This window comes from Nicotiana tomentosiformis, chromosome 3 (assembly GCF_000390325.3).
Source record: "Nicotiana tomentosiformis chromosome 3, ASM39032v3, whole genome shotgun sequence".
Classification (NCBI taxonomy): domain Eukaryota; kingdom Viridiplantae; phylum Streptophyta; class Magnoliopsida; order Solanales; family Solanaceae; genus Nicotiana; species Nicotiana tomentosiformis.
Genome location: NC_090814.1, coordinates 130,310,468 through 130,454,646, shown reverse-complemented (window position 1 = coordinate 130,454,646; position 144,179 = coordinate 130,310,468). Strand labels below are relative to the sequence as shown.

At 38.5% G+C, this 144,179-nt stretch overlaps 9 protein-coding genes across 16 annotated transcripts; 5 read left to right on the top strand and 4 right to left on the bottom strand.

Moving 5' to 3' along the window:
• Positions 1 to 13,008: 13,008 nt before the first annotated feature.
• Positions 13,009 to 18,072, top strand: LOC104111803 (uncharacterized). The gene is made up of 5 exons (XM_009621565.4): positions 13,009 to 13,329; positions 14,841 to 14,954; positions 15,297 to 15,376; positions 17,052 to 17,176; positions 17,673 to 18,072. The coding sequence occupies exons 1-5, from the start codon at positions 13,277 to 13,279 to the stop codon at positions 17,742 to 17,744; spliced, it is 444 nt and encodes a 147-aa protein (XP_009619860.1). The 5' UTR covers positions 13,009 to 13,276; the 3' UTR covers positions 17,745 to 18,072.
• Positions 18,073 to 18,987: 915 nt separating this feature from the next.
• Positions 18,988 to 20,409, top strand: LOC104111804 (embryo-specific protein ATS3B-like). Its single transcript, XM_009621566.4, has 3 exons — positions 18,988 to 19,456; positions 19,672 to 19,776; positions 19,878 to 20,409. Exons 1-3 carry the CDS (start codon positions 19,316 to 19,318, stop codon positions 20,211 to 20,213), a joined length of 582 nt encoding a protein of 193 aa, XP_009619861.1. The 5' UTR covers positions 18,988 to 19,315; the 3' UTR covers positions 20,214 to 20,409.
• Positions 20,410 to 23,359: 2,950 nt separating this feature from the next.
• LOC104111806 (probable polygalacturonase At3g15720) lies at positions 23,360 to 26,860 on the top strand. Its single transcript, XM_009621570.4, has 10 exons — positions 23,360 to 23,505; positions 23,958 to 24,083; positions 24,244 to 24,381; positions 24,682 to 24,858; positions 24,967 to 24,990; positions 25,071 to 25,278; positions 25,587 to 25,668; positions 25,760 to 25,865; positions 25,996 to 26,112; positions 26,439 to 26,860. Exons 1-10 carry the CDS (start codon positions 23,476 to 23,478, stop codon positions 26,664 to 26,666), a joined length of 1,236 nt encoding a protein of 411 aa, XP_009619865.1. The 5' UTR covers positions 23,360 to 23,475; the 3' UTR covers positions 26,667 to 26,860.
• On the bottom strand, positions 26,159 to 29,894 carry LOC104111805 (DCC family protein At1g52590, chloroplastic). Of its 5 annotated transcripts, none has more exons than XR_001972394.3 (6): positions 29,470 to 29,894; positions 28,797 to 28,854; positions 28,090 to 28,197; positions 27,722 to 27,814; positions 27,454 to 27,624; positions 26,159 to 26,657 (listed from the first exon to the last, which is right to left on the bottom strand). XR_001972394.3 is itself a non-coding variant. In XM_009621568.4 (5 exons), exons 1-5 carry the CDS (start codon positions 29,675 to 29,677, stop codon positions 27,543 to 27,545), a joined length of 549 nt encoding a protein of 182 aa, XP_009619863.1. In that variant the 5' UTR covers positions 29,678 to 29,894; the 3' UTR covers positions 27,230 to 27,542. The 5 variants fall into 5 exon arrangements, 2 of the variants coding, with proteins under 2 accessions (XP_009619863.1, XP_070053706.1); XR_001972396.3 differs by having other exon boundaries at positions 26,159 to 26,654; XR_689808.4 differs by lacking the exon at positions 26,159 to 26,657 and adding an exon at positions 27,075 to 27,191.
• A 32,411-nt stretch (positions 29,895 to 62,305) lies between these two features.
• LOC104120533 (pentatricopeptide repeat-containing protein At1g52620) lies at positions 62,306 to 66,581 on the top strand. Of its 2 annotated transcripts, none has more exons than XM_009632313.4 (3): positions 62,306 to 65,278; positions 65,374 to 65,462; positions 65,689 to 66,581. In XM_009632313.4, exon 1 carries the CDS (start codon positions 62,568 to 62,570, stop codon positions 65,019 to 65,021), a length of 2,454 nt encoding a protein of 817 aa, XP_009630608.1. In that variant the 5' UTR covers positions 62,306 to 62,567; the 3' UTR covers positions 65,022 to 65,278; positions 65,374 to 65,462; positions 65,689 to 66,581. The 2 variants fall into 2 exon arrangements, with proteins under 2 accessions (XP_009630608.1, XP_070053705.1); XM_070197604.1 differs by having other exon boundaries at positions 65,374 to 65,466; positions 65,692 to 66,581.
• A 425-nt stretch (positions 66,582 to 67,006) lies between these two features.
• LOC104120534 (O-fucosyltransferase 13) lies at positions 67,007 to 74,916 on the bottom strand. Of its 3 annotated transcripts, XM_070197602.1 has the most exons (8): positions 74,899 to 74,916; positions 71,022 to 71,346; positions 70,660 to 70,742; positions 70,208 to 70,278; positions 70,017 to 70,105; positions 68,247 to 68,468; positions 67,345 to 68,100; positions 67,007 to 67,196 (listed from the first exon to the last, which is right to left on the bottom strand). In XM_070197602.1, exons 2-7 carry the CDS (start codon positions 71,150 to 71,152, stop codon positions 67,368 to 67,370), a joined length of 1,329 nt encoding a protein of 442 aa, XP_070053703.1. In that variant the 5' UTR covers positions 71,153 to 71,346; positions 74,899 to 74,916; the 3' UTR covers positions 67,007 to 67,196; positions 67,345 to 67,367. The 3 variants fall into 3 exon arrangements, with proteins under 3 accessions (XP_070053703.1, XP_070053702.1, XP_070053704.1); XM_070197601.1 differs by lacking the exon at positions 67,007 to 67,196 and having other exon boundaries at positions 67,200 to 68,100; XM_070197603.1 differs by lacking the exon at positions 67,007 to 67,196 and having other exon boundaries at positions 67,200 to 68,100; positions 70,208 to 70,306; positions 70,660 to 71,346.
• Positions 74,917 to 85,933: 11,017 nt separating this feature from the next.
• On the bottom strand, positions 85,934 to 88,753 carry LOC104105434 (pentatricopeptide repeat-containing protein At1g52640, mitochondrial). The gene has a single exon (XM_009613733.3). It carries the CDS (start codon positions 88,593 to 88,595, stop codon positions 86,931 to 86,933), a length of 1,665 nt encoding a protein of 554 aa, XP_009612028.1. The 5' UTR covers positions 88,596 to 88,753; the 3' UTR covers positions 85,934 to 86,930.
• Positions 88,754 to 101,067: 12,314 nt separating this feature from the next.
• LOC104090726 (glyoxylase I 4) lies at positions 101,068 to 102,602 on the top strand. The gene is made up of 3 exons (XM_009595898.4): positions 101,068 to 101,490; positions 101,663 to 101,768; positions 102,161 to 102,602. The coding sequence occupies exons 1-3, from the start codon at positions 101,336 to 101,338 to the stop codon at positions 102,431 to 102,433; spliced, it is 534 nt and encodes a 177-aa protein (XP_009594193.1). The 5' UTR covers positions 101,068 to 101,335; the 3' UTR covers positions 102,434 to 102,602.
• Positions 102,603 to 130,973: 28,371 nt separating this feature from the next.
• On the bottom strand, positions 130,974 to 135,008 carry LOC104090724 (probable polygalacturonase At1g80170). The gene is made up of 9 exons (XM_009595896.4): positions 134,623 to 135,008; positions 133,988 to 134,119; positions 133,732 to 133,902; positions 133,623 to 133,643; positions 133,284 to 133,491; positions 132,658 to 132,739; positions 132,480 to 132,588; positions 132,200 to 132,316; positions 130,974 to 131,676 (listed from the first exon to the last, which is right to left on the bottom strand). The coding sequence occupies exons 1-9, from the start codon at positions 134,866 to 134,868 to the stop codon at positions 131,398 to 131,400; spliced, it is 1,365 nt and encodes a 454-aa protein (XP_009594191.1). The 5' UTR covers positions 134,869 to 135,008; the 3' UTR covers positions 130,974 to 131,397.
• Between the last annotated feature and the right edge of the window lie 9,171 nt (positions 135,009 to 144,179).

Sequence of the window (144,179 nt, the reverse complement as noted above, 5' to 3'; positions counted from 1 at the left end):
AACCTTTATTTATAGAGATCATGGCACTAGACCCGAAAATAGCTCGTCATAATTGGCACCGGAATCGAAATGACAGATCCAATCAAGGGTTACGCATGAATCGAGGCAAGATATTGGGAATATACGTCATAATGACGCCTGATGTAATGACGTCGTTCTAATCCTTGGACAAGATAACTCCAATAAATCGCCCAGGAAACATGAGCTATTTGAAATACGTCGCCCACAGAGGGCCACGTGGCCTATTCGACACGACGATTACAAGTCTTGTAGCTTACTTGATAAGTTCGATCGAAAATGACATTATCTGCTCATCAGAGTATAGTATCAGTACACCCGACCCCATGTACAGGTAAGTGTTGAGCCTAACCTCGACGAAATAATGACGAGGCTAAGGCAGGTCACTCACATTAACCTGTACGCAATAATAGTCAACAACAGTAATAGAAATAAATCAGATAACTCATGTTTAATAGTTGAAGGTAGCTCAACAGTCATAATCAATTATTATCTCAATCAATTTCCGTTGCAGCGTGCAACCAACTCATACAACATATTTATTTTTAATCCTCCCATATATTTATTTTAATCAAGTATATGTAGACTTTTAAATAAGTCTGTTGCGGCGTGCAATATGATCCCCCAATATAGACTTTTAAATAAGTCTGTTGCGGCGTGAAATCCGATCCCCCAATATAGACTTTTAAATAAGTCAGTTACGGCGTGCAATCCGATCCCCCAATATAGATATGTACTTTCATTTACATTGCGTCGTGCAACCCGTTCCCCCAATATAACTTTAAACAACTCAAATATGTAATAAAAATTACTCCAATAAATACTACGTCCAACGAGAAACTATTAAGCATCAAAGAACACAATAATTATAATTTATTTATGAACAAAGAATGGAAATTAGCAATTAATTGTAAAAACCATGGAGAAAATAGGCAGTTAATATTTAGTATGCTAAATGTCAAATAACGATTAAGACACATAAATCAAATAACATGTAACAATTATTGCAGGAATTCAAGAATTAATATTTGACAAAGAATAGGAGAGAAACAATTATTATAACAATTAATTCATGATTTAAAATGATTTATGATTTTTTAAGTAATTATGCAAACAATTGATTTGACGACATATAGACACTCGTCACCTCGCCTATACGTCGTTCACATGCATTTCACATAACAAATAGTTTAAGGGTTCTATTTCCTCAAGTCAAGGTTAACCACGATACTTACCTCTCTTTGCAAATTTTCAATCAATCACTCGACCACAACTTTTCCTTTTGAATTTGTCTCCAAAAGCGTCAAATCTATTCACAAACAATTCGATATACTCAATACGAATCATAAGAATTAATTCCAACCAGTGGGGACCACGTCTCAAATCTCGGAAAAATTTATGAAATTCGAACACCCATTCGGAGATGAGTCCAACCATACAAAAATTATCAAATTCCGACATCATATTGGCTTTCAAATCCTCATTTTACATTTTTAGAAGATTTTATAAAAATCTGATTTTTCTTTCATAAATTTACGGATTCATGATATAAATGAGTGTGGAATCATGAAATATAACCAATATAGGATAAGGAACACTTACCCCAATATTTTCCCGTGAAAATCGCCCAAAACTTCGCCTTACCGAGCTCCAATTGACAAAAAAGAGTAAAAACCTAGGACTCTTCAATTTATACACTGCCCAGGCATTTCCGCACCTGCGGTGCCTGGGCTCGCACTTGCGATCTCGCATTTGCGAAATGGGGCTGCCAGGTGAGGCCTCGCATCGGCGGAGGAAAAATGCGCACTTGCGCTGCCTTCCGTTTCTGCGATAGTTGAGTCCGCTTCTGCGGACGCGCGGGTGCGTGCAAGTTTACGCACGTGCGGACTTTTGCCTAGCTTTTCTAAGCCGCTTATGCGATGGAATTCTCGCTTCTACGAGCTCGCATCTGCGTTCAAAAATCCGCAGGTGCGATTACACCAGAAGGCCAAATTTTAGATTTTTTCTTAAGTCCAATTCTTGATCCGATTTTAATCCGTATCACTCTCGGGGTACTCGGGACCCCGTACGAATATACAACAAGTCCGATAACATAATACGAACTTACTCGGGGTCTCATATCACGTCAAATAATGCTGAATTTACAATTCACACCTCGATTTGAACTTTGCGTTTTAAACTTTTCAATTTGCAAATCTCGTACCAAAACATAGTAAATGAATCCGGAATGATTTCAAATTTGGCACACAAGTCCTAAATGACATAACGAAGCTATTCAAATTTACAGAATCGGATTCCGGCTCCGATATCAAAAAGTCAACCCTGTGGTCAAACTTGGAAATCTGTAGCCTTTAAATTACTAGTTTCTGTTAAATGGTCATAACTTGAGCTAGGGACCTCCAAATTAAATTCCGGCTATACGCCCAAGTTCCAAATCACGATACGGACCTACCGGAACTGTCAAAATACTAATCTAGGTCAGTTTGCTCAAAATGTTGACCAAAGTCAACTCAGATGAGTTTTAAGGCTCTATTTCACGGACTGCGCACGCAAGTTAAGGAGTGATAAATAGTACTTTTTGAGGTCTTAGAACACAGAATTAATTATTAAATTTAAAGATGACACTTTGGGTCATCACATTCTCCACCCCTAAAACAAACATTTGTCCTTGAACGAAGTTAGAAAAATAATACCTGAGCTGGTGAATAAGTATGGATATTTACTCTGTATATCCGACTCGGACTTCTAGGTAGATGCCTCTACCGGCTGACCTCTCCATTGTACTTGAACTGAAGGATAACTCTTAGACCTCAACTATCGGACCTGTCGGGCTAGAATAGCCACCGGCTCCTCCTCGTAAGTCAAATCTTTGTCCAATTGGATTGAGCTGAAATCTAACACATGGGACTGATCACCATGATATTTCCGGAGCATGGACACATGGAACACCGGATGAACCACTGATAAACTAGGTGGTAATGCAAGCATGTAGGCTACTTCACCCACCCTTTCAAGAATTTCAAAGGGTCCAATATACCTAGGGCTCAACTTGCCCTTCTTTCCGAACCTCATTACACCTTTCATAGGTGAAAACCGGAGTAATATTCTTTCTCCAACCATGAATGCAATATCATGAACTTTATGGTCGGCATAACTCTTTTACCTAGACTGAGCTGTACAAAGTCGATCCTGAATAACTTTGACCTTATCCAAAGCATCCTGTACCAAATCGGTATCCAACAACCGAGCCTCTCCCAGTTCAAACCAACCAACTGGCGATCGGCATCGCCTTCCGTATAATGCCTCATATGGAGCCATCTGAATGCTCGACTTATAGCTATTATTATAAGCAAACTCAGCAAGTGGCAAGAATTGATCCCAAGAACCTCCAAAGTCTATAGCACAAGCGTGAAGCATATCTTCCAATATCTGAATGGTGCGCTCTAACTGTCCGTCTGTCTGTGGATGAAATGTTGTACTCAACTCAACCCGCGTGCCTAACTCACGTTGTACATCCCTCCAGAAGTGTGAGATAAATTGCGTACCTCGATCTGAAATAATAGACACGGGCACACCGTGAAGGCGGACAATCTCACGAATGTAAATTTCAGCTAACCATTGTGAAGAATAGGTAACTGCCACTGGAATGAAATGTGCTGACTTGGTCACCCTGTCCACAATGACCCAAACTGCGTCAAATTTTCTCTGAGTACGTGGGAGCCCAACTACAAAATCCATAGTGATACGCTCTCACTTCTACTCAGGAATTTCTAGCTTCTGAAGTAAACCACTAGGTCTCTGATGCTCGTACTTGATATGCTGACAATTTAGACACCGAGCTACATATGCAACTATATCTTTCTTTATTTTCCTCCACCAGCAATGTTGTCGTAAATCTTGATACATTTTTGGCGGCTCCTGGATGAATAGAATACTTGGAACTATGTGTCTCTTCAAGAATTAATTCACGAAGCCCGTCAACATTAGGCACATAAATACGACCCCACATTCGCAGAACTCCATCTTCCCCCACAACAACCTGTTTGGCATCACCATGCCGCAGCGTGTCCTTAAGGACCAGCAAATGAGGATCATTATACTGCCTCTCTCTGATGCGTTCATATAAAGAAGACCGAGCGACTATGCAAGCTAGAACCCGACTGGGTTCTGAAACATCTAACCTAACGAACTGATTAGCCAAAGTCTGAACATCTGCAGCTAATGGCCTCTCACCAACCGGAATATACGCAAGACTGCCCATACTCACAGCCCTTCTACTCAAAGCATCGGCCACCATATTGGCCTTTCCGGGGTGATACAAAATGGTGATATCATAGTCTTTCAACAATTCCAACCATCTTATCTGCCTCAAATTAAGATCTGTTTGTACAGATACTGAAGGCTACGATAATCAGTAAATACCTCACACGTGACACCGCAGAGGTAATGCCTCCAAATCTTCAGCGCATGAACAATTGCTTCCAACTCTAAGTCATGAACATGATAATTCTTCTCGTGAACTTTCAACTGTCGTGACACATATGCAATCACCCTGCCATCTTGCATTAATATTGCACTAAGCCCAATGTGAGATGCATCACAATATACCATATATGATTCTGAACCTGTGGGTAATACCAACACTGGCGCCGTAGTCAAAGCAATCTTGAGCTTCTGAAAGCTCAACTCACACCCGTCTGACCATCTGAATGGGACACATTTTTGGGTCAGTCAGGTCAATGGGCTTGCTATAGATGAAAATCCGTCTACGAACCGACGATAATAACCTGCCAAACTTAGGAAACTCCAGATCTCTGTAACTGAAGTAGGTTTAGGCCAATTCTGAACAGCCTCAATCTTCTTAGGATCCACCTTTATGCCTTCTGCCGATACAACATGCCCCAAAAAGGCAATTGAGTCTAACCAAAACTCACATTTTGAAAATTTGGCATATAACTGATTATTCTTCAAAGTATGAAGTACACTCTGAAGATGCTGCTCATCCTCCTCTCGACTGCTGGAGTAAATCAAGATATCATCAATGAATACAATCACAAAAGAATCCAATTAGAGCTTGAACACCCGATTCATCAAATCCATAAATGTTGTTGGGGCATTTGTCAACCCAAATGACATCACTAGGAATTCGTAATTCCCATACCAAGTCCGAAAAGCTGTTTTAGGGACATCAGATGCCCTGATCTTCAACTGATGGTAACCAGACCTTCAATCGATCTTCGAAAATACCTTGGCACCCTGAAGCTGATAAAATAGATCATCAATTCTTGGCAGCGGATATTTGTTTTTGATAGTGGCCTTATTCAACTACCGATAATCTATACACATCCGCATAGAACCATCTTTCTTCTTTACAAATAATACTGGTGCACCCCAGGGCGAGACACTGGGTCTAATGAATCCCTGATCAAACAAGTCTTGTAACTGCTCTTTCAATTCTTTCAACTCCAGTGGGGCCATATGGTAGGGTGGAATAGAAATGGGCTGAGTGCCCTGAGCCAAATCAATACAAAAGTCAATATCCCTGTCGGGTGGCATCCCCGGAAAATCTGCAGGAAATACTTCTGGAAATTCACGAACAACCGGTACTGATTCCATAGAAGGAACATCCGCACTGGGATTGCGAATATAAGCTAAATAGGCTAGACACCCTTTCTCTACCATACGCCGACCTTTCATATAAGAAATAACCCTGCTGGCAGAATGACTAGGAGTTCCTTTCCACTCTAACCGAGGTAACCACGGCATGGCTAGGGTCACTGTCTTGGCATGACAATCCAATATAGCATGATAAGGTGGCAACCAATCCATACCCAAGATGACATGAAAATCTACCATATCAAGAAGTAGAAGATCCACACTAGTCTCAAGACTACTAATAGTTTCCACACACGAATGATAGACATGATCTACTATAATAGAGTCTCCCACCGGTGTAGATACATACACAGAAGCACTTAGAGAATCACAAGGCACAACCAAATATGAAGCAAAATAGGAGGAAACATAGGAATAAGTAGATCATGGATCAAATAGAAATGAAGCATCTCTATAAAAAACTGGAATAATACCTGTGATCATAGCATCAGATGACTCGGCCGCAGATCTAGCTGGAAAAGCATAAAATCGGGGCTGGGCCCCACCACTCTGAACTGTGTCTCTGGGACGGCCTCTAACTGACTGGCCTCTACCTCTAACGGTCTGACCTCCAACTCTAATGTCCTGACCTCCACCTCTAATGGCCTGGCCTCCATATCTAGCTGCCTGAACCCTACCTCTAGTTGTCTGAGTAGGCAGTGAAGCAACCGGTACCGGTATGATGGTATGAGAATCCTGTCAAAATCTGTTACTCGCCAACCTAGTGCAATACCTCCTGATGTGACTAATGTTCCCACACTCATAACACCCATCCTGATAACGTGGCTGTTGAATCTGAAGCTGAACCGAATGGGCCGGATAACCGTTGTAGTAACTCTGGAGTGGTGGTGTAATGATAGGAGCTGAATGTGCAGTAAATATTGGCTGCCCATAGTAAGGTATAATAGGACCATGACTCCCTGAAGCACCGTGAGATGCATGAAGTGCTGAATGAAATAGTCTGGGAGGATGACCCCTACCAAAATTACCCTTGCCTCCAGACGAGGCACCACTGAAACCACCGAACTAACGAGGACTCTTATCAGACCTCTGCCGTCTCTCCTGTGCAAGAACCATCTTGATCCTCCTCGCGACATTAGCAACCGCCTGAAAAGAAATCTCACTTCCAGTCTACTTGGCCATCTGAAGCCTGATAAGGTGAGTGAGTCCCTCAATAAACCTCCTCACTCTCTCTCCCTTAGTAGGTAGTAAAAGGAGAGCATGACGGGCCAAATCCACAAAATGGGACTCATACTAAGTAACAGTCATACTGCCCTGCTGTAGACGCTCAAATTGCTTGCGAAAATTCTCTCTCGGTGTGATAGGAAGGAACTTCTCCAGAAATACCTGAGAGAACTACTCCTAGGTAAGTGCAGGCTATCCAACTGGTCTGGTCAATGTATAATCTCTCCACCACCTCTTGGCAGAACCCGTCATCTGAAATACAGCAAAATCAACCCCATTGGTCTCAACTATACCCATGTTCCGCAACACCTCATGGCAGCGGTCAAGATAATCATGTGGGTCCTCAGGAGGTGTACCACTGAAGTGAACTGGAAAGAGCTTAGTAAACTTATCCAGTCTCAATAAGGCCTCAAAAGATATGGTGGGCCTATCACCGGTCTGTGCCGCAATAACTGGTTGAACTACCCCAATTGGCGGGGCTGCTGGAGCCTGATTCTGGGGAGCCATCTGCTCTAGAGTGGGAGTAGTGGGAGTTTGTGCTCCTCCCCTAGCCTATGAGACGGTTGGTGCCACTAGAAATGCACCATTCTGGGCCACGCCCTCCATAAGACTCACCAAACCGACTAGAGCGTCCTGAAGTACTGGAGTAGATATGAATCCTTCCGGAACCTGAACTGGTCCGGCCGGTACATTCTGAACTGGAACCTCCTCTTGAAGATCCACCTGAGGTTCTACAACAGGTGCTGCTGCTCGAGCTCTAGACTGAGCTCTACCTCTGCCTCTAACATTTCACTTGCTAGGCAAGCCAACGTTAGAATAATATTATCCATTTTAAAATAATTTTTAAATTTATTAATAACAAAGAAACAAATGCAGAAGTAAAGTCTGAAATATAGTGAATAATCCATAAAAATAACGGAATCTAAATACCATCCTAGAATTGGTGTCACAAGTGCACGAGCTTCTAGAATAATACAAATAAAGGTTTCAATAAAATAAAGTTGTCTGAAAATAAACACACAGCTAAAGTAAAGTAGACGGGGACTTCAGAACTGCGGACGCCGTGCAGTTATACCTCATGTCTCCTCTAGTAGTTGAAATCCGAGAAAGTCTATAGTACGCCGCTGGGACCAACTCCGAAATCTGCACAAGAAGTGTAGAGTGTAGTATCAATACAACCGACCTCATGTACTGGTAAGTGTTGAGACTAACCTCGACAAAGTAGTGACGAGGCTAAGGTAGGTTACTCACATTAACCTGTACGCAATAGTAGTAACAACAACAGTAATAGAAATAAATTAGATAACTTATTTTTAATAGTTAAACCAACTCAGCAGTCATAACCAATTATTATTTCAATCAATTTCCGTTGTAGCGTGCAACCAGCCCACACAACATATTCATTTTCAATCCTCCCATATATTTATTTTAATCAAGTATATGTAGACTTTTAAATAAGTCTGTTGCGGCGTGCAATCCGATCCCCCAATATAGGCTTTTAAATAAGTCTGCGGCGTGCAATCCGATCCTCTAATATAGACTTTTAAATAAGTCTGTTGCGGCGTATAATTCGATCCCCCAATATAGATATATACTTTCATTTACGTTGCGGTGTGCAACCCGTTTCCCCAATATAACTTTAAACAACTCAGATATGTAATAAAAATTACTCCAATAAATACCACGTCCAACGAGAAACTATTAAGCATCAAAGAACACAATAATTATAATTTATTTATGAACAAAGAATGGAAATTAGCAATTAATTATAAAAATCATGGAAAAAATAGGCAGTTAATATTTAGTATGTTAAATGTCAAATAACGATTAAGACACATAAATCAAATAGCTTGTAACAATTATTGTAGGAATTCAAGAATTAATATTTGACAAAGAATATGAGAGACAATTATTATAACAATTAATTCATGATTTAAAACGATTTATGATTTTTTAAGTAATTATGCAAACAATTGATTTGACGACGTATAGACACTCGTCACCTCACCTATACGTCGTTCACATGCATTTCACATAACAAATAGTTTAAGAGTTCTATTCCCTTAAGTCAAGGTTAACCACGACACTTACCTCTTTTTGCAAATTTTCAATCAATTACTCGATCACAACTTTTTCTTTTGAATTTGTCTCCAAAAGCATCAAATCTATTCACAAACAATTCGATATACTCAATACGAATCATAAGAATTAATTCCATATGAATTTACTAATTTTCCGGATAAAAATCCAAAATTTATTTTAATAATCGACAGTGGGGTCCATGTCTCAAATCTCAAAAAAAACTTACGAAATACGAATACCCATTCATAGACGAGTCCAACCATACAAAAATTACCAAATTCCGACATTGGATTGGCTTTCAAATCTTTATTTTATATTTTTAAAAGATTTTATAAAAATCTGATTTTTGTTCCATAAATTCACGGATTCATGATGTAAATGAGTATGGAATCATGAAATATAATCAATATAGGATAAGGAATACTTACCCCTTTTTTTCCAGTAAAAATCGCTCAAAACTTCGCCTTACCGAGCTCAAAATGACCAAAATGAGTAAAAATCTCGGACTCTTCGATTTATACACTGCCTAGGCATTTCCGCACCTGCGGTGCCTGGGCTCGTACTTGCCAGCTCGCATTTGCGAGAAAAATCTAGCATCTGCGAAATTGGGCTGCCAGGTGAGGCCTCGCATCTGCGGAGTAAAAATGCGCACTTGCGCTGCCTTCCGCTTCTGCGATCGTTGAGTCTGCTTCTGCAGACGCGCGGGTGCGTGCAAGTTTTCGTACCTGCGGACTTTTGCCCAGCTTGCCCAGGCCGCTTCTGCGATAGAATGCTCGCTTCTGCGAGCTCGCACCTGCGGTCAAAAATCCACCGCAGGTGCGATTACACTAGAAGGCCAAATTTCAGATTTTTTTTTTTAAGTCCAATTCTTGATCCGATTTCAATCCGTATCACTCTTGGGGTACTCGGGACCCAGTACGAATATACCAACAAGTCCCATAATATAATACGGACTTACTCGGTGTCTCATATCACGTCAAACAATGCTGAAATTACAATTCACACCTCGATTCGAACTTTGAGTTTTAAACTTTTCAATTTGCAAATCTCGTGTCAAAACATATTAAATGAATCCGGAATGACTTCAAATTTGGCACACAAGTCCTAAATGATATAACGGAGCTATTCAAATTTCTAGAATCGGATTCCGGCTCCGATATCAAAAAGTCAACCCTGTGGTCAAACTTGGAAATCTTTAGCGTTTAAATTACTAGTTTCCGTTACATGATCATAACTTGAGCTAGGGACCTCCAAATTAAATTTCGGGCATACGCACAAATCCCAAATTACGATACGGACCTACCGGAACTGTTAAAATACTGATCCAGGTCCGTTTGCTTAAAATATTGACCAAAGTCAACTCAGTTGAGTTTTAAGGCTCTATTTCACATTTTAATCCATTTTTTCACATAAAAAACTTTCCGAAAAATTTTACGGACTATGCACGCAAGTCGATGAGTGATAAATAATACTTTTCGAGGTCTTAAAATATATAATTAATTATTAAATTTAAAGATGATATTTTGGGTCATCACACACAATGATAGGGGACATGAGATATTCACTTGTAAGAAAAAATATTGACTTTATAGAGAGAATGTGACCATATTACAAGCATACGAAAATAAACTTTTTACTAAGATTCTTGTCTAGCTTTTCCACTTGATCCAAGAACAACCTGAGTATTCTAAGGCTCATCAATTATTCTTCATTAATATCCACATATCTCACCTTTTTCGGGTGACTCACACGTTTTTATTTACTTAAATGTCATTCATAACTATTTATTGCTATTTAATGTTATCTTCCATCTTTTTGGATCATTAAATACTGTTATTATTGCTCACATTAATTACCATTCGGTCAAATATATATATTATTTGTCATAAAATTAATGACCTTATCTTTTGGATATTATTATTAGCTAAGATTAACTCTTCTTTATTTAAATCTAATTGATTGAACCAATATCTATATTTTGGGTCAAATAATACTTAGGACGTGACATTGTCATAGTTGTGTTTGCGTTAATATTGGAGTAACAGGAGTTTGGTAGCTTAAAATATCAATGTTTCATTTGGATGTTATAGGGAGGGCAAAAACTGTTCATTAAAGCAAGCTGAGGACCTTCTTTTTGTCTACTTATACGAGAACTTATTGCAAGTGTTCGATTATATATGTAGCACATATCACGGGCTAAAGATTTAAAAAAAAATACGATTTCTTCTATTGAGATGTCCAATAACCTTTATAGCGACTAGGGGTATACATAGGTCGGGTTGATTCACATTTTTTAATTATAAAACCAAACTAATTGTGTGAGGTTTTTAAATTTATAAACCAAACCAAACCAACAAAGTCGGGTTTTTAAATCTCGGGTTTTTACGGGTTTTAGGGTTTTTTTTCCGGTAAAATCTTCATAGCATAAAATATGTAATTTGTGATCCAAATATTTCTTAAGTCCTAGTAAAATACAACTATATAATGTATTTTTCAAGAAACTAACACAAAGATAAGTTATAGCATTTTACTAAAATATTCAATAACAAAGATAAAATAATAAAATTACATAAAATAAATATTGCTACTTAATAAGCCATAATAAAAATTAACATAATCTAAAAATACTATATAGGTCATGCTAAAATAAGTATAGCTAATAAGTACTAATATTAATTATATAACTAAGCACTAAAGAAAAAGATAAACTAAGTTATGCATTTTCATTATAAACCAATGTAAAACTAAAATATTTATCCAACACTATCATCATTCCTAGTATTGAATTGAATTTCTTTTGTTAGCATTAATATTGATTTGAACTTTGTTTGAGTTACTACATTTATGGGCTATAAAATTTATTTACCATTCAAGAATGTTAAGTGTAAACTTGAAATAATACGTTAAAAGATAAAACTGTGAAAAAGTTTAAGAAATATTTATAAAATACATTACAATAAATATTTATATGTATAAAATATTTTTAAAAATTATATAAATGTACTATCGGATTAGTTTGGTTTCGGTTTGACTTTTTTTAGTTAAATTCAAACCAAACCAATTATGGTCGGGTTTTATTTTCTAATACCAAACTACTTTCCCGGTTTGACTCGAATATCGGTTTGGTACGATTTATCGGTTTTCTTTGTACACCCATAATAGCGACAAACAGGACTAACATTAGAAAGGTTTACATGGTAGACGAAAGGGACCTCATACTTGTCCAATGTTATTCATGATTCATTTATGCTAGCATGTTATTTTGTTGAACAGTCTAGTCATAATTCCTGAATTGGGCATACATTTTTTATTCCTAACGGACTAAATATTTTACGAAGATAATAAGAAGGCTTTAAAGGGAAAAAATCTGAAATAGTTGTAAGCAAGAAACATTGCAAACTGTCCTTCCAAGAAAGCAAGGACGTTTTAATGTTTTCCCTGTTAAATGGCCATGTGCAAATAAACTGCCCCGTGAAAATTTTACCTAACAATTGCATTATTAAGGAAGAAAGGGTCCGATTTCACACATTTGTTGGTCTTACCTTAGCATGGTAGAAAAGATTACTCGAGAAACCGTCCTCCCAAACCAAGTGTAAAAGTATGGCCAGGAGCAATTATCAAACATATTTGCAGTGGTGAAGATAATTTTAGCTCGTCAATTACTTTGGGATTTCATAGCCAAATCAGTCTAATCTCATAGCCATATGATGGTCAGTTTAGTCTCACTTCGAGTTGCTCGGTATCTAAAAGTCATACATTTCTCATTTCGAGTTGCTCTGTGCCTAAAAGCTATACTCTTTTAGTATTGTATGAGATATTCCGTGAATTACATTATATGGTTATAGCATCAACCGATATCAATCACGTTCAAAATTCTAATAGTATCACTACAAATTTCTCCAATTATAATCTTCGTCTCTTCACTATTTATGAATCGGTCATACTTAAAATTAAAAAATCAATCATACTATTTTTTAAAAATCAAAAGATAAAGAAAAGCAAAAGTATCACATTTGGCAAATGTTAGCTGAAAGAACGTCAAATAGCAGAGCGGCCAATGAAAATATTCCAAAAGTTCGAATAAGGTAAAGAAGGAAAAAAGAAAAAAAAATGGTAAGTGGTAACTGGTAAGGAGGCACAATTCTCCTTGATAGTAAAAGGATAATGAAAGGAAAATGAAAAGAAAATAAAAAGAAAGGACAAGAAATATTCGGGAAGACAGGGGTCAGAATACAATTACCAGTCAAACTAATTGTTCAGCGACCAACAACGGTGATTTCTGATCCGAGTTCGCCGATCAGATCAGCAACAATCGCATTCGGAAAAGGGTTAGAAAATGCTTTTGGCTGTCTTATTTGCTAACTCCGAGGGCAATATCCTCGTCGAACGGTAACGCACTGCTAAAATTCTGTTTTCTCCGCGTAAATGAATACTCGAGAATATCCTCTTTAAATCGCTGCTTTATCTTATAGATTTCCTTATTCCTTATGGTATCCGTTTAACAAGCTGCGCTGATATGCGGTTAGTCTCATTAGGCTTTTTAATTTTGTGGTATCAACAATATCTGCCTTCTGTCTCTAGTTACTTTAGTGCTCAATTTTAAATGTTGATTACTTAGCTGCTTTCTACTGAATTTGGTGTTGCTCCATCACTCCCAGGGGTGGCATTTGATAAAAAACAACAACTAGTAGTACCACTATGCCTCAATCCTAAGTTAGCTGTGGTTGGTTATATGAATTCTCAACATCCATTTTACTCCAGTTGGACTTGTTACATTCCAATAATCCACGATTTAGAATTCTATGATACTAGATCCTAGAGGTTCTTTGCATTTTCTATTGACATACAGATCTTCAGATAGACTAAAAAGATTCTCAGCAAACACTGTATCTGATGTAAATATACATACATGACTAAACCTTATCCCGACTAGCTAGTATTGTCTAGATCGCCTGGTATTGCGTTTTCCATTGTGTTCTGTTTTTTTCCAAGTTTGTATGGATTCCAATTTCCTAGAGATTGTAGGTCTTTTGAAACAACTTCGTTGTATTTAGTTTAGGTATACCCATCCCCTTTTTAACACCTATTGTCATTTGTCATACCTTCTGACTCATACATTTGTAGGTCTTCACAAGGGATGAGCAAACCATCTTTAACAACCTTATCTTGTTATCCCTATGTGTGCTGCTTGTCCTTCTATTGACCGTACTCATTATGATATTATCTAATATTGTATAATCGCATAATCATCCTAATATTTGCATTTGACACTCGTCTTGTGTCACTCTCATATAAAATTACTGGTCTTATCATTTTATAAAAGAGACTATCACTTAAATAGTTATCCTCCTATTGCATGATATTAATGTAGCGCTCTCCTATTTCAACTATCCTTTAGAACTATGTATTAAATCTATCTATCTTACCTTTTCCCTAAAACTGTGTCTAAATATTTGGAACCCAGAACATTTGATCATGGACTAAAATTTGGAGACTATCTTTTCAATACGTATCGCATTTGGGGTTAATATCATCAGTATACATACAACATAGTGCACCCAAGGGTGTGACCTATTGGTCAATGAATTGAGAGAAGAACCATGAGATCTCAGGTTCAAATTTCAGTGCACGCAAAAAATATTAGGTGGTTTCTTCTCATCTGCCTAAGCCTTAGTGGGCAGAGTTATCCATGGGAGATAGTAAGTACCCAGTGGAACAGTCGAGGTGTGTGCGAGCGGGCCCGGACACCACCTTCATAAAAAATTACATACAAGACAGTGCACATTCTTCTTTCTTCTTTATGGATACTTTCTGCCAATAAAATAAAGATGCTATTTTTTCTTCAATCGAACTCTTTCTTTTCCGGGCAAGAATGACCACTAATATATCTTCATTTGCAGTTTTAATGGAGTACCAGCAGAGGAGCGTCTGCATTGGAGGTCTTTCTTAGTTAAGCTGGGTGCGGAGAATCTTAAAGGGGTCAAGAATGAAGAACTCCTAGTGGCTTGCCACAAGTATGTAAATTTGTTATCTGGTTATTTGGTGGTCCACATTCCTGACCAATGTCAATAACATATAGCTAAAAACAGTTGTTGGTTGGAGATGTGGGGAGGGAGGGTGACACAGAGAGGAACTCTGTGCTGACAGGCAAGATGCTTGCTTCCCAAGCTTCCTCCTTTATATCTGTAGTGTTTGGAATTGAGTTCAGATCAATCAGCTGTGCTTCTGGAACTCACCCTCCTTTAGCTAAACCATAGCAAAAGATTCTTGTAGTAAAGGGTGGTTTACTAGTAATTAGGACTGTTTTAATGACAAATCTTCTATCTATAGTCTTTTGACATATTTTTCCTCTGCAGGTCTGTTTACATTGTATACACAGTACTTGGAGATGTCAGCATATATATTGTAGGAAAGGATGAGTATGATGAACTTGCCTGTAAGTCTGAGTCATTACCTTTAATGTTTCAACAAAAGATATGCATGGTACAGTTGTTTAAAGCCTCGTCAGCAATTAATTTATGCTAAAAGAAACTGCAAACTGTGTTGTCTTTGTCTCATTTATGTACAAACTTTATTTAGATATGCTAGTTATTCTGTCTCCACGTAGCTCAAAGTATGCTTTTGGCAATTGATTTTGGCAGTTGAGTTGAAAGAAAGCAAACCAGGTCTGACCTTAACTTACTTAGGGTTTGTTTGGTACAATAGATAAGTATAATAATTCGGGGATAAAATTTGGGATTGTATTAATTCCATCTTTGGTTATAGGTATTAACTAATCCCGGAATAAGTTTTATACTAAAATGGTGGGATTAGCTATCCATATAGAAGCAATATTGTCAAAGCCGCGCTTAAAGTGCGCTTAAGCCCTGAAACGAGGCTCAAAACACATTGAGCGCTTCGCCTTGCTTTGTAGGCGCTTTAGTGTCACATCAAAGCTCTAAGGCATACTTTTTCTTGCCAATGAGTGTAATCATGAAAATGCGACCTTAAACAATTGATATTTTACTTTATCGTGAATGTTTTTTCAATTTCTTTGTCCATATATTTGTTATTCATGCTTATAATGATTATTGTTAGACTACATGCATATTTTTACTTTTTCTCCTGTTGCGCATTTTTTCATCAAAAACCACGCTTTATTTGCGCTTTGCGCTTAAAGCCCCAAGGGATCTTAGAGTTTTTTTGCGCTTTTCGCCTTTGATAACATTGTATAGAAGGTGGGATAGCTTATCCCATGGGATATCCCACCCCATCGGATATCCTGGTTTATCCGACCATTGTACCAAACGACCCCTAAGTACTTAAAGGTGTCACTTATCAGTCAATGAAAAGCGATGAAGGCCGTGGAAGGTCGTGTTCAAATTCATCAGAGACAAAAATTGAGTAGTTTCTTCCTATTTACCTATTTACCTAAGCCATGCATAGTTATGCAGGATTTGTGCTCGCGGGAGGTAGCAGATATCTGGTAGTTGAGGTGCACACAAGTTGGTCTGAACATCGCGTTTTAAAAAATAAATGAAAAAAAGGCTCAACTTGCTAAATAGTTTTATCCCAATAGTGTTTAGTTTTATCCCAATAGTTTTTCCTACCATTGTTTCGACTATCAAATATTGGAGTTACTCAACAAGAGTGTAAAGATAAATGATTGTATTTTCTTAATATCAAGTATTATGTGGTCAAAATTTAAAAGGAATCCTACCACTAGTGCAGCTTACTTTTAGGTTGAGTACGTAATTGCATTATGGTGTCCATCCAATATTAAGTCCTTCGATAATTTAGTGTAGATCACATAATTGAGCTGACTTTTCTTTTGAGGTGTTATGAACTCTAGAGGAGGAAGCCAACTACTAATGCTACCACATTAGGTTAGATGGAAAATTGCATTGCAGCTTCCATTTTGCGGACTACGAAAAAAGGCAATGTTATGGAAATTGCCATCAGTGAGGCTGTGTTGTCTTTCTTTAAGCTGCGTGGCTCTCGTCCTGCAGGGATTATCTGTAGTCGCAGAGGGTAGCTATTCCATTTATTGGGGGTGATTGTTCTACACTTATAGCATCATCACAATTGTCCTTCCACTCTTTTTTATGGAATCTCATTGGCTTTATTTGCAGTGTCTGAAGCAATTTTTGTAATAACATCTGCTATCAAGGATGTTTGTGGAAAACCTCCAACAGAGAGATCCTTCCTGGACAAGTATGGAAAGATTTGCCTGGTTCTGGATGAAATTGTGTGGACGGTAAGCCAAAATGTTTTTGCGTTGGAACATAAATAATTTCACATACTTGAAGCTCTCATCTTCTCAAGTTTATGGTGTGATTCTATTTGGAGAGGCATAGAATGGTTATGAATACTCTTAAGCGTATTTCAAATTGTACCTATTTGATGCAAAACCACATGCTTTTTTATCCAGTGGTAGATGGCTTGCAAGATTTACTGCATCCATCAGGTCACACTGTTTATACCAGCTAGGGATTTTGCTAAATCATGCTTTAGGTTTACTCAAACTGATTGTCTCAATTGATGAATCCTTTCAGTCCAATATGATAGCAAAGAGAACCAAGTATTCGATTTGGCTGTTAGCTCAAACCGATTGTCTCAATTGATGAACCCTTTCAGTCCAATATGATAACAAAGAGAACCAAGTATTCAGTTTGGCTGTTAGCTCAATGTATGTTGTCATTCAGTTTGGTGCCGTCTGGCTAATGCTATTGTTTCACTGTTTTATTTTGAAGGGGTTGCTGGAAAACATTGACAAAGATAGAATCAAGAGACTTGTTAGGTTGAAACCACCAACAGAGTTCTGATGAAGATTTCCCCCCATCTCTTGTTTAGGCAAAGCTCCTGAATCAAGAGTATAGGTTTGATGCATGTTTTATATCTCCCTCTGACTTTTGGATAGTCTGTCAGCTATTTTATTTGCATTAACGCTTTAATATGGCTTATTTCTTGGCCTGATTAAGAAAATCATTCCACATGCTGCTTTCTAATTGTGGAGGACTATTTTTGTTTCACGAGTGGAGAAGGGATGGATTTCTTTTCCTTCTCTAAATCTTTTGACATGTTGGTTCTTTTTGGGATTGTATCCTTATAGTGCACTTTGAATTGAATGGAATATGGTTTTGGACCTCTGAATTGGGTATGTTCTTTACGATCCTTAAAGCTGTAAGATGAATTACGAACAGGAAAGGATATCTTTGTAGTCTAACTCTCGTGTGTAGCAACTAGCAAGTACTTGAAACAACAATAGTTCCTCTTTCTACACTTTTGTAGTTTTTGCCTAGGACCATATATGTTAATGTCTGATGGACCACGGTGAGGTGCCTAATACTGTCTGCTCTCGCCAGCCACCCCTAAGGCCCTAATAATATGCAGTTCCATACCAAAAGGCAATTGTAGAATACAAATGTATGGCCTTTTCAAGGAAAGATTGCTTGTTGGAGTTTACCACTGGCGACCCAGCCAAACCTCTGGGTCGTATTAATCAAGCTGGAACGATGTAGATTAGAAGGAATGCAAGCCACAACAATACCTTAGCCTTTGAAATTTGTTTGATCGCTAGCCTTTTGAATTTTTTTAATATACCACTCGATTGACCTATCAAGATTTTATTTCCTAACCTTACGTTTCCTCTTTAAATCTTTAAATCATGAAGCTGCTTGCCTATATGCTCATTGACATTTGACACTGGATGGTATGGCAACTTAGTCAAATAATCTTAGTTTCGTCCAATCAGAGATTTCTAAAAAATGATTAAACTGGAACATATTAGCTCATAATGCCTAGGGTGAATTCTAAACCAGGAAGTAAACTCAAGAAAGGGACTATTATGTATTTCTTTCTTCTTCTTTTTTCAAATGTATTTTGTATTTCTTCTCAATAGAAAATTTTATCTTAGAGGAAATTGGAGAAAGGGGTAAGATTAGAATTGACATAAGAAACTCGCAGGTCCAGCCACCAAACAAACCATCCCTATCAGATATTAAATCACATCATCGAACAATTTAATTTGATAGACTAAAATGTCCCTATACTTGGTCACTAAGATACATGGCGCCCACGAATAAATCCAATTCTGAGTCTATACTCTCGAGGATAATCCGATTCTTCCCTGTGCACTAGCTCTGCACGCCAACCACGTTTTTACCATTTTGTAATCCTTACCATCTGTTTCACCTAACGTTTCATCCCTTCATTTTCACCCTCACAAGTGGCGGAAGGACGAATATACCCCTTTCTTTGTTACCCCAACTGTACTCGTGTACTATTCCAAGTTCGCCACAAATTAGTAATCACCCATTGCTATTATATTCCAAAAAAAGTGGTTTAAATTCAGCAAAATAGAAAGTCCAAAACAGGGTTCTAGATATCACCAGCCATGATCAGAGGACCGGCGCTACTCTTTCTTCTCGTTATCACCGTCGCGTCCATCACTTACGGTGCTCAAGCATCAAGATCCATTGTGTTTTTGCCCCAGCCTTTATCATCCCTCGACATAATCAACACCACTTCGAACCAGGTACCTTTTATTCATTTCATCTTCTTTTTGTTTCATTTATCAAATGTTTGTGCAGAAAATAGACATTAATCAATTAACCAACTATCCTTCACCCCAAAATTGTTGGCGTTAGCTATTCTGAAAAATATGGTAAAATACGAGTGCCCATTATTATGTCCGAACATCGATTAATAAACAGTTGGGTTTTAAAATTAATCTGAATATCATATGCGTAGAATGCCCGCTGTTCATTTACGGTGAGCATAAGGACAAGCTGCTCTTCTCCTGCACTCACCAGAGACCAAATTAGTCTATCCTTTGGTGATGCTTATGGAAATCAGGTAAACCACTTTTCGTATAGCTTTAAGCTCAATTTATTGAGTGTCAGGAAATAGTATTGTTTAATTTTACTGTTCGATTGTTCAAACTCCTTTTTTTCCAGGTTTATGCGCCGAGACTAGATGATCCGTCAAGCAGGGCTTTTGAGCGGTGTTCAAAGGATACATACACGGTATACGGTCCATGTACGTATCAGATCTGTTATGTGTACCTGTACAGGAGTGGATACGATGGGTGGATACCGTATGATGTTACTATCTACGGCTACCACACCAAAGCTGTCACCTTCACCTACAATGTTGGCATCCCTAGTGACACTTGGTACGGTCATAATTACTGTCGTTCTCGCGCTGTAAAATCTGCACAGAACTTGGGCTGGAGCTTGCTTTCTATTGGTTCCACTATGCTGTACACAATAGCTGGCCTGCTTCGTGGTTAGTTTTGGGCCTTCCTCTTTCTATCTAATTTGGGCCTGTCCACTTTGGAACACTTCGCTTGCCTGATTTATGTCTTGTAATAAACAAATGCTACTTAGGTATGGTTACTTTGCTCTATGACGTTGTAGAAAGCAAGACAGCTTTTGGATATTCGATATGAGTATAGGTTTAGCAAGATATGCTATCCTTTTAGAAGCATTAACTTGACTTCTTAACTTAGATGTGTACAGTAAATTTGGTAGTCACAACAAAAGGCCTGATTGATCAAATCCTCCCAACATTATCTTCTAACAGCCAATCGACTTCCCAACTCGTGTAAATTGGCCAAAAGACAAGTTGAATGGGTTAAGAGGGGCAATCCCATTTTCCACTGTGTTTCGAACAAAAACTAAGTTGACTAAAGCACAAGTAGCTGGGATGTTATTGCTCTTTATACCAGTTGAATTGATATAGACTATGCACTAGTTCTAGTACCATCATACAACAACCGGAGGAAGCTGCAATTGTAAGAATGAGAAGTTGATAAGGCAAACTTAGTATAAAGGAATGCATTCAACCGTATTATTTACTCTATTTCCTCACTAATTGTAATGGAAGTGTACTAATCTGAAATTTAAAGGGAGTACGCAGTAGAATTCAGCTGTTCCTCCAATTCTTATTGATCAATTTTATCTTCTTTCACTCCTTAGACATACTACAAATATAAGTAACTATTAGGACGATTATTATTGCTGTTTTTGGTTAAACCACAATATGGTTCAAGAGCTCCTGCAGTAGTGAGGCTCTGGTGTGCTAAAGAAGTTTTGTCATTTTAAGCAGGACTTCGATGGAAAGCAGTTTTGCTTGGTTCACATATTTTTCAGTTTTTCTAAGTAAGATGCCTTGATAGAGGAAACACGTCCTTACTGGAAACTGCGAATCGCTAAATTTAGAGTGCTTTTCGGAAAAGTTAAAAATAAGGGATTGGGTGTACTAGATGTAACATGTTCAAAAGGACAAAGTTGACCCAACGAAACATTATTTCTAATAGAAGTATGACTTTACAAAAAGGCAGGGGATATTGGATGATAACAAATTAAAAGGATTGCAGAAGATCACGCTACCAACTCGCCATTTATAGTAATCAACTATTTAGATCTTATTTGAAAAGTATTTCATATCCGTGAGATTGAAGTAGCAAGAAAATCTAACACATCAAAAGTCCAAGATTGGCAATGGAAATAGTGTCCGAAGTGTACCTAGCTAGTAGGAGGCTGTGAAGTGAAGGAATGGCCAGGAATAAGGGATATCTATAGGAATTAAACCAAATTAAAGTGTGATCAATTTAAGAGATAATTCTTGTTTGATCTTTCATACCTCTCTAAATTGTCTTTCTAGTCAAAATCCCTCTGAAGTCAGATATCTGGTTTCTGTTAACGTTAGTTTGTCCTGGAGTATTATAAAAACGGATGGTACTAGCTAGTTTATTATGAGTACCAGACTAAAAAGTTAATGAAATCAAATACTACGCTTTTTTCGCCGGACTTTTCCTATATAGCTATTGTTGAATATCTTTTAAGCGGCAAAATTATACCGTTTCATTTACAAATTTTCAAGAGAAGTGACACAGAAGAAGATATGAAAGCCCTTAGTTGGATTTGATTGGGTGTACAAAGAAAACCGATAAACCACACTAAACCGATAATCCGAGTCAAACCGGAAAAAAAAAACCGATGTGGTTTGGTTTGATTTGATTTGGTATTGAAAAATAAAACCCGACCATAATTGGTTTGGTTTGGTTTTAACTAAAAAAGGTCAAACCGAAACTAAACCAATCCGATAATACATTTATATAATTTTTATAATATTTTATACATATAAATATTTATTGTAATGTAATTTATAAATATTTCTTAAACTTTTTCACAGTTTTATCTTTTAACGTATTATTTCAACTTTAGACTTAACGTTCTTGAATAATAAATAAATTTTATAATCCATAAATGTAGTGACTCAAACAAAGTTCAAATCAATACTAATGCTAACAAAAGAAATTCAATTCAATACTAAAAATGACGATAGTGTTGGATAATTATTTTAGTTTTACATTGGTTTAAATGAAAATGCATAACTTACTTTATCTTTTTCTTTAATGCTTATTTATGTAATTAATATTAGTACTTATTAGCTTTACTTATTTTAGCATGACCTATATAGTATTTTTAGATTATGTTGATTTTCATTATGGCTTATTAATTAGCAATATTTGTTTTATGTAATTTTATTATTTTATCTTTGTTATTGAATATTTTAGTATAATACTATGACTTATCTCATATTATTGTATTAGTTTATTGGAAAACATATTATATAGTCGTATTTTAGTAGGACTTAAGAAATATTTGGAGCACAAGTTACATATTTTATGCTATGAAGATTTTTTCGGAAAAAAAAAAACGAAAACCCGAAAATGAAAAACCTGACTTTGTTGGTTTGGTTTGGTTTATAAATTTAAAAACTTGACACCATTGATTTGGTTTGATAATTGAAAAATTCGAACCAACCCGACTTATGTACACCCGTAGATTTGAACCGCAACAATTAGGCTGCAAATTCATTCTATTAGATAGGGTGACTTCTATCAAAACATATAATCATTATTTTTTGGTATTTATTGTACTAATTTTTTTTTTTTTTTTGGCAAGACACTGATATAACTTGAAGGTAAATTAAAGCTACTCGGAAATGAAAATCTTCAAGCATCTCATCATATCGCATTCAATTATCTGTTTTCGATTGAAGTGAAAGGAGGCTCCATCGTGCTTTGTGTTTTACATTCGAACTTGCCCATATAAAAAGTAAAATTTCTTAGACTTTATACAGTAAAATATATTTTATTTTCTTTTGTGGACGTCTAAAGCAACTAAAAAGTACAAATATAATACTTGCGTAATTCGTAAATCAGCCAATTATGCGTTAAGTCAGCTATTATTTCTATTATTTGCTTCGATAGACGTGATAAGTGATAGATCCAAGAGGGTTATTAAGTCACTTGATCTAAACGAAAAAAATATTAGTCAAATCTATGGATTTGATTAAATGAGAAGCTGGAGAATTTACTCCAATATAATGATATTGGTAAATGGTGGCCGAATTATATATATATTTTGTTGATGCGAAAAAGGTTGTGAAACTTCAATCTTAAGTGTGGAGGGTATCGTGGCTTTTTAATCTTTCTATGCTTATTTATATAACTAGAAGATTTGCAGCACATTCTGATTATGCATGGTTCTTTTACTAGCTGGTACTACAATGGTGAGTTCAGTTTATATAACACAAAAGCGTTCTTGTTATTGTTTACCTTTGATTACTGAAAATCTTAACCGAAAACTAAAATCTAAAATTCCTTATTTGTGTTTGTCCATATATTTGATCGCTAATTATTTCTTTTGTATTGAGTTGTTTCTATTTTTCGCACATAAATGATAATTTATAAAATTATATGCTACATTAGAGAATTAATTAAAAAATGTTTTTTTTGCCCGAGGGTCTAAACGGTGGTGAAGCCACACGGTCAAAAGGTGGTCAATTGACCACCATTCGTCGAAAAATTACATTGTATACATAGGTAAAATATTATAGTTTAGAGATATATAACACATATTTTACACTCTTTATCGTGGATTTTTAAAACAACTTTGAAAAATTTCTAGGTTCGGTACTAGGTCTAAAGCATTTGGGTCATGATGATGTGGTTTAATTTGCAGGTTTACTTGGGAATTTTCTTGGTTTTGTTGTGCATGTTTTCTCCTGTATGGAGTGCTGACGACATTAAAACTTTCAATGTCGTGAATTTTGGGGCAGTCGGAGACGGAAGAACGGATGATCTCCCAGTAAGTAAAAACCATTACTATTTCTTGAATTTTCTAGCATTCGAGCTTATATGTGCATTTACACCGATTTAGAGCAACTACAAGTACTCTTATATATTTCCTCGAATATGTGAGAATTTCTAAACATGGATGTATAATTTGAACTGTGGATATTATGCAGGCTTTCCTCAAGGCATGGGAAACTGTCTGTCAATCGGAGTCGAGTCGTGTAATTCTTGTTATACCAGAAAAAAAGAAATTCTTACTGACGCCTTCAACATTTGAGGGTCCTTGCAAACCCTCTTTTATCCATATTCAGGTCATTCCCTTCAGCCTTTTTGCTCAACATTATTAAGAAACAAACAAGCATATTTAACTAGGATTTATATTATACACCACAAACAATATGTCAAATTCTAACACTACATCGTAATTTAACTTGGTGTGACACAATATCAGTTTTCTATTTCATTCTATTTATTACGAATAGTTATACGTAATTATCTTTTAAGTAACCTGATTATATCAATGTATAAAAGTTAAACTCATATAACTAAGCTAGATCAAAACAATGCTGAGATATCTGATAACTTATTTTGTTAGTGGTGTCTGTTTGCAGGTATCAGGAAATATAATTGCACCTAACTCAAAATCGGGATGGGATGGACGTGCAACCAATGCATGGCTCATTTTCGAGAATATCGACCATCTTACTGTTAATGGAAATGGAGTTTTTGACGGCCAAGGCCATGTATGGTGGTCTAATCCTTGCTTGGATGATAACAACCCATCCCAAGTAAGCATTAATTAAAGCATATTTTCAAAGGCTTCTATGGTGAAAACTGAAAAGAAACCTTTAGATATCTAGCAAAATGTCTTACATATGGAAATATTTTTTGGCCAGGAAACACAATGCAAAGGACCAACTGTGAGTATACAGTTAATCTATTTCTCAAATTTCCTCTATATATGTGTGCACATAATGTGATGATCTTCGTATATATATAGGCATTGATTTTCAGACGATGCGACCGGCTTCGAGTTTGGGGAGTAACGCTTATTAGAAGCGCTAGAAGTCATATCATATTGACTGCTTGCAATGAAGTTAGCATCGCTAATATTCGTATTATGTCCCCCGGTGACAGTCCCAACACCGATGGGATAGACGTTTCCGCTAGCACAAACGTACGAATACACAACTCTCTCATTGCCACAGGTACATTTTCATTATGAGATTTATTTCTACTCACTAACAATGTAAAAGAATCTTTATAATGTACAACTTTTTTACAATGTCAAGTCACTCAAAATATAACTTATCATAGCTGCTCTAATAAGTGAAATTAAACTTAAAAGTAAAGCAAGTGGCATGTACTATAAATGGTTAAAATATAGAGTCAATGTATATAAGTTAAATCCTTTTACTATTACCCCTTTTTGATTTATCTGTCGAATTACAACTTTTAGTTAAGAGTACAAAATTTACTTGCTTTTTATTATAATTTGGGCAATGAATTATGATAGGCGATGACTGTATTGCAATAGGAGGAGGATCGTCCAATGTCAATATAAGCGGCATAACATGCGGACCAGGCCATGGTATTAGGTAATTAATTAATTACTGGTTTTTCAAATCCAGTTTACTAGAATGTTGTAAAATTGTACATAAAAGTTTTGAATTTTTTTTATGGCTGTAGTATTGGATCCTTGGGAGAAGGAGGATTTGAAATTGTGGAAGATGTGCGCGTACGAAATTGCACGATTAAAGACACCTTAACAGGAGTAAGAATTAAGACCTGGCAGGTAATGTGCACTTCGTTTTTTCATCAGTTGCAAAATACTCTGACAATATTAGTCATTTAAACTTGACAAATACAAGCAGTTCATTTTTACAGCCATAACTAGCTAACATGTTAGTTTTCAAATGGAACAGGGAGGCAAAGGGTATGCAAGGAGGATCACTTTTGAAGGAATAAAATTGGTTGCAGTCAACAATCCCATCATCATCGACCAATTTTACTGCCCCAGCCGAGTCAATTGCAAAAATGATGTGAGACCACATATATTTACTACTGTAATACACTAACATTGAAATGTGAAAAGTAAACCAAGAAAATAAAAATAGAAAAAGAATACTGTTTGCAAATGTTGGCACAAGTTGATACTTCTTTAGTCAGCATCCGCATATTACTAGTGAACTACTTTCCAACAGTTTGACATTACTAACCTAGAAAACAAGATAGTTTACCTGCTATAACAAGTTAAAATATAGTAGCCATGTTAAAATTTCAGTGTATATAAGTTCAATTTCTAGTGAACTGTTTACTAACAGTTGAATTTCATTACTAAGTGACTGTTTTGACTAATTTAACACAGACAGCTGCAGTTGCATTGAGCGACATAGCATTCAGAGGAATATCAGGGACTTCCCTGATGGACGAGGTGATAAATCTGAGCTGCAGCGAAACTGTTGGCTGCAAAAACATACTTGTCGATCATGTGTATATATCATCTGTTAAGGGTAACCCTGTTCATGCCAAGTGCGTTAATGCTCATGGAAGACACACTCATACTAGGCCTGTTGTGAACTGTCTGCTGCCATAGTTATGATGTTACAAAACATACCTTATTGTTCAACAATAAAATATAGGGTGGGCTGGGAGGATGTTGTACCATTATTCTCAACTGTTATAGGTTTATAGCTATTTTGCTATTTTAGGGAATTACTAGATTCAAGGCTTATGGATACAGTTTCTGTAACCAATAACTAGTGAAATGCCACCACTGTTTTTGCTTTTCTTGATAGGTTCAACAGCCACAATAAACTTTTTTATGCAAAACATGCGGATCAACTGTTGTAGGTTTATATTTATACTGCTATTTAGGGAATCACTAGATTCAAGGCTTATGGATACAAATTCATTAACGAATAACTAATTAGAGCCACAATTAATTCTTTTTCCGATAAGCTCAGAAGCTACTTTTATCTTTGTATGCAACATTATATCCGAATTAGAGGGACAAAATAAATCCTAGAGCATTTCATTCGGACCTTTAGTATTTTACAGTACAATTACAATATTAGAGTTGGAACTTATGTACAAAATCGCAAATTCCCTTTACCAGCGCCTAACATAAAAGATACAATTAATTGTCAGAACAAGATGTCAGATAGAAAATAAGAACTTTAATATAGAATCAAATTAATAAGATCTATTGTCCAGCATTCTCTTTCTCCATTGTGTAACTAATCATAACACCAGAGCCATATAATAAGATAAGAATAGAGAAGTTTAGATTCTAAATATGCAGATAGCAGCAAGTGATTATAAACTATATCAAATTCTGTTCTATACAAGAGAGTATTTTACTTGCATGATAGAAAAAGTACCAGTTTCTGTATGTCTGCAATCAAATGATGTTGCGCCATCTCAATTCTTACATGAACCGAAGCACCTAAAGAGTGTTTGGCACCTCCAGTTATATCTCACATGAATCAGAGCGGCCAAAGAGTGCATAACGGTTATTGGCAACATTATCATATGCAAAGTCTCGAATGAATCTGCTAAAATGAGGGAAGAATTAAGCACCAGAAGATGAAGCAAGTTCTTCTTATACTCCACTAAGTTAAAACTGGGATCAGAACAGTGAAAACTTACAGAGGCACAAATTGTAAGAAAAAGGCTAGCTGAGGGAAAGGCAAGTTAATGTACTCCATAATCTTCAGAACAGCTTCGGATTTCACATAAGACCTGAAATGAATACAGTCTTCACTAGTTACTCATTCCGTGATTACTGCCATTTTAGTATGCATCTGGACAAAATTTGAGTTAGCTGAGAAAAAATTCAAGTCGAAGTTGAAAAAAGTTTGTGTTTAGTTTGTTTGTGCACTAAGTATAGAGTTATGATCCTTGTCCCACCCTCGCCCTCCCACCTAAAAAATATTAAAAAAGAATAAACTTGGTTCAGCATTAGAGCCATGTTAGACAGCATACATATCCCTTTTTAATTGGAGCATACAGCATACCTATCTTTTTCAACAAGCACAACACTTGAAATATCATCAGGAGCTCTGCCAGATCTCCTCAACAGATTTTTCCCTGCTTCACTTTGTAAAGCTTCATACCTAATTCTCCTGGATATCGACGGAATGTGGAATTAAAGGAGTAGTAACCTTCATGAGAATCAAGAAATCAAGGAACATCAACTGATGATGATTACACTAAGAAGCCTGACTGGTAAGAGTCAATAACACTCCCTTCTCTAATTAGATGAGCTCAGATAGTTTCTCTTAGCAGACTCTTCTTAATAAGCAATGCGAGCCTTTTATTCATCAAATAGTTAAGAGACAACGTCTTTTGACCTGGGCTCACCATTTCAATTTCCATTCTATGTTCTATCTGAAGTAGAATATTACCAAATATATTTAGGAAAATTATGCAGCAGAGGGACCTCTTAAACACTAACCAAGACGATAAGAGTATGATAGAACAAACATTAAGGGTAAACATAAAGTAAATTTCTGAAAGCAGAACTAGCACATAGCTCCGGTCACGACACATAACTTTGTAAACCAGCTAGAATATCTGATCAAGAGCCATCAAATTTGCTGAGACAGATATCTTCTTTCATATAAAAATAAACCATACTTAAAGAGCTTGATTGTACAGAGGGAAGGAAGTTTGAATGTAGACATCCTTTCAGCCAAAAACAAGAAAAGGTGAGAACACCAACCTTGTACTATCATTATCACGGACAAACTTTACACCTCCATTACACAGATTACACACGCCTGCAAGACATGCAAAACAATTCTAATTAGTTTCACGCGCTATGTTGTCCAAAACCACCAAACAGAGGATTGCTACACTATCCGAGATCGATTATCATAAACTTTAAACTTGCATTTCATGATAACATGGAGAAATTCTGAGGCTTGGAATAGCTGTGGTCAAAACTTGAAAATTTGTTTCAAATACATCAACACAGACAAAATAAAAATGATGATGTTGTGCTTGAGAATTGACAAATTCATAAAACGCAGGCACCAAGTTGAGCATTAGGGAGCTTGGGATACTTATGTTGTGCAACAAGGAGCAGGAAAATTACCTAAAATCACATTCTTGTTAAATAAACAGCAAGCAAATTCAATCATTATATGGTAAATACCTTTTTTCCCCTCTGAGAGGTAACTTTTACTCAATAAAATAATACCAAGGAGGTATTAAACAGTAGAAAATTAATTGCTAAATGCCTAATCTTGCTCCGCAGCATTAAAACCCTTTACTTTCACTATAATTTATTATATATAACATCAATTCCTAATTGAACTGACAAAGAAAAGTGATGTAGGAAATCAAGGGTATTGAAAAAATAGGAGGATAAACCATGCTACATGTAACCATACCATCGAATAACATAATAGGGCGATTATCACCCTCAAAGAAACTTGCAGTTGCCTTCACCCAATCCACCGTTTCACGGCTGCTACTGCTGGTGGTCGGCGGAGTTGATAAAGTTGCAAACGGAGTGAATTGCCGGCGAAATCTAGCATGAGCCGACGGAGTTACAGTTAAACCTGCGAACCTCGCGGGTGCAGTGAACGCCATGTTCATTGGAACCAATTTCAAAAATCAGTTTGCCAGATAAAAAAGGTAGTTAAAATTAGCCCTTGCCTCTGCTCTTAAAATTCTTCTTGCAATGCAATTTACATCAAACACTAGTTCCCAATTCTTTAAAGGGAGCTTCAATTACTAGTCACTGAGAATGTATATAATATGGCCACGTGGAATTGCCAATACCGCTAATTTTTTAGTAAAACCAATCCGGTTTAAGAGGCGATTCTATTAAATTTGTTGGCCTTTGATATTTGTTGTGGCTAAGTGCACAATAGTCGCTTTTAGGCTTTTAGCACCGCTACCTAAAATTTATTATTAATTTTTGTACGGGTCGAAATCTATTTTTAGTAGAAATAGTGTTAGTAAAATATTTCTGCGATGACACGCGTCGAAGTAATTTAATTATCAAAGAAGGTCGTAGTCGAAAAGTTAGCAGGAACATGGTCGAAGAGTTAGCAGAACCGTGATCAAAGAGTTAGCAAGACCAAAGTCTGAAGAGTTGTCATCAAGGGCGAGGTCGAGCACCCTTAACGAAGTTGTAATGGCTAGTTTCGAGATAGGACACAAAAGTGTGAATATTCTCTGCACTTGTACTATTAGGGTTTTTAGGAACATGTTCCTTATAAAAGAGATAGAGACATAATGATAGGGGACATGTGATATTTATTTATAAAAAAACACACTTTGACTTGAGAAAGAGAATCGGATCTCATTGTTAAGATACATCACATTTTCACTGAGATTCTTGTCTATACTTTTCCACTAGACCCGAAAATAACTCAAATATTCAAGGGATTGTCTATCATTCATCATTGTCAGAAATAGCATCCACTTATTCCATCCTTTCTTGGGTGACTCATTCATTCTATTTACTTAAATGTCATTTATTGTTATTCATTGATATTGAATGCTACACTATTACCTTTGATTTTTAGAATATTTATTGCATTCTACCGTCACTGTCCGATTATATCTACGTAATATTTGTTGCTTTTTCAAGAACTCCATCTTAGAGATATTATTGTTAGTTAAGATTAACCCTCCTTTATATAAATTAAATTATTTGAACCAAGATCTATATTTTTTGATCAAATAATTTGGCGCCGTCTGTGGGAATTTCTTAGTTAAAATTTTAGTTTCCTCTAGATCTACAATTAGCGCAAGTTACTAACGTCAAAAAAACACTGAGATATCCTTTCTTTGTGTATACAAAACCTTACATGGCAGGTAACCAAGGAGAAAGGACAAAAATAATAAGTGACTTCCCAACCAACCTCATGAATGTCATCACGAAAGCTGTGAAATAGTAGGTGAGGACACGACGCCCAACGCGTCCCCTAGGCGAGAGAGGTCACCACCCCACACTGCAGCATAATAAAATCGAGCGAAAAAAGGGGCCTACACGTCTACAGAGGATGGGACGCCCCCAGCTGTGAAAAAACTCCTCGAGGCGTGGTTGACCGACACGCTAGCAAGAGTCCTCAACAAACTCGCTCCAGGAATGACTGCAGAAACCGCAAGGGCTTGCGCGATACAACAAGCAGACAAGCAGTGCAACCGACCCCTCCCTCCAACGACAGGTATAACTCACAATGTTACTGATAGTGCAGGTGACTAGGCCCCTGCTATCATTCTAAAGAGGATGGAAGAAATGGAGAATGAAAATAAGGCACTCCGTGACTAGATGAAAGAGCACCAAGAACGAGTCGACAAGATACCGGGAGCTCCTAAGCTGCTGCCAAAAAGGGACGCCGATAGGTTCGTAGAGCACCCGTATAGCGATGATACAGCCCCGCATGCCATACCAATGACCTTCAAAATGCTGCCCTACCTCAAGATATACGACGGAATGACCGATCCTGAAGATCATGTGACTCACTACATCACCGCCGTGAAAGGCAATGACCTCACCAAGGAACAAGTGTCCTCTATTTTGCTAAAGAAGTTTGGCTAAACCCTCACGGGAGGGGTATTGGTATTCACAGCTACCAGCCCGTTCCATAGAAACGTTCGAAGATATGGCCGATAAGTTCGTAACCGCCCATGCCGGAGCTAAGAGGGCCGAGGCGAGAGTAAATGACATATTTGCTATCAAGCAATCCTTGGGAGAGGGACTAAGGGACTTCCTTGCCCGGTTCAACAGAGTAAGGATGACTCTGCCAAACGTATCCAAAGGGATGGTGGTCGCAGCTTTTCAGAACGGGTTGAGTAGAGAGGGTTCAAGAGCAACTAGAAAACTGTTGAGTCGATTGATGAAGTATCCTCCAATCACTTGGGACGAAATCCACAATGCTTATTGTACGGAGGTCCGAGCAGACGAGGTCGACCTCAACGGACCAACTCACCGGCTAACCTCGGTACAAGCCGAATCTAGAAAAGAACGAAGAAACAGTACCAGAAGAGATCATCCGATTCCATAACCTAACAGGGAACGCCACCAACCATATGTCAGGGCAGCCGCCGCACCCTCCCTTAGCTATGAAAAAGGCCCGTCCAGGCCAAGGACAGGGACTCATCGGAACAAAATAAGTATGCCTCCTTTATTATCTGCTCACAATTTTTGTGTGTCGCCTACAGAAATAGTCTACGCTCTAGAGAAACTCGGAACAAAAGTAAAGTGGCCGTTGAAGATGAGGCCAGACCCGAACACCATAAAATCCGACGCCCTCTGTGAGTTCCACTAAGAACGCGGGCACAAAACAGAAAATTGAATAGCCTTTAGCCAATAAGTCGTAAACATGTCACGACAAGGGCACCTCAAAGAGATGCTAAGCGATAAGGGAAGGACCGATTATGCTAGAGGACATGAACATCAAGGCCCGCCAAAGACGCCATCGCCAGTTCGTACCATTAACATGATCATTGGCGGCGACGACGATGCCTCTATCAACGACGTGAAGTTCACCAGCACTCACAAGCTCAAGCGGTCTATCACCCACGAGCGGTACGACGGACTCGAAAAAGTATCATCTTCGACGAGTCGGATGCCGACAGTTTGACTTTCCCTTATAATTATGCCCTCGTTATTACTTTATGCATTTTAGATACCGATGTAAAATGCATCATGGTGGACGATGGAAGCGGTGCGTGTATTATCCATCCCCGAGTCCTTACCCAAATGAGGCTCGAGGATAAGATAGTGTCGTGCTGCATCATGGTAACTGGTTTTTAATAATGCAGCTGAGCGGACATCCGGTGAAATTACACTCTCGATCTTGGCCGGCGGTGTGACTCTGGAGACGATATTCCACACCATGGACCAGGCCACTACGTACAACGCCATAGTGGGACGACTATGGATACACCCCATGAGAGCCATCCACTCCAGCCTATACCAAGTAATTAAATTCCCAACACCATGGGGGATATTCAGCATACGCGGGGAACAATGCACGTCCCAAGAATGCTACCGCATTACCTTGGACAGCACAACCACCCAACAGAAAAAAGACAAAGAAAAAGAAGCATAGCAATCAACAGGGTCGAGGTCGAAACAAGAATAGATGGGGATGTCATCATGGATCCCGACACGGTCGAGGCTACAGGTTCGACCGTAGAAGACCTCGACCCCATTCAATTGGACCTCAATGAACATAGCAAGAAGGCTTATATCGGCTGTAAATTCCAGGAACCAGGTAAATTCAGTCAATTCTTAATAGCTAATGTAGATTTGTTTGCTTTTAGCCATGCAGATATGCCGGGCATCCCAAAGGAAATTGCCACACACAAGTTAAACGTCGACCCATTCCACCCCCCAGTAAGTCAAGTCAAGCATAAATTCAACTCTTCCATCAACGATGCAATCCGCAAGGAGGTGGAAAAACTGTTAGAAAATGGCTCCATTAGGGAGTCAAAGTACCCTAAGTGGATAGCCAACGTAGTGATGGTCAAAAAGAAAAATGGAAAATGGCGTATGTGCGTGGATTTCACAGACTTGAACAAAGCATGTCCGAAGGATTTGTTCTCATTACCCCACATCAACCAGCTCATCGACGCAACAGTCGGGCACGAACTATTGAGTTTCTTAGACGCTTACTAAGGCTATAATCAAATTCTTATGGAGGAAAAAGACCAAGAGAATACCACATTCATCACCTACCAAGGAATGTATTGCTATAGGGTCATGTCGTTCGGACTGAAAAATGTGGGGGATACTTATCAAAGATTGGTAACCAAGATGTTCAAAGACCAGCTCGGTAAGACCATGGAGCTATATATAGACGATACGTTGGTCAAGTCTGAAAGGGCAGAGGATCACATCGATCATTTGAAAGAAACTTTTGACATAATCAGACAATACGGAATGAAGTTGAACCCGGAGAAATGTGCATTTGGCGTAGCCTCGGGAAAGTTCTTAGGTTTTCTAGTGTCGGATCGAGGCCAACCTAGACCAAATCAAAGTTATCGAGAGGATACCAGAACTTTTAACCACCAAGAAACAAGTCCAAAGTTTGATTGGTCGTATCGCATATTTGCAGGATGACACACTCCTAGGCGACAAAAAAGAGGCCAAAAAACTAAGAATACAAGCGGCCAGTCTCCTTCATAGAGACCTATACAAGAGGAATTATGGCGGCTATCTAGCGAAGTGCTTAGGCTTGAACCAAACCCAGCGCATCTTCGAAGAAGTCTACGAAGGCCATTGCGGAGCTCACTCTGGCTATCGAGCACTGGTTAGATGCCTCAAACGGGCGGGTTACTACTGGCCCACCACGAAAAAGGATGCCGCAGACTTCGTGAGTAAATGCGAACAATGCCAAAAGTATGACCCGATGATTCACCAAGCAGGCGAATACCTCCACTCGGTCACCTCCCCTTGGTCGTTCATCAAATAGAGAATGGACATTGTGGGGCCCCTCCCAGCAGGGCGAGGCAATGTACGATTAATTTTGGTTTTAATTGACTATTTCTCTAAATGGATGGAAGCAGGAGCGTTCGCCCAAATACGGGAACAAGAAGTAATCACCTTTATATGGAGAAACATCATCCGTCGATTCGGCCTACCCAAGGAAATCAACTGTGACAACGGACCCTAGTTCATAGGAAAGAAAATCATTGAGTTCTTCGAGAAATGGCATATCAAGAGGATACTCTCAACCCCATATCACCCAGCAGGTAACGGGCAAGTAGAATCCTCCAACAAATCCATACTAAACATCATGAAGAAAAAACTCGAAAATGCCAAGGGGCTATGGCCAGAAGTACTACCAGAAGTGTTATGGGCCTACCGAACAACTCCGAAGACGAGCACATGAGAGACACCATACTCTCTGGTCTATGGGACCCAGGCAGTTATACCGGTCGAGGTCGGAGAACTCAGACTAAGGTACTCTCATGAAAGCGGTATGAGTAACGACGAGGGTGGAAGGCAAGAACTCGACGAAATCGATGAACAAAGAGATATGGCGTACATAAGAATGGTTGCCAGAAAACAACAAGCAGAACGCTATTACAACAAGAAAGAAAAGGTCCGACCACTTAATTTCGGGGACTACGTACTGAAAGCCAAAACTCAAGCGAGCAAAGACCTCCAGGAAGGCAAGCTGGAACAAACTGGGATAGTTCATACAATATCAGAGCCAAAGCGAACAAGGGTTCATTCCAACTAGAGACAATGGAAGGAAAGCAACTACCAAACAACTGGAATATCAACCACCTCAAGTACTTCAACTTCTGAGAGAAAAAGTGTCCCCCAAGTCGGGAGGCAGGAGTCACAGAAGGAACAGAGATGGGCTCCCGAGTTACGGTAGCCGAGGTCGAGACCAAAGTGAAAGATACAATGGTCGTAACCGGAGCCGAAATCAAAAAGGCAGCAACCGCCCTATGGAAAGAAGGCACTGGTGCTCGGCTCCTTCGAGAACCCCTGCCTGAAAAATAGGCAGTACTAAGTCAACAAAATGAATTCGCATATAATAGGGGACGGAGTGGCCGCGGCCAAAGATAAGAAATTACCAGTCGAAGGGAGAGCATGCCCGAACTTCTTGAAAAAGCTTGGCCAATCACAGATCTGTACGATATGAGGGAGGAGTCGCTCGACCCAGTCAGAAATATAAGGGGCCAGAGGAGGAGGAGGATTGTTAGCTACAAAGGGGAAAATAAAAAGTCATCATTAATCAAAACTCATAGTCAAAAGTAAGAACAAAAGGAAATAGGGCACTCACGCGTGTGGTTCCAAGCTTCGGAAAAGCCGTTGATGTTGGCCACGACGCCCTTGGTCCTGACGAAGAAGAAGTTAAGCCAGAAACTGATGATTAGCTTTATCATCCATTTTTATCACCAATCACTTTCCTCCTCAGTGGCGAAGGTTCAACATCATCCCCTTATAAAAGCCAAGGGCGAACAGGTGTATCAAGTGTTGTAGTGTCAGGTCGACCCCGGCCAGCTCGACGAATTTGGTCAACATCTTTATCACCTTGTAGACGTACTGTGAAAGCTGAGCTGGGCAAACACCGTAATGGCGACAAAATTCCTCCACTAGCAGGAGGAGAGGAAGAGAACGTCCGATGAGGAATGGATATGCATAAAGGGTGCAGTACCCAGGGCGGTGTACCTATACCACGTCTCCTCTGGCAGGGATCAGCTCAGCATGGCTAGGAAGGCCGAATTTGGCCTTGAGTTCCGCCAATTCTTTAGGCATCATCAGTGATTTAAAAATTCCAGGCGCAACATCTGATACTTTAGTAAGATCGGACCTGGAATCGGGATTACGCGGGATTATCTCCTCCACCATCGGGAATGCTTCATCCTCAACAACGGCAGAAGCACCTTCCTCATGAGAAGGAAATACCATTGCCAAGGGGGCAACACGACTCCCCTCACCGGCCTCAGAAGGTACGTTATACATGATGCAATATAGTGAAAGAGAATAACAAGAAAGAGGGAATGAGGAACAAAGTGAATCACATAAACATAGAGAAAAAGGGCTCTGCAAAGAAGATGAAGGGTAAGCTAGTGCTAGAAAATAAGAAAGAGTTTAAAAAGTTCCAAAATCGACAAAGCTTCTCTTATTTATAAGATTTGGGAGGCACCAGAATCGAAACGGTGGGTCATAATTAGCACGGAAATTGAAACGACAGAGCCAATCAAGAGTCACACCTAAATCGATGCAACGCGTTAGGAAATGTCGTCATTATGACGCATGATGTCATGACATCACTTCTTCTCTTGGACCAGATGGCTCCGACAGGCTTCCCGGGTAATTCAAAAAATTCAAAATATGCGAACCTCAGAAGGCCACGTAGCCCCGTCTTCACGACTACGACCTCAGCCAACTCTATAAAATCGAATTATGAACGACATTGTCTGCTCACCGACATCGTCCGTGGGAACAACCTCGATAAGCGGAAGGACTAACTGTATGGGTAAAAATTTATTTTTAGTCGAAATAGTGTTAGTAAAACATTCATGTGATGCCACACGTCGAAGTAATCTAATTATCAACAAAATCCGTGGTCAAAGAGTTAGCAGGAACGTGGTCGAAGAGTTAGTAGGACCGTGATAAAAGAGTTAGCAAGACCTAAGTCGAAGAGTTTTCATCAAGGCCGAGGTCGAGCACCCTTAACGGAGCTGTAACAGCTAGTTTCGAGATAGGACACAAAAGTGAATATTCTGTGCACTTGTACTATTTGAATTTTTAGGAACATGTTCTCTATAAATAAAAAGAGACATAATGATAGGGACATGTGATATTCATTTGTAAAAAACACACTTTGACTTGAGAAAGAGAATCGGATCTCATTGCTAAGATACAAACATCACATTTTCACTGAGATTCTTGTCCATACTTTTTCACTAGATCCGAGAATAACTCAAATATTTAAGGGATTGTCTATCATTCATCATTGTGAGAAAGAACATCCACTTATTCCATCCTTTCTTGGGTGACTCATTCATTTTATTTACTTAAATGTCATTTATTGCTATTCATTGATATTGAATGCTACACTATTACCTTTGATTTTTAGAATATTTATTGCATGCTACCGCCATTGTCCTACTATATCTACATAATATGTGTTGCTTTTTCAAGAACTCCATCTTAGAGATATTATTGTTAGCTAAGATTAACCCTCATTTATATAAATTTAATTATTTGAACCAAGATTCATATTTTTTGGTCAAACACAATTTATATCACACATTTGGCTTATTCAGAGTTAAATTGATCCATTTTTAAAATTAAATTGGATTAGTTCAATTTAATATTTTAAAATTAAAATATTGAAATAATATATAAAAAGTATTATGTTGCAATTCTTCTTATATCAATATGATTAAAAAGTAATATTTCGAAATATTAGTCAAATTTTACACGATTTGAATCTCAAAAAGTAATATGTGTCATATAAATTGAAACGGAGAATATAATCAAAGTATTTAAAGTTTAATCGCTTTAAAATCGAACTTCAAATTTTAGATTTGAATTTCAACTGTCAAAGCTTAATTTTATGAGATTGAAGTTTGAATGGCATTTCGAACTTTAGATTATGGGTATGAAGTTAAGTTTTGGACTTTTGGCAGTTCAAAACTTTGGACACGTGGTTTAGCCTAACTTCAGACACGTGGTTTGAAGTTTGAACGGTCCTCAATTTTCATCATCTGTTTAATTTTCTTGTTCTTTTATAATATGCCATTCTAAACTATCAAACATATGATTCAACAAGTACCTAACCACTGAAGAAAGCAAAATTTAAACTGAGAAATGTTTGTCAAACCTTCTTACGAAAATAGTGTTAATAGTTGTTAAACAAAATATATCCATCATTAAACATTCATTCCTAACAACAATAGTGTTAATAGCTGTTAAGCAAAATATTTCGATCATTAAATATGCATTCCATAAGCCGCACGCATCTAAGAAGAGGATAATTTATAACAAATTTTTCCTTTCGAAATAATTGCTAAATAAAACATCTCCCTCATTGAACATGCATTCCATAGACTTGCAGGAGCTCGACTTTAAAATTTTCGAACTCCACTTGCAGCCGTTCGAATTCCATTAGGATTTCCTGAATTTTATGGTGCTACATTTTAACTAATTGTCGCATTTTAAATTCTGACTATTTTCAATTACGTTAAAAATACTGGCGGTATTCTAACGCCCTAAAAGTGGCTATGTGGTATATACTTGTATACGGTCAAAACCGAGCTTGCCCTTCGTATGACTAATCGAGACTGGAACATGATAGACCAAGGTTCAACCTCGTGTAGTATCGAGCCATGATGCGAAGTTAGGTTGCCGAGCTCGTGACCCAGAGACCGATCAAGATCAAGATCGGCCAAGATCGAGATCGAGCAAAATAGAGACCGATCAAGATCGAGACCGAGCAAAATAGAGATCGAGCAAGACCGAGGAAAGCTTATCGAGCCAAAAAACAGAAAGCCGGAATATCCGCAATTGGGCGAGAATCTCGGCAAAAATCTTGACGCACATCAAGGAGAGGCCAATTAATTAACCTATCATGAGATTCCTTATTGTATTTAGAATTATATTAAGAGTAGGACTTCCCTACTATATAAAGGGGGTCTGATCATTTGTAGAGGGGGATTACATTCACGCAATACAAAGCTATACATTGTTTTCTTTCAGCTTTCAATATTTTGTTACTCTGTTCATATACTAGCGGAATCTCCACTTGGTTCGAGAGTGACCTGACTCGAGGGCCAAGGCTAATTGATTCGCCTGGTTTGCATTTATTTCTTTTACAGTTAATTTCAATATTAATATATATATTTTTAATTTTATACCAAGGTATATCACGTATCCTTAGAGCCGTGTATAAATTCAATTGTTATCCGATTTTTGGGTAAACAGTTTGGCGCCCACCGTGGAGCTAAGGATAATAGTAGTTATTTGATACAAATCTCTATAAAACACACAATTTTACACTTGCTCTTTGAAGTGTCTTTGATTTCAGGCTAAAGATGACGAACTCTCAATTACTGCCCCTGCATATCGACTACGGATCTGGCCATCAAGGTGAGAATAACAACGTGACGCCCGGTGATGTAAGGCCACCCACTGACCCGTTGGGACTCGGGTCATGGATCCGATTGACGTTAATTCACATGTGGCCATCGACGCGAACCAACATACGGGTCCTGAAAACAGCGTCCATGGTGGAACCCGATCTGCAGCTCGAAATACCCAAAATATCGGAGAAGACAGGATCATCCTACGTATGATCTTTGAAATGCTGCATTTTGGGTATGAGCTCAGTTGCAGAGCCAAACCCAGGCACCAAGCAGGGCTGAGCCCGGTCCACCCCAAGAAGTCACCCACAGAACGGGGCCAGCCGTAGTAAGGTCAAATGAACAAGAATCGGGGACTAACTCCGAAATTATAAAAATACTCGATGAACTGACAAAGCGGATAGAGTCCGGGGAAAAGAATATCGAGGCAAACGACAAGAAGGTGGAAACTTATAACTCCAGGGTTGATCAGATCCAGGGGGCACCACCAATATTGAAGGGTTTGGATTCCAAAAAGTTAGTACAAAAGCCCTTCCCCCCGAGCGCGGCTCCCAAACCGATCCCCAAGAAGTTCCACATGCCCGAGATTCCTAAGTATAATGGAACGACCGACCCCAACGAGCATGTCACCTCTTACACGTGTGCCATTAAAGGGATTGATCTAGAGAACGAGGAGATCGAATCTGTGTTACTAAAGAAATTCGGGGAAACTCTGTCAAAGGGAGCAATGATATGGTACCATAATTTACCACCTAACTCTATCGATTCTTTTGTCATACTTGCAGATTCTTTTGTAAAAGCACACGCCAGAGCCATAAAGGTCGAGACTAGAAAGTCGAACCTTTTCAAGGTAAAGCAGAAAGATAACGAGATGCTTAGAGAGTTTGTGTCTCGGTTCCAAATATAATGAATGGATCTACCACCGGTCGCCGATGATTGGTCCGTTCAAGCTTTCACTCAAGGACTAAATGAACGAAGCTCAGTGGCTTCACAACAGTTGAAGCAGAACTTGATTGAGTACCCGGCTGTTACCCGGGCCAATGTACATAATCGATATCAATCGAAGATTAGAGTCGAAGACGAGCAGCTGGGGGCTCCTTCCGTGTCTGTTACCAAAAGGGACGTTGATCGAGAACCAAGGTTGAACAGGGATCGATACCAGCCGTATAATTAGAGATTGTAGGGGCAACGGACCAGGGCACAACTCCGTACGAGGTCTAAGGAGAAATGATCGAGGCCAGAGCTCTCGAGGGCTCATGAGCAAGAATGGTTTCGACAGGCATACCGGACCTAAGGAAGCACCACGATTATCAGAATATAACTTCAATGTTGATACATCCGCCATCGTATCGACTATCAGACGCATCAAGGATACTAAATGGCCCCCGCCTTTGCAGACTGATCCAGCCCAGAGGAATCCTAATCAAGTATGCAAGTATCATGGCACATATGGCCACATAACAGAAGATTACAGACAGTTGAGAGAAGAAGTAGCCTGGTTATTCAATGAAGGGCACCTTCGGGAGTTTCTAAGTGATCAGGCCAAGAATCATTTCAAAAACAAAGAGTTCAATAGACAAAACGAGCAGGAAGAACCGCAACATGTTATTAACATGATTGTTGGAGGGATCGATGTTCCCCAAGGGCCAGTGTTAAAACGCACTAAGGTGTCGATCACAAGAGAAAAGCGATCTCGGGCTCAGGATTACATACCGAAAGAAATCTCGTCCTTCAACGACGAAGACGTAGAAGGAATCATACAACCCAATAACTGTCATGACCCAAACCGATGGGCCGCGACGGGCACCCAGTACCTTACTCAACCGAGTACCAACATAACGTATCTTTTCGTATCATGCTATCACAGGTAAATGGGACGAAAAGGTTATCGTGGAATAACTAGAATAAAAACATGTAATACCAACTTATACATAAGACATACAGGCCTATAAGACCAAAATGATCACTCGTACACTGAACATAGGCCGACAAGGCCATACAATCTTTTACGTACATGACATATATCTACAAGCCTCTAAGAGTAGATAAATACCATAAACGGGATAGGGCCCCGCCATACTAAACAATACACATCCAAATCATACTGACCAAATAAGCAACTCCGGAGCAAATGGAGTGCACCAACATCTTCCGCTGAGCCGATAGCCTACTTGGAGGACTCTCGACTTGTCTATCGGGACCTGCGGGCATAAAACGCAGCATCCCCAGGCAAAAGGGACGTCATTACAAATAATGTACCGAGTATGTAAGGAATGAAAATCAGTAAATAATAGACATGAGTGAAACATGGAGTAAAAGACTCAATATGTAAGTCTGAATAACTTTGTGAATCAAAATCATTAATATTTATAATGCCATACATATGCATATAAATGTCATACCATGCATAGGTATATGCGTACATAACATTATCAAGCCTCTGAGGGCATCCCATCATATCATCTCATCCACTGTGGGCAAAATCATCAACGTATACCAGCTGATCAGGTGGTGGTGCGTATATAACGTCGTAACCTTTTCACATATCCCATATACATATAATATACGCGTATATAACGCCATCTGATCATGGGTCAATGTACATGTATAAATGCATGAAATGCATAAGAAGTGCGTTAATAAGACTTCTTGGAATGTCATAAGATCAATATGCCTTTCTGATAACTTTATCAACTACATATTTTTCTGAGACCCATGAACAAAAGATATAATAATAAGACACATGGGGAATCAAGAATATAGACACCCCTAGTATTTCTATGAATAGAGTCATTTATGAAAGTTGTGTATTTTGCTCGTTTCGTTTGTATCATTTGGATCATGCCAAAAGGAAAGAAGGGAAAGCCTTAACATACCTGAGCTGATTCTCTTAACAATCCCTCTAACACACGTTAATTGCGATAAAACACGTAACAGCGGATCAAAGTAGGGGGATATCCGTATGCTATTCTTGAGAAAGATTGCACCGTACTCCCTTAGAATCGCAAATCCCATGTTGCTATAATATAAAGAAATCTCGTTTGAATGAAAGGTTAAAGCAACTCACGTTGCTAATGCCATTTTCATCTTTGTTGAAGACCTTTTTCTTTAACTTAGATGTAATACATCTCCATTTATGAATTAGAGAAGGGATTTTAAGTCTTGGTGGTGTGGGCCCCACCTTTCAAGACTTGGTGTCACATAACCCTCTTAAATGTGCCACATTTCAATCTATTTTAAGAGTCGCTAAATGGGAAAGGGGGTGCTGCCACGTTGGAGGGGGGAGGGGGGGGTTAAGTTAATCCAAAGTCTTTAATTAATTTTCCACCAATTCCTTAATTAACTAGTTAATCTTTTATTAACCAATAATTAACCAATTACCCATATAATTAAGAATTATCTCAAATTACTTAAAATACTACTCACTTTTAATACACTTTATGTACTCTATTATCGTGGTCATGGGTACCTTTGTTTGGCACTAGTCCATAAATACTGGGTATTATAGCTTGGACCGTATTTTATCCCAACTTGACAATCTTCAACGAAACTGATTTTCTTTGATTCGTTTACCCTTTAACCTTCACAACACTTACTTATCGCCTGTTATAAATGGCACAAATGCTTTTAACCTCAAAAATAACCTCATTCTCGAGCTTAGTCGATTAACTTACGACGAAACTTTAACGTACTAAAATGCGGGATGTAACATCATTCCCCCCTTTGGAATATTCGTGGATGCACTTATCATTATCATAACCTATAGCTCTTGCGAATACTTTAGTACTCTCCTTCTATCTAGGCAATTGTTCTGTGAATAAATCCAAAGGCCAGGGCATTCCCCCCTTTAGGCCTCTTTCTCACACCACGACTTGCGGTCAGAATCCTTCCAATCTCGTAACTGTTGCTACCTTCTGTCATGCAGCCTGTACGACTCTGACCTTGTAAGTGTGCCTATGCGACTCTTCTCTCCTTTTTCCTCCAGCTTTTAGCCAATCTCTAGGCCTCACTTTGTAAACATATACAAAGCTTGATAAGATGTCCCTCTGGGCATATATGGGTATGTTGAAGTTCTTCGCTCGGTACTTTGTTGAACTTACGAATATTGCTATATCTTATTTCATCGGCCTGGTTATCTATCCGCATGGCTTTATTTCATCTAGGTAGATCATACTATACCATAACTCTTACTTCGATCTATCGTTACTGAGGTCTGCCACCAAACTCCAGGTTACTTTCGTTGCTTATCCCATATGTATAAATCTAAGTCCTTTAATGCTTTCTCATTACTATTTATCTTAAGAATGACGGCCTAATATCATCTCATACTTTGTAACTTTTATCCATCCATTGTTGATTCACCTCAATATTGATCTATAATCTGCCGCTTGGGCTCACATCGCATCGAGGAATATTTGAAGTGATTTTCCAAATCCACCTGGGGGCGATACGATACTATACTTTCATAACCGTATTCATAGCATCCCAATATGATTCACCTTACATGAGTATTTTAATCCTGTGCAATTCATGAAATCCCTTTTTTTTCAAATCATTACTCAATCGAAGGCCCAAACGTCATCCTTTATCTATCACAATTACACCCTTATTCTACTACCAGGGCATCATTCCATCTCTTCTAAATGTTATTAGTCTTAGACTCCTTTAAGTTCATTCAGGCTATACTGAACTTTCTGTAACTTAGAGAAACCATCAGTTTTTCTTGTTTTCATGGGCTTAATCCCAAGGACTTATCCATTCTCGTCACCTTATCACTTGCCTTTCCTTATCCTTACTCATGTCTTCCTAAAACCTTGTCACTCTACCATACTTAAGCTTGCGACCTATACATATCTATTTATACTACTCGCAACCTTCATTTAACTTGTTTGCATCATAGATTTCCTTATGTCATTCTGGAATATCAAGTGAGACATCACATCGTCTCTAACTCTCTTAATCAGGCTTCTCGATACCTAGAAACCATAGGCTGGAAGATATGCCACCGATGCAGCCGCTATCATTCCTGGATATTGAATCCCCGCACTTGTATCCTTCTATCTGAAGTAAGGACTATTCACAACCTTCTGCATTTGAGTATCTCGTACGCTTTTCACATTTACCTTACTTACCTTAACCTCACATTCTTCTATCTCTTTCATGACCTCCCTTCCACATAGGTATAATTCATATCCACAACTTGAAGCTCTATTATAATACTTGCACCTATGGTGCATACACAATCTGGTGGGAGTTTCATACTGACTTCTTATGAGGCTGGTACTCTTTCAACTGGCTTTCTCGTAAAGTTGTTATAGAATATGGTTGTTGTACTATCTCTCTTGTACCTCTGATATTAAGAGTGATTCTGCAATGTTCTCAATCATGATTTCTATAATTTTCTGGGTTCAATAATCAGACTCCTAATTTACTTCGTTGATGTAACTCTTTAGTTTCCTCTTCCTTCTAATCAACCTTTATGTAGGCTTAAGCTATCTTTGGATCTGTGGCTGCTGGTATTAGTTATTACTTTAGCCTTTCATAGGCATAATGGAATATCCATGATACAATCTTCTACTGATTCAATCCTTTGTCTATGACCTGGACTCAATTCTTTCTTTTAACTTATACCAGAGTCTTCTACGACTGTATGATTGTCAACATATATGCTGCATGGATAATATTCTGAAATCTTAAGTGCGTTCATAACGTAACTAACTTTGGATCATTGATCGAATAATTCCTTTCGTTCCTTCTCAGCTTTCTACCCCCTTGTTGCATGCATACTTAGCTTATCTTAGTTCTCACGCATGCCGGAATTTTCGTACAACTCGTATGATCTCGAATATTACTTTTAGTTTCATTTCCCGCTCATTAGCCACGGTAGGTGCCACTTTCTTATGGAGTGCATACAATATTTTATGTGAAGATGTTTTTACATGACCATTTCTTCTTCAAGTTATTATGTTTATGTTGAAGCCTTCTTCCTTATTTCCTCAGCTAGTCTTTCATTGTAGTACTTAGGGAAGATCCTCTGACTCTTGTAAAGATGCGAGTTTATTACATCGTATACTCGACGGAATTTTTGATGTCCTTCCTCGCCTATAATTATCCCTAGTTACTTACCTTGGCGTCCTTGTGCTTGTAGGGTTGCTTCTTAAATGAAATTTTTGAGTGTTTTCCTAGTGGGACTCTCTTTTATTTCTGTAACACTCATACGGTACATTTACTATCCTAACTCCTATTTGAATATTTCTCAAGGATCACAATGTCATATCTGCGAGACTGAATTCCCTATGTTGTGGTTCACTATGTTTATCTTGCATGATCTGTTGATTTGTCTGTATCCTCTTGTCTAGCCATAACTAGGCTCTTACTGAATCAACTGCTAACTATTCGTTGGCCCATTCTCATATCAATATTCCTCATAATCTTTCTTGGGTTATTTCATTTGTCTTAACTTACGTCTCGTACTGGCTCCTTATCTATCAATAACATCTCGGGCAGGAACCTTTACTTCCTCTCCTTGACGTCATATTTGCATAATGTTCTGGAATCATAGCATAACTGTAGGATTTGAATAATTGCAATCTCATCTCTTTTTTATTTTTATCACATTCTTCCTTTACCATTCCATAATTACTAAAATCACTTAATTCTGACTTAATTCCACATCACTCCATATTCCCCCCTTTAGGGGAGTACTAAGATTTAGAGCTACGACGATCTACCTATAGATGTTTTACCTCTTCATCTTTGGCATCTTTTCAAATCATCGATGACCCTTACTCGCCTTGCGGTAATCCTTCTGTCCCAAGGATAACAAAATTCTTTACTCACGAGGGTGACACTTAGTGTAACTGGCACACATAGTCCCTTAAGCTCAACTTTGCTCACATTGCTTACTTTAGGGAAGCGTCTTCCTGAATGACCTTTAAAGGTTATCCTTCTATTGTCCATTCTATTATCGATGAAACACAATCTGAAATTCTCATGATACTGACTATTATCAAACCACTCAGTCCCTAATTCATGTTTAGTTTACCTTGTTCACCAGCCCATACTAATTTGTATTACTCTGGGTCTAACTTTTCCTTATGGTAATCACGTTATAGTCACGAACTTATTTCTCGAAATGAGGATATGCCTTTATGGCCTATACTATTTTGTTATCTCAAAGCCTGTCACTTCTCGTCTTTTCCTTCCCTTGACTATAGACTCTGTAATACTGTCATTTTTTTATCTACCGTTGTCATCCATGTATCATATCTTACTCATAATACTTCATTATCTCTCTTCTTATTTCCCTGCTAATATTTCTGCCGATCACTTTATTCTAAAAATTTCAACAAGACATTCTTTTGCTTTTAGCTCCCCTTTCTCCATCCACTGGCTCTTTGGGTTGCCTAACCTTCTCTCTGCACTAGGAACGAGAGTCACACTAAGATAATATTTATCCCTTCCAGGCTTTCTGTGCCTATCTTTGTAGTACTCATATCTAGTTGTAATATTTTAGAGTGCACCATCTGGGTATCTTACAAGGAGATCTATTAGCATATTTGCAACATCCTTTAGAAATGTTAACTAACGCAACCAATCCATCCACCATTTTGGTTCACTCTAACCTCAGCCAGATCCTGATATCCGGTCCTTCTCTTAAACCATATCTGTTAGCTCCCATAGGGCATATCTGAGATGGGTGTGGCCGATTGTACATACATCTGTTATTGTTAAAGATAACTCAAAATGCTTATATATCTCTTTCTGAATTGTAGATAATGATCATCTTCACTAACTGGGTACCTCGTACCCTTCTTCACCTTGCTTCTTTTACTTATTGAAACTTGTACCTTCTAATTCTCTTATTCCTTTTTACCATACGAGTAGGTAAATATTCTTGCCTTAGGGATCCTCATTAAGAAACTTACACGTCTTAGTACATACATGTTCTGCTGAAGACCTCACATGTATTCATCATTAGCATGATGCAAAATCGAGTTCCCCTGACTCAACTCTTCCACAACCACATTCAACTTTTACCAACTGTCTTTTGGATATAGGTATCGTTGTATTATGAATAAGATAAAGTTTAGGAAATTGAGTTCTTACAACTGAGCTCTACCACACGATCTAGAGTAAGAAGAAAGAGTGACAGTCTTAAATGCCCAGTAGCCTCCTGCTTATAAGTGTGGTACACAACACACCCGTAAACAAAACTCTACTAGACTCGGCTTGTAGACTCCCTAGGACAGAACTGCTCTGATACCACTTTTGTCACGACCCAAACCGATGGGCCACGACAGGCACTCAGTACCTTACTCAACCGAGTACCAACATAACGTATTTGTTTTTGTATCATGCTATCATAGGTAAATGAGACGGAAAGGTTGTCGTGGGATAACTAGAATAAAACATATAATACCAACTTATACATAAGACATACGAGCCTATAAGACCAAAATGATCACTCGTACACTGAACATAGGCCGACAAGGCCATACAATCTTTTACGTACATAACATATGCATACAATCCTCTAAGAGTAGATAAATACCATAAAGGTCGGGATAGGGCCTCGCCATACTAAACAATACACCTCCAAATCATACTGACCAAATAAGCAACTCCGGAGCAAATGGAGCGCACCAACATCTTTCGTTGAGCTGATAACCTACTTAGAGGACTCTCGACCTGTCTATGGGGACCTGCGGGCATGAAACGCAGCGTCGCCGGGCAAAAGGGATGTCAGTACAAAAAATGTACCGAGTATGTAAGGAATGAAAATAAGTAAACAATAGATATGAGAGAAACATGGAGTAAAAGACTCAACATGTAAGTCTAAATAACTTTGTGAATCAAAATCATTAATATTTATAATGCCATGCATATGCGTATAAATTTCATACCATGCATAGGTATATGCGTACATAACATCATCAAGCTTCTGAGGGTATCCCATCATATCATCTCGGCCACTGTGGGCAAAATCATCAACGTCTACCAACTGATCAGGTGGTGGTGTGTATATAACGCCGTAACCTTTTCCCATATCCACACACACACACACACACACATATATATATATATATATATATATATATATATATACGCGTATATAACGCCATCTGGTCATGGGTCAATATACGTGTATAAATGCATGAAATGCATAAGAAGTGCGTTAAAAAGACTTCTCGGAATGTCATAAGATCAATATGCCTTTCAGATAACTTTATCAACTACATATTTTTCTGAGACCCATGAACATAAGACATAATAATAAGACACAAGGGGAATCAAGAATATAGACACCCCTAGTATTTCTATGAATAGATTCATTTATGAAAGTTGCGTATTTTGCTCGTTTCGTTTGTATCATTTGGATCATGCCAAAAAGAAATAAGGGATAGCCTTAATATACCTGGGCCGATTCTCTTGACAATCCCTCTAACACACGCCAATTGCGATAAAACACATAATGGCGGATCGAAGTAGGGGGAATCCGTATGATATTCTTCAGAAAGATTGCACCGTACTCCCTTAGAATCGCAAATCCCACGTTGCTATAATATTAATAAATCTCATTCGAATGAAAGGTTGAAGCAACTCACGTTGCTAATGCCATTTTCATCTTTGCTGAAGCCCTATTTCTTTAACTTTGATGTAATACATCTCCATTTGTGAATTAGAGAAGGGATTTTAAGTCTTTGTGGTGTGGGCCCCACCTTTCAAGACTTGGTGTTACCTAACCCTCTTAAATGTGCACCTTTCAATCTATTTTAAGAGTCACTAAATAGGAAAGGGGTGCTACCACATTGGGGGGAGGGGGGAGGGGTTAAGTTAATCTAAAGTCTTTAATTAATTTTCCACCAATTCCTTAATTAACTAGTTAATCTTCCATTAACCAATAATTAACCAATTACCAACATAATTAAGAATTATCTCAAATTACTTAAAATACTACTCACTTTTAACACACTTTATGTACTCTATTATCGTGGTCATGGGGTACCTTGTATGGCACTAGTCCATAAATACCGGGTATTATAGCTTGGACCGTATTTTATCCCAACTTGACAATCTTCAACGAAACTCATTTTCTTTGATGCACTGGTAATAACCTCATTCCCGAGCTTACATCGATTAACTTACGACGAAACTTTAACGTACGAAAATGTGGAATGTAAAAATAACGATGCACTGGTAATATCTGTACTCATGAATAGGACTCAAGTTAAATGTGTGTTAATTGATCCAGGTAGTTCGGCCAACATAATTCGATCGAGAGTCATAGAACAACTCGATCTACAAGACCAAGTCGGACCCGCGACCCGAGTGCTAAACAGATTCAATATGGCATGTGAAACCACTAAGGGCGAGATAACTTTGCCAGTAAATGTGGCCGGGACCATCCAAGAGACGAAGTTCCATGTGATCGAGGGCGACATGAGGTATAACGCCCTGTTCGGGAGATCATGGATCCACAACATGAGATCAGTGCCCTCGACCCTTCACCGGGTTCTAAAATTCCCAACACCAGAGGGAATCAAAACAGTCTACGGGGAGCAACCCGCCGCAAAGGAAATGTTTGTCGTTGACGAAGTGATTCCGATATCAACACTCTTATCAACAAAGGGGTCAAATTCGAAGGGAAAATAGGAGGCCAAATAGCAATCACAAACGTCAGCCTCGACCCAACTAGAGAAGCAGGGGACTGACGAAGATGATGATTATAGAATCCCTCAATCCTGCATAGTCCCTGATGACTCCGACGCTACTAAATCAACGATCGAAGAGCTGGAATAAATCATACTAATCGAACATCGGCCCGAACGAAATGTATATTTGGGCACGGGGTTAAATCCCGAGCTTAGGAAAAAGCTTATTCAATTTCTTATAACTAACATGGATTGTTTCGCTTAGTCCCATCTCGACATGTCAGGGATTCCACCGGAAATCACCACCCATAAATTATGTTTGGACCCGAATTTCGTCTGGTGAAGCAAAAAAGAAGACCCCAGTCCGAGGTCAAACATGTTTTTGTCAAAGACGAGGTAACCAATCTTCTTAAAATAGGGTCCACCCGTGAAGTAAAATACCCCAAATGGTTAGCAAACGTAGTAGTCCCTAAGAAAGGAAACAAACTTAGAATGTGTATAGATTACAAAGATCTAAATAAAGTATGCCCCAAGGATTCTTTTCCTTTGCCTAATATCGATTGCATGATCGATGCCACGACCGACCACGAGATCCTTAGTTTTCTCGATGCCTATTCTGGGTACAACCAAATACAGATGAACACGGATGATCGGGAAAAGACCTCGTTCATCACTAAATATGGTACCTACTGCTATAATGTAATGCCATTTGGGTTAAAAAATGCTGGTGTCACTTATCAACGCCTAGTAAATCGGATGTTTGAAGAACAAATAGGGAAATCTATGGAAGTTTACATTGATGACATGCTAGTTAAGTCCCTGCGAGGAGAGGACCATTTGAAGCACTTGCAGGAAACTCTCAGTATATTGAAGAAATACAACATAAAGCTGAACCCGAAAAATGCGTATTCAGGGTCGAGTCAGGCAAATTTCTTGAATTCATGGTATCCAATTGAGGAATCGAGATTAATCCCGACAAGATCGAAGCTATCGATGACATCATGGTAGTAGACAACGTAAAGGCCGTGCAGAGGCTAACCGGGCGCATGGCCGCCCTGGGGCGATTCATCTTGAGGTCATCCGATAAGGGCCACTGATTTTTCTCGTTGCTAAAGAAGAAAAATAACTTCACATGGACCCCGGAATTCCAACAGAACTTGGAAGAGCTTAAACGGTACTTATCGAGCCCGCCGCTGCTTCACACGCCAAGGGAAAATGAATAGCTTTACTTGTATTTGGCAGTATCGGAGGTAGCGGTAAGTGGAGTCCTAGTCCGAGAAGAACAAGGTACGCAATTTTCTATTTATTATGTTAGCCGGACCTTAGGTGAGGCCGAAACTAGATATCCTCACCTAGAAAAATTGGCGCTCGCTTTGATAAGCGCCACTAGGAAACTAAAACTGTACTTTCAATGTCACCCCATATGTGTTGTAACAATTTATCCACTTCGAAATATTTTTCATAAACCCGAGCTTTCGGGACGGTTGGCCAAATGGGCCGTAAAAATCAGCTGGTATGATATTGAATATCGACCCCGAAGAACAATTAAGTCTCAAATTTTGGCAGACTTCGTAGCTAACTTCATGCCGGCCCTAGTACCGGAGGTCGAAAGAGAACTGTTAATAAACTCGGGTACGTCCTCGGGAATCTGGAGCCTCTTCACGGACGGTGCCTCGAATGCAAAAGGGTCCAGACTCGGCATCGTACTAAAACTACCCACAGGCAACGTGGTTAGACAATCTATTAGAACTGTGAAATTGATTAACAACGAGGCCGAATATGAGACCATGATTGCAGGTCTCAAACTAGACAAAGGCTTGGGAGCGGAGGTGATCGAAGCCAAATGCGACTCCCTCCTCGTGGTGAATCAGGTTAACGGAATCTTTGAAGTTAGGGAAGAACGAATGCAAGATACCTAGATAAGTTACAAGTAACTTTGCACCAATTTAAGGAGTGGACTTTGCAATATGTGCCTCGAGATCAGAATAGTGAGGTCGATGACCTCGCAAACTTAGGGTAATCGGTCGAGGACAACGAGCTCAATTCGGGGGCTGTCGTGTAACTCATGAGGTCAGTAGTCGAAGAAGGCCACACCGAGATAAATTCCACAAGCTTGACCTGGGATTGGAGAAATAAAAACATAGAGTATTTGAAAACCGGAAAGCTTCCCTCAGATCCGAAAGAATCGAGGGCCTTGCGCACGAGGGAAGCACGATTCACCTTGTCTGAAGTTGGAACCTTGTTCAGAAAAATGTTCGATGGTCCTTTAGCAATATATCTGGGACCAGGAGACACCGAGTATGTTCTGAAGGAAGTTCACGAGGGCACTTGTAGAAATCACTCTGGTGCCGAATCATTGGTTCAAAAGGTAATCAGAGCTGGCTATTACTGGATCGAAATGGAAAAAGATGCAAACGAGTTTGTTCGAAAATGTGACAAATACCAAAGGAAAGCACCAATGATTCACCAACCCGGGGAACTGCTCCATTCGGTCTTGTCACCATGGCCATTCATGAAGTGGGGAATGGACATCGTTGTCCCTCTTCCATGGGCACCAGGTAAAGCTCAATTTTATTTTATTTATGACTGATTATCTTTCTAAGTGGGTTGAAGCACAGGCCTTCGAGAAAGTTAGGGAGAAGGAAGTCATCGACTTCATTTGGGATCACATCATATGTCGATTCGGGGTGCCATCCAAAATTGTGTGTGATAGCGTAAAACAGTTTATCAGCAGCAAAGTAACCAAATTTCTCGAGGATCACAAGATCAAAAGAATCCTATCAACACCTTATCATCCCAGCGGGAACGGGCAAGCCGAATCGACCAACAAAACCATCATCCAAAATCTTAAGAAGAGGCTCACCGACGCCAAAGGAAAGTGGAAAGAACTTCTACCCAAAGTTCTCTGGGCATACCGCACAACCTCGAAGTCCAGTACCGGGGCTACCCCATTCTCATTAGTTTATGGCGCCGAAGTTCTAATACCGGTCGAAGTCAGAGAGCTAAGTATCAGGTCCCGATATGCAACAAAGGAATCAAATGACGAGGCCATGAATACGAGCCTAGAACTATTGGATGAAAGGCACGAAACAGTCCTCATCCGACTGGCCGCCCAAAAGCAACAGATCGAGAGATACTACAATCGAAGAGCCAATCTTCGATATTTTAATGCCGAGGACTTAGTTCTAAGAAAGGTCACCCTCAACACCTAACACCCGAAATCCTAATGAAGGGAAATTGAGTCCGAATTGGGAAGGACCATACCAAATTCTCGAGGTCACCGGAAAATGGTCCTACAAGCTCAAAACAATGAATGGGGAACAATTACCGAGCAATTAGAACATATCTCACCTAAAATGGTACTACTGCTAAGGTACGCCCCTTTTCCATTCCTTTTCTATTTTAGATTAACACTTGCAGGTGGTCGACAAGAAACGACGATGGATTTTTCAGCAAACGGCTCGAAGTCTTTAGGTCTGAAAGCACGTGTTGCACTCTTTTTTCCTCAGACCGATTTTGTCCCAAATAGGTTTTTTCAGCGAGGTTTTTGATGAGGAAACGATAAATCGTGCTAACTTAGAATCAAGCCCGATTACGAATCGGCATCCAAGATCAATTCAACAATATCTGAGGTTCCTTTGAAATCAACCTCGAATACTAGGGGGCTACCCTCAGATATGCGTTATCTTCGAATATCAACTCTAGCGAGGAAACTACTTCATAAAGGGAGGGTCTCGATAGATAGGATTTATTGTAAGGGTCATACGGTCAAAAGGAACCATGTCCATGTAGATTGCTAGAGCCCTGTTTTGATCAAGAATAAAGAGAAGTACCTTCCTTACAAACATCTTATGCTTTAAATATTTTTTTTAAATCTTCTCTTTTTACATCTCTTAAAGAGCTTCGTACTTCCGAAAATAACGAGCCCAAGGGCAATACTTAACCGGAATACAGACGATCGCTCCCTCACTCGGGGACTGTCGTCCTACCTAAACAGCCCAAGTCATCCGGTCTCGGGAGCAAAAGACCTTATAGGCAACGCCCCAATTTCTAAAGGTCACGGCTACCCCACTCGGGGACTATTATCTCGGGCAAACCCAGATAAGACGGGAAAACAAGCCCAATAGGTAGCTCCCGAACTAAAAGGCTACGACCAATTCAACACGGCTCGGAGACGTCCGAAATCCGTAACAAAAATAAGCCTTCTAAAAAGAGAAATCTTTCACAACCGGTTCTAAAGTCTACCCTCGGCAAAGTCTCAAACTTAAGATGTTTTCGGAGAAAAACTTTGGTAACATCGAACCCCAATAACGCCTTAATACCGAGAAAGGCAGTAAAGGCAAGGTTTGTTCGAACCCTCGAACACAACCTTATTGTTTCATGCTAAGGCATTTCAATCTTTGTAAATACAAATAACAAAGCAAAGGAAAAATATGAGAGCCGAAAGGGAAAAAAAGTCTTATATTTATATACAACAGTTTTTTACAAAGACCAAATAGGCCTAACACAAAAATTTATAACGGCCTCAGAAAAAATGCAAAAGATAAATAAAAAGTCCTAAGTGGATTGGTCTTCATCGGAGGTTGTATCTCCATCCTCAGGATTTTCTCCATCTTCGGATTAACTTCAGCTCTCGGAGTCTTCCTCAGGGATGGCCAGCCTCCGGGCCCTGTCTTCCTCTACTTTGGCATTTTCGATCTTAGCCATAGTATCGAAACCCTGGGCATGAGCTCCCTTGAGGGTTTCCCTTCGAGCTTGCAATTTTGCATGATCCACCATGCCCTTGGCCTTGGCCTGGATGGCCTCGACGTCGACCCTACACTGGTCCACTTTAGTATCAACGTTTGTGTTGGCCACAGTCACCTCAGATCTGGCCACGACCACCTCAGATCTGGCCACTTCGAGTTCGTTGGCCAAGATTGCCTTATCAGAAACGGCCAAATCCAACTGAGACTGAAGCTCCTTGATCTTCTCGACCTACATCGAGGCCTTTTCTTTTGCAGCTTGGAGCTGGGTCTCGGTCGACTCCAATTGTGCTTGGACGGTTTCCTTTTTCGAGGCTAGGATGTTCGTGTTCTTTTTGAAATCTTCTGCCTCGGCCTGTATCGCATCTACCTGCGTCTGGAGCCGTCCGATTTGTTCAAACCTCTGCCGGACCCGGAGAATCGGATCATTAGTAGTTATCGCCAATTTGTCTTCACTATCGTGAAGAACTCAGAATACCTGCTCGGCCATTTCGACATGCTCATCCCGAGCCGTCACTAAATCGGCCTGAAGCTTCTCACTGAGAAGCTTGTAAGTATCACTTTTCTCAATGAGGTCCCGAACCTCAGCCTTGTGCTCCTCCCGGATTCGGAGGAAAGCCTCATGATGCAACACCGAAGCCTGCAAATAAGGAGTAAGATGTTATAATTATCTTCAACTCCAAAGTTTAAAAGAAATAGTGAGAGACCCTTGAAGTTACCCGATTCAGAGCATGCTGGGCCTTATTAAACAAGCAAGCGGTCCCACCGCGTTTATCACGGCTTGATCTTCCTCGGTCACTAAGGATCTAAGGTAGCTAGCAATCCCCACGGGGGGAGAGAAAATGCGAGCATCCTCCGGGACAGAAAGCACTATCTTTCGCCTACAGTCGGGGTTAATACTTGGGGCCGGGAATCGGTCCACCAGTTTTGGGTTCGATGAAGACCCGATAATTCCCGATGATGGTACTTTATTCGATACCGGTAAACCACCAAACTCGGTGAAATCCTCTAAGGCAACGAACTCAAACCCATCCAAGAAGCCATGGATATCAGTCGCCCCCTAAAGACTCTCGTAAGAGCGACCTTCCAACATATTGGCCTCACGGATCATAACGTCCGAAACCTGAGGGGATCCAAAAATATCGATCAGTCCGAGCTCGTCCCTAGGGATATCTTCCGCTGCTCGGGAAGCCTTGTCCCCTGTCTCTCTCTCGACTATCTCAACTTGGGACGGAGTGGCCTCAACTCTTTCTGGTTCAGGAACTTCGGCCAAAGCTCCCTCATTAACCTCCGCCGATTTGGAGGACTTTTGTATCGAAACACCAGCCCGCACACGGGCCACTAGTTTGGAATTATCTTCCTCTTCTCCTTCTTCGGACTCATCCCTTAATCGGCGGATTAAGTCCGAATGCATAACTCTAGTGTCCCCCTTGGGCTTGCGAGACTTCCTCGCCGGTTTTTTCTTTTCCGAGCCCGGGGAACTCGGATCCCTTTTTATCTTCTTCTCTTTGTCCTGCTTCAGAGCAGATGGAAGGACTTCTTCGCCACCAGATAGGGGCCTCATTGCAACATCCTTCCCGAGGCCTACAAAGGAAAAAAAGCGGAGTAAGCAAGAAAAAAAGCCTGAACGATAACCGCTATAAGAGAGAAACTTACCATGATTGCGGGCCTCCTATCAACCCTTTGATAACTCCATCCAAGCATGCTCGGAGTATGGTCTCTGCGACACCAGGCCATCGACCCATTGCTTGAGTTCCGGAATTGGTTCCGGCATCTGGGCCATAGCTGTAACACCAAAAAAATAGATAAGGAAAGAAAACAAAAAGTAAAATAACAAAATTGAATGTTCAAAGGGAAATACTATTCACGATTCATGTTCTATTTCTCAGGAAACGACATGTTTTCAGCAGGGATCAGGTCCGAAGTCCTTATTCGGGCAAATCGGCCCCTCTAACCTCGGTCGCGAGCCTCGTCTATGCTCGAGAACGGGGCTTTGTTGGCTCGGCGAGCAATCTTGATAAGCCCTCCTCGATAAAGTCGGGGACTGTAAAGGTGAATAAGGTGATCGAGGGTGAAAAGACACCCCTCGATTTTGCTTGTGAAGAATCGGAGGAGAATTACTATTCTCTAGAAAGAAGGATGGATCTAGCCAAGGGTCACGTCGTATATCTTGCAGAAGGCGACGATGACATGGTCTAAGGGACCCAACGTGAAAGGGTAAGTGTAAGCACTTAGGAACCCCTCAACGTGGGTAGTAATCGATCCCTCAGGCAATGAGACTACCACATGCTTTTTGTCCCAGTTGCATTCCTCTTTAACTTTGTCGAGGATTTTCTCGGTGATTGAGCACATGTACCTCGAGACCGGCTCATATCGTCCTGGTACCGAGGAAGCTTTTTCGACCTTAAAGTCGATGACGGTTGGGCACCCTACCGGAACGAATTCCTCAGGGTGGGGCTCCGTCGCAGCCTCACCACCGACGGGTCGTGATGAAGAAGCGGCCTCTTTTTGCGGCGCAGTTTTGGAGGTTTTCGCCATTGATGAACAAGGGAAAAGAGAATTAGGATGGTATGCGATTTGATTAGAGTTCTAGAAATTTGGGTGTGAAAATTATGAAGCAAAGGGATTTTCTAAAGAAGAAGCAAGAGTAGAAAAATCTTTGAGTGTAAAGTTTGAATGAGAAAAAATAGGGTTCTTATAGGTTGCTGGAGACGGTTCGGAACCGGTAATGGCCGACCAGCAACTGACAGGCATTTAATGCCTTGGTAACTGGACATACGGGATGTTTCTTCTCATACGCCATAATCGGGCTCATCGTTGATGTCATTACCCATCAAGTCGGAGTTCAGAAATTCATATCGTTTCTCGCCATCTTCTTTTCGAGAAACGAGGGGACTATCTATATACGGTCAAAACCGAGCTTGCCCTTCATATGACTAATCGATACTGGAACATGATAGACCAAGGTTCAATCTCGTGTAATATTGAGCCATGATGTGAAGTTAGGTTGCCGAGCTCGTGACCTAGAGACCGATCAAGATCAAGATCGGCCAAGATCGAGACCGATCAAGATCGAGATCGGCCAAGATCGAAGCCGAGAAAAATAGAGATCGAGCGAGACCGAGGAAAACTTATCGAGCCGAAAAACAGAACGCCAGAATATCCGCAATTGGACGAGAATCTCAGCGAAAATCCTGACGCACATCAAGGAGAGGCCAATTAATTAACCTATCATGAGATTCCTTACTGTATTTAGAATTATATTAAGAGTAGGATTTTCCTACTATATAAAGGGGGTCTGATAATTTATAGAGGGGGATTGCATTCACTCAATACAAAGCTATATATTGTCTTCTTTCAGCTTTCAATATTTTGTTACTTTGTTTATATACTAGCGGAATCTCCACTTGGTTCGAGGGTGACCTGACTCGAGGGTCAAGGCTAATTGATTCGTCTGGTTTGCATTTATTTCTTTTATGAAATAATTGCTAAATAAAACATCTCCATCATTGAACATGCATTCCATAAACTTACAAGTAGGGGTGTCAATGTGTCACGACCCAAACCGATGGCCGCGACGGGCACCCGGTACCTTACTCAACCGAGTACCAACGTAACATATTTTTCGTATCATACTATCATAGGTAATTGAGCCGGAGAGGCTGTCGTGAAATAAGTAGAATAAAACATTAGGAAATACTCAATATAGGGTGACCCAACTTGATATACCGACTTATACATATGACGTACTGGCCTATATGGCCATACCAGTATCCGTATACATGACATCTTCCTACAAGCCTCTAAGACTACATAAATATCATAAAGGTTGGGACAGAGCCCCGCTATACCAAACAATACATATTTAAATCATACTGACCAAATAGGCAACTCCGGAGTAAGTGGAGTGCACAAACACCTTCTGCTGAGCTGATAGCTTACTAGGAGAACTCTCAACCTGTCTATCGGGACCTACGGGCATGAAACGCGGTGTCCCCAGGCAAAAGGGACGTTAGTACAAATAAAGTACCGAGTATGTAAGGCATGACAGTAGTATATAAAAGACATGGAAGAAACATGGAGTAAAGAACTCAACCTGAAATTCTGAATAGCTTTGTGAATCATGAAAATTTATAATGTCATGCATGTGCATATAAATGTCATAACATGCATAGGTATATGTGTACATAACATCATCAACCCTCTGAGGGCATCCCATCATATCATCTCAGCCACTGTGGGCAAAATCATCAACGTATACCAACTGATCAGGTGGTGGTGCATATATAACGCCGTAACCTTTTCCTATATCCCATATACATATAATATACGCGTATATAACGCCTTCTGGTCATGGGTCAATGTACATGTATAAATGCATGAAATGCATAAGAAATACGTTAATAAGATTTCTCGAATATCATAAAATCAATATGCCTTTCGGACAAACTTTATAAAATACGTATTTTTCTGAGACCCATGAATAGAGGATATAATAATAATTCACATGGGGAATCAAGAATATAGACACCCCTAGTATTTTTATGAATAGAGTCATTTATGAAAGTTGCGTATTTTGCTCGTTTCGTTTGTATCCTTTGGATCATACCAAAAAGAAAGAAGGGATAGCCTTAACATACCTTAACTCTGTTGAGTCCTTAATACCTTCTAAGAAATTCTTCAAACAACTCAATTCAATCTACCACATCACAAGGAGATTCAAAATCAGTGTTGAGTAAAGGCTAAGTCCACAACTTAAACTAGTTGCTCATTTACGTAAATTTGGGCAGCATCTCCCCTGTAACTAGGCCCTCCTCCAATACCATATACCAACAACAACAAGAACAAAACAATAACAACATGTAAGCACCATTTTCCAACCTTATCTCCATCACAATATATCACAAAACAACCCACACACCCTAATTACTTCATACATAAAACGACAACCAAAGTAGTGTCAAACAACTTAAAATAATGTAACGATGAACGACCATCCCACTATTCCATCATTATGTGGTGTTTCTCTACACCATTTATCCTACAAAACTTCATTAAATAGTAAAAAAAATGTACAGCTCAAAGGTAACACGAAACAGCCCACAAAACAGTCCACTACAAGTCAAATAACTCGAACTCACTGCTTCCGATCACTGTCCCGTGAGTTTTAACTATTAGAAAATGAATTTATCAACCTTCATTGATATTTAAATACTTAAATACAGAAAGTACATGTTTTATTAACTATGAATTACCTTTCAAAACTCAAACCACAAAGAAAAAGAGAGGCAATATAGCGATACTTACATCGTAGGGATCGTTTTAATGTTATCGCTTCTTGATTCCGTGCCCGGGATGATAATATTGTTTGAATCTCTTATAGAGAGCTTAAGAGTAAAGTTAGGGGTGTTATTTGGGCGAGCTCTCTGGAAAATTGGAGAAAGAGACGAGATGGAATGCAAATATCCTAATTATTTTAAAGGTCATAAAGGTGATACTTGGCACCCTTTGATTGGCCCTTCTTCCAACGCTTATAACTTTTTATCTGAGTATCGTATGAATGAACGGTTAAGAGCGTTGGAAACTAAATTCCAAGATCTTCAATTTGGTATATAATATGTCCCAAAAATACCTCATATAGCATACGAAATATATTTTTCAAAAAGCTCTATTACAGGGCAAATCCTTAGTCGGTGTTTCTGCAACTTTAATCCGATTTTTCTCAAACTTCATATTTTCTATCCAAACATCATATATAGACATATTATGACTTTGAAATCATTTAAATCATGATTAACAAGTCTCATTTTTGTTACGTCACCTTGGGACGCACAGGGTATAACACAATGGTTCGGTTCGGCCGGTTATTTTATAAAATTTGTATCATACCAATTTTTTGATTATTCTATTATGTATAACCAAAATTAGACTTTTCGAAACCGTCCCAATCATGTCGGTTTCTCTTCGGTATCGGTATGGTTCGGTTAATTTTCGATATTTTTTTAAATATCATGTAAAATTCACCAGTAAAAGTAGAATGCAATAACATATGTTCTTTTATAGGACTTAACAAAACTCTTTAGAAATTTTTACTGTTTAAAGGGTGATGAATTAAAAAAAATAAAAGATGGCTAGAGTGTAGATCCATAAACTATTCTACAACAACGTAAAAGAAACCAAGCAAAGGCAAAAAAAATATAAATCACACGAGTGGAAAGGTATTAACCAAGCTGAGACTCAAGAATAAAGTTTATAGAAGATTAAATATTCAAAAAGATAAATTTAAATTATATGAAAGGAAACACATTCAATACATTGTAGTTTGCTACTCATAATCGCTAGAATACTTTGTGTCTTGCTAATGAAGATACTTGAAATAACTTAGTTTAAGTAGAAGTAGCATAATAGGTTTTAGGAATTAGTATTTTGAGTTTAATTACTTGTTGGCTTGTAACGGTTTTCATAATTCCAAGGCCCAAAGAAAAATTTAATGCATTATTATTTTTAAACTTACTATATAAATATATTTTTCACATATAAAATTTATTCGGTACGGTTCGGTATTTTTTCGGTTTATTTTTATTAATAAAAAATCTACCCTAATTATCGGTGCGATTATAGATTTATATAAAAACCTACGGTTTCTTTAATAGAAACCTAAAAATCGGTTCAATGCGGTACGGTTCGGTCGGTTTAGTCGATTTTCGAATATCCATTGACACCCCTACTTGCAAGGAGCTCAAACTTTATAATTTCGAACTCCACTTGCAGCCGTTCGAATTCCATTAGGATTTCCTAAATTTTATGTTGCTACATTTTAACTAATTGTTGCATTTTAAATTCTGACTATTTTCAATTACGTTATAAATACTGGCGATATTCTAATGCCCTAAAAGTGGCTATGTGGTAAAACCCTTCGGGGTTGCCCAGTTGGTTTGGAGGACGATCATTCATACGGATAACCTGAGATCGAATCCCCATCAATGACTTATGGGTTGAGTCTGTCGCACATGTCTTACCTAGTGCGATTTACCTCCCTGTGTGGTTTGCAGGCTAGCGAGTTTCCCTCTTATAAAAAAAAAAAAGAAGGGGGCGGCTATGTGGTATATACTTACTTTTTTACGATGACCACATGACCAATAATAATAGACGAAAGGTAAATACTTGATTAATACCCCAGGGTGGGTGATTTTGGAATTTAATCCTCAGCAGTTCAATTAATTAATACCCCTAAAGATACACCAAAGTACACGCACTTGCCCGCCCAAACGTGAAAAAGAACTCTTGAGGTTTTAGACAGCAGCAGTATCTGGGATTTGTACATTGTTAGAAGTTCTGTGGTTGAATAGTTTGAGGTTTGAAAATTGAAACACTACTAGACCAGTCTCTGGAGTCGGTGGACAAAAGCCGCATGAAACATTATTGTTTCATCTGTTTCTTGTAGTGAGTCCCTTTTCTCCTGGACTGAGCTTTCATCCAGGAGATGACTCCTAATTTTACCATTTTATAACTCACATGTCTAAAACCCTCCTCTCCCTCATTAAACCCCTTCACAAACCAAAACCCAGAACCCCTTCTCCGACCAACTTCCCCTTAACACGCCGCAGTAAAGAACTCGTTAACGAGGTCTGCCAAATCCTCCAAACTCAAGACCAGTGGGAACACACTGTCGAAATCCGCCTTTCCGAGGAAGAAGTTGTCCCTTCCGACATTGCCCACCATGTGTTCGACAAACTTAAGGATGCTCATGTGGGTCTCAAGTTCTTTGATTGGGTCTCTCAAAGACCCTACGGTTGTCCCCTTGATCGTTTTGCTTATTCTTCTCTTTTGAAACTCTTGGCTAAGTTTAGAGTCTTTCCTGAAATTGAAACTTTGTTACCCAACTTGACAACTTGTGAAGATAAGTTGCCCACACTCGAGGCGTTGGATGCTGTAATTAAAGCTTACTCTGATTCTAATTTGGTTGATAAAGCTGTTGAATTGTATTACTTTGTGTTGAAAACTTATGATTTGGTTCCACATGTAGTTACTGTTAATTCTTTACTTCATGGTCTTGTAAAAGATAGTAAGATTAAAGCAGCTAGGCGACTGTATGATGAACTCGTTGAGAGAAGTGGTGGTTCTGTTGAGAATAAATTTTTGGATAATTTTAGCACTTGTATTATTGTCACAGGGTTGAGTAAAGAGGGGAAGGTTGAAGAAGGGAGGAAATTGATTGAGGATAGGTGGGGTAAAGGTTGTGTACCAAATGTTGTTTTTTATAACACATTAATTGATGGCTATTGCAAGAAGGGTGACATTAGAAGCGCGTATAGGCTTTTCAATGAGTTAAAATTGAAGAGCTTTTTACCCACAGTGGAGACTTATGGGGCATTGATAAATGGGTTTTGTAAAGATGGGAACTTTGGAAAAGTTGATATGCTTGTACAGGAGATGGTTGCAAGGGGTGTGATTATTAGTGTCCAAGTGTATAACTCTATTATTCATGCTAGGTGTAGGCATGGTTTTACTGAGGAAGCAATGGACACCGTAAGAAAAATGATTGAAGCTGGCAGTAAGCCAGATATAGTGACATACAACACATTGATCTCTTATTCATGCAAGGATGAGAAAATTCAGGAAGCTGAAAAGCTTCTAGAACAGGTTAAGAATGTTGGGTTGGTGCCAACCAAGTTTACTTATACTCCTATGATACATGCCTACTGCAAATTTGGTGATTTTGAAAGGGCGTTAAGTTTGCTTGCTGAGATGACGGAGTATGGTGATAAACCTGATGTATCAACCTATGGAGCTCTTGTCCATGGGTTGGTGGTATCTGGTGAAGTTGATGTTGCATTAGTCATTCGAGACAAGATGATAGAAAGGGGAGTATTACCTGATGCTGGCATTTATAACGTTTTGATGAGTGGGCTCTGCAAAAAATTGAAGCTTCCTGTTGCCAGGCAGCTCCTTGATGAGATGCTTGTCCATGGTATATTACCTGATGCTTATGTGTATGCCACTTTGGTAGATGGATGTGTAAGAAATGGGGAATTTCATGAAGCAAAGAAGCTGTTTGAGAAGACAATTGAAATGGGTATGGATCCTGACCTTGTAGGGTACAATGCCATGATCAAGGGATACTGTAAGTTTGGACTGATGAAAGATGCAGTTGCTTGCTTCAGTAGAATGAAAAAGTCAAAAATAGCTCCTGATGCATTTAGTTATTCAACAGTAATTGATGGGTATGTAAAGCAGCATGACTTACACCTAGCATTAACCATGCTCGCTCACATGGTAAAGCGCATCTGTATGCCAAATGTGGTCACGTACAGCTCTCTGATTTATGGCTTTTGCCAGAATGGAGATCTTGTGGGAGCTGAAAATTTATTCAACAGAATGCAATCAAATGGTATGATGCCTAATGTGATAACGTATAGTATACTAATTGGCAGCTTTTGTAAAGTGGGAAAACTTGCAAAAGCAGCTTTTATTTTTGAACAAATGCTCATGCACAAGTGCTACCCAACTGATGTCACGTTCAATTATTTGGTTAATGGGTTTTCCCATTGCACGCCTACTATTTTCTCGGAGGAGAAAAGTGATCCTCATGATGAGAAGAACTCTATGTTTATGGGTACTTTTAAAAGAATGATATCAGATGGATGGCACCCGAGAAATGCTGCATACAATTCCATTATCATCTGCCTCTGTTTACAGAAAATGCTCAAAACTGCATTGCAACTGCGTGACAAGATGATTAGTAAAGGTTACACAACAGATCCAATTACTTTCGCCGCCTTGTTAAATGGGATTTGCTTAGATGGAAACTCCAAGGAATGGAAAAATATTATTTCCTGCAGCTTAAGTGCGACACAGCTAAGTGTCGCATTAAAGTATTCTTTGATATTTGACCAGTACCTAAGTCGTGGATTCAGCTCTGAGGCTTCAGTGATCTTGCATAGCTTGGTTAAAGACCGTATCTCATAATCAAGATGAAACTGATGTTAAGCTTTTGGTATATTTGGACTGGCAGAAGACTGAAGGTCTTCATTATCAAGAGAGTATTATGTATTATAGTTGTACTCAGGATATTCTATAAGATGGATGGAGCTCTCTGATTGTAGCTTTCTTTGGTCTTCTGTGGACTGACGGTTTTGGAGCCAACTAAAGTCCAATTTCGGCTGCAGTTCTGCTACAGCTTATCTGGGTGTTTTCTCTTTTGGTGGCAGTGCACTAAAACCAGGGTGGGAAAACTTGCCTTTTTCTTCTCATGACTTTTTGACTGTGTAGCACGAAATATAAAAATGTTGTTGATAGCAATTTATCTGGTTTCATGCAGGTGATTTTCATTGCAAAATGCATATATCAGATGCTAAAAGGTTGATCTCTTTTCTTGTGACTGACGTGATGAACTAATACTTTTTTGTGGTACGTATTTTATGTTGTTCGATGATCCCTTTTTTTTTTCTTTTTTTTTTTTGCTTTCTGCTCCGATGCTGCTCTCAAATATGGACCTTTTGTTGTTTCCCATTTCTGCTCATCGTGTTTACATTCAATGCTTGATTTGCATGCTTAATTACTCTTTGCTTAAGAATGTAAATTATTACAGCTTTACCAATTAAAGAATGTAAAAGTATGGTATATTTGCATGTAGAAGCAAGCACTTTGGAGGAAGGCTCATCCTTGTAAGAGGACGTTATTAAAGGATTCTATTTTCTCAAAATGCATTTGCTTTGAGCTTTGGTAAAATGGCAACCATACCCGTTTTTGGCTTGATGTATGGTGCGGGAATTCTGCACTGAAAGAAGAATTTCCAACCTATTCTCGATCACGACTGATAAAGAGGCCACTTTACGTGAGCGATTAAGGAGATACGGAGGTCAAGTGTCATAAGATATTTCCTTTAGGACGCCCTTTCAAGATTAGGACTGGAATTAGATAGGCAATTGGGCAAATTGCTTCAGAGAAGTTGCAGTTGCACAATTCAGAGAGGACAGAGAGATCTGGGCAGGCTGAACCTTGAAATTGTTTGTTGAAATTGTATCATAATTACTCATCTAGGAGAGGTGACTTCAGGCCCATATGGTAGCCAGTATGGACGACAGACAGCAGAAAAAGCAAGTTTTAAGCACTCTTGTCAGTTGGTGGTGTTTTGCAAAGGATGAGGAGGATTTTGATCACTTCTTACTACATTGCATTTCACTGTATGATAGTTTACTCCATGCTTAAATTGTCATGAGAATGACCTAGGACAGTGTTGGATGTCAGGGCAAGTTGAGAATGAGAAGGCTAGATGCTTGAAAGGAAGATCTGGTAAGGAGGCTCATTTTGCGCATTTTTTCCGGTTGATTTGGAGAGAGATATAATAGAACTTTTGAGGAAGTTGAAAGCGTACTGTTGAAAGTTAGGTCTTTTTTATTTTGTTTATACTTTTCGGTGCAAAAGGATATCTCACATTGTAAAAAGAAATTGAGTTTTTGGAATTTTGATGTAAACCCTATACATATATATGTGAGGTAAAACCAATTTGATGTGGTATTTATGAAATGCTTTGCTTTATATAAAAGGAAAAGTGCAAGTAGGATATTCTTAGATGCCTCGAAGTGCATTTGTTTTGTTTCGGCTTGAAGTGCTTGTGCACTTAACCCAGAAAGAATGGCAGAGGAAGTCATCCTTTCAGAAACTGATGGAAAGAAACCCTGAAGTGTAACATTAAACAAAACAGACGATCTTCTTGTATTTACTGTTATCCCCGCAGAGAAGGAAATTGCCAGGTGACTGTTTAGCTTACCGTTTGCTGCAAACAAGATAATATTACCTACTTTGCTGCAATAATTAGGGTTTTTTCCCACACAACATTTAGGTGAACTCATCATCACGGTGAACTGGTAAGTAGTAACGCCATTCTCGCATGGGACTAATTTATGTACAGAGCGTAAACCACTGGATCAACAAAAGAAGGATAAATGACCTATCGTAAATAACCTTCACAATACCATATTCCATCTTATGGGGAAAAAATGCCATTATCTGCGGAAAAAGAAGATAGAAAGAAGAAGAAGAGGAGGAGGTACATATAAAACTGTGTACAGGCGACAGGAAAAAGCACCACTTAAAAGAAGAAATGAAAGTGAATTATCGCTATATCTTGCCATCCATAACCTTCAAAAAGAGAATACTTGAATTAAATGTTATCGCATAAATTTGTGATCAACACCTACATCAAGCACAAGACAGATCGTCTAAAAGAAAACTAGGCACAAATACATTGCTCTGGGTGTATGACCAAAGCATTTAAAAAGAAACTTACAGAGGAAAACAAGAAAACTGAGTTCATAAATTGAATTCGCAAAAACAGTCTGGTAAAGCAGATCCTCTACCCATTATGAAATCATCTCTATGAACCTTCCACAGGGCTTCTGTTAGTTCCTTTCCTCTAAGCCCTTGAGAGGTTAACAATGCAAAAGCCTTCCTATTTAAGAAAAGTGTCTTATACAACCCCTTGAAAGCTCGCATTGCTGCAACCATCTTATCCATGTTCCCAAAATAAGTAGCCATGTAAGAATCACTGTTAATAGACACATAATAATCAAGTGCAGCTTTTGTATTCCCATGCATGGTTGTGAAGTCCTCTCCGCTAAGAAGACTAGATTTAGTAACAACATTGGTGTACATCGATGTTAGTCCCTCAAGTTCCATCAGGCCATCACCGGCCGCCAAATAAATAGTCGTATTGGTGGGTATGGCTAAAGCTTCAAGTATGAGTGCAGTTTCATTTGGTGTAAGTGGACATTTACCACGGCTTCTCCAAAGACGAGCCATTTCTCCCGTCCAAGGTTTCCTATCAACCCGTGCAGCTTCTATAGCTTTTGCAGAAGCAAGAGAAAGACCAGTGTATTTGCATTGACTATAAGCTACCATGTCAGGTTCAAATCGAAGGTGAAGTGATAAGAAGGGCTTTGGTATAGCTTGCAGAAGCTCAAACGCTTTCTTCTCTAATGTGCTTGTAAGGCGCAATGCACTATAACAACCCTGACAAAGTGCAGCTTTTGCATAAAGAGGGTACCTAAGAGATTATAAGAATGTTGAAAAGCAAACATAAGTAATTTTCGTTACAAGGATAACTAAACTACTAAATCCTTTAAAAGCAGTGTGCAGAAATGATTGGTTCTAAGTTTTCTACATAACTCTGATCACAAGAGATTATAGTACCTATCCCTTCTTTGACTCATTGCAGGGGTGATTGAGATATAACCATGCTTCAATAGGGAAGGAAGAACACTCTCAACATAGTCAAATTGGCCTTTGCGTTTGCTGCAATCGACTCTTACGGGATCTTTTGATGCAATCTCGGTTGGAAGCTCCTTTACCACTTCAACAAAGCCTTTCATTTGTTGGATGAAGTAGTCTACATCAAACACATCTTCAAAACCGCTGAAACATAAAACCAGAAGTCATTCAGAGGCATGAAAAGGAAGAGTAGAAAACATTATAAAGAAAACTTCTAAGAAATCATAAGACAGTTCTTAACCATGTCATGTTGCATACATTAGGGCTATTAAGGACATGTATGATGGAGCTAAGACTCGAGTGAGGACCGTGGAGGGGACTCGGAATACTTCCCAGTTATGATGGGGTTGCACCAGGGGTCAGCCCTTAGCCCATTTCTATTTGCCTTGGCAATCGACGCACTGACGCGCCGCATTCAAGGGGAGAGGGGAGGTGCTGTGGTGCATGTTATTTGCAGATGGCATTGTACTGATTGACGAGACGCGAAGCGGTGTTAACGAGAGGTTAGAGGTACGGAGGCAGACCCTGGAGTCTAAAGGTTTCATGTTGAGCAGGACCAAGACAGAATACTTGGAGTGCAAGTTCACCGATGCAACTCAAGTAATGGACGAAGACATGAGGCTTGATTCTCAAGCCATCCCCAGGAGAGACAGTTTTAAATACCTTGGGTCGGTTATACAAGGGAATGAAGAGATCAAGGAGGATGTTACACATCGTAGTGGGGCGAGGTGGATGAAATGGAGGCTCGCTACCGGTGTTTTGTGTGATAAGAATGTACCACCAAAACTTAAAAGGTAAGTTATATAGAGTGGTGGTTAGACTATGTTGTATGGGGTGGAGTGTTGGTCAATCAAGAACTCTCATGTCCAAAAGATGAAGGTGGCTAAAATGAGGATGTTGAGATAGATGTGCGGGCAAACCAGGTTAGATAGAATTAGAAATGAAGTTATTCGAGACAAGGTGGGTGTGGTCCCTGTAGAGGACAAGATGCGGGAGGCGAGACTTAGATGGTTCGGGCGTGTGAAGAGAGAGGCACAGATGCACCGGTGAGGAGGTGTGAGAGGTTGGCCGTGAAAGGCCTAAAGAGAGGTAGAGGCAGGCCGAAGAGGTATTGGGGAGAGGTGATTAGGCAGGATATGGCGTTGCTCCAGCTTACTGAGGACATGACAATGGATAGGAAGATATGGAGGTTGAGAATAAAGGTAAAGGGTTAGGATAGGTAGTCGAACGTTGTCCTTGTGTTATTTGTGTATTTTCATATTCCTTGACTTCTGTTATTACTGTTGTTGCTTTCGTTTCGGCTTTCTGATTGCAGTACCTAGTGTTAGTTTTGCATTTTTTGCTTCGATTTTCTGATTGGTGTGCTTGTTGTTGCCCTTCCTTTTACCTTTCCTAGCCGAGGGTCTACTAAAACAGTCTCTCTGCCTTCTTGAAGGTAGGGGTAAAGTCTGCGTAAACACTACCCTCCCCAAACTTCACTTGTGGGATTACACTGGGATTGTTGTTGTTGTTGTTGTTGCAGTTCTTAACCATGTAAAACTCCATAGTTGTCTGCTAATTAGACATAGTAACGAATGAATGACTAAAGAAGATCCAGAACCTAAAAGGAGTAATCAAGTTCCTAAAGCTTACAAGATTATGTAGGTTAAAAGGGAAGATGAAACAAATATAGAAGTCATCACAATAGCATACCTTGACTCATTCCAATATGCAGCCACTTCAAACTTTGGCAAAACAAGGATAGCATTCAGCAAACAAGCTATTCCAACACCATCACACAACTGCAGATCACCAGCGACGAGAAACAAATTGAATATGAATTTTATCGTCACATCTCAATCAGTAGGAAGCTCAGTGTATGAGCAGCAAATAACAATACTTACGTCTCTCCTCATCTGATTGAGCCCACCATAACAATCCACTCGAATATACCCATTAGTCTGAGCAGGAAGAGCTGCAGCATTTCAACAACAAAACCATGTCTGCATTGGAAGCCAGTCAAATGCTCGACTTAGAAAACATAGAACCCCTCAGAGGAGAAGGTTATATGCATAAGTACAGCTTCTATCCTCTTCATAATAAAAAAATTCTACAGCTTCTATCCTATTTCTTGTTTTTACCCACTCCCGGAGGAGAAGGTTATATGCATAGCTATTACCCAAATTAAATTTTCCCTGGTACGAGTCAGCTCAATCTCCATCAATAGACCACCAGAAATACACGATATAACAACATAGTAGTGAGTACATAAGTTATTCAAATCAGCATCAATGACAATGGGATCTAATGTTAAACTAGTAGCTATTTACTGCAGGAGTATCAGTTAAAAACTAACCATTAAGTTGGGGTTGGAGCCACCAATTGCACGGTCGCCACTCGGCTATCCTTCGAATGCTCCATATCTCAGGTCTTTCAACCCTGCAATTGCACTCAAATTCAAACAGATCAAATTGCTACTTGATACACAAAAATCAGGAAATGCGTGGGACCGGGTGTTAATAGAGGAGCTGAAAAACTTATAGAAATTGAAGACCGAAAAAATGGGCGTTACAGAAAAATTAAGTACTGTATAAGAAAAGATTGGATCTTGAAGTTTACTCCATGAAGGAAGAATAAAAAAATGCCCATAGACTTAAACACAGAGACCAAAGCAATTAACAAACGTAGAAATAAAAAAGAACAAGAAGCAAGACTTACAGGGAAGAATTAAAGGTAAGGGTAGGGTCGGAGAAGAAAGGAAAAGGTGGGAATAAGAAGAGAGCGAGAAAGAGAGAAAACGCCAATACTGTAACGCCAAACAAGGGCTTGCGCACCGTTGAGGCGATCATTCTATAGAATACAGCCAATGGGTATCTTCTCTGTTAAAACTATCAGCAGTTTGGAAGCGAAAAATATGAAGATTGAGGAAGATGAGGATAAGAGATATGGAGAGAGTAAGTAGATCTCTTCTCTTCTGCTACCTTCACAAAATGATGCCAACCTCCTCGCTTTTACGGCCCGGAACTTACAACTGTGGATCTACCTTATGGATGTTTAACGGGAATGTTTAACGGGCGGGCTGTTGGTCCGTTTAATTTATCGGGTGGTTAGCGGGCTGTACTTTTTTTAATTTTTTTTTTGTCTGTTTGGGTTCGGGCTGTTAGCGGACCGTAGATTTTTATTTTTATTTTTAAGTAAATTTTATTTTTCTTATTCAATGTTATTGATACTTAAGTGTTTGCAAACTTTTAAGGCTTAGAATTAAATTTTGAAGTTTAAAATTTTAAATTTGAAATTTGAATTTTATAATTTTAAAATTGAAATTTGAAAGTAAGTGGCTACAAAAAATTATTTAATAAGATCAATAGACAATATGTAAGGATCAAGCTCCGAAAATTTTTATTTGATATTTTTATTGAATAATATATAATACTTCAAATTAAGTTGCAAGTTCTTTTTTGATTTTATTATTTTTGAACTTGCAAATTAAAAGTTTACAACAATTGTATATAAAAAAAAAAGAAATAGTACATCACATGCTTTGCATTATTTTTGTAAGTTCATCTATGTCAACATGAGGTTCTTGATTTCCGGCATTGGTTGAATCAGAACCATAAACCATTATATCTCCAATTTCTTGGCCCTCCGCTTCATCTACCTCGTCACGCCCTTGATTTCGTCGTTCTGATCTTATCCAATCTCTGAAGCACACTAGAATTTCCAAAGCGTTGCTACCCAATAAATGATGGGTATCTCCTAGTTGCTGCCTTGCTTGGCTAAATGCGCTCTCTAATGCGACTGTTGAAATCGGCACATTTAGCACGTCTCGAGCCATGGCCGAAAGAACAGGAAATTGATTTGAATTGCTCCTCCACCAACCCAGTGGTAGAAATTCCTTTGTGCGGGGCTCTGTTGACTTTTGCAAGTAGAATTAAAGTTCATCAATATTCCTGCTACTGGTTTGTTGATACTCCCCTATTGTAGACCAAATCAAATAATCTTCAACACCATCATTATCATCCAAAGCACTGGTCCCAGATGTTGAAACTGAACTTGAAGGAATATTTGCATCTACAGCAGAAGAAGCATCAACAATGTTAGCATAATAATTATATAATGTTTCTAAATGTTTGTGTAGATCAGAAATACAAGTGTCAATATCAGGAGTTTCAGTTGGTCCAATATCCATATAAGAATATAAAGCAGTGATTAATTGGCGACAAGTGGCCATTTTGATAGAAGGGTTTAAAATAACACCAATTAGGTAAATAGGGGGAATTGGGTAAAAATATTTTTTAAACTTATCTAGCATAGATTCAACAACAGAAGTATATCCTTCTTTCTTCTTCAAATTATGTAGTAAAAGAGAAATTTCAGCAATATGAACTAAACCATTTGCAATAGTAGGATAATAAGCTCCAGAAAACTCAAGTGTAGCCACATAAAATTTTTGTAAAAACTTTACAACATCTTCAATGACATCCCAAGTTCTAGATGTTAACAAACGGCTAGGATCAGTACAATGAGAATTAGCAACTTCAGTTATAGGCATTCTATATTTATAACAACATTTTAAGAATAAATAAGTATAATTTCACCTAATAACTATTTTTTCAGGCATGAGTCTTGGTTTTAGTCCATATTGTACACATTTTTCTTTAAATGCATTTAATCTAGCACTTCTATTATTTTCTTGAATTACACCAGCAGCTCTTCTAACTAAAGTGATATCATCTCTAAATAATTCAAGGTCACTCTTCGCAATCAAATTATAAATATGACATGCACATCTAACATGAAATATTTCAGGAAGTGGTAGGTGTAGATGCAATTTTAATATTATAATAGCAGCATTGTTGTTAGAAGCATTATCAAATGACACACACAAAACTTTTTCTGCAAGATTATAAAATATAGGAACTTCATGGATAGTATCACTTATAAATGCACTAGTATGACTTTGATCTTCATCATATTTAAAATCAATAATATATTTTTGCATATAAAAATTACCATCTATCCAATGGCATGTAACAGTCAAATAATCATTATCATTTACAGCACGACCAATATCAGAAGTAAGAGAAATTCTACAAGAAAGACTGGCGAACAAATAACGTATATATGTCTGATATTGTCCAAAAAGCCTAAAGATATCAGCTCTACAAGTACTTCTAGGAATACCTTTAAACAAAGGGTTATAAATTCTTTGAATATAAGTAACAAGATATGGTGAAGCAGCAAAACTAAAAGGTAAACAACCTAAAACAATCATTTTAGCTAATTCTTCCCGATCTTTCTTAATATCGTATTTACCCATTAACCCTCCAGTACCCGGGTTAAGTTTTTGTTGCCCATCTTCCTCATCTACTCCCCAATCAAGAGGGTGGTTTTCTACCATGTGCCTACGAAGTTGACCCGTTCCCCCTCCCTTACCGGTCTCATGTTTATAAATATCCTTACAAATTCTACATCTTACATAATTTTTATCTTCTTCTAGTCTGTCAAAAAAATTCTAACACTTACTTCTTAATCTTCGATTCTTCTTAATAGGGAGGGGAGGCCTACTTGTATTACCACGACTTCTACCCCTAATATTTTGAGTTTGACTAGTATTACCAGGTGTAGCTGGTGGTGTTTCAAGATTATCAGGTGATGGAAATGGAATATCATCTAAATTATCATATAAATCATCATCTATACCATAATTTTCTTGAAGTCCCTCATAATCTACATTTAAATTTTCACGTGAACTTTCAGAAATATGTGTAAAGCTACTAGAAAAACAAGCACCACCTCTTGATCTTTTGAAAGTTTTCTTACTACCACCTCTACTAGTGCACGCTTTTTTGGCTGCTCTAAATATATCCATTATGTAAATTAAATTAATAATTGTAAATAATAAAATAAATGTACACCAAAGAAGAGAAAGATATAGAACGAGTGTACCGGGATTCCGGATGCCGCACTAAATTTGATATCAAAAATCAAACTTCAATTGATAGATCGATACTTGATAGTTGATACCACACTTCACTTGAATACTTGATATTTGATAATAATAATTTTGTAATGGCTAAACTAAATATTTAATGAAACTTGAAATAATAAGTAATTGAGAATTTAAGAACAATAATCAATAATATCAAGAGAGAATTAGAGTAGTAAGAGAGTGAATTGTGAGGAAAAATGAAGAAGAAGAGGGGCTATTTATAATTTTTAAAATGTTAAAATTATAATTTATCAAATACTAGGGGTGTGGGGGCTATTTTCTCAAGGGGTAGGTCGAAATGGCCATTTCTGCAAAAAAGGGCCGTTGGCCAACGGTCATATTTGAATTTGACCGTTGGCAACGGTAAAAAAAAAATAAAAAAAAAAATAAAAAAATTTAAAAAAAAACGTTAAAAATCGGGCTGAAACGGACTGTAGCCCGTTAACAGGCTAACGGGCTTAGCAGGTTCCGGTGCACCGGTATCAAAAAATTATTCGTTTGAAACCCGTCCCAGCCCGCCCCCCACGCTACAGCACCGGGCTTAACCGGGCTGAATCGAATTGTAAACGGGTCAGCCCGGCCCGATTAACAGGTATAATCTACCTTCCCCTTTTTGCACTCTCGTTTTGTTACTGAAAAGTTCACGAGTTTGTGCTTTTTCTTCTTTTTTCTTTTTAAAATTCTTTTTGTCCTAATTATGATGGTAGTAATTTTCCCTTCCTCTAAAACACTCTCACATCTTCCGTTAGTTTTGAAAATTTTCAATTCCTATTAAATCATCGGAAAAGGGTCAAACATCACCTTAACGTATTGGAAATTGCTCAAATATGCCCTTCTTCCACCTATTGGACCATAAATGCACTTAATGTTAATTTTCGGACTACAAATGCCCCTCCTTCTAACAGAATTATGACATGACATATATGGGTGTCACGCCCCGAAATCGGGGAGCGCGACCGACGCTCAACCGAGTGAACCCGATCGAGCAAGTCTGTTAGATTTCCTTCTACCCAAACTCATCCATGAATAAAGAAGAGATGAACTTCATTAATCAAATGTTGAAAAGATTTTTATTAACAACTCCCATTTCATTTTCATTAGAAGCTTCATTCAAAATTTTCAAAATATTACAAGTTTATAGATATAATGAAAAACATGATTACCCAACTTGTCTACGGAGCCTCTAAGTACAATAGAAGAGTAGTATGGAAGTGCCGGCAATAAGGCTCCGGCTATACCTTAAAACACAATGTACAACTCAAATGACATCAGGACCGGAATAGAGTAGGGCTCACCAAAACTTGCTGAATAGAGAGTGACTGCTAACGAGGACCAAAGCTGCCCGCTGATGAACCACCTGCATCCATTGAAGATGCAGCGCCCCGACAAAAGAGACGTTAGTACATATGGAATGGTACTAGCATGTAAAGCTAACTGTCCATTTTCAAAATAGAATGCCAATATAAGAAAGGGAAAACTATAGAAACATGAAGTCACAATCAATGATATCCAAATGCCAAGTTAACACAAAATAATTTTCAAAATACGAAAATAAATAAATAAATAAATAAATAAATATATATATATATATATATATTTGGTTGGGAGATCATTAGCACCGATATACCACCATTCACAATATCACCTTTTACAATACCAATACCATCGTACTTTTAGTACGGAGTACGATCATGACCCGATCGACTAGGCCGTCTCATCCGAGACATCAACCACAATCACAATTTCAATTATAATTTCCAGCACAATCACCACCATGTGTGCGACATGGTGTCCGATAACGACCCGATCGGCTAGGCCATCTCACCACATTGCCGTGTGGATCGACATCATCCTTTCTATCAATCATCTCATCCCAATTAAGGGGAATAATTTTATCACATCAATCTCATCCCAAATAAGGAAAATAATCACAATCCACTCCTACACAAGCACATGTAGTTTCGGGGTTAGGTTATTTCAACCTACCCTTCCTCGGTGACTTATCGATACTCCCAAATACATTTTTGATTTGCATACAAAGGAAACAACAATACAAATGCATTTACCTCATAACCTTCCACACCATTTATAGACTTATTGGCATTTTCATCCACCTACAATATCATTATTTTATTGGCTCTGTTGGCCATACATATGATTCTTCATTCATGGCACAATGGCCGTATTTCATATTCCACACTTTCATTTCTTTCCTTTCCTGGATCACCATCATAAATATCAACAAATAGAATATTCCGAAAATCACAACTTTAGGTTCATTGGTAGTGAAGACATTAAACACAACGGATTTCTTTCCAAGAAATGGAGTAAAATAATTGGCAATTGAAGCACAAGTTAAAATCATAAACGAGTAACACATCATTTATTCTTGAAACACTTTTTCCCAAAGGGTAATACACATTTTCAACTCATAAATACATAAGATCTCAAAATACGTTGGAAATACTTACAAGGCATAATATTAGTTGAAACAACCCGATTTGGGCACGACTTGAGTACATAAGCTTTTAGGCAAATCTATTTTCGAAGTTAATTTGGATCAATTGAATCAAGGCTCATTTATTAACCTTTCTCACGTCACTTCATTTCATTGGTACCATTGGCCACCAGTATAATTTTCATTCTTGGCACGGTGGCCACAATTTATATCACCAACTCACTTCTTTCACTTTCGAGCATCTTTATACATTATCAACAACAAGGCATTTCCAACCAAGATTTTAAATACACATATGAGAAATTAAGGGTCTTAAGCACATCTAGTTTTTCTCCCACAATTTGGCATGATAACTTTTATTTGAAACACTACTCAAAGCCATAACATTTTAATACACATATCATTCTTGAACATATTCCCGAAGGATAACATAATGTTATAGGAACATTCGGAACACATTTTGAATGCATAATTCTCGATACTTTGCTTACTTGGGAAAATCAAATTTATTGGGAATAACTCAGAATATGGGAATAAGGAACTTGAGACAACCATACTTGAAACTTACGGGAATATCATGGAATTCAATTCTAAGAGAGTAGTTTAGCCAACATACCTCGCTTTGAGATTTCCTTAAATTACTACGACGTTCCGAAAATCCTAGCAATCCCAATATATTTTAAGACATAACATAAATTGAACTATAATTAGGAAGATATTCGTGGTTTCAGCTCATTTGAGCATTTTATCAAATACTAGGTGTGCAAATTTGACTACAAGGTTCTTCTACAAGATTTTCTTTATTTCATAACCAATCTTTACTTATTTGAGCTCAAAAATCTTCCCACAAACCTTATTGGTACATACATGTATAAATAATACTCTTAGACCCAAGAATCATGCTCTTAATCAACCATCTTCTACCCAAATTCGAAATTGAAAACTAGGGTATGGAACCTTACCTCTTAGATAAAGAACTTGAGGGATTTCTTGTTGGATTTCAAGGCTTGAGCAAGATTTGATGAACAAGGGCTTAGGAATTACTCCTCTCACTCTAGGGCACTTTCCCCTCTCTAAAAATATCAGATTATCCCTCCAAAATGAACCTAAGATCATTTTATAAGAACTAGGGTCGGGTTATGAAATTAGAAAAACAGACCCTCAAAAATTCAGACCCGTGCTACAAACCAGGTTAGGCACGGTCTATAGCGAGCTACAAACCAGGCTTCGCGAGCTCTGTAGCGAGCTACAAACCAGGCGTCGCGAGCTCTGTAGCGAGGTATAAATCAGGCTTCGCGATATCTGTACCGAGCTACAGACCAGGCTTCGCGAAAAATATAGTATGGTCTAGCGCGTTACAGGCCTAGCTTCGCGAGGGTTATAGCATGGTCTAGCGCGCTATAAAGCTGGCTTCGCGAGGGTTATAGAACGGTCATATTCTTCCACCCTTTGGGAATTTGAACATAACTTCTTGTAGGAGTGTCCAAATGACGAACGGTGTGAAGAGTTAGAAACTAGACTCAAAGGGCTTGAATTTGATAGGTAGATGTCACGACCCAAAAACTAACTGTCGTGATTGAGCCTATCGTGGAACTAGGTAAGCCGCTACTCAACTATCTCAACACAGTAAACGCTTTAAAATATAGGCGGAAGCAATTTAATATTTAAGAAAATCCTTTTTAAAACTGAAATAAACCCGCAACACAATACAATCTATCCCAAAATCGGGGTGTCACCGAATACATGAGCATCTATGTCAGAATACAGTCTACTACAATGTCTAAGGAGTAAAAACTGAAGTACAGATAAAGGTAATAAAGGAGAGTGAAGGCCTGCGAATGCCATGCAGCTACCTCGATAGTCTCCGAGATCCTATCTCCTCAATCAGCAGCCGCCGTAACCAGAAGTACCTAAATCTGCACACGAGGTGTAGGGTGTAGCGTGAGTACAACCAACTCAATAAGTAACAAACCCAAACTATGGGCTGAAAGTAGTGACGAACTCAACCGGCACAATTCAATACAGAAAATAACAGTGCAGAAATGTAGACATGCTTTCAAGTTCGGTAGATATCTTAAAACAGTAAAATGGATCAATCTGAATGATATAAAAAAAATATAACTCCTCAACCTCTACCATGCCAATGCAATGTTGTATGTGATGCACCATCCTGACAGCCTCATGTGCTTACACTCTCGAATACTCAACCACTCGGTACTGTATATGGCCCATACGGTCAACGGAAGATCCATCCCGGAACATATACATCACTGACAATAAGTCACCCAGTACCGAGGAAGGCCAATCCAGCCTTGTGGAGAAGATCCATCTCCAGGTTCACACTCTCAAATAATCAACCACTCGGTACTGTATATGGCCCATACAGCCCAAGGGAGATCCATACCATAACATATACATCATACGAACTTAATCGAATTTTCAGATCACCTCCAACAACATCAAAAATATGAATTACACACGGATTCAAGCTTAAAAAACTTCGAAATTTCCAAATTCTACAAACGACGCCGAAATCTATCAAATCTCGTCCGATTGACCTCCAATTTTGCACACAAGTCATAAATGATCCCACAAACCTACTGCAACTTCCGGAATCGAAATCCGACCCTGATATCAAAAAGTCAACCCCCGGTCAAACGTCCCAAAAATTCGACTTTCGCCATTTCAAGCCTAATCTCACTACGGACCTCCAAAAAAATTTTCGGACACGCTCCTAAGTCCAAAATCACCATACGGAGCTACTGGAATCATCATAATTCGAATTCGGGGTCGTTTACATATAGATCAACATCCAATCGACTTTTTCAACTTAAGCTTTCCATTTAAGAGACTAAGTGTCTCATTTCACACTGAATTCACTATGGACCCAAACCAACTAACCTGATAAGTCATATAACAGCTATAAAGCGTAAATGGAGCAGTAAATAGGGGAACGTGGCTACAACTCTCAAAACGACCGACCAGGTCGTTACATCATCCCCCTCGTAAGCAAACGTTCATCCTCGAACGGGTCTAGAAACATACCTGGAGTCTCAAATAGGTGTGGATGACTGCTCCGCATCTCCCGCTCGGTCTCCCAAGTAGCCTCCTCCATGGGCTGACCTCTCCACTGCACTTTCGCTGAAGCTATATCCTTTGACCTCAACTTCCGAACCTGTCGATCCAAAATAGCCATCGGCTCCATATTATAAGCCAAATCACCATCCAACTGACCCGTACTGAAATCCAAAACATAAGACGGATCATCGATATACTTTCGGAGCATAGAAACATGAAATACTGGATGCACACTCGACAAGCAAGGTGGCAAGGCAAGCTTGTAAGCCACCTCCCCAATCCTCTGAAGTACCTCAAAAGGCCCAATAAACCAAGGGCTCAACTTGCCCTTCTTCCCGAACCTCATAACACCCTTCATGGGTGAAACCTTTAGTAGAACCTTCTCCCCAACCATGTAAAACACATCACGGACATTCCTGTCGGCATAGCTCTTCTGTGGGCTGAAATTAGTGACGAACTCAACCGGCACAGTTCAATACAGAAAATAACAATGCAGAAATCTAGACATGCTTTCAAGTTCGGTAGCCTCATGTGCTCACACTCTCGAATACTCAACCACTCGCTACTGTATATGGCCCATATGGCCCACGGAAGATCCATCCCGGAACATATACATCACTGACTATAAGTCACCCAGTACCGAGGAAGGCCAATCTAACCCTGTGGAGAAGATCCATCTCCAGGTTCACACTCTCAAATAATCAACCACTCGGTACTATATATGGCCCATACGACCCACGGAAGATCCATCACAGAACATATACACCATACGAACTTAATCGAATCTTCAAATCACCTCCAACAACATCAAAAATACGAATTACACACGGATTCAAGCCTAAGAAACTTCGAAATTTCAAAATTTTACAAACGACGCCGAAACCTATCAAATCTCGTTCAATTGACCTCAAATTTTGTACACAAGTCATAAATGACCCCATGAACCTACTGCAACTTCCAGAATCGAAATCCGACCCCGATATCAAAAAGTCAACCCCCGGTCTAACTTCTCAAAAATTTAACTTTTGCCATTTCAAGCCTAATCCCACTACAGACCTCCAAAAAAATATTCGGACACGCGCCTAAGTCCAAAATCACAATACGGAGCTACTGAAATCATCAAAATTTGAATCTGGGGTTGTTTACACATAGATCAACATCCAGTCGACTTTTCTAACTTAAGCTTTCCATTTAAGAGACTAAGTGTCTCATTTCACACTGAATTCACTCCGTACCCGAACCAACTAACCCGATAAGTCATATAACAGTTATAAGGCATAAATGGAGCAGTAAATGGGGAAACGGGGCTACAACTCTCGAAACGACCGCCCGGGTCGTTAGAGTAGATCACCTCCTAAGTCGTTATAGTTTGGTAGCAGCATTCGTTTGAAGTAGGATCTTGTGCGAATTGAGACATCCTTTCCACTTAATGTATCCAACTTGTTCCACATAAATTCTTGCCATTCACAAAACTCCTTAGTATGTTTCAACACACCTTAAACATATATTTTTCATTTTAAAATAATGTGGTTCTACCCCATGGGTCTTCTTTAATACTCGAACACGTTATTCCCAAATACCGTTAGTGCACTTTAAAATCTTCAATCATTAGAAAATTTTTAACGGGGCCTTACAGTGGGGCTTTGCATTAAATACGTGGTACTGGTTTATTGGTACACATAAAACTATCAGACCCGATACAAATAACTCGACCCATTTAGACTAACCTTAAACCTGGAACCTTTTTTCTCAAGCCTACTTTCCATCTGAAGATTGAAAGCCATTGTCACAGAAGGTTGAAATTCTCTTGCACGATAAAAGAGAGAAAAACATGATTTAAGGAAAATTTAGAGTTATACCCTTTTAAATTTTTATATTTTTCTTCTCTTTACTTTTTTTCTTTTGTTTGAAGTGATCGTATTTTCTGTTGTTGATAAATTATAGATACTTCAAATTGGTTTCTGATTCTTATATCGGCAAATCTTTTAATTATTGGAATATTCAAAAAGAATAGTGAGAGGCTGACATCCCTTAATATATAGACCCTCTCACTAGATAAGTAAAAATCAAGTGTAAATTCAATTCAATAATTTATTTACTCATTCATAGTATTAAACATTTGATCGCTCATGTCTATTCATGAGTTTTTCTCTGGTATGTTTATTCATGAATTGTAAAATATAAGCGATGGAATATAAATTTGGAATGAAGGAAAAAATGGAGGAAAACAGTGATTGGAAACCATAAAAATGGATAAGGATTCACCATTAATAGCAATAAAAAATCTTTATCATCTCCTTAAAACCAAGTTAGCAGAGAAAGAAAACACCTTGAACCCATTGACAAGTAACAACCATGAAAAGTCTCCATCACCTTTTGAGTGTTTTGTTTTTAGAGAGAGAGAGAGAGAGAGAGGGGATTTGGTTTTGAGGAAGATGAATTATTTCTTGAGAGGGTTTGGTTTTTGGATTAGTCTTAGGTTATTCATGTTGAGTCTAATATCCCCATGTGTACCAATAAACCAGTGTCACCTATCTATATTATTATAAAAGCATGAATACAATGTCGGTTTACAAAAATAACCTAATAATATTAAACGTAATAACTCATAATAAAAGAACATAACCGGAATTCTAAATATTAGTCTTATAATCCTATTAGTTTTAGGACATAATACTACACGTTAAGAATCCTATATTATTATCTTTAGGAATCTTATTAATATACTTACTTTCAGACTGTCTAATTCATATAAAATTGAACAAGTAAATATCTTTAGTCATGTAATTCAATTACTTTCAGGATATACTTCTTAAAAATTTCTATTACTAATTTAATTCGAAAACTTATTATAATGTCCTATTACTAATTTAATTTGAGAATGTATTATATTGTCCAAATTTATTTAGAAAAAGGAGAGCATGTATTATTATAAAAGTATAAATACAATATTAATATACCAAAATAACCCTAAATTATTAAACAGAAGAACTCATAGGAAGAGGACATAACTACAATAACCTATTTTTTGGACCACAATACCTTCTATGCTAATTTTTAATATTTAAGATTTTAAAATTAATAAAATTTTATCTATTAAATTCTTATCAAAAATATGTAGGAAGTTTTAATAAAATCAATTTCATAAGAATCCTCCGTATTGGCTATACATTAACATTATCACTCCATAATGTCCAATACCAAGAAAAATAAAAGTAATATTAAATGGACTGCATAAAGAGTTGAAATTGAGAAAATAATATCCCCACGATAATATATTTTTATAACTATTTTCTTACTAAAATAATATTTTTTTAATTAACTTTTTGTGTAATATTGAAAAATACTCAATTATTAAACAATAACTAAGAAAATATTTAAGAATATAAATGTGTGAGAAAGAGAAAAAAAATGGTTGGTAAGAGTCAATACCACTAATAATTCTACAAACATAAAGATCTAAAAGTGAAATGTCATATCAATCTTTTACTCTTTGAAAATAAAATTTATGGTAGATAAAATTATAATTAAGATTAAAGATTCAAAACAAGAGATGAACTAATATTAAGATCTGAATCAACATAGAATAAAATATTTTTTATGTTAAAACCAAATAATTAAATCTTTTAATTAATTATTTAGCAAGAGAATCCAATTTAATTATTTTTTTAAATTTATCATATGAGTAAAATTCTTATTCAAGTTTAAAAAAAATCTTAGGTTACATAAATTTATTCCATAAAAAGAGCGTTAGAACACAAAGTAAAAGGTTTAGTATATTATTAATAATCAAATGCCATACAAGTGTCTGAGAAAGTAAAATCAAAGCTAAATCCTAAACAAGAACAAGCTTTCAAGACTATATTATAAAGAGTCGACTCTGCTATAACGGGATTATTCTTTGTAGATGCCTCCGGCAAATTGAAATAATATTTTTATGTCATGCATTACTTGTAACTATCATATCAAGAGGCATGGCACTGTTAGCAATAATAGCAAGTGGTGTACCAACAACGATTTTATTGTGAGGCCATCAACTTTAGTTTTGATATACCTCTTCAAACAACTTAAATAACCATCGCAAATATATCAAAGTAGAGCATAGTGCTAAATTTATAAGAAAAACAAAATTGATAGTATGTGATGAAGCACTTATGGCTAAGTGTCAAACGATCGAAATAATTGCCCGGAGTTCTAGAGATATATTGGATATTAATGAACCGTTTGGTGAGAAATTAATGGTTTGGGATGTGATTTATATCAAGTACTACCAGTAGTTCCAAAATCAACAAAAGTAGAGACTATAAAAGCTAACTTATCAAAGTTATACTTTTGGCCTCAAATGAAAAAGATTCAACTGGCAAGAAATATAAAGTAAGAACATATTCAGTATTCAGTGTCTTCTTGATTTGTGTCAAAAATAAAGAAGAGCATCCAATAAAAGATGATTTGGTTCTTTCTAAACACTTGATTATCATTCCCGATGGTAATAGTAGTACATTTAATAAGAGAAATATTTCTATTATTAGATTAAAACGCAATGTGTGCAAATCGCATGATAGAATTAAAAAGATATCTTAGCTAGCAGAAATAAATATGTTGATCAACTAAATAAAAGGTTGATTGCATTATAGTAAAAATAAAATATTTTTCTGTTTTTGACTCAGCAGAAAATAATACCAATAATTACTACCAAGAAGAGTGTTTAAATACTTTAATATCAATGGCCTTCTACCATACATGTTTGTTGTAAGTTTATTATTTCTTACGTATGTTAGTGTCGCCGTTTATATAATAGGCTAAGTTAAAATTGATCTTCCATCATATATAAGTTGATTTTGAAGAAAAATATGCTCGTCATGCTACTGAAAAACTTAAATACGCCGAATAGCTTATGTAATAGCACACAGATGGTATATAGAAGTTTTGACAATAACGTCATATATGAAAAAATTATGATACTGGTCTATGTGATTCTAAGTATACTCTTATCCCTGAATTCAACTTTTGTCTTCCGAAACTAAGGAATATCCTTTTTAAATTTGTGTGAAAATAATTTTTAGTATGTTTATGTTTTGCAAATATAATAAATAAAGCACAAAGACAAATATCCTAAATATTGGACTATATTTACCGCAATATATTTTCTTGCACAAACAACTATATGTTGCACTTTCAAGAGAGATATCAAGATCGACAACAAGAGTTTTGGTTAAGGCAGAGCAACCAAAGCATTAGGAGAAAACATACACAAAAAACTATTGTCCACAAAGAAGTGTTCGTTAAGATACCATCACATTAAATACTTTTAAACTATAATACTTAGTTATCCAACTAACATGACAAAATTGATCATTTGTGTAAGTTTTGATAATGTCCTTTTGTTTTAAATTTATGTATTATGCTAATGTAATAATAATTTTCGGCATTTAGATGATTGTTTTATTATTATACATAAAATTTCTCTCATTAATTAAATTTTATTGTTTCTTCATATAAATAAATGTTTAAATCATCACGTACCATTATTAACGTGCAACGCACGTTCATAGATATTAGTTTGATAAAAGCCCCACATATGCTATGTCATAGTTCTGTTAGAAGGAGGGGCATTTGTAGTCCGAAAATTAACGTTAAGGGCATTTATGATCCAATAGGTGGAAGGGGGGCAAATTTGAGTCATTTTCAATATATTAAGGACATTTTTAACCCTTTTCCGTTAAATAATTTAAGCTGACATCTGTTTTAGAAATGATTTTATTTTTAAAAAAAATGAAAAAGGATTTGCTTAATTTTTATTCAATCAAATGCCATAGAAAAAGATTTTTGAGCAAAACTGAGAAACTACCAGATGCGTTTCTTAGTTTTTGGATAAAACTAACGACCAAAATTATTGTCTTTCTACTCTTCTTTTGAAATTTGCATTGATTTCCGTCTTCAACAACTTCGACAAAGCTTCAATCTGCAGTTCTTTTTAACTTTCTGCTTTTTCTTATTTTCTTAAAGAAACCAACATAAGACCATTAATCTATCTATTAAATGGTCATAAACAAGACAGTACATCGTCAAAAGGAAAGGAGAGCAAAACAAAACAAAACAAAAAAAAGTAAAAGTACCGCAGCCCAGTTTTTATAGATGTATTGCATAACATTCAGGATACGAGAGACAACCAGCTCATGTGAACATTGAACAGTAAGTACAATTGCGGAGAAACAATTTATCTCCGCAATAACTAGCCAGATATGGGAGAAACAACAGATCGACCACTTATCCATCTCCATGGCATTTCCTGAAAACGTCTCTCAATTAAATGTATTTACTTTAGATGTTTCAATTCAAACACAAAAGAATTATGTCCCAAATATGCCCTAATCTAGTCAAAGTACAACCCAAGATTCTTGTATGCCTTAACTAATGTATTCCATCAGTAGTTACTGCATATAGGGCATCATTCAACTAGCAACTAAACCTTACAATCCCTTGCCTATTGTTTTTTTTCCTTTCTGGGGAAAACCCCTTGTTTACTCTTGAAGACTGAAGGCCCTTCAGGATGCAAAAAGATCCAACAGCATAAACTTGGGCTCCAAGTGATAACTACACACGTCTTTCATTCCTTTACCATGGAGTAGCTGGAAGTCTGCATCTACTTATCCATTTATACAATCTTAGATTAGCTTGTTTCATTTTTCCAGTTGTACCACATCTAGACATTTTACAAGCAAGTGATGTCATTTAGACATAGCGAATGCTAAAGAGCAACTGGACCCACAGCGCAGCAGGACCATAAAAAATTTCAACAAAACGATAATGCAGGCTTTGCTACGGAAATATATAGAACAAGAAACTCAATTAGGCCAAAGTTTCACCTCTTTTTGCCTAAGTTTGCCATCACAAGATAATAGGTCGGGCCAAGGTTTTGACTCTCTGCTTACAGTTTGCTATCAGAGCGTGAAGTTTCCACTGGGGATCCCAAGCCAGTACCACTCACTGCTATCAGAAACTGAAGAACTACCAAGCATGTACCAATAAACAACATGCGATAAGGATAGGGTATCACCTTGACCAAGGAATTGAGAATATTCTAGCACATTAGATTCTTTCACTCGTAACTTTCATCCGAGTATTCTTCATCATGCTTCAATTCTGCACTGGCCTTATTACCTCTCATTACGTTTGCCAGTTGTTGAATTAAACTAGATGTACTTCTTTCCATCTTATCTGCAAGTATCTCGGTTTGCTCTGCAAATCCATGACCTAGTAGTCTCTTTCTCAATATTTCACAGGTTGTTGTATATGGCGGAATGCCTTCATCTATCATCATTTCGAAATATTTACATGCTTCCTCAAGTTTGCCTTTCTTCTGACAGAGACCATGCACCATGACAGCATACGTCGAGACTGAAGGATAAAATTTCCTGTCTTCCATGCTCTCCCAAGCTTTCTCAACTCTATCAAACCTGCCCACCCTAATAAGCATCTTAAGCAACATATTATACGTATGCCTATCTGGTGTGCAGTTGTTGCGTTCCATTGTTGAGATCAGCCTGAGTGCCAAGTTAACTTCATTATGATCACAATGAAAAGCTAAGATTGTATTGTAACTCCAACAATCAGGTGTTACCCCTCCATTAATCATCTCATCTATCAGTCGGTAAGCCTCATCAACCTTGTCGGTCTTACAAAGCTTTTTAATGATACAGTTATATGTGAATACATTAGGTACAAGTTTGTACCTTCTCATCTGGTCAAGAACCCTGAAAGCTGAATGAATATCATTTACCGCGCAGTAACCATGAACGAAAATTGAATAAGTAAAAGCATCAGGTACCAGTTCAATGGACCTCATCTTCTTGAAAAAATCGAAGGCCTCATCCATCTTACCAGCCTTGCACAGTGAGTCCAGAATACTATTGTAAGCTAGCAAATCAACGGCATAGCCTCTTTCAAGCATTTCATCGAAAAGCTTTTGTGCTTCGGCAACTTCGCCCAATTCTCCCCATCCCTTAATCAGAATGCTGTAAGTTTTCACACTCGGAACGAAATCATTCTTCACTTTGTAAAAGAACTCTTGCGCTTGCTTCGTATGCTTTCTGTTACATAGCGCAAGCAAAAGCTTATCGACATCCGTTACACATGGTTTAATCCCAAAATCTACCATTTTATTAAAAGCCCTAATTGCATCAGCTGGCAAACAAGCTCTACTATAAGCCCTAAAAACAAGCCGGAATATTTCGGGAGTAATTTCACATGATTTATTCACTCTCATTTCTACAAGGAAGTCCCATAACAAGGGGAATTGTTTACTACTTCCTAATATATCAACAAGAATGTGATAGCTTTGTTGAGTATGGCAAAAACCTGATAACTTTTGCGCCCATAAGAAGAACCTGTGAGCTGAAAATCCGAGATTTTTGCACCGTTTGAGGACTTGTTCAACTACGTCGGTTGAAATTCTGCAGGAAAATGGATTGAGGGCTGACTCTATGTCGTGGTGGGGTTTTCTGTAGTCGCTAAGAACGCGAGAAAGTTCATTCACCAGGTGTGGAGAATGTTGGTCTGAGTTTTCAGGTTCCCGTTTTGTTTCTGCAACAGTTACTGAAGATATGAACTGATAGCCATGAACGGCGTTATAAGTGGGAAGACAAACCAACAAGGAAGAAGAAGGGTAATATTGGGCAAATTTGGATGGAGGAAGATAGCAATGGAAGAGTGTTCGGGAGAAATAATGAACATTTCTGGAATGAAGAAGTGTCCTAATCGCCATTATTCCTTTTTCAGAAGCTCAAGACACCGTACCAATTCAGTCCTTTTTAATGGATCAGAAACCATAGAAAGATTTGCTCGTTTTTTGTCCATTGCCGTTATGCGGGAATTCAAAGAAAAACTGCGCCAGCTCCGAAGTTTGGCAACGAGACTCGTTGAACGAGTATCCAGCGTTCTGCAAGGGAGGTTTGATGGTCCGTTGGGCTTTTATGAATTGGGTCATAAGGCCCAAGATATGCTGGGGCTCAATTCCACGGAAAGAGCCAATAATGAAAGTGAAAATAGCACGGGCTAGCCAGTTTTCGGACTTATAATTAAAAAATAGCCAGTATTTACAAAGTCATTGAAAAATAGTCACTATTTTGCGGTAACACGGAAAGTTCCAGCATAATATACTGGAGATTGATGCACCTGTGTATGAACTTCCAGCATATTATGTGTATGAACTTCCAGCATATTATACTGGACCAGTATATTATGCTGGAAGTTCAGTATATTATGCTGAAACTTCAGTTTATTATACTGGAATATTTTTCGCATTTTGAACAGTGTTTTCGTTCAGATTTATCTTTACATGAAAAGTGGCTAAATTTCGATTACTTTTGAAACTGTGGTTATTTTTCAATTACCACTAGTAAATCTATCTATTTTTGAATTTCACCCGTAATGAAAAGAGATCTTTACAAAAAAAAAAAAAAAGGATTCAGATTTATTATTTATTTTTGGGAATCTTATAGAAACATCCCAAATAAGTCCTAACTTACCAACCTCTAGCCATTAATCATAGACTTACCAAAACTAGCCAAGCACATATAAAAATTAAAAAATTAAATAAATAAGGTTCTTTCTCTTCAAGAATCACATGCAAAGATCTCCTTTCATATTTTTAAGAGTGATTAGCAACATTAGATGCAAGACAGAAATAAAATTTCATGGATGAAGTAGCAAATAAGGTGATGAAACACAAAAAAAAATAAAAAAAAAAATATATATATATATACAAGATTTCAAAAATCTAAACAAAAAAGAATATTTTTCAATGGGTATGGTTGAAATTTGTTGAAAACATATAAATAAGTCAATATACAAAATTTGAGAAAGATTAAAGGTGATTTGGACTGATTTGATATCAAAATTCGTAGTTAAAATCGAGTTCAAAATATTCTTCTGCGACACACGTATCACGCATGTATCTCAATCACATGTATACATTGATATACATATGATACACATTTGATACAAATATGATATATATGTGATTAGGGGTGGCATATGGGTCGGTTAGGGCCCTAAACGGGCCAAGTGGGCCGGTCCAAACGGTCCCGGTCCCTAACTAAACGGGCCGGCCCCGCGGGCTAAACGGGTTAAGTGAGCCTAACGGCTAAAAATATTAATTATTTTTTAAAAAAAATTAGAATTGAAATTAGAGACAAATAGATGTAAAAAAAATATCTTAAGGCAATGCCTTGTAAATTTTATTATATAATTGTAACCTAAACTTTTTAATTCTAAATTTAAAGACAAAAATATTGTAAAGAGATATTCAAAGCAATGCCTTATAATTTTATTATAGCATTAAAATAAATATGGCAGTATCTTTCTTAGTCTTCCTCCCCCCTATGGAATGAGCACAACAAGGTACTAATACCACCATTGAGAAGAAAAAAAAACTAATCAAGATGTGCCAAAATACAAGTTACATAATACATACTAATTTTTGTTCATACAGGTTACATGGTATCTCTTACAAATTTCATAAATCCTTCAAGGTTCGGAGGAATTTTCGTTGGTGGTGGCGGAAAAGTAGCCTGGTTATCACCGCTTCCATTGTCAAGTGAAGCAGCATCCTCCGCAAGTTCAGCTAGCAGTTCTTCGTAAGCTTCGTCTTCCTCTAGTTGTGATTCAGCAAGTCCAAAATTTCTTCTTTCCGAACGGTCCAATCTCTGAAAAGTACTGATTTTTTCAAGCTCTCCCTCATAGATGCTCTATAATCACCGAGTTGAAGTCTTGCTTGACTGAAAGCGCTCTCCGATACCACTGTTGAAGCTTGAATAGTTAAAATATCTCTGATGACTAATAGATTCGCCACTCTTGGATTTTTTCTTATTTTTACCAAAATATTTTTTTAAGGAAGCCATCTTAATAAATCAAGTAATAGCAAATAAATAAAACAAACAAAACTATAATATTAAAACTTAAGAGTTGGAATGAGTTTATCAAATTGACGAACAACTTGTTAAAAATTGATTATCGTTGAAGACTTCAATTCACCAACACCACAATTTTTTCACAAATTGTAACAATAAAGTAAGCAATAGTAGCAAGTATAAAAGAAAATTAGAGAGAGATTGATATTGATTTTGTAAGAAAAATAAAAGAATGAGGGGGTATTTATAGTTGAAAATAGAGAAAAAAGTGTAATTATAAAAAGTTTGGGGTTAAAACAAAGTGTTAATGGCTATTTTGTAAATAGCCAACGACTATTTTTGACAGCCAAACGACTGTTTTTTAAATTTTTCAGTTTTTTTTTACAATTGACCGTTGGGACCGTTTGGCCCTCCAAGGGACCGGTTCGGTCCTGGTCCGGTCCCGGTCCCTGGCGGTCCAAACGGTCCCGGTCTCTACCGGTCCCAATGCATAGAACCGGCCCACGAGACTGGCCCAGGCCCACTAAAATCGGTCCTACCGGTCCTGGCCCGTTTGGCCCGCGGTCCCGGGCCAGTCCCGAGCCCAGACTGGCCCACTTGCCACCCTTATATGTGATACACAAATGATACATAGTGTGATACTCATTTTTTTTCATGTTCATCTTTTACTTTGAATTTTCAATTCAAACCACCTCATAACTCTACCAAATCATCCCAAAATTGAGATTCAAGCTCCTTAAAATGTATCCAATATATTCTAATAATACCCACTAAAAAAAAGAAGCAAAAACATTGACTTTTTTTGCTACAAATAGCTAATTGACTAATATTGATAATAGTTGACTAATATTGTAGTATTTTATGAATTGACCAAATTTTTTGTAATAAGTTACTTATAAATGGACATAGCCAGTAATTTCCAAATATTTTTCCTAGCCAATATTATTTTGGTTAACGATTGGGCGGGCGGGCGGGCGGCTATTTTGGTTAACTCTTCTCAAGCATTTTGGCTTTAGAGATTGGGCGTAGCCCACGGAAAATCAGGCACCCAACCATACCGTAATGCCAGATCCATTCCTTTCACTTTCAACCCAAATATCTCGGCGACTCCGTCATCATATGGAAATTAATCAAAACCAGATCAACTATGTGCTTGAGTAATACTTAGGGAAAAAATTTATCTGTTTTGACGGATTAATCTTCAAAGTATGGTCTGACATTTGGTAAACCAAAGCGTGAAGCAAACATCGAGCTCATCATATATATGGTTGGAATTTCAGTATTTATCTTTGTCCTCGTCAGTCCTAACCTGGCATCGGACGAAGCTTCCGTTTTGTACACATAACGTGTATAGACCAACGGTATCCTTATTTTGTTATGTTTTTTGTCATGCATTTTCTCTAGCTGACCAATTCATGGCTACAATTGTTGTTTTTAAAGAGAAGAAAGATGCTTGCTGGGATCTCGATAACGTCTTTTACAAATATTGGATCATATCTTGCACGTCCAGCTAGATATACATTTGAGATCACCACCATATATTTGCTCAAGAGAGAATCCATCTTAATAATTTAATCCCAAAGATTTTAAGCTATTGATTCTTCATTATTGCATTCATAAGCTACCTTTTCTTGCGTGCTTCGTTTATACTAATATAACACTTATTTGTAACCGTCATCAGCGGCTATGCAGTTCCTAGCTTCCATAACCATGGCTCTGGTTGCGTGCACGAATAAACTACTCATCGTTGTCAGCCTTAATTTTTCTGATAATATCAAAAGTTTACTCTTCAGTGTATATATAATGTAAATCTAAGAACAAAGTTCGCATTGTTAGTTCCAGAAAAGTTTAAAACATAGAAAAAAGGAAGAGAAAGGGAAGGGAAAGGGAAAGGGAAAGGGAAAGGGAAAATGAAACAAGCTGGATTGCATTACGACATATAATTGTGTTGTGATCATACACATGCGCTCCTGACAATATTTGTGTTACTTTCAACATTTTCATGCTGATGGGTCAGTAAAACTAACTTTAAGTGCAAAGTCGACAAGGATAAAACACGAAAGCTAATGCAAACATTACAAAAACGGATTTGCTCTCTTTCAATTATTGTCATCCATCAGTTACTCAATCCTTTGTAAGTAGAATTGAAAATGAGGTACTCATAATAGACTAGAAATCCCTACTGTCAGTCAGTGCGCTATAACAGTACGTCTTAATCTCTCTTCTGCTTTAAACCATCGATCTCCAGCTTAGTCAGAAATGTGTGTGCAGAGTCTTAAAGTATGCACTTTTGTTTGATTAGCGTTAGTGAAGCGGGCAAACTATGTTTCCATGAGGTTGACATCACATATTTTTTATGCATGGTACTGTCTTTGCTTTTTTCTGCGAATTAAATAAAGCAGATTTGTGAAAGGACGATTGAAAGCATTGATTGAATTTAAAGATGCATGCATGTGATGGTAGTGCTGTTAAATAGGGAATTAAGGAAGTTCTTGTTGAGGTTTTGTTTTTAAGATAGAAAAATTCTTAAAATGAGGGTGAATGGGAAATGGAGGGAAAATGAAATTTTGAGTAAAATTTTAAGTTTCCCCCTCTTGACAATGAGACATTGTCCCATATTGAAAGAGGAAGATATTTTTGGTGGGTATATATATAATTGCTCTTCTTGTAGCTCTTAAAGAGTTAAGAAGAAAGCAAGCCTCGCGCCGTCGTCGTCGTCGTCGCTCGCTCGGCTCCGGCTTTGGCTTTGGCTTTGGCTTTGGCTTTGGATTAATAGTAAATATTAACGTAAGATTATCCGCATTTGCTTGCTCCACAAACAAGCCAATGCTTGCTCCACCATGGAGGGTGGACGTTTGGTCTTCTTCAACACTGGCTGCTATATATATGTGCAGCAGATGTTGAAGAAAGACACTCAACACACAACACACAATTCGTTTAACAAATTGGCTATACATTGCACTCCTTCCTCTCAGCATTTCCATACGATTTTCTGAGTTTATACTCCTTCGTTCTGCATTGTTTTTAACTTCAAACAAAGCAACTGTAAGTGTGATTTGCTACCGAACTTTGTGTTCGCTGAAACACTGGGGTTTGAAGTACCGCTACACCAGTGTGTTATTCGTTCTATCCTGGGAGGAAATAATCCATTACCTTGGGTACTAGGAGGGGATTAAATTCCTTAAGGAAACACTGTGAATTCAGTGGGCTCGAATTATTTACTGTTTTATTACGTAAATTTATATTTTGCAGAATTAGAATTATTATTTACAAATACAGCTATATTGACGGGAAACAACAATCTTTATACGAGCAATCCAGGCCAATCTCATTGGATGGCAATAATACTGGTAGGATCGGAATCTAATTGCATTTTTCCTTGTTAACTCCTGCACAAATGTATTGTCATGGGCGGCTTTCCAACCATGCCCCATGACCCCTTGGACGCGCCCCGTGGCGTCCTGGCCAGCCTCCTAACGCCCGTCGCCACGGTCGGCCCCGTGGTCTCGGCAGCTCCAAGTGACAAGCGCGCATGTGCCTCTGTCGCCCCACCGATAGCCATCGCCAGCACCCAGCCACAGGCAAAAGCCAACAGCGCCGCGCGCGCAGACAATGCCGCGCGCGCAGACCCTGATGCTAAAGACAAAGTTGCTGCCAACGGACTTGTTGCTGCTTTGTAGAAGACTAAGTCCTTTTCATTGTAAATATAGAGTAGTTTTGCTGCATTTTCTTTAAGTGTGATTTTCCAGCTTTCATAGGTCTAGTCATGTAACTTTGGTTTATTTTTTTTAAGCATTATTAAGGGGGACCAAGCAATCAAAACTTTCAAGCAAGCAAACAATTCTCTGTACTGGTGTCTCTCCCCCCCGACACCGTCTTGTTTTCTGTAATAGCTTTCATTCAATGCAATCAAGCTTTCTTTCATTCTCAATTCTCTTTTCTGCTCTCTTTCAATTGCTCATGACATTGGTTTTCCCGTACGGCACTGACAATCTAGTCTAGCGTACGGAGGGGACCTCAGTTGGCGGACAGCAACCGTACTGACATCGGTTGCCTAGCCTTACGTCGCCCTTCCAAGGAACTTCAGGAAGGCGCCGCGTAACAGTTGGTATCAGAGCCTAGGCTCGACATCGGACGAGGGATTACATTGCAATTACCACCATTTCTGACCATGGTGAATTATGGGGATCGCATCGCGACCCTTGAGGGAACGGTTGACGCATTACGGCCCATCGTGGAAATGGTGCCCGATCTAAAGACCAGCCTAGTGCAAAGGTTGGACGACCTGGACCGCAGACTCATCCAGGCCGAAGTTGACATAGAAAACATCAGTCGCGACTCTGAAGGAGACCGGCAAACAGCAGCCACAGAGGCAGCTGAAATTTTTGGTAAATTTGAGGTCCTCCAGCAGGAGCGTGCCGAGGATTTAGCCAACAGGGAACAAGAGGCAGACAGGGTGACTGCCATGCAACAAACCATAGACAACTTGACAGGCCAGCTCAATGTTGTCAATGCTGCTTTACAAGGCCTACTTCGAGGAGGCGGAAACCAATTTGGGGGTGGTGTGAACCTCGCCCCCATGGCACAAAAGCTAAAAATTCCTGAGCCAAAGCCATACAGTGGAGCTCGGAATGCCAAAGAAGTGGAAAATTTCATTTTCGATATCGAGCAATACTTCGATGCCGTGGGAAGCCTAGAAGAAGCTAAGAAGGTAGCAACTGCTGCCATGTATCTTCAGGGTGATGCCAAACTCTGGTGGCGGGTGAAGTACGAAGCCATCAAGGCTAGTGAAGATGCCCTCGAGACATGGGCGGAACTAAAGGCAGCCATACGCCTACAGTTCTTCCCCGAAAATATTGAGTACAATGCCAGGAGAAAGTTGCGGGAGCTCCGCCAGACCAAATCAGTGCGTGATTACGTGCGGGAATTCTCCGCGCTCATGCTGAATATCCGTGACATGGGGGACAAAGACAAACTCTTCACCTTCCTGGAAGGGTTAAAACCTTATGCCCGGATGGAGTTGCAGAGACAAAGGGTAGACACGTTGCCTAAGGCAATCCAAGCAGCAGAGTGCCTTGGGGATTACCAAGTGGAAGCCCGGAAGGATAGGCCTCAACAGCCTGTCCGAGGAGGATACAAAGGGGGCCAACCAAACACTGGTGGCCCTAGCAGAAGTGGAGGAGACCGGAGTGCACCCAAATCCAAGGCTCCCTCTTCCGGCAATACTAGTGCTGCATCTAACAACAATGATCGGGGGAGGAAGCCCCCTCAGGATGTCGTCATTGCGGCGGACCACATTGGAATAATGAATGTCCACATGCACAGATGAACGCCCATCAAGCTTTTGAGGATGGGACGGATGACGACGCCGATGATGCGGACCAGACCGAGCCAGTAGGTGCATTCAATGCAATTGTTGGCTCCATTTCTGAGCCCTTAGCGGGAACCAGTGCCGGTATCCGCAAGAAGAAGGACCCCTGTCCAATTGCCAGGAAAGGAAATAAGAAGGCGAATTTGAGGACTCCTCCTCATCAAGAGAGGACCCTAATGTTCGTTGACATGAAGGTAAATGGCAAGCCCATTCGGGCAATGATAGACACGGGTGCCACCCATAACTACTTAGCCTCGACTCAGGTGGAGCGTCTTGGACTAGTTGTAGGAAAGGGCAAAGGTCGTGTGAAGGCTATCAACTCACCACCTCAACCAGTGGGTGGAATAGCCAAAGAAGTCCCAGTGAAGCTTGGCCCTTATGAAGGAAAGTTCAACCTGCACATAGTGATCATAGATGACTTTGAGTTAATAGTGGGGTTGGAATTCCTGAGACAGACCAATACCATGCCCGCACCATATGCAGACATGCTACTGATGATGGGGGCAAATGGGGCCAAGCCCTGCATTATTCCGTGCATTCCCATGAAGATGGCAGCCGAGAACATCTCGGCCTTACAGTTGAAGAAGGGGGTAAAAAGACATGAACCCACGTTCCTGGCTACCCTCTGCATGGAAGATATAGAACGCTCCTCGGGTCCCATTCCTGCACCCGTGAAGGAGTTACTTCTGGAATTTGAAGACATCATGCCACAAGACATGCCAAAGCGTCTTCCGCCTAGGCGAACTGTGGACCATGAGATTGAGTTGGTGCCGGGTGCGAAGCCACCTGCCCGGGCGCCATACAGAATGTCACAACCCGAACTCGCCGAGCTTCGGAGACAATTGACGGAAATGCTAGACACAGGGATCATTGTGCCCTCTAAGTCCCCATACGGGTCCCCTGTGCTATTCCAAAAGAAACATGATGGTAGTTTGCGACTCTGCGTGGATTACCGGGCTCTAAACAAAATCACCGTGAAAAACAAGTACCCTATTCCGCTAATGGCAGACTTGTTTGATAGACTGGGTGGTGCGACGGTATTCACCAAAATAGACCTAAGGACAGGTTATTGGCAAGTTCGGATTGCAGATGGTGATGAGCACAAGACGACCTGTGTGACAAGATATGTGTCATACGACTTCCTGGTTATGCCCTTTGGCTTGACTAACGCGCCAGCCACATTTTGCACCTTGATGAACCAAGTCTTCCGAGAATACATTGATGAATTCGTCGTGGTTTATTTGGATGACATTGTGGTATATAGCCAGACACTAGAAGAACACCTGGAGCATTTGCGGAAGGTCCTAGCCCGATTGCGGGAGCACAAATTATATGCGAAGCTATCCAAGTGCTCCTTTGCTCAGAAACAAATTAACTTCCTCGGACATGTCATCGAGGAAGGGAGGATCAAGATGGACCAGCAGAAGATTCAGGCCATTACAGAATGGCCGCCTCCTAAGGATATACATGCCTTGAGGTCGTTCCTTGGCCTATGCAACTTCTATCGGCGGTTTATGAAAAGTTACTCCCTCATTGCAGTGCCACTGACAGAACTTCTCAAGAAGGCCACCCCGTGGGATTGGGGCCCCAAGCGGGCAAAGGCCTTCGACGCATTGAAGATGGCTATGTCCAGTAGCCCAGTCTTGGCCCTCCCTGACTTGGCCAAGCCATTCGAAGTGCAAACGGATGCCTCCGACTATGCACTTGGTGGAGTATTGCTACAAGAAGGGCATCCCGTAGCGTACGAGAGCCGGAAACTGAAGGATGCAGAGCGACGCTATGCCGCCCATGAGAAAGAATTATTGGCTGTCGTTCATTGCTTACGCCTTTGGAGGCATTATCTACTGGGAGCCCCATTCGTGGTCAAGACAGACAATACAGCCGTTAGCCATTTCATGACCCAGCCAAAGCTGAATGGACGACAGGCTAGGTGGCAGGAACTCCTAGCGGAATTTCACTTCAACCTGGAGTACCGAAGTGGAAAGACCAATCATGTTGCTGATGCACTCAGTCGGAGAGCTGATCTAGCATCGATGTGTGTACTCGCCGCCCTAAAGGGAAGCGAAGTAACCACCACCATAAAAGACCAGATACAGGATCTACTCATCAAGGATCCTGCTGCACAGTATTTGGTTGATTTGGTAGGACAGGGCAAGACTCGCCAGTTCTACACCGAAGATGGGTTCCTGAAGGTGAAAGGGAACCGACTTTATGTTCCTAAAGGAGGAGATCTGCGACGGACTCTTCTTGCAGAATGCCACGATACTTTGTGGGCCGGTCATCCCGGCGAGGAACGCACCATGGCATTACTTCGCCGTGCATATTATTGGCCTCAAATGGTCGATGACGTCGCTCAGTATGTGAAGACTTGTCTAGTATGCCAGAAAGATAAGTCAGACCGCTTGACGCAGGCAGGGCTCTTGGAACCACTAGCTGTACCAAAAAGACCTTGGGAAAGCGTTTCCCTGGACTTCATCACCGGATTGCCCAAGGTCGGAGATCTCACAACTATCTTGGTTGTGGTGGATCGGTTTTCCAAGTATGCTACCTTTATAGCAGCCCCACAATATATATCAGCAGAAGATACAGCTCGACTATTCTTCTCTCATGTCGTCAAATATTGGGGCTTACCTAAAGACATTGTTAGTGATCGCGACTCACGCTTCACTAGCAATTTTTGGACCCAACTCTTTAAGTGCCTCGGGTCAAAATTGAGTCATAGCTCAAGTTTTCATCCGCAATCTGATGGCCAGACGGAGCGATTCAATGGCATGCTAGAGGAATATCTCCGGCACTTTGTGACCGGATCGTAGAAGAATTGGGTGAAGCTTCTGGATGCTGCTCAACTGTGTTTCAATTCACAAAAGAGCTCAAGTACCAACAAAAGCGCTTTTGAAATTGTTACCGGACAGCAACCGCTACTCCCACACACAGTGAATGCACCAAACATGTCAAAATCTCCTCGGACTGCTAGCTTCTCAAAAGAATGGAAGAAAAATTTGGAGGGCTGCCAGCTTCTCAAAAGAATGGAAGCAAAATTTGGAGATAGTGCGGAGCTATCTTGTCAAAGCCCAAAAGCGGATGAAGAGGCATGCTGATCAGAATCGCCGCTTTGTGGAATACCAGGTGGGAGACAAAGTGATGGTCAAAATCCCAAAGCGGTACTTGTTTGCAGGGGTCCATGACCCTCGCCTATTGCAAAAATATATTGGACCCTTGTCCATTGAAAGGCGCATTGGGAAAGTTGCATACCGGGTGGATACCCCAGCTTGGTGGAAAATCCATCCTATTTTCCATGTCAGTCTCCTGAAACCTTTTCGGGAAGATATGGAGGATCCTTCACGAAGCCAACTCACAATACCAAGTATTCGAGGCCCCAATTCAACCGGGAAAAGGCGTGCTGAAGCTATTCTTGATGATCGAGTGATTCACGCCTCAAGAAAAGATCACCAGGAGTTCTTGGTGAAATGGCAGGGATGTGATGCAGAGGAGAATACTTGGGAGAGGGGAACAAACCTCAAAGCCTACAAGAGCCTGATTGATGATTACCTTGCAAGGAAGGCGCCGAGGACGTCGCCAACTCAGGTGGGGGAGAATGTCATGGGCGGCTTTCCAGCCATGCCCCATGATCCCTTGGACGCGCCCCGTGGCGTCCTGGCCAGCCTCCCAACGCCCGTCGCCACGGTCGGCCCCGTGGTCTCGGCAGCTCCAAGTGACAAGCGCGCATGTGCCTCTGTCGCCCCACCGATAGCCATCGCCAGCGCCCAGCCACAGGCAAAAGCCAACAGCGCCGCGCGCGCAGACAATGCCGCGCGCGCAGACCCTGATGCTAAAGACAAAGTTGCTGCCAACGGACTTGTTGCTGCTTTGTAGAAGACTAAGTCCTTTTCATTGTAAATATAGAGTAGTTTTGCTGCATTTTCTTTAAGTGTGATTTTCCAGCTTTCATAGGTCTAGTCATGTAACTTTGATTTATTTTTTTTAAGCATTATTAAGGGGGACCAAGCAATCAAAACTTTCAAGCAAGCAAATAATTCTCTGTACTGATGTCTCCCCCCTCCCCCCCCCCCCCGGACACCGTCTTGTTTTCTGTAATAGCTTTCATTCAATGCAATCAAGCTTTCTTTCATTCTCAATTCTATTTTCTGCTCTCTTTCAATTGTTCATGACATTGGTTTTCCCGTACGGCACTGACAATCTAGTCTAGCGTACGGAGGGGACCTCAGTTGGCGGACAACAACCGTACTGACATCGGTTGCCTAGCCTTACGTCGCCCTTCCAAGGAACTTCAGGAAGGCGCCGCGTAACAGTATTCATGAGGCAATCCAATGATTGTAAGGTTATATAATTAGAGATGCATTGAATAAGTTCGAATTGCAATGACTTTCTAATTTAGTTGGATCTTTTTACTTCTTGTTAGCTACGTATAAGCTGAAAAGTCCAGCAATGAATATGACTTTATGAGACTACTTAATTCAATCCCTCAAGATCTTAAATGTAGCTTTTACTTAACGCCAGTTGAATAGGCAACACATGCGTATTCAACAACCCGCTCGAGTATATCTATATTCAGGGCAACGTGCTTAATTTTTCCTTAACTTAAAACACGTGTACATGTTTTAGACACCGTGGACGAATGACTTTTTCTAATTTTAATTTTTTTGATAAGGTTTAAAATTTTAATTTCAAGAGAAAAAATTCTTTGCAAATATGTAGATAAAATAATGAGAATTACCGGGTCAAAGTTTATATAAAATATTCTGGAAAATACCATATTTGTGTGAATGGGCAAGCAAAAATATAGAGCAAGAGAAGGAAACAGCTTACGTGTGAGAGCCTAATAAATGGTAGCTTCGTAAAAATGAAACAAGTCAGCAAACGTGGATCTACGTGTCAATCAGATCCATATCAGACAGAGGGCCAGATATATCACATCTGGCAAACAAAACAGAGCCAGGGCTTCTATATATATGAGCTGCTAAATTCATCTTGTTTCACATGGTCTTGTATTCGATCTTTCTATTCCAAACTTTGAAGTTCCGTGACCAACACCTATTCTTTCTCCTAATCTCTCTTTTATCATCCACACATACATTCATTTCCCTCTTAGATCTCTTTCCAGCCTTATCCGTTTGCTAATTCTTGGATTTATTCATTGTTGTTCCATTCTTTTGTTTTAGTTTCTACATTGAATTTACAATCTTGTTTGCAAAAGGAAAAAAAATGAAGGGAAGTACTGGAAACCCATTATCCTTAACATCCCTGAATCACATCTCCCTTGTTTGTAGATCAGTTGAGCAATCCATTGAATTTTACAAGAATGTTCTTGGTTTTGTGCCCGTTAGGAGGCCTGGATCATTCAATTTTAACGGCGCTTGGTAATTTGATGCCAATTCCATTATTACTTTTCTTGAGTAATAAAATTAAAGAAAAAGAAGATGCATATAACTTGATTTTATTAAGATATTTTTCGAATTTTTAGTTTACCAATTGCTTATCATATTTGTGTACTGAGATTCCGTGTATTTCTTTGCGTTTCTTGTATGGCAGGCTGTTTAGTTACGGAATAGGGATTCATCTACTTCAATCGGAAGATCCTGAGAAAATGCCAAAGAAAACTGAAATCAATCCCAAAGATAACCATATCTCTTTCCAGGTAATTTCAAAATTCCCGTTAACATGCAGGGCGGATATATATGTAAAGGATTTAGTAAAATTCTTGGATACTGAATTTATGATTTCAAAAAGTATAATGAGTTTAGTATTAATAACTGTAAGCCGCTGGTTGTTAAATTAGTTGATGTGTATGAGCAGGGGCGAAGCTATGTATGATCAAGGGTGGTCAACTGAACATCCTTAGACTAAAATATTATACTATGTGTAGGGTAAAATATCACTTGTTATTGATTAAAATATAGACTTTGAATATTCTTGCACAGCCCACCAGCAAAGAATGTTCAAAATTTAAACACCCTTATTGAATTTTCTGGTTTCACTGCTGTGCATGATCTGAGGTTGTGTATTGAACTTTTGTTGGGTGATGAGCAGTGTGAGAGCATAGGTGCAGTGGAGAAGAAGCTAACAGAAATGGGGATAAAATACGTGAGGCAGCTGGTGGAAGAAGGAGGTATATACGTAGATCAGTTATTCTTCCACGACCCAGATGGATTCATGGTTGAGATTTGCAACTGCGACAACTTGCCAGTGATACCGCTGGCTGGTGAAATGGCTCGTTCTTGCTCAAGGGCTAATCTTCAGTTGCTTCAACCTCAGCAATCGCAGCAACAGTCCGCAGCACAAGTCCCAGTGATCAAGCCTTAAAAAGGAGAGCATATTTTTCAGTGTCCCATACTTTGGATCATCTTCTGTGTGTGTTTGCGTACGTCTTTTCTTAGGGTTGTTGGTAATAAGACAAATTGGCAATTGTCCAGATTTGGAGTTATGTATGAGCTGGTCTCATTGATTCCTTAATTGATTCTGTTTTCTTCTATAGTGTTTGCGTCTTTCAGTACATAAAATACTTAGGATACATCATGCATGCACCGCTTATGAATCAGACTTTTGGAAAAGAAGAAATAAGACACGCAGAAAAACTGCTTGTATCTTGCAAGTGTTACTGGGAGTGACGGGGCGGATCCAAAATAGTAGATATGTATATAAAATTTAAATTGTTCTTACACTGGGCTGTTGTGTGACCAAACCCATATTACGTAATAGAGAGTAGTCTAATGCTACATTAGCAATATTACAACTTTTAATGCAGAATTTAAATCATATATTAGCCACTGCCTACTGGGACGAAGTTAAAATATGAATGGACGGTAATCTCATGTTGCGTACCGCTAATTTGATTAATCAGACTAGTCCAAACAAGCAGGTTGATCATGTCACTCCTATCACTATGTCTGTGTCCCCCGAAAAGGACAAATCACCAGTAGCAACTGGTGATTTAGATTTAAACATGGGTTTGTTTACCTAATATTGGTGCCAATAAACCAGAGCCACAAAATCAAGAGTAGTAGTTTAATCAGGATATTATGTTTATGGTGCAGCTCTTAATTAGAATATGTAAATGTAGCGCAGGGGTCCCCTTTCCTAATTCTGCATGACTTCTAAGAATTTGTAGTTCATATTTGTTACATAATGTGGAAATTACAAACTTTCTCTTGATTCGCCAGCCTTTTTTGTTTGCTTTGGCGATGGACGTATTGACGCGCCACATTCAAGTAGAGGTGCCGTGGTGCATGCTATTTGCAGATGATATTGTATTGATTGACGAAACGCGAGATGGTGTCAACGCACAATTAGAGGTATGGAGGCAGACTCTGGAATCTAAAGGTTTCAAGTTGAGCAGGAGCAAGACAGAATACTTGGAGTGTAAGTTCAGATGCGAGACTCAAGGAGGAGAAGGGGAGGTGAGGCTGGACTCGCAGGTCATCCCTAGGAGAGGAAGTTTTAAGTACGTTGGGTCTATTATTCAGGGGGATGAGGAGATTGATGAAGATGTCACACATCGTATTAGGGCGGGATAGATAAAATAGAGACTCGCTTCCGGTGTTTTGTGTGACAAGAAAGTGCCACCGAAACTTAAGGGTAAGTTCTACAGAGTGATGGTCAGACCAACGATGTTGTATGGGGCTGAGTGTTGGCCAGTCAAGATCGCTCATGTCCAGAAGATGAAGGTAGCAGAGATGAGGATGTTGAGATGGATGTGCGGGCACACAAAGTTAGATAGGATCAGAAATGAGGTTATTCGCGACAAGGTGGGTGTGACCCCTATTGAGGACAAGATTCGAGAATCGCTGCTTAGGTGGTTTGGTCATGTAAGGAAGAGGAGCACAGACACCCCAGTGAGGAGGTGTGAGAGGTTGACAGTGGAGGGCTTACGGAGGGGTAGAGGTAGGCCGAAGAAGAGGTGGGGAGAGGTGATTAGGCAAGACATGACGCAGTTTCAGCTGACCGAGGACATGACCCTTGATATGAAGGTATGGAGATCGAGGATTAGGGTAGTAGAGTAAGTAGTCTAGAGTGTTCATAACAGTAATATTGGTACGCAGTCTCGCTTTCTGTTGATAGTAGGTTTTTATGACTAACCGTTGTTTCCTTTCAGTGTTGATCACCTTAATATTTTGTTGTTTTTATTCTGCTTTTATATGGTATTTTGGTACTGTCCCTTCTTGTCTATATTTTCATTAATGTGGTGCTTATGCTTCCTGAGTCGAGGGTCTATTGGAAACAAGCTCTCTATCCTCACAAGGTAGGAGTAAGATCTGCGTACACACTACCCTTTCCAGACCCCATAGCATGGTATAATACTGAGTATGTTATTGTTGTCGGTGTCGTCTCTTGATTCGCCAACTGTCGCATATATCACATGATAACATTGAATGTGTACGAGTGGGTATCAAACTTCACGTACATGTGGATGGTCTCTTACTTATATTGGACTGGGCTATTAGATTCCCAATCCAGCAATCAATTGTACGTTCAAATCCTTTTCTGTTTCAATTTCCAGCATAGGCTTATGTTCAACTCAATATATTATCACTAGAACACGGCCTCCAGCAAGATTTGAGTCGAAAGAGATCCTTTATTTTTTTCACTTCTTTCGACCGCCTCAGAAGCAAGTGACATTATATATATATATATATATATATATATATATATATATATATATATATATTCTAACCAATAGAACTCATGGATGAAGTAGGATTTCAAATAGTAAATGTCATATCATTCATTCCAGTATAAGTTTTGATGTACAACAGTTGTATAATTATGTTAATTTGAACAGTACGTTTATGGCGGAAAAAATGCATGACACGTGAACTATCATCAAGGTGACAAGTGACACTTTCAATCAAGCGAATTAAAGAATTTAAGAAGGCGCGGGAGAAACACCCCCGATATTTCTTTAGAGAAGGTACCGGTCCTAACAATTAGAAAAGAAGAAATAGGGACGGAATGGATAAAGACCATAAAGAGGGAAGGTACATGAATCTGTTATAAATAAGGAAGGGGAATCGATATTGATTGTGGTTATGAGAAATCCTCAGTCATTAATGTTGTTGCTACAATTATATATGGTAACGGGTAATCAAGGCAATTAATGTCATTAACAAGCCAGAATTAAGTAGGAAAACCGTTATAATTATGTACCCTTATATAAAGACCCGGTTCTCATTTGTAATGGTATCTGAATTTTTATCAATATATGCAATTATTCTTTTACTTTGTTAAAAAGTAAAAACCGCAATTCTGGGAGAGATTATCGATCTATTTTGAGTTTTCTTTTCTTGTCAATCATTTTCAGTATTCTTTTTATTCTTCAGATTACCAAGAAAGTGAAGTAAATTTGATTATCAGTAACCCGATTTCTTCTTGATATTGACTTTGATCGAGAAATCTATTTTTGGGTTAAACAAATTGGTTCCGTTACCGGAAATTTGATAATCTGTTCACTTTCCAAACTTTATTTTTAGCAACAAAATATGTCTACTGCTAACGAGAACAACCAGCTAAATCAACAAGGTGGAACTCCACCACATCACACACCCACAACTACACCTCAGCACTCACGAGAAAGTTCACCTCAAAGGTCTGCTTCACGCATTGATGGACAACATGGAGGTGACCAGACTGTTGAGCAAGATGCTTTGAAGCAGTTGATTGCAGAACACGTCAACGAAGCGCTGCAGGCTTTTGCTAGAGGGTTACCCAACGCAACACAAACTCCACACCAGTTAATACAACCACCTTAGAGAATCCGCGTTTATGACTCGATAACTCTGGAAGTGAAGAAATGCCCAATAAATCTCGCGATGGAGGGTCAGGTACACCAAATAATTCAAGTTTACAAAGTTTAGTACTAATTTTGCAGAAACAACTGAAAGAGCAAAATAAGCGTATAGAACAATTACCTGGCGTGCCTCAAGTGATCAAAAGCGTGGATAGTGACAAATATCCACATCAACCCTGGAAGCCAAGTGCAACACCTTTGCCAATTTTTAAAAAGTTTAAAATGCCTGATATTCCTAAATATGATGGGACATTCGACCCACAAGATCACGTTACTGCATTCACTACAGCGTGAAAGGCAATGATTTGACCAACCAGGAGATTGAATCGATTTTGGTTAAGAAATTTGGCAAAACTCTCACAAAATGGGCGTTAACATGGTACTCACTCTTACCTGAAAACTCCATTGATTCTTTTGCTAAGCTTGTAGATTAATTTATAAAGGCGCATTCAGGGGCTCAGAAATTTGAAACAATGATGTAGGATATCTTCAAAATTAAACCGGGGAGTTTAGAATTGCTCAGAGAATTCGTTGAAGATTCCAATATGAGAGAATGATGCTGCCGTGAGTACATGATAACTAGGCGGCTATGGCATTTACAAGCAACATGAACGAGAAAAGTTCAGAAGCCATGAGGAGTCTGAAATAAAGTTTGCGGGAGTTTCCTGCAACGACTTGGAACTATGTGTACAATCGATACAACACGAAGTTGCGAATAGAAGAAGATACAGTTACACAGTCAAGGGTAGATGAAAGACCAGGGTCAAGACGCTCGGAATCAGCGAGAAGGTATGGTAAAAACAGGTACGAGCCTTATATGGGATCTACGGGACGAGATTCCCGACCTAAACAAGAGAATGCACGATTTGATTCAAGATCAAGGCAAAAAGAAACGAGTTCTTCTTCTAGATTCAAAAAGGAGCGAGACGCCCGAAGCAACGATTCCAGTACTCAAGCAAGAATAAGAGATTATTGCTTTAACGTTAGCACTTCTGAATTGATAGCTGTTCTAAGAGGAATGAGATATAAGGTGCGATGGCCAAAAGAGATGAGATCAGATCCAAACAAAAGGAACCCAGATTTCTGGTGCGAGTTTCATAATGACCATGGCTATAAAACGACAGACTGCAGGCTTTTGTAAGGGGAAGTCGAATGTCTACTAAAGCAAGGTTATCTTACTGATATGTTCAGTGAGAAAGGGATACAATCATACATAAAAAACAGGCAAGAACCCCCAAAGCCTCCATCACCAAAGAAAATGGTAAACGTCATAACCGGAGGAGATGAAGTCAATGGGGTAACGTACACGGCTGCAAAAAAGACATCAAAGGTCACTATCACTCACTGGAAATGAGTTCATCAAGTCTTGGAAGGTGACGGTATAATGTTTGATGACAAAGATGCAGATGGCTTGATGATCCCTCACGATGATGCACTGGTAATATCTTTACTTGTACATGATACTAACGTAAAACGTATTTTGATTGACCCAGGTTACTCAGTAAATATCATTTTGTTGAGAGTGGTAAATGAAATGCAAGCCAATGATAAAGTCATACCAAAGGCACAATCTTTATCGGGATTTGATAATTCAAGCGTCGTTATGAAAGGAGAAGTTGTACTAGCTACGTTTATAAAAGGGGTCATCAAAGATACAAAGTTCCAGGTAATAGACGCGGACATGGCCTATAATATAATCTTGGGAAGGCCATGGATTCATGCTATGGATGTTGTCCCGTCCACGTTGCATCAAGTTATCAAATTCCCTTCAGAGTGGGGGATTTGACAAATCCGGGGAGATCTCAACAGGCTTTACGGAGCATTAATTCAGTGGTGATTGCAAATACAACAACCAACAATACAGACACGAAATAGCAATTAAATAATTCAGTTGGGGACGCTTCTATCCATACCTTAAAACACACAGGGTCAGAATGATGTGTATTCAAGACCCGATGTGATTCAAGAGCCAGAGAAAAAAAAGAACATCAAAACAACCATGGAGGAGCTCGAAGCCATGATATCATTTGTCCACTGGCGAGATAGAAAAGTTTACATCGAAGCAAATTTGAGCCCAGAAATGAGAGGTAAGTTAATTAAATTTTTACGTGCTAACGCAGATTGCTTTGCTTGGTCGCATTCAGATATGACAAGTATACCACCATAGGTGATGACTCATAAGATAAATAAGGATCCACTACACCTACATGTCAAGCAAAAGAAAAGGAAGCAAGGGGCCTTCAAAAATCAAGTAATCCAGGATGAGGTCGGGGTGTTCAAACCCGAAACGAAATCGAAACCCGAACCGCAAAAGTGGCTTAATGGCTTATTGGTATCGGGTTTACGGTTTAACGGATGGGGAACATATTGAAATATTTTTATTAATGACTTATTGGCTTGGGGGCGGATTATTCAATTTTCTTAACGGATAATCCGTTAACCCGTTAAGAATATATATATATATATATATCCTCTCCCTCTCGCCATAGCCAGAGCCCAGAGCAGCAGATGGTAAGTTTCTTTTCTTTTTTACTTTATTTGACAGGATATTTGAAGGCCATTACTTATAAGTATCTTCATAAACGCTAATGGAGTATCTTTATATATATAATTTACGTTTATCCACATGTATATTAAGTAATAAAAAGCCCTTCCACACTTCCACTTCCAGTACTGGACCAGTAACCAGTAATTCAGCATTACTCTATTAGACATTTAGACTTTAGAAACCCTAAGTCCTAACATCTAAAATTCTTAGCAACAATAATTCACAACACACCGGCCAACCTCTCGCTCTCCCTCTTGACTTTCGAGTCTAGCTGACTGCCCGACTCACCGTCTCGGCTCTCCCTTTCACCATCTCACCTCTCCCTCTCGCCATAGCCAGAGCCCAGAGCAGCAGATGGTAAGTTTCTTTTCTTTTTACTTTGTTTGACAGGATATTTGAAGGCCATTACTTATAAATATCTTCATATACGCTAATGGAGTATCTAGCTGCTGCTTTATTTATTCTTGGATGTTGTTTCTTCGCAGTTTACCCCCTCTATTTTTGTTTTTATTTAGTTATTCTTCTCTTGTGTATTTCAATAGAGAAATTTGGATAGATTATTGATGAGAAGTATTGAGCCTATTTCAACGGTATCGGGATTGTTCACTGGACGAGCTTTATATTGAAGAAAGATCTCAAACGTGCTGCTGTTGCTGGAACTCGTGCAGATCTGAAATGCTATCTCTCTGTATGTCTTAGATTTTTACTTCGGTTTATTACATGATTTACTAATTAAAAAGGCACAATCTAAACCGATATCAATCCGTCTGATATCTTATCGGGTGGCTAGCAGATTAATACATTTAAAAGCCGATAACCGATAAGCCAAACCGTTAAGAGTAAATAACCACTCGATCCGCCCGATAAGCAGACCTAGGATAAGGTACAAAAACCTCTGAAAATCAGTTCAATACGAGAGGTAAAATACCCTGACTGGTTATCTAACACTGTCGCAGTTCCAAAAAAGATTGGAAAATGGCTAGCCTGTGTAGATTATATATATTTAAATAAAGCTTGTCCTAAAGATTCGTTTTCTTTACCACACATAAATCAATTAATTGATTCTACCGCAGGTCATAAACTTTTAAATTTTTAAGATGCTTATTCTGGTTATAATCAGATAAAAATAGACCATTTAGATGATGAACAAACCTCATTTATCATAAACATAGGGACTTATTGCTATAAAATCATGCTATTTGGTTTGAAAAATGCTGGAGCCACATATTAAAGATTAGTGACCAAAATATTTCAAGAACACCTGGAAAAAACTATGGAGGTCTACATAGACGATATGTTGGTCAAGTCAATATAAGCAGGGGATCATTTTCAACATTTGGCCGAGACCTTTGAAATTTTCGCAAGTACAACATGAAGTTGAATCTTGTAAAAGGCGCTTTTGGTGTAACTTCAGGTAAATTTTTAGGTTTTCTTGTTTCTAGCAGAGGTATTGAAGTAAATCCCGCACAGATCAAAGCTATTGAAGAAATACCAAATGTACTCACGAGCAAGAAAGAAGTACAGAGATTAACATGTAGAATAGCGTCTCTGGGAAGGTTTATATCCAAGTCATCGAAAAAATGCTTTAAGTTATTTTTAGTATTGAAAAAGAAAAATTAGTTTGAATGGACTGACGAGTGTCAACAAGCTCTGAAAGACTTAAAGGCATATCTATCAAATCCACCTATGTTAGCATAACCAAAAGACTGAAAGAGATCATTTATCTACCTTGTTGTGCCAGAAGTAGCGGTAAGAGCGATATTGGTATGTGAAGATAAAGGTAAACAATCTTCGATTTATTATGTTAGTAAGTCTTTACTAGATGCTGAGACACGGTATCCTCACCTAGAAAAACTTGCTTTAGCCTTGATTATGGCATCAAGGACGTTACGACCTTACTTTCAATGTCATCCTATTTCTGTTATAGATGCTTTTCCACTAAGGAATATGTTACATAAACAAGAATTATCAGGAAGGTTAGCTAAATGAGATATAGAACTCAGTGAATATGATATTATATATCAGCCTAGAATCGCTATAAAATCCCAAGTGTTAGTAGATTTAGCTCAAGCTTAGTTCCTGAAGAAGAAAAAGAGTTACGAATATTTACCAGAGCTAATCTGGGGACTTGGACCTTATTTACTGATGGTTCCTCGAATGTTAAATGAGCAGGTTTGGGGATTGTCTTAATTTCACCCTCGGGAGAAATAATAGGACATGAGATAAAATGTTACCTAATTACTAACGATGAGGCAAAGTATGAAGTTGTGATTGCAGGCTTGGAACTCGCACGAGAGCTTGGTATTGAACAAATTATGATCAAAAGTGACTTACATCTAGTAGTCAATCAAATGCAGGAGACTTACGTGACAAGAGAGACACCAATGCAGCAGTACCTCGAAAAGGTACGAGAATTTCTTAGGCAGTTCCAGAAATGGAAGGCTATACAAATACCCAGGGAAGAAAATGCAGAACCAGACGCATTGGCAAATCTCGCGTCTGTCGCTGATGCAACAAATGCAGAAAATGCTGTTGTGATACATTTATTCTATTCAACCCTCGACCAAACCAAGAGTGAGGTAAATTTCAATAATTTAACTTGAGAGTGGAGAAACGAATTTGTGAACTTTTTGCAGTATGGTATTTTTCCTAAAGATTAAAATAAATTCCGATTGTTACGGTTGAAGGCTGCTCAATATTGCTTAATTCGTGGGAACATATATCGCAAAATATTTGGTAGAATTTTAGCATGATGCCTTGGACTATCACAAATGGAATATTTAATAAGAGAAGTACATAAGGGGCATTGTGGCAATCATGCCGGGGGAAGATCGTTGGTGAAGACATTAATAAGAGCAGGATACTATTGGCCAAAAATGAAAGAGAAAACAAAAAACTTTGTAGCAAGGTGCGATAAATGCCAACGTACGCTAATAATATGCATTGATCGACAAAATTGTTGCATTCACTTATATCGCCATGACCCTTCATGAAATGGGAGATGGATATCGTAGGATCATTGCCTCAAACTAAGGGAAATGTATGGTTTTTGTTAATTCTAATGGATTATTTCTCAAAATGGTTAGAAGCATGTGCCTTTAAAGTAGTGCAAGAAAAGAAAGTTATGGATTTCATTTGGAGAAATATCATATGTCGATATGGTAGTCCCAAAGGAGATCGTTTGTGACAATGGGCCGCAATTCATAGGTGCGAAAGTCACTGACTTTTTCCAAAGCTGGCAAATTAAACAGATCATTTTTGCACCTTACCACCCAGTGGCGAACAGACAAGCTGAGTCGAAAAATAAGGTTATCATCAACAACTTAAAAAAGCGATTGGAAGAGTGAAAAGGCAAATGGCCAGAAGTACTACCAGGTGTGCTATGGGCGTACCGAACAATGGCAAAGACTAGCTTGGAAGAAACCCCATTTTAACTTGTGTATGGAACAGAAGCTCTAATTCCAGTGGAGATAGGCAAACCAAGCACGAGATACACACATACTAGTGAGGCAACAAATGAAGAGCTACGAGTAAATTTGGATTTGACGGAAGAAAGGAGAGAAGTATCATTAATTCGGATGGCTGCTCAAAAGCAGATGATTGAACGATACTATAACAGGAAGGCAAACCTAAGGTACTTCAAAATTGGGGACTTCGTCCTCAAAAAAGGTGCTTCGAACAACAAAAGCGGCAAATGCAGGGAAGTCGAGTCCAAATCGGGGAGGCCCATATAGGGTTAGAGGCATTACTGGAAAAGGAGCATACGAATTGGAAACCATGGACGGCAAGGTGATACCATCACATTGAAATGCAATCCATATGAAGAAGTATTACTTTTAAAAGAGGTTAATACCTACGGTCAGGTATCATGCAAGTTCAATTTTATTTTGTTCATTTAAATTTTATTAACCATTTTAGATGATAGGCAAAAAACTGGCCCGTACCAAATGATGATATTAGACCCTAAAGACACATGGAATACTTAGTTATTCCCGGTCTAAGCTACAACATTTCTATGGCAAAAGGGTTATGCAGTCATCATCGAAATGATTACCTCCGAGTCTCGTATATATTTCCTTTTTCAGGAAAAGGACCAAAAGTAAGGAGCTAATCCAGTGCTCGAGAACTCATGCTTCAATGCTCTAACTCTGGTGGGACTATGCATATAGAAGGATACACAAGGAAAGAAGATGTATACCACAAGAGCATATTTTAGCCAGAATTAAAACCTTGAAGAAACTCTTGAAGAAAAATATTAAAATTTCAAAGGCGTTCAAGCTCACGGAAAGGATGGGCAGTATAAAGTGCAAAATACTCCCACGAGCTTCTAGTTTAAGGCCGTAAATTTAATCACGGGAAAATATAACCGTATTTGTAAACCTGCTAAAAAGAAAGCAGTTATGAGAATATTTTATAAGATTATTTATTTGAAAGTTCAAACAAAATAAGACTTCCTCAAATTACTTCATGTTTCATATCTTTGCACCAATATGAAGATGAGACGTCATCTTCATCAGTGTTGATAATATAAAATGGCCCTCTTTTATAAAACCCACGCATATTGAAGACGTGGTCTACTAAAATATTTTTAATGTAAGTATAAGCTCAAAAACTCAAAGAGCAGAAAGCATAATATGCAGCAAAGAGATATTTATATCATCACCCAAAAAATGGAGGGGGAAATCTTCCAAAAACTATCCAAAAAAAACAAAGAAGAAAGTTCCAACAAAAACCAAAACAAAATCAAACTACTTCCGCCAAAGCCAAGAGTAAAAAAAAAACTAAGGAGCATCATCCACGAGAAGAGGGATTAACTTGAGAAGATGAGGGTTGAGCATCAGCTTCACCAGGAGTAAGTCCATCACCATCACCTTTGGAACCTTTGTCCTTGGGTGTTGAGAAGCTTTGACACTGCTGAGTTTGTTCAATCGCCTCTTTAGCCTTTGCAATTCAGTGTTAAGGTCAAAACCCTCATGGCTAGCTTCAGTTAGAGTCTCAAAGCGAGTGTTTAAGAAATCCGAGCTAATATCAAGTGTTAACTTGTCTTCAAAGGCTTCATAATCCTTTTTCCACTGCTCAATTTCAGCTTTCAACTCTTCTTTTTCAGCTTCTAAGGCTTTATAAGATGCCTTTAAAGAAGAGAACTCTCAAGGAACAGAATCTTGTCCGTTGAGGCACAGAGGTCTTCTTGAGCCTGGGTGAGCATTTGTACCAGATCACCCGCATATACCTCTTTTTGGTTAAGAAGCTCTTTCAATCTTCTTATTTCTTCAGTTACCTTGGAGTGTTGTTCAGCGAAGGAGGATTCCAATTTGTCCTTATCTTTTTCAACTTGATTGGAGGAAGCTTTTAAAACTGCTAGTTCAATGGTGATTATCCTCAGTTGTGGTTCTAAAGCTCCTTTCTCCTTAGGGAGAACATCTTTCTCCAGTTGAAGGCCATCTAATTGCTCTTTCCAATTATCAGCCTCGGTGTGTAAATCAATCACCTGCTGATATGTCCAAGAAATCCTTCTCAGAAGCTCCGTACATGTCAAATTGATCTATAAAAAGACAAAAGAAGGGGAGTTACGAACATGAAAGGAAGGAGAGGAAAGTAAAAGATTAAAGATATACCTTGAAGGAAGAATGAATGATGTCATTCATCAGGGTCAAAGAACTGTGAGACTCGAGCTTTTTCCTTTCCACAGGACCAAGCAATGGTTTTAACCATACTACAGCTAGTCCAGATTTCTTCAAAAGATTTCCACCATCAGGGACTTCAATTAGAACTTTCTTCATACCCTATCTACCGCAAGAAGGCTCAGCTTCTTTACGAGAAGCAACAACGGGGGCAACTACTGGGGTGACTATAGGCTGTGAAATATGGGGGGTTAGCAGTGGGAGAAACTAACGCCATAGGAAGAGAGTCAAGAGGCGGCTCTTCTGAGACAGGGCCAAATTCTTCTTCACCCTCAAAACCTTGAGCAAAGAACCTGTCATTAGGACTTGGGGGATGGGGTTATCAAAATTACCAGCATCTTCATCAGAGATGCCCAAATCGACATTCTCTGGCTCATCAACGACACTAAAAAGAATTGAACTTGGAGGGGGATCTTGAGAAACTTGGGCTTTATCATCTGAAACCACGCACCTTGTGACTCATGGTTTCCTCACTAAGGAACCTTCTTTGGAGTAAGATATTCTTAAAATTTGTTCTTACGTAGAGCTTACAAAAAGCATCGCAGAATGAACAGAAGCAGGACTGATGCCACTAATGGCGAACCCTAAAATAGGGAAAAAAGTATATCTATTAAAATAAAGATACAAACAAAAGAAAAGAAAAACCATGAAGGTAAAAATATACCGTGGATTTTCACTTTCCATCCAAATTTCTTTGAAAGAAATTTTCAGGATCTCTATCCATGGGAACAGTGGTCAGTATTTTTCCTACCCAATCACAGAAGTCAGAAAATGTCTTCAAAGACCTCCATGGTTGTTGAAAAGTGAACATACACTCATGTGACGAAAATCAAAACGTCAAGAAAAGTAAGGAAATAAGAGGAAAAACACTTACGTGCAAAATTACACTTTTTAAGGAAATGCATGTTTTCATCTCCCACTAACCCACGAGTGGGGGCGTGTCACGACCCCAAATTCCCTCTGTAGGATATCGTGATGGCACCTAGTCTCTAAGACTAGGTAAGCCTATCAATGTGGAATAAAAATCTAAATCTGAAATAAATAAATTACAATTCAAATAATTTCAACTCCCAAAACTCGGTAGAAATAAGTCACAAGTTTCTAAGAATTTATCCTCAATGTCTCTCTCTCTATATATCAAGTTCTAAAGAAAATAAGGAAGCAACACAATAATGATAGAAGGGGACTCCGTAGTCTGCAGACGCTGGCAGATATACCTCGAAGTCTCCGTGCACAGGTAATTCACTGATATCGGGGCTGGTAAGGAGTGCCTGGATCTGCACAAAAAGATGTGCATAAACGTAGTATGAGTACACCACAACGGTACCAGTAAGTGCCAAGCCTAACCTCGGTAGAGTAGTGACGAAGTCAGGTCAGGCCCTACTGGAAAATAATAATTGCATGGTGAAATGTTTAACAATATAATAAAATAAAATGACAATGAAAATAAATCAAGTAGCATGTCACCATTTAATTACACAAAATAATGGCAAATAATATCTCGTGGAATCAAAACAGAATTCCTTTCAACTTTATGAAAATCACAACAAATAATCAAAGGCAGCTATGGCCATAAATCAATATTAATAAGGGCACTCATGAGGTACCGCCTCGTAGTCCCAAATCATAAATAAATTCAAAATATCTCATTTCCTTATCTCACCGCGGGAGCCTTCACAATTTATTTTAAGGAAAATATTTTTCACGAAATAGCATCCCGCGTTTTAGCCATCCTTATCACACCGCATGACTTCTAATAGTTCCCCCTACTAGCCACGCGTATCAAGTCACCCTTATCTCACCGCAATGCGTTTCAATACCCAGACCTTATACCACCGCATGTGTATCAATATCACAGTTTTTACCTCAAGTGCTCAAATAATTTAACTTGCCAACATAATTCAACAATAATATTTTTCACAATAAAGAGCTCATGACTCATGCCAAAATAAGTCATCAATAATATTTTTTCACAATAAAGAGCTCACGGCTCATGTCAAAATAAATCATCAATAATATTTTTCTACAATAGAGAGCTCACGGCTCCATCACAATGAGTACAAAATCTTACACAAATATTCAAGAATAAATAATTCAGCAAAATAATATTTTAAAATCTTTAATACGTTGCTTCAATACCAAATTTAAAATATCAAATACTCCATATTAATAATATTTAAATTAAAGAAAATCAACTTCAAATAATGCACAGAATAAAAGAAACCAAGTTTCAACTAAATAGGTAAAACAATTAGCAGGAAAAGGTCAAGCAAATTTAAAGTATACAAATCAAATCAAATCAATGATGGAGAATATAACAAGATTTAATAATTTAATTAATATGCAACAGTGATCTTCACAATTTAAAAATATAATCCTTCACATTTAGTCCGTGTACACACTCGTCACCTCGTGTACATGACTTTCATCACATTATAATTAATACCAATCCTAGAGAAAATTTCCCCCACACAAGGTTAGACAAGTCACTTACCTCGAGTTGCTCCAATTTAACCAAAGAGTATGCCTTTTCCTTGATTTTTCGACTCCGATTGACTCTATATAGTCATAATTAATTCGATACAGTCAACAAAAATTATAGGAATCAATTTCATAAGAATATACTATAGTTTTCAATAAAATCCGAAATTAGCTCAAAAATCGCCCGTGGGGCCCACGTCTCAGAATTCGGCAAAACTTATAAAATCCGACAACCCATTCAATTACGAGTCCAACCATACCAGTTTCACTCAAATCCGACTCCGAATCGACACAGAAATGTCAAAAATTCGTTTCTATGAGATTTCTAAAAGTTTCTCAAAATTTCAATCTCGATACACTAATTTGATGGTGAAAACAATGATATATTCGTGTATATAGACCAAATCCGAGTTAGAATCACTTACCCAAATATTTTTCCTTGAAAATCTGTCAAAAATCGCTTATGCTCAAGCTCAAGTTCGTCAAAAATGGCAAATGGGACGAAATCCTCTCTTTTATAAATTTGCCCAGGCAGCCTTCGAAACTGGGCCTCGATCGTGACTTCGATCACAGGCTCGAGCCGGAGCCTTCGGTCATGGCATCGATCATGGCATCGAGCCTGGGCCTTCGATCATGGCCTCGATCATGGCATCAATCTTGAGCCTTCGATCATGGCCCTCGAGCCTTGCCTTCGATCATGGCTCTCGAGCCTGCCTTCGATCCTCGGCTCGATTTATGGGCTTGATTTCTGGGCTCAATTTCTGGCCTTCGATTTTTGGGCTCGACTTCTGGGCTGGATTGCTCAGCAGAAGAAAAATTGCAGCAGCTGTTTAAGTCCCATTTTTGATCCGTTAACCATCTGAAACTCACCCGAGGCTCTCGGGACCTCAACCAAATACACCAACAAGTCCTAAAACATCATATGAACTTATTTGAAACCTCAAATCATATAAACAACGCTACAATCATGAATCATGCTCTAATTCAAGCTTAATGAAACTTAGAAATTCTAACTTCTATATTCGATGTCGAAACCTATCAAATCAAGTCCGATTGACCTCAAATTTTGTACACAAGTCATAAATGACATAACAGAGCTATGAAAATTTTCGGAACTGGATTCCGACCCCGATATCAAAAAGTCAACTCCCCGGTCAAACTTCCAAACTTTAAATTCCTATTTTAGCTATTTCAAGCCTAATTTCACTACGGACTTCCAAATAAAATTTCGATCACGCTTCTAAGTACAAAATCACCATATGGAGCTGTTGGAATCATCAAAATTCTATTCCGGGGTCGATTGCACATAATTCGACATCCGGTCACTATTTGAACTTAAACTTTTAATTTTTTTTAATCAAAATTCCATATCTCGAACTAGGGACCTCGGAATTTGATTCTGGGCATACGCCCAGGTCCCAAATCACAATACGGACCTACCGAAACTGTCAAAACACTGATCTGAGTCCGTTTGCTCAAAATATTGACCAAAGTCAACTTAGTTGGGTTTTAAAGCTCTAATTCACATTTTAATCCATTTTTAACATAAAAGCTTTCCGAAAAATTTTACGGACTGCGCACACAAGTCGAGTAATGATAAATAGTGCTTTTCGAGGTCTTAGAATATAGAATTAATTATTAACTTTAAAGATGATATTTTGGGTCATCACATTCTCCACCTTTAAAATAAACGTTCGTCCTCGAACGGAGTTAGAAAAATATACCTGAGCTAGTGAATAAGTATGGATAACAGCAGCGCATATCATGCTCGGTCTCCCAAGTTGCCTCCTCGACCGGATGACCCCTCCACTGAACCTTCATGGAAGCAATGTTCTTTGACCTCAGCTTTCGAACCTGCCTATCTAAAATAGCCACTGGTTCCTCAATATAAGATAGATCCTTGTCCAACTGAACCGAACTGAAGTCTAACACATGAGACGGATCGCCGTGATATTTTTGAAGCATAGAAACATGGAATACCGGATGAACTGTAGAGAGACTAGGTGGTAGTGCATGTCTGTAAGCCACCTCTCCAACTCTCTCAAGAATCTCAAAAGGTCAAATATACCTAGGGTCAACTTGCCCTTCTTCCCGAACCTCATCACACCTTTCATAGGCGAAACCCGGAGCAATACCCGCTTACCAACCATGAATGCAACATCACAAACCTTCCGATCCGCGTAACTCTTCTATCTAGATTGGGCTGTACGAAGTCGATCCTGAATCAACTTAGCCTTTTCCAAGGCATCCTGAACCAAGTCTGTACCCAATTGCCTAGCCTCGCCCGGTTCGAACCAACCCACTGGAGACTGGCACCGCCTACCATACAAAGCCTCATACGGAGCCATCTGAATGCTCGACTGGTAACTGTTGTTGTAAGCAAACTCAGCAAGTGGTAAAAACTGGTCCCAAGCACCCTCAAAATCTATCACACACGCACGGAGCATATCCTCCAGTATCTGAATAGTGCGTTTGGACTGTCCGTCCGTCTGAGGGTGAAATGTTGTACTCAACTCCATACGAGTACCCAACTCTCGCTGTACAGCCCTCCAAACCGTGAGGTAAACTTTGAACCCCGGTCAGAGATGATAGATACCGGTACACCGTGAATTCTGACAATCTCGCGAATATATACCTGAGCCAGTTGCTCTGAAGAGTAAGTAGTAATCACAGGAATGAAATGAGATGACCTGGTCAATCTATCCACAATCACCCAAACTGCATTGAATTTCATCTGAGTCCGTGGGAGTCCAACAATGAAATCCATAGTGATCCGTTCCCATTTCCATTCTGGAATTTCCAGCCATCCACCCGGTTGTTGATGCTCTTACTTCACCTGTTGGCAATTTAGGCACCGAGCTATATGTTCCACTATGTCTTTCTTTATCTGCCTCCATCAATAGTGTTGTTTCAAGTCCTGATATATCTTTGCAGCACTCGGATGAATGGAGTACCGCAAACTGTGAGCCTCCTGGAGAATCAATTCACGCAAACCATCTACATTAGGCACACATAGCCTGCCCTGCATCTGTAATACACCGTCATCTCCAATTGTGACTTCCTTGGCATCACCGTGATGAAATGTGTCCTTAAGGACAAACAGATGAGGGTCATCGTACTGACGCTCTCTGATCTGATCATAAAGAGAAGACTGAGAAACCACACAAGCCAAAACTCGGCTCTGCTCGGAAATATCCAACCTGACAAACTGGTTGGCCAAGGCTTGAACATCCAAGGCTAAAGGCCTTTTTGCTACCGGTAAATATGCTAAGCTGCCCAAACTCTCCGCCTTACGACTCAAGGCATCGACCACTACATTGGCCTTCCCGGGATGATAGAGAATGGTAATATCATAATCTTTAAGCAACTCTAACCATCTTCGCTGCCGCAAATTAAGATCCTTCTGTTTAAATAGATGTTGTAGACTCCGGTGATCGGTGTAGACCTCACAATGGACACCGTATAAGTAATGCTTCCAAATCTTCAAGGCATGAACAATAGCTGCTAACTCAAGGTCATGTACATGATAGTTCTTCTCATGCACCTTTAATTGTCTGGATGCGTAGGCAATTACCCTACTGTCTTGCATCAACACTGCGTCGAGACCAATATGCGACGCATCACAATACACAGTATAAGACCTTGTACCTGTAGGTAATACCAATACTGGGGCTGTAGTCAAAGCTGTCTTGAGCTTTTGGAAGCTCTCCTCACATTCCTCGGTCCACCTGAACGGAGCACCCTTCTGGGTCAATTTGGTCATAGATGCAGTAATAGAAGAGAAACCCTTTATAAATCGATGATAATACCCTGCCAAACCAAGGAAACTCCGGATTTCCGTAACTGAGGACGGTCTAGACCAACTCTGCACTGCTTCAATCTTCCTCGAATCTACCTTGATCCCCTCACACGAAACTATATGACCCAAAAATCCCACTGAATCAAGCCAAAATTCACACTTTAAAAATTTTGCATATAATTTCTTTTCTCTCAAAATATGAAACACAGTCCTCAGGTACTGTTCATGATCTTCCCGACTCCAGGAATACACCAAAATGCCGTCAATAAACACAATGACGAAAGAATTAAGATAGGGCTAAAATACACTATTCATTAAGTGCATAAATGTTGCTGGGGCGTTGGTCGGCCCGAAATACATCATAAGGAACTTGTAATGACCGTACCGAGTCCTAAAAGCAGTCTTCGGGATATCTGGCTCCCGAATCTTCAACTGATGATAGCCTGAACACAAGTCAATTTTAGAAAACACTCTGGCACCCTGAAGTTGATCAAATAGGCCATCAATACGTGGCAATGGATACTTGTTCTTCACTGTAACCTTGTTCAGCTGGCGGTAATCAATACACAGCCGCATAGAACCATCTTTCTTTTTTACAAATAAGACAGGAGCACCCCAAGGCAATACACTGGGCTGAATAAAGCCCTTATCTAGCAATTCCTGTAACTGTTCTTTTAATTCTTTCAACTCTGTTGGGGCCATACGGTATGGTGGAATAGAAATGGACTAAGTGCCCGGTAACAAATCAATGCCAAAATCAATATTCATGTCGGGTGGCATACTCGGAAGATCCGCTGGAAATACATCGGAAAAATCCCTTACTATAGGAACTGACTCCACGGTAGGAGTATCAATACTAACATCTCTTACATAGGGCAGATACACATCACACCCCTTCTCAACCATTCTTTGATCTTTAAGAAATGAAACAACCTTGCTAGGAACATGATCCGAGGTACCTCTCCACTCTAGCCGCGGTAGACCTGGCATAGCCAACATCACCGTCTTGGCGTAACAATCAAGAATAGCATGATAGGGCGATAACCAGTCCATGCCCAAAATAATATCGAAATCCACCATACTGAGCAATAATAAATCGGCCCTAGTCTCAAAACCACTGATAACAACTAAACACGACCGATACACACGGTCCACAATAATAGATTCACCCACGGGTATAGATACATAAACAGAAGAACTCAAGGAATCACGTGATACGCCCAAATACGGGGCAAAATAAGATGACACATAAGAATAAGTGGAGCCTGGATCAAATAAGACTGATGCATCTCTATGACAGACCGGAATAATACCTGTGATAACAGAATCGGATGCAACGGTATCTGTCCTAGCAGGAAGGGCATAATATCTGGCCTGGCCTCCCCCTTTAGGGTAACCTTTACCTGTCCGACCTCCACCTCTGGCTGGTTGTGCAGGTGGAGTGGCAACTGGTGCAGTAATCATGGCTTGAGAAGCCTGAGGACCCTGTGGAATAGGTGGGGCCTGAGAAATCCGTGGAGGTGCACCCCTCCTAAATCTGGGACAATCCCTCATGATATGACGAGTGTCACCACACTCAAAATAAGCCCTTGGAGGACGTGGCTGCTGGGACTGGCTCGGGCCTGATCAACTAGACTGTTCGCTGAAAGCACCCCGTACAGGAGGTACAGTAGACACTGGCGGTGCGTAATATGGAACCTGAGGTCTGGGAGTAGTCAGAATACCACTGGAAGCTGGAAGTGCTGAATGAATAGGACGTCTCACATAACCTTTACCATGACGAGCTGCAACTGGGGCACAAGAATTATTATATGTGCCAGAATCCCGGGGTCTCTTAGCTTCCCTCTCTTCCCTCTCTCGAGTCCGCATACCTTCCAATATCCTAGCAATTGACACCACCTGTTGGTATGTGATTTCCATCTCTAACTCTCGGGCCATACTGTATCTGATACTAGGGTGGAGACCCTCAATAAATCTGTGAACCCGCTCTTGAACAGTAGCAACTAAGGCTGGTGCATGCCTAGCCAAATCATTGAATCGGACCGCATACTCTGACACGGTCATAGAACCCTGGCGCAACTGCTCAAACTCAGCGCACCATGCATCTCTAAGACTCTGAGGAACATACTCCCTTAAGAACATATCTGAAAATTGAGTCCAAGTGAGTGAAGCTGCCTCAGCCGGACTATCCAACTCATATGCCCGCCACCACTGGTAGGCTGCTCCTCTAAACTGGAATACCGTGAAAGAAACCCCACTGGAATCCACAATACCCATAGTACGAAGGATACAGTGACATTCTTCCAGAAAACCCTGAGCATCCTCTGAAGCTAAACCACTGAAAGTGGGAGGGTGGTACTTCTTGTACCTCTCGAGCCTGAGCTGCTCCCCCTCTGAAACTGTTGTCCTAATATCATGACAAACTGGGACAACTGGCTGCATTGGTATAACCTCTGGGGCATGGTCAACTTGGGCCCGTGGCTCTGGAGTACGGGCGGCGGGAATCTGTGCTCCTCCCCCGGCCTGAGATGTGGCAGGATCAAGTGGAATTAACCCTACCTGAGCTAGAGTGCCAAACATGCTCAAAAACTTGGCAAGAGTCTCCTGAAGTGTAGGAGTAGTAACAGGCGTCTCAGGTGCCTGCTCTCCAACTGGAGCTACTGGTGGCTCTGGTGCAGCAGCTCATGCAGGTGCTCTGGCTGCACCACGTGATCTTCCTCGGCCTCTGGCTCGGCCTCTGCCCCGACCCCGGCCTCTTACGGATCCAACAAGGGGAACGGGTGTCTGATCATCGGATCCAGTTGTGCGTGTCCTCACCATATGTGAGAGAATAGAAAGACAATGGTTTAGAACTTTGAAGTCAACAAATGCGCACAATAAGGAATCAAAGAAGTGAATATTTTCTAACAATTCCATAGCCTCTCGAAGATAAGTACAAACGTCTCTGTACCGATCCGCAAGACTCTACTAAACCTGCTTGTGACTCATGACACCTATGAACCTAGTGCTTTAATACCAACTTGTCACGACCCCAAATTCCCTCCGTAGGATGTCGTGATGGCTCCTAGTCTCTAAGACTAGGTAAGCCTATCAATGCGAAATAAAAATCTAAATCTGAAATAAATAAACTACAATTCAAATAATTTTAACTCCCAAAACCCGGTAGAAATAAGTCACAAGCTTCTAAGAATTTATCCTCAATGTCTCTCTCTCTCTCTATATATATATATATATCAATGTCTAAAGAAAATAAGGAAGCAACACAATAATGATAGAAGGGAAGTCCAGAGTCTGCGGACGCTGGCAGATATACCTCGAAGTCTCCGTGCACAGGTAACTCACTGATGTCGGGGATGGTAAGGAGTACCTGGATCTGCACAAAAAGATGTGCATAAGCTTAGTATGAGTACACCATAGCGGTACCTAGTAAGTGTCAAGCCTAACCTCGGTAGAGTAGTGACGAGGTCAGGTGAGGCCCTACTGGAAAATAATAATTGCATGGTAAAATGTTTAACAATATAATAAAATAAAATGACAATGGAAATGAATCAAGTAGCATGTCACCATTTAATTACACAAAATAATGGAAAATAATATCTTGTAGAATCAAAATAGAATTCCTTTCAACTTTATGAAAATCACAACAAATAATCAAAGGCAGCTATGGCCATAAATCAATATCAACAAGGGCACTCACGAGGTACCGCCTTGTAGTCCCAAATCATAAATAAATTCACAATATCTCATTTTCTTATCTCACCGCGGGAGCCTTCACAATTTATTTTAAAGAAAATATTTTTCCCGAAATAGCATACCGCATTTTAGCCATCCTTATCACACCGCATGACTTCTAGTAGTTCCCCCTACTAGCCACGCGTATCAAGCCACCCTTATCTCACCGCATGCGTTTCAATACCCAGACCTTATACCACCGCATGCATATCAATATCACAATATATCACAATTTGCACCTCAAGTGCTCAAATAATTTAAATTGCCAACATAATTCAACAACAATATTTTTCACAATAAAGAGCTCACGGTTCATGCCAAAATAAGTCATCAATAATATTTTTCCATAATAAAGAGCTCACGGCTCATGCCAAAATAAATCATCAATAATATTTTTCCACAATAAAGAGCTCACGACTCCATCACAGTGAGTACGAAAAGCTTACACAAATATTTAGGAATAAATAATTCAGCAAAATAATATTTCAAAATCTTTAATACGTTGCTTCAATACCAAATTTAAACTATCAAATACTTCATATTAATAATATTTAAATTAAAGAAAATCAACTTCAAATAATGCACAAAATAAAAGAAACCAAGTTTCAACTAAACAGGTAAAACAATTAGCAAAAAAAGGTCAAGCAAATTTAAAGTATACAAATCAAATTAATGATGGAGAATATAACAAGATTTAATAATTTAATTAATATGCAATAGTGATCTTCACAATTTAAAAACATAGTCCTTCACATTTAGTCCATGTACACACTCGTCACCTCATGTATACGACTTTCATCACATTACAATTAATACCAATCCTATGGAAAATTTCCCTCACACAAGGTTAGACAAGTCACTTACCTCGACTTGCTCCAATTTAACCAAGTAGTATGCATTTTTCTCGATTTTTCGACTCCGATTGACTCGTATCTAGTCATAATTAATTTAATACAGTTAATAAAAATTATAGGAATCAATTTCATAAGAATATACTAGATTTTTCAATAAAATTCGAAATAAGCTCAAAAATCGCCCGTGGGGCCCACATCTCGGAATCCAGCGAAACTTATAAAATCCAATAACTCATTCAATTACGAGTCCAACCATACCACTTTCACTCAAATCCGACTTTGAATCGATACAGAAATCTCAAAACTTCGTTTCTATGAGATTTCTAAAAGTTTCTCAAAATTTCAATCTCGATACACTAATTAAATGGTGAAAACAATGATATATTCGTGTATATAGACCAAATCCGAGTTAGAATCACTTACCTAAATGTTTTCCTTGAAAATCTGTCAAAAATCGCTTCTGCTCAAACTCAAGTTCGTCAAAAATGGCAAATAGGACGAAATCCCCTCTTTTATAGATCTGCCCAAGCAGCCTTCGGGACTGGGCCTCGATCGTGGCTTCGATCACAGGCTCGAGCCGGGGCCTTCGGTCATGGAATCGATCATGGCATAGAGTCTGGGCCTTCAATCATGGCCTCGATCATGGCATTGATCTTGAGCCCTCGAGCCTTGCCTTCGATCATGGCCCTTGAGCCTTGCCTTCGATCATGGCCCTCGAGCCTGCCTTCGATTATGGCTCTCGAGCCTGCCTTCGATCATGGATCTCGAGCCTGCCTTCGATCTTCAGCTCGATTTTTGGGCTTGATTTCTGGGCTCGATTTCTGGCCTTCGATTTTTGGGCTCGACTTCTAGGCTCGATTGCTCAGCAGAAGAAAAATTGCAGCAGCTTTTTGCAGCAGCTGTTTAAGTCTCATTTTTGATCCGTTAACCATATGAAACTCACCCGAGGCCCTCGGCACCTCAACCAAATACACCAACAAGTCCTAAAATATTATACGAACTTATTTGAAACCTCAAATTACATCAAATAACGCTAAAATCATGAATCATGCTCCAATTCAAGCTTAATGGAACTTAGAATTTCCAACTTCTACATTCGATGTCGAAACCTATCAAATCAAGTCCGATTGACCTCAAATTTTGCACACAAGTCATAAATGACATAACAGAGCTATAAAATATTTTGGAACTGGATTCCGACCCTGATATCAAAAAGTCAACTCCCCGGTCAAACTTCCAAACTTTAAATTCCTATTTTAGCTATTTCAAGCCTAATTTCACTACGGACTTCCAAATAAAATTTCGATCACGCTCCTAAGTCCAAAATTATCATACAGAGCTGTTGGAATCATCAAAATTCTATTCCGGGGTTGTTTGCATATAATTGGACATCCGATCAGTATTTGAACTTAAACTTTTAATTATTTTTATCAAAATTCCATATCTCGAACTAGGGACCTCGGAATTTGATTTCGGGCATACGCCCAAGTCCCAAATCACGATACGGACCTACCAGAACTGTCAAAATATTAATCTGAGTCCGTTTGCTCAAAATTTGGTCAACTCAATTGGGTTTTAAAGCTCTAATTCATATTTTAATCCATTTTTCACATAAAAGCTTTTCGAAAAATTTTATGGACTGCGCACGCAAGTCGAGTAATGATAAATAGTACTTTTCAAGGTCTTAGAATACAGAATTAATTATTAACTTTAAAGATGATATTTTTGGGCCATCACAGGGTGGCAACAAATCGAGCATACCAGCCACGGCCACGGTCATCCTCGGGGCTAACTAAAACCCTTTTACTTCTAGCCCTAAGGAAAAAGACACCTTCACGAAAGAGTTTCGGAGAATATTAGTGAAGCAAGTGACGGAAGGTAAAAGGGGCGGAAACTAAACCTGACAAGTAGCGAAGGCAAGCAACTACCCTCCACACGATGTGACCTATTTGACGGGATCAATGGGAGGAGTAAACCCTAAAGTAAAAGGATATGTGTAAACAAAGGAATAACCAATATGGTAAGAGGTGATTCTTTGGTTAGCACTAGGGGTCATCACTGGAAAATCAGGTTTTCAATAGCATTCACGTCGAACCAAGGAAAGAAGGTCTGGGGTAATCAAGCTAGGGTAATGATCAGCAGGATTAATAAAAGCTATGGAAGAAATCGGTTTTTTCATAGCTTCACGATCTAATACAATAGAGAACTCTTGTAGGATAATATCAAAAAAAATAGGTTCTCGCATGGGTTCATTCTGATACTTCCCTCTAGAAGAAGATCTAGGAGTTATGGGTGTTCTATCTCTAGAAGATGATGGCTTAGCAGCACTACTTTGAGGGGAAGAACTACGAGTTGTCAATGAGCCTAAACTACGCAGTCTACTACCTCTCCTACTCCTGGTGGGGGCAATAGTTCATCAACAATCACCACTTTACGTGGGTCTGATGATGAAGAAGAATTTTGAGAACGTGAAGACATCTTTGATGAAGGAAATACAAGAAAAAAAAATGAAGAAACACAAGAAGAGTTAGGAAGATGAATGCAAGGAAGAAGAAAGAAACTTTCAAAATTGAGTGAGATGAGGTATTTATAGGGGGAAACAACCGTCATCAGAGTTGGTCATTATGAATTGTCATCATGGAACCATCACTTTGTGACTGATGCAACCACAGAAAAATCCTAAAAAGGCGCTGAAAATCGCAGAACCAATTACAATGAGGCACGTGTCTTGAGAATTAAATAGACATGACGTATGTCACATTGGTTCTGAAAAAGGCATTATGTTACTCGAGAAAAGGCGGCAAGGAATTCCCACCATAAATACTTACCACTTCACGAATATTCAGTTGAGAACATTCAAAAACTGTGGGGACTATCTGTGTTGGTTGGAAAAAGGCATGACACGTGAACTACCATCAAGGTGATAAGTGGCACTTTCAATCAAGCAAATTAAAAAATTCAAGAAGGCGGAGGAGAAACACCCCTGGTGTTTCTTTAGAGAAGGTACCAGTCTGAAAAAGAAGAAATAGGGACGGAATGGATAAAGACCATAAAGAGGGAAGGTACATGAATATGTTACAAATAAGGAAGGGAAATCGACATTGGTCGTGGTTACGAGAAATCCTCGGTCATTAATGTTGCCGTTACAATTACATATGGTAATGTGTAATCAAGGCAATTAATGTTATTAACAAGCCAAAATTAAGTAGAAAACCGTTATAATTATATACCCTTATATAAAGACCCGGTCCTCATTTGTAATGGTATATGAATTTTAATCAATATATGCAATTATTCTTTTACTTTGTTAAAAAGATTAAAAAGCGCAATTCTGGGAGAGATTATCGATCTATTTTGAGTTTTCTTTCCTTGTCAATCATTTTCATTATTCTCTTTATTCTTCAGATTACCAAGAAAGTGAAGTAAATTTGGTTATCAATAACCCGATTTTTTCTTGATACTGTACACAAATTACTACTTGAACAAACACAAATTCTGCAAGCTTTTGATACAACCTTTTTCTCAGTTACAAAATATTTTTAACTCATTGATTTCCAACACCACATTCAAAAATAAAGATGCTTACCCTTCTTCTTTCCCTATATAGGAGATCATCTTTTTGCGTAAAGGATCATTTAAGAAAGATATATCCTCTGTGCATACAAATTCTAACCTCTTTTAGCAAGAAGATGCAGCTCTCATGCAGCATTAACATTAACAAGCAATATAAATCAAACACGCAGTACGTAATGCAAGGCAAGAAGGCAAATTTGAATGGACCCAATAAAAAATTAATTAGCATATATTACAAGTTATTTATAATTATGACTTATGCATGACATAGATGACCACATGGACACATAGTAAGTAATACAATGAAACAATTCATACACGCGAAAAATTGAAAAAAGAAGAAGGAAGAAACAGAGCTACAGTAGCTAGCTACGTTCCCCTCTTAAGCATCTGCTCATAGTTCTCAATAGACTCGAGCCTCTGGAGAAGTAGCTGGTTCTTAAACTTCCTTATAAAAGCCTCTGCGCTATCATTGATGTCTTCTGATGGCTTGCTTTCCAGCTTCTTTGGTACTGCCGCCGCCTTATTCTCCGACGCCGGCGGCTTCCTCATACTCATAGAGCTGGGTTCCGACGGCCTCTTCAGTACTACTGAATTAGGTATCTTATTCTCTCTAATCAAATCCATGGGCCTTTCTGATTTTTTGTCTTCTTCGGCTTTGGGCGTGTAGTAACGAGGCTTCAAGGAGCTACTCATCTTTCAGCTTTCTATTTGTGCTTTGAAAAACTGAATTGACAACTCTCTGCTTCTATCCACTTCTTGATTATCTGTATTTATAGATGAAGAAAATAATAGAGTTGACTTTTCTTCTCTATGATAAGTAGGAAATGGGGAATATGATTCCCATCTACTTTTTGAATTTTGGGGGGAGGTCTTATCCACGCCGGAACGCTACCTAATTGATTTAGTTTTGAAGGAAAATATATCATGCTTCTATCAGCCTTTGGAAAAAAATTTAAGAAAGAAAAGAATATGAAGGAACTAGGTAGTATGGTGCAAATTAGACGAATGGTTTAAGTGCTAGATATCATTTAACACAATGATCTTGAAATATATAAATAAACTAATAAAAACTAGACAATTCAAGAAAAGTTATTATTTTTTTCTTTGACATAGTTAACATGAATAATAGAAGGTCCAATATAATCAATAAAATTTAACTCCTGATTCTTACTATTATTAAATGTGATATTTTGGTCATTGGCGTAGTCACAATTAAAATTGAATTAAACATGCTTATATGTTTAATATGTCACTTCAAATAGGAAAAAAGTGAAGCTTATTTTAAACGCGAAATTAGAGAGCTTATCAATAAGAGGGCCGCCTACAAGGACTATTAAAATGGTCAAAATACTTGAAATTCCCCACACGAATGCGCTTTCTAGTTTCTAGGCCACGAAGTTTGAAATTTTTGCGGCTTAAGCAACGGATTAACACTGAAAGGTCCCACGTATTGTCGCCATATTTGGCGATTCAAGACTGTCACTCTCATGTGCGACGCTAATCATTCTGGTTATTCTATTTCAAAATCAATTATTTTTGCAATAATCCGGAATGCGTATATCCAATCGTTTCTGTTTATATATTAGGAAACGAGTCTGACAATAAAAATAATTCCTTTGTTCAACTAGCAAGCAATGAGTTTAGACTCCAAAACAACAATTGATTTGACCAATCATACGTACAAATTGGGTGGAGAACAAAATGTCTTCCCATTTTACTAGCGTTATCATATGCTAAACTTCAAACTCATAAGAATAATAGTTACAGGAAGTAGATGTGGTTGGATCAATTAGGTAGATCGAATATCAGCATGGCATCTTTACCCGTACCTAAATAAATGCCTAACTGTTGCTTTGTATGTAGCACACATTTATCATTATGCCTTCTTAAGAGCATGTGACATGACTTGGTTCCATATCCAAACACAGGCAAGTAGAAGCAAGTAACGTGTTGGCACATGTGATTTTGACTTTGTCATTCAATAGCGCCTCCATAAGCGGTGCGTCGGTGCCACTTTCAACCTTATATTGGAATTTAATTGGCCTAATTTTGCGATTCCATTTCATCATTTGTGGTGTAATAGTCCTGTGGCTGAAGCAATTTTTTCCCCTGAAACCTTCAGTTTCCAAACTTCAGAACTGTAGGTTTCGCCAAATTCTCCTTTAACTTCTTTCACGAAAGAAGTTTCTGGACCCCAAGTTGAGATTCATCGTCCTTCAGTATATAGTAATTCTAATATTTTATAATCCTTCAACAGTTATATGTGGCGTTACTGGTAGAATCATAATCCAAACATGCTCTTTGGTAGGCATAGAATGATAATGATTAATGAAATCAAGCAACAAAACTCCAGAGATAGATGTTGCAGAGCACATGTGCAAAAGGAAATAACAAAAATAATCCTGTTCTCAGGGAAATTGAACATAGACCTCGGTTTACTAACAAGTATGTAGTTTGTGTTATACGTTTTATATCCTAAATGGACAAAATTATCAATTTCATGTGTTTTTCCACCGGGTACGAAGCTTTTTCCTGTTTGTTCATCCTATTGTTAGATATCATGGAATTTTTTCATGATAAAGAATGAGCACTTTATTTACAGAAGTAATTAAAATCCATGAATTAACACTCATATTTTCTATAAACATGGATACTTGGACCAGCTACTAATAAGTAAGTCGTCGCTCAAGCTGTTTCACTTGCTCAATAAGTTAGCTAGCTTTCCCCAGGATAATGAATGCCTGTGACAGTTCATTTAGCAGCTTACAACTGATACATGGTCTGGGCCTCTGTATTGTTAGCATGGAGGACGTCATATCGATTGACTCCAGTTGGATAAAACTGTTGGCTGAAGAATGCTGTCATTACAGGAAAAGCAAGGAGGTGGATAATTTAAACCTGAGGATGAGCCATATGCCTCCCAGCAAAATGATGTTATCGGATCCCCAGAAAATGAAGTTAGTTGAACATCTTCCAAGTACAACTTTCTACAGGGGCAGCTATCGCTGCAGGCAACTGTTATTGCCTTTTCTGTAGCTGAAGTTCCCTTAATACCCACGAAGGATATGCTGTCAATGCGAATGTTTGAAGTCTGCACAATGGATAGTTGTAGCTTTTTTCAAATTAGACGTATTAAAACACACAAACACACACAAAAAAAAATGGAAGGCTTGAAGAACGTAATACTCAAGGGACCTATTGATGGTCTGTTTCTTTTGATTAAATGCTGAACAGTGAACTACAACTTTCATTTAGTGCAGAACTAACATGTAATTATCAAAAAAGAGTTTAATACAGAGGTAACCATCATGTGGTATAAATAATAATCTACTGATTATTCACCGTGTTCTTAAGCAATAACTCCATCATGGATGTCACTACCTTCACTAGTTCGCTAGTAGGCCAATCATTTACTATGTCAGCTGAGCCTCGTCTTAAGCTCAATGCAGAAATGACCTGGAGCATAATTGCTCACCTATATACCTAGCTAAAATGCACAACAAACATGCAAGATTGAACTCCTTTTCCATGCAAGCAATATATAGAATGCCAAGAAGACTAGGCAAAGAAGCTGAATTTGGACTGAGAATCAAGAAATTGAACAGAAAACATACCTTGTTTGAACAGGGCAGCAGAGAATCACAGTAATATTGGTCTATTATGATAGGATTTGAGACATTTTCCATCCAAACACTCTCGAAAGTAATCTTTCTGACAAACCCGGTACCTCCCTGAAGAAGCATTAAGGGTAAACAAACAACGGTATGGGGATATGTAACCGTAGGTCAGCAGATTTAATTTTTAGAGATGAAAAATGGTATGATGCCCAAAAATGATGTCAAGGTTATGAAGACTCATCCGATGCAGATATCGAAGGGAAATAAGCAGGATTACCTGCCAAGTCTTTATTCTAACACCGTTCTCCGTGTTGGAAATAGATGCTCCATTAACATGAACATTGTAAACTTGAGACATTGAATTGGACTTTCCCAAGCTTCCAATGCTAAAAGAACAGGGTACTAATTATAAACTTCATCTTTACAGAACTCAATAAAACAGCAAAACGTTCTACCTTATACCATGGCCTGGCCCACACACAATGTTTCTAACTTTGATCCGTGATGAATTGCCGACAATAGATATGCAGTCATCTCCTGTATTCAGTTTCTGAGTTGGTCAAAAGATAATGAAATATCCGATAGAGGCTCAAATGTGAATACGACATCCTGATCATACAAAATAAGTGACAATGCTGATGATGAAACTTAGACGTAGGCTCAACTCTCAACTGGAGTATCCGGCAACAGTGAGAAAAACTTTTTTTTAAAAAACTAATTGAGTCTCAATCGATTTGGCATAAAGAATGGTTAGCTTAATATACTTTACATGCTTATTGTATCCAAAGGAAGACCTCGCATTTCACTAACCATAACTGACATACAATTTCTGGTCCACGGTTTTAGATTCCATAGACAATGCATTATCTTTCAACCTCTGCAAACATACAGCTATGCCCCCCAAGATGCAGTATTAGAACCATAAATCCGATTTTATCATCTCAAACATTCATTGTATCTGTTAGATAGTAATCTAAGCCACGTTGAGCAGCGGTACAGCCAGAAACAACAATAATACCAAAAGAATGACCAGACATGATCTATCTGTTTCTCCAATTGCAATGACTAAAGATCAACTAACCTGTGCCAATAGTGCAATCCTTGATATTGACCTGTGTAGATGAACTTATGTGGATTCCATCGGTATTAGGGCTATCAGCTGGGGCTAAGACTGCGAGATGTGATACTGCAACATGTTTGCAATCAGTAAATGCTAAATGCATTTGTTGACTATTAAGGATCTCTATGTTCCTGACTTTCAGGTTGTTGCATCTATGGAAAGTTAAAGCCTGCACTCCGATTAATTAACGAATCAAGACCAACATCAGCATAAAAATAAAATTCGTTCTTCCTGAAACAGAGTTGATATCTATGGTATAAGTCAAAAATAATATGACATAGAGGGAAAGTCAGCACTGACCGTTGGAGCATGTTGACACGGCTAGCAAAACAAAAGATTCAAAACATCAAATCCATGTTTTGAAAGAGTACCATAAAGCACGATGTAAACAATGGAAAATATAAATTACATTTGTTTTGTTGACCTTGCATGACCGAGCCCACCACTCCTGGCCCATACCATTTATAGTTCCTCCTCCTTCTATTGTCAGGTGTTTCATACTACGGAAATAGAGCCATTTTCGTGGATTCAAGCCATCCCAGACTTCAAGATCCTTAGGCGCTAGAATAGTACCTGCAATCTTGTGTATATTGAAAAAGACAACTGAATCCCTTTTAGCTAAATAAAGAGTTGGATAAGATACAATTGCTAAATTTGGTACTCACCCTTAAAGACACCTTTGACCGGCAAGGACCAGCAAAATTAAGTGGCCGAACTAAGAAAGAATATCCGCCAGGGATGACAATTTTCGATCGTGATGCTGAAGAGCAGGCCTTGTCCCAAGCATCTTTAAAAGACTGAAAATACAAAAGAATTTCTTAACTGAAGCTAAGTACTTTACACTCTGGTGATCCGATCTTAGTAAGAAAGTCTCATAAACTTTTAGCTCACCAAACATACTAACAAAAACTGTCAGCACTAAGAATCAAAGCAAGCAACATTTTGCTTTGTTTGCTGATAACAATAAAAGACATGCACTAGTCTTCTTAAAATCTTTTATAATTTTTTTTACTTAATGTATCAATCTAGCTACAACGTTTTTGTAGCAGAAAAGAGGAAGAGGAATGAGTAAATCATGTTTTCAATAACAATCTTACATCCATGGGAATTGGGAAACACAACTAATTAGACCAATTAGTAATCCACAATGAATAAAGGGAAAAGATAAACAATTCTCAGTGGCTAAAAAATAACAGAATCATTAGTAGCAAAATGGAAAATTCAACATTTATGACAAATCTTCATAGCTGTGGAAGCATTACATAATCATAACGAACGCAGACAAAAGAACGGGACTTACATTAGTGTCGTCGGTGATGCCATCTCCAATTGCTCCAAAGTCACCGACATCAAAAAGGGTTTCTGATTTGCGGGTTGTGTTCCTCACAGACGCAGATGTAGGGAGCTGTATCACTGAATCAAACCCATTCACATTTGCTGAAATCAAGACGAAATAGATACTGTATAGCGATGCGAAGAGTGCGACGGAGGTGGAATAAGACGAGAAATTAAAGTAAGAGATGGAGGAAGATCTCATCTTCCCCATCTTCCATTTGACAAAGGCAAAGGAGTGGGAATCAACTTTGTAAGTTAACTAGTGCTACTTGACAATGTCAACATCGCTGTCGGCAAGTTTCCAAAAAAGGCCCTACAAGCCACTTCTGTCGAGTAAACATTAGAAAAAGAATGTTATGCAAATTCTACATAGGAATCTTAGTTAAAAAATTATTATCAACTGTTTTTTTTTTTTTTTTCAAACGTGGTTCTCAATATAATTCTGTATACTTAATTGATAGCAAGAAGCCAAGAACGTACTAAATTTCGCCGACTCTCACAGTCTCACTAAGAAGTTCAATGAACCCCTTCGGAAAGCCATCGATCTTTCTGACACTAATCTCTCTGACACTAATTAATCAAAAAAAATTACTTACCGGCGGATATCCGTCAGTATATTATAAAATAATATAATATTAATAATATCAATACCGATAAATATCTATCGGTAAATTAAAAATAATAATTTAATATTACGGACGGATACCATCGGTATATTTAGAATTTTAATTTAGTAATTTAAAAATTAAAAATATGAATAAATTCATATTCCGATGGATATCCGTCGGTATATTCAACAAAATTTGAAAATTTATTTTAAGTATACTGACGGACTCCCTCGATAAGTATGAATTCTAGATTGACAAGTAAATAATTTTTTCGACGGACTCTGTCGGTAAGTCCCTCGATAAATCTGGTATATATTTGGTGAGTAGTGCTTATTTTTTTCTATACCACCTGCCAGTCAGAATATTACAAGAAACAGAAATGCAACCATAAAAAAACAAAAATTAACAATAATAAAACTTTATAAGCTATCCAAACATCCAAATTATCCCATCAAAACTATCCAACCAAACTTCAAAATGTAATATTCAAAGTCAACATCCATGTAAACAACAATCCAACCAAACATAAAATCACTCCTCATCTTCGGTTTCCCCCTTGTCTTCTTCATCATTTATATTGTTTCCATCAGTTTCATCCTCTTCATAAATGTGCTTTTTGGTGGAGAGCGGGGCATGCCGATTAAGTGGTTCACTTGAGCCTTGAGGGACTCAATGTCATTCTTAAGTGCGGTCCTAATCTTCTCTTCATACTTTCTTTTTTCTCGTTCATCCGCATAGTTCCTAAAAAGTTGTTGAATCGTTCGCCACATCTCCTCAAGGTCCTCACTTTGTATGGTGACGGATGTCCCAATACCTTGTAATCCATAAAAGAGAAGTGAAAAAAATACACGACGAGTTAGAATAGAATAATTCAACACCTAACTTCATAAAAAGTAACTAGAAAAAGTTCTCCAACAAATAAACTCTTTAAGCTTTTGCACTTTTCTTTTTATCGTATGTTATGCTTGCATAATTTGTCTCTATCACAAAAAAAAGTGCACCATTAGAATAAAGTTTTGGATTTTTTCGAAAATGAATCACAAGTTCTAAATATATAATATCTTAGCTACCTTCCCATAAAGTCTAGCAATGAGCTAAAAGATTTCACTTCTTGAACCATACACAGAATGTGACCCTAAAGAAAAAGAATACTTACCAAATAATTGTATCATAAGATGTACTGTTTGGTGGATCCCAATTCTGAATAAAATTTCCTTTCTTAAATGAGACTAGGCCAAGCAAGTACTGTTTTTGCAAATCATAAGATTCTTGGCAACAGTAGGTGATGACTTAAACTACCTTTGACACGCTTACGATTCTTGGGAACAGTAGGTGATGACTTATATAGCTGAATCATTTTCTTTTGAAATCCTAAAGTTTTTGATTAAGAAGCTCTTCCACATCATTTTGAACTTCAAATACTTCTGACTACTGTGAACATTTACATTGTTGCAAATTCACTTACCAAGGTTAGTATATATTGTATATTAGCAAAGAGCTAAAACGGACTATGGCAAATTCACTGACCAAGGTAGCATGTGATATGTAAACCTGCTTAATTTCCTTTTGAAATTCAGGAGATTTGGAGTCTATCGGCAGTCATCCTTTATCAGGCTCATTGATTAAAGTTAAAATTTGTCATATAATATATCAGGGACTTAAATTTCTATGCTTAGCGAGTAAAAGCTAGGACCTAGGTACAAGGATGGGTAGACTGCAGACAACTAACATATCAAAATCTTTTCAGCAATCAAAAGCAAGTTTCAATTCAAATCAGAGTTTGCGGACTGTTATTGACATTGCACATTTTGATTTTTCTACTGTCAAACAATACACAGTTATATTGATGCTCCAACACAAATATGCCATAATTCAAATTTGATTATAGCAAACTTGAAAATGGAACCACTATGAAGAAAATCACTAGATCAGGATATTATTTTCAGGACAAAAATCGTATCAGTACGTCGCCAAATCAGAAGTCACAAATCAGCTCTCTTCCACCTTAAAACAACCCCAAAACACCAACAAAAGTAGCTTGAAACGGCCCCAAAAACAGCCCCCGAAACACAACTACCAAAAAGAATAGTTTATTAACAAAAAAGTATATACCTTGTAGTCCACACTCGAGGCAATGATAGTTGCGCTCAGAGGAAATGTCGTATGCTCTACCCTTATACACGCCTCCAACCACGTTCAACCAAAATGGGAGAGTTTCTTCCTCCAATGGCATGATTGGCTGGCCTTGCTCATCGGTCGACTGACTCCTAGCGAGCTCTTCCAATACTTGTTTATACCGATTCTATATTAAAAGTGAAATTTTATATATAAACAATTATTATAAAAAAAATTTTAAGTTAATCTTGATCATACATAAGTCTCCTCAGCCCGTGGCTCAACTCAAGCTTCTTCCCCGACTTTACTTTTTGTGTGGGTTTTTCTTCCAAACCTCATCACGTTTCGTGGGTCTCTTAAGAGCAGCTTCCTGCAAATGACACAAAAAGAGTTAATAAATTCAAGTAATGTAAGAAAAAATCAAGACTGAGATCTTTAAATAATTACTAATCTCCTCTTAATTCATTACGGAGATAACATGAATATAAACAAAAAGTCTATAACAAAATCATAAAAGAGCATGACAAGATAGCACGTGTATGTGCATACATATGCCTAATCTTAACAAAGAGATCAACTTTTAAACAGAGGCTCCATAAAAGGCCTAACTAGGGTTCCATTTTTCTCTAATACAGAAGCATCAACTTTTAAGACTACTGTTAGAAAGAAACAAAATTTTAAGACTTGGAAAAAAGGCTTCCAATTAATTTTTCAAATAAACACATATTCGATTTTATCATGAAGCTCAAAACTCTTATTTTTGCGGAGTTATTTAGCACATTGGGACAAATTTAATGACCCCCAAAACCTTCCCAAAATAGTCCCTAAACACACCTGAAATTCTACCTCAAATTTTAGTAAAAAACGTCCAAAACACAGCTGAAAAAACAGCTTCAAAACACCCAAAAATGACCTCAAACTACCCCCAAAATCAGCTCTCTTCCACCTTAAAACAACCCCAAACCATCAACAAAAGTAGACTGAAACGGCCCCAAAACAGCCCTAGAAACTCGACTAACAATCCAAAGTCAACCTTGGAAAATGCATCTCTTAAATCAGTTAGAGAGGTGGAAGAAAAAGAAATTTTACCGGAGATAGAGAGGAGCCTGAGTGCCGACAATGGCCGCTTGGATTGAGTGCCGACGACGCCGGTGAAGCCTGGGGATTCGCCGTAAAAGCAGTGGGGCGGAGAAAGAGAAAATAGGAAAATGGCTAAGTTAGGACTTTTGCCTAGCATAACATTACCTAAGGAAACTTATTTTTTAAAATGGAAAAGGGTTATATATGCCACAGAACTATGGGAATTAGGACAGATATGCCTGTTGTTAATAGTTTGGCACAAATATGACCAATCCGCCCAATACTTGCTTATTTATGCCCTTAGTTTAATGGTATCACTATTTTATATTTCTTAAATAATTAATAATCGGACCCAACCAAAATCTGCTGACCCGATCCGTTAGGACCCGACCCATCCTTATTTCAAAGATATTTTTGATATATTATTTTTGTTTGATTGAGAAATTGTGTGATAATCATATTTATTTATTATCATTTTTTTTTTGTTATACATCATTTTGGGAAGTAATCCTACTAAAAGTAGTAATTGATATTTATTTATTATTTTAATAATATAATATTTAAATTAATTTTGTACTTTTTTCAATCATTTTACTATCTATTTTTATTTTTCTCACAATCTATTTATATTTTTCACCAATACAAATAACTCCACGTTCACTATAACTTAACCTGGTGGATCCTTTATTTTTTGTTTAGATAAGTGATCATTATATGATTGATTAGTTTATTGGATTATTTTCTGCATTACAAATTTGTTATGAAATAAGTAATAAACTGTTAAAATAGTGGTGCTTCTTTTCCATTTTTATTAATTAATTATTTCATAACAAGCACCACTGAGAAAAATAAAAATAGATGATAAAATGATTGAAGAAAGCATAAACTAATTCGAATATTATATTATTAAAATAATAAATAAATATCAATTACTACTTTTAGTAGGATTACTTCCCGAAATTATGTATAAGAAAAAACAAAATCGATTATCAAATTACTCAAATAAATAACTATGATTATCACACAATTTCTCAATCAAACAAAAATAATATATCAAAAAATATCTTTGAAATAAGGGTGGGTCGGGTCCTAATGGATTGGGTCTGCAGATTTTGGTTGGGTCCGGTTATTAATTATTTAAGAAAGATAAAATAATAGTTCCGTTAAACTAAGGGCATGAGTGAGCAAGTATTGGACGGATTGGGCATATAAGTGCCAAACTATTAACGACAGGCATATCTGTCATAATTCGCATAGTTCACTGGCATATATGACCTTTTTCCGTTTTTAAAATAATTGTGAAACTTAGAGCCCGTTTGGACATAAGAATTTTTTTTTTTTCCAAAATTTTTTTACTTTTTTTCTAAATCAGTGTTTGTTCATAAAATTTTCAATTTTCACTTGAAGATACATTTTATAAATTTTCGAAAATTTAAAAAACTCCAAAAAATTATTTTTCAAAATTTTCACTCAAATCACCCACAAAACTTCAAAAATAACCCAAAATTATATTCATGTCCAAACACAACTCTAAATTTTAAATACCATTTTCACTTGAAATTGTTTTTCCCCTATTTTAGAATTTTACAATTCTTATGTCCAAACGCCCACTTAATGATTAAATTCTAAAATAATTCTCTCACTTCTAAATATTATATTGTATAATAGAAATCACAATTCACAATTAATCAAATTCTAACTAACAAATTACCATGAATCAATATCAAACTTATAATTATTTAGAATCTAACACGTAATTATATAAACCAAAATTAATGACTCATTATTTTGGTATAATTATTAATTTATAAGCTAATTAATTATCACTGATACACTTCTACGTAATGTAATTATCAATTTATAATCTAATCGAACCTAACATTACTTAAGGATAGTACTAATGCACCTATACTTAGTGTAATGTCAATCTATAAGCTAATTACAACTAATACACGTACTAATTACAAATAATACACTTCTACTTAGTGTATTATCAATGTATATGTCACGACCCAAACCGATGGGCCGTGACGGGCACCCGGTACGTTACTCAACTGAGTACCAATATAACATATCTTTTCGTGTCATGTTATCATAGGTAAATGAGATGGAAAGGCTATCGTAGGATAACTAGAATAAAACATGCAATACCAAAATGATCACCCGTACACTAAACATAGGCTGACAAGGCCATACAATCTTTTACGCATATGACATATGTCTATAAGCCTCTAAGAATACATAATTATCATAAAGGTCGGGACAAAGCCCCACCATACCAATCAATACATATCCTAATCATACTGACCAAATAGCCTACTTGGAGGACTCTCAACCTATCTATCGGGACCTACGGGCATGAAATGCAGCGTCCCCAGGCAAAAGAGACGTCAGTACAAATAATGTACCGAGTATGTAAGGAAATAAAAATCAGTAAGTAATAGACATGAGAGAAACATGGAGTAAAAGACTCAACATGTAAGTCTGAATAACTCTGTGAATCATTTCATATTTATAATGTCATGCATATGCGTATAAATGTCATACCATGCATAGGTATATGCGTTCATAACATCATCAAGCCTCTGAGGGCATCCCATCATATCATCTCGACCACTGTGGGCAAACCATCAACGTATACCAGCTGATCAGGTGGTGGTGCATATATAACGTCGTAACCTTTTTCTATATCCCATATACATATAATATACGCGTATGTAACGCCATCTGGTCATGGGTCGATGTACATGTATAAATGAATGAAATGCATATGAAATACATTAATAGGATTTCTCGGAATGTCATAAAATCAATATGCCTTTCGGATAAACTTTATCAAATACGTATTTTTCTGAGACCCATGAAGAGAAGAAATAATAATAATAATTCACATGGGGAATCAAGAACGTAGGCATCTCTAATACTTCTATGAATAGAGTCATTTATGGAAGTTGCGTATTTTGCTCGTTTCATCTGTATTATTTTGATCATGCCAAAAAGAAAGAAAGGATAGCCTTAACATACCTGAGCCGATTCTCTTGACAATCTTTCCAACACACGTCTTTTGTGATAAAACACGTAATGATGGATCGAATTAGGGAAAAATTCGTATGATATTTTTGAGAAAGATTATACCGTGCTCTTTTAGAATTTGCAATTCACGCTCTATCCCATTGGCATGGAATCAACAAACAATGTCATTTATGTTGTAGCAAAAATTAAACAGTTTCCATGTAACCCCACTTTCAGAATACAACTTTGCTATATCAAATCATGACCGGAGCATTGACAACTGTAATCTTACGACATGTATATAGTGAAACAAGTATTACTCAATGCATATTTGTTTCCATTTCAATTACTTGTAGCATTCCCCAAAGAAATTCAAGAGGAAACTTAATAATTGGATTTTTGAGGAAACTCTCTCATGAATTCCTCCCTGGATTCTTGATCTTAGTTATTAAGAAAATGAAATACCTTACTAGTGTAGGAAAGTTCTATCACGACCCAAAATTCCGCCACAGGTGTCGTGATGACACCTAATCTCTAATACTAGGTAAGCCAATTTCAATTACATATTTGAAGCCATTTTGTTTTTTTGAATTAAATAAATAATCAAAACTAACAGCGAAACAAATAAGAATATACAACCTCCCATGACTGGTAGTACTGAGTCACGAACTCTAACTGAATACATGGAATGATCACAAAGACCGAATATACAATATTATTTGATTAAAAATTAACAATACAATGAAATGAAAGGACTCCAAGGGACTACGACGACTAAGCAGCTCTACCTTGAATCTTTACAGTTCCGCTTTAACTCTGCTCAAGTCCGATATCTCCAATACCCGGCTCTGCACCAAAATGTGTAGAAGTATAGTATGAGCACACCACGGTCGGTACCCAATAAGTATCAACACTAACCTCAGCAGAGTAGAGACGAGGTAGAGATGAGGTACAGTCAAGACACTCACTAGTCTAATAGTCTGTGCAATATAATATACAAGATAGTAGGAAGTAGATAACAATAAGGACATCATAAAACAACCAGTGTTATGCACATCAAGACAACAAAATACCATTTAATATCGTTCAACAAATAATAAATACAAGTATACCCAATTAAATTAAATTCTTCAAATAAATGTCCTTCACATATAATTCTACCAAATAACTCTCCTTCAAATATAATTTTTCTCAAATAAAATATCTTTCAAATATAATTCTTTCATATAATAATTTCTAAATAAAAATACTTCCAAATAAATATTTTGAATATAATTCTTCAATTAAAAAGTCACCATCTGACACCGTATTTCAAAATCATAAAAATACGGGTCTCAGCCTATTTTCATATCTCCACGGCACTTTGTGCCCATAATTAAATCATCATATTTTCTCGGCACCTCGTGCCCTTATTTCATATCACAATTGCACGGATAATTCACATGCCAATATTCTCAATGTATATAAGATCCACATGATCAATTTATTTCCATTAAAGTGAGTTTAGAATTTTTAAATCAAGTAAGAAATCATCAAAGAAATGAGTTTATTTTTTTAACTCGTTTGGGTGAAGAAAATGACATTTCAATTAAAATGAAGCATCCGACGAATACTAATTTGGATGTAAAATTTATTAAATTAAAATATAATAGTAATTTCTTTTATTCGAAACAACTCAATTCTCGAAAACCAGTAAAAACCATAAACACAAATCTGCAGAGTCTTGTACAAAGAGCCAAAGCCAACACAATACAACAAGGAATACCAAAACACATAAAAAAATCAAATAATACATCACGGAAGAATACAAGAATTTACATATCACGGAAAAACAAAATAAGCAACGGCAAGTGCATCCATAGAAAAATATGCAAGACATAGAGATCTCTCGAGGTACCGCCTCGTAGTCCCAAAAGTAAATATACAAGACAGGGGGATCTCCCGAAATACCGTTGTCACAACCCCAAATTCCCTGCGCAGGATGTCGTGATGGCACCTAGTCTCTAAGACTAGGTAAGCCTATCAATGCGGAATAATAATAAATATCTGAAATAAATAAACTACAATTCAAACAATTTTAACTCCCAAAATCCGGTAGAAATAAGTCACAAGCTTCTAAGAATTTATTCCCAATGTCTCTATATGTCAAGGTCTAAATAAAATATAAGGAAGCAACATAAAATGATAGAAGGGGACTCCGGAGTCTGCGGACGCTGGCAGATATACCTCGAAGTCTCCGTGCGCAGGTAACTCACTGACGTCTAGGCTGGTAAAATGTACCTGGATCTGCAAAAAAAAGATGTGCAAAAGCGTAGTATGAGTACACCACAGCGATACCCAGTAAGTGCCAAGCCTAACCTCGGTAGAGTAGTGACGAGGTCAGGTGAGGCCCTACTGGAATATAATAATGGCATGGTAAAATATTTATCAATGTAGTAAAATAAAATAACATTGGAAATGAATCAAATAGTATGTCACATTTAATGACATCAAATAATTATAAATAATATCTCGTGAAATCAAAACAGAATTTCCTTCAACTTTATGAAAATCACAACAATTAATCGAAAGCAACTATGGCCATAAATCAATATCAACAAGGGCATTCACGAGGTACCGCCTCGTAGTCCCAAATCATAAATAAATTCACAATATCTCATTTCCTTATATCACCGTGGGTGCCTTCACAATTTATTTAAAGAAAACA

Bases quoted from the DNA above. Each gene is read 5' to 3' on its own strand.
- LOC104090726 (XM_009595898.4), top strand. From the start codon at position 101,336: ATGAAGGGAAGTACTGGAAACCCATTATCCTTAACATCCCTGAATCAC. The intron at 101,491-101,662 runs GTAATTTGATGC...CTTGTATGGCAG, and splicing joins TTCAATTTTAACGGCGCTTG to GCTGTTTAGTTACGGAATAG. The intron at 101,769-102,160 runs GTAATTTCAAAA...GGTGATGAGCAG, and splicing joins ATAACCATATCTCTTTCCAG to TGTGAGAGCATAGGTGCAGT.
- LOC104111805 (XM_009621568.4), bottom strand. From the start codon at position 29,677: ATGAACATGGCGTTCACTGCACCCGCGAGGTTCGCAGGTTTAACTGTA. The intron at 28,198-28,796 runs GTTGGTGTTCTC...GTCGATATCCAG, and splicing joins CGTGATAATGATAGTACAAG to GAGAATTAGGTATGAAGCTT. The intron at 27,815-28,089 runs GTATGCTGTATG...TATTCATTTCAG, and splicing joins GTGCTTGTTGAAAAAGATAG to GTCTTATGTGAAATCCGAAG.
- LOC104111803 (XM_009621565.4), top strand. From the start codon at position 13,277: ATGCTTTTGGCTGTCTTATTTGCTAACTCCGAGGGCAATATCCTCGTC. The intron at 13,330-14,840 runs GTAACGCACTGC...CTTCATTTGCAG, and splicing joins GGCAATATCCTCGTCGAACG to TTTTAATGGAGTACCAGCAG. The intron at 15,377-17,051 runs GTAAGTCTGAGT...CTTTATTTGCAG, and splicing joins TGAGTATGATGAACTTGCCT to TGTCTGAAGCAATTTTTGTA.
- LOC104090724 (XM_009595896.4), bottom strand. From the start codon at position 134,868: ATGGGGAAGATGAGATCTTCCTCCATCTCTTACTTTAATTTCTCGTCT. The intron at 132,740-133,283 runs GTTAGTTGATCT...AACTGAATACAG, and splicing joins GGATTGCACTATTGGCACAG to GAGATGACTGCATATCTATT. The intron at 131,677-132,199 runs GTATGTTTTCTG...TCCATTGTGCAG, and splicing joins TGCTGCCCTGTTCAAACAAG to ACTTCAAACATTCGCATTGA.
- LOC104120533 (XM_009632313.4), top strand. From the start codon at position 62,568: ATGTCTAAAACCCTCCTCTCCCTCATTAAACCCCTTCACAAACCAAAA.
- LOC104111806 (XM_009621570.4), top strand. From the start codon at position 23,476: ATGGTTCTTTTACTAGCTGGTACTACAATG. The intron at 24,859-24,966 runs GTAAGCATTAAT...TTTTTTGGCCAG, and splicing joins ATGATAACAACCCATCCCAA to GAAACACAATGCAAAGGACC. The intron at 25,669-25,759 runs GTAATTAATTAA...TTATGGCTGTAG, and splicing joins GGACCAGGCCATGGTATTAG to TATTGGATCCTTGGGAGAAG.
- LOC104111804 (XM_009621566.4), top strand. From the start codon at position 19,316: ATGATCAGAGGACCGGCGCTACTCTTTCTTCTCGTTATCACCGTCGCG. The intron at 19,457-19,671 runs GTACCTTTTATT...TCATATGCGTAG, and splicing joins TCAACACCACTTCGAACCAG to AATGCCCGCTGTTCATTTAC. The intron at 19,777-19,877 runs GTAAACCACTTT...CTTTTTTTCCAG, and splicing joins GTGATGCTTATGGAAATCAG to GTTTATGCGCCGAGACTAGA.
- LOC104105434 (XM_009613733.3), bottom strand. From the start codon at position 88,595: ATGGCGATTAGGACACTTCTTCATTCCAGAAATGTTCATTATTTCTCC.
- LOC104120534 (XM_070197602.1), bottom strand. From the start codon at position 71,152: ATGATCGCCTCAACGGTGCGCAAGCCCTTGTTTGGCGTTACAGTATTG. The intron at 68,469-70,016 runs GTATGCTATTGT...TTTATGTTTCAG, and splicing joins GCATATTGGAATGAGTCAAG to CGGTTTTGAAGATGTGTTTG. The intron at 68,101-68,246 runs GTACTATAATCT...ATAATCTCTTAG, and splicing joins ATGAGTCAAAGAAGGGATAG to GTACCCTCTTTATGCAAAAG.